The 121120-nt window shown below is 36.9% G+C and overlaps 1 pseudogene; it reads left to right on the forward strand.

Annotated features, from left to right (window-relative positions):
- The first annotated feature begins 46925 nt into the window (after positions 1 to 46925).
- Positions 46926 to 106769, forward strand: LOC148774845 (large ribosomal subunit protein bL9m-like; annotated as a pseudogene).
- Positions 106770 to 121120: the final 14351 nt, after the last annotated feature.

Raw genomic sequence — 121120 nt, forward strand, 5'->3', positions numbered from 1 at the left:
TGAGAAAATCAAAGGAGCTAATCAGTGTGGTACCAATTCAAAATAAAAAACTTTTTTGAAAAGAACTTTTATGAAAATGGACTAATTTGTTAGTTTCAACAAAAAGTTCAACACACTTTCCATTTACTGATTGCAATATTTGACACCTTTGTTCACAAGCCAACATATATAGTTGTCATGTAAATAACAAAACTGCAAAAATGAAAAGATATATATATATATATATGTATAGTCTAAAATATGACAGACAAAATAGATAACTAATAAGAACCTGTTGTATAGCACAAGGAACTCTATACTCTGTAATGGCCAGTAATGCAAAATAAAAATGAAAAAGCAATTTTGAAATTCAAAAAATAATAAAAAAAAATGACACAAATGAACTTATCTACAGAACAGAAACAGACACACAGACATAGAAAATAGATTTATGGTTGCCTAGGGGGATGAAGGAGGGATGGACTAGGAGTTTAGGATTAGCGGATGTAAACTACTATATATAATATGGATAAATAACAAGGTCCTAGTGGGTAACACAGGAAATTACATTAAATATCTTGTGATAAGCCATAATGGAAAAGAATATTTAAAAAGTATATATATATATATACATGTATAACTGAATCATTTTTCTCTATAGCAGAAATTAATACAACATTGTAAATCAACTATTTCAATTTTTTAAAAAAGGCTATATGCACATATAAAACTAGTCTCATGATTGGCATTTCTTTTAAGAAAAATAGATATTTATAAAGGCAATTAAGAATACTAATTTACAAGTATGCTCATTATTATTTAGTTTTAATCTCCATAAAATACTTTCTGGAATATCAATAATTTATTTCCCACATGACATGGATAAACTAATAACCAAAAATTTCCTAAATGGTTTCTTTCAGTTTGGTAAGTTATCCACCAGAATAAAACATATTGTAGAAAAATATGATGTTTGTCTGCCTTTGCCATGGTTCCCCATTCCCACCCTCTTCTCATTCATCTTCAAGACATCCACTTCAGATATTCCACTGGGCTGAACCCCAACTCCAAGGCTCCCATTCTAGTTTCTCTAGTGCCATGGTTAATCCCCATGGAAATTAAATAGCCTTATTATTTATCTACTAATTGTGCCAACAGTGGACTCAATGACAAATTCATGCAACATGCAATATTTTACTTTCCTGAAGACAGTAATCCTACCTTTGTTTCCGTGAAAGTTGATATTTCTCCTCTGTCAGATATGTATAAGGCAGGTATCATGCCACAGGTGGGACAAGCATTTTCAACTTGACTATTCCTTCATGTGAATAGTACATCTAGCCCTACAATAACATCCAAGTTACTGACTATGCTTAATAAAATCAATATAACAATAAAATCAAATCAACAATAACTTAAAACAGTACTGTTAGTGAATTCTGAGAATTCAAAAGTTCTGTAAAGAAAAGCATTAAATCCAACTTGTTAGTTCATATACAAAACATTGAAAAGAAAAAAGTTAATAAATTACGTGAGTGCTAAAATGGATAAACTCATTAAAAATCCATTACTTATATTGCAATATCAGTAAAAGCTTAATAAGTTGTGATTATGGGCCAATTTTCCAGCTGAGGCTTCTTCTTCTTGCAAAATGTAAACAGGAAGAAAAAGCAGTTTGACATCAAAATTGTGGTACAGCCAGATTTCATTCCACTTAAAAAGTAAGCTAGATCTAAGCGAACTTTATTTTTCATTAATTTAAAATCTTTTACATTGTAATACAGATGAAAGATTTTATGATACAGGGTATATGTGTGAAAGCACATACATTTGTGGCTGCTGCTGCTGCTAAGTCACTTCAGTCGTGTCCAACTCTGTGTGATCCCATAGATGGTAGCCCACCAGGCTCCCCCGTCCCTGGGATTATCCAGGCAAGAACACTGGAGTGGGTTGCCATTTCCTTATACTCATAATAAATGCTTAGCTACTCCGATTATTATCCACATGTGGTGGGATGACTGTAACATGGACCTTTTCTTCCACTGATTTTTCAACCATTGCTACTTTAATGAGTGTCAAGAACATTTAGTAAACTGCCTGCTGAACAAACATTCTTCAACAAACATTGCTTAGAACTACCACCAAAAACAAACAAACAAAAACCCTGCAAACAGCAAAAAATAAAGGTCTTGTTTCCTACAACTGCATGTCACACTCAGCTGCTGTCTTTCTCAGACAATTAAAACTGAAGCACATTTCTGGAGCCTGAACTCATTTAGTCTACTTAAAACAATTCTGTTTCCCGAGTTTCTGATTATTTTTTAATCACAATGTGGAAACTCAAGAGGATCATTTATATCACCCAACTATTATATTATCACCCACCACCCTATATTTAAAAAGATGGCACTTTGATGAAAGCAGAATAAATGTTCCACAAATTTTTGGTGTTATCTTGACTTTGACTTGCCACTTAAAGTTTATTAAAGTCCATAAGTTATATTGGATATTTTTAGGAGTCCCAAAAATGAATTTATTTCAAACTTCACCATTTTGAGTATCTTTATTTTCCTTAATATAGGAAACTGTGTCTGTTTGTCACTTTCTAAAGAACTTACAAATTTTGTATATTTAATTTTTGTCACCCTGAATAAAATGTCACGATATTTTGAAGCTGCTCCTATCATCACTATTATCAAAACAAGGGACATAGAGAGGGTGTGCTAACTTGGTGTATCTCTATTCTCTCTTGTTTAATGATCCTTGAAACACATTTTCAATATCTTGAAATCTAGCATAAATTTAGACTGTCATTTGGTAAAGAGCATATAGGGTTTCATGAGTATCAGCTACATGGAAGATATCAGAGACCAAGCAAGAGGTTAATATTAAACACCTTAAAAATATTAACAATCATTAACAGATAAGAACATTCATAGGCAAATCCCTATATCCTCAACAAATGAAAATAGACTAAAGTTAATCCATTTAGTTTGGAAGAGTAGAGAACACTAGTGTGTATCTTCTTTATGCAGCCAGTTCTCAGTGTGTATGCATTACAAAGTTTTCAGTTCAGTTCCGTCGCTCAGACGTGTCCGACTCTTTGCAACCCTATGAACCGCAACACGCCAGGCCTCCCTGTCTATCACCAACTCCCGGAGTCTACCCAAACCCATGTCCATTGAGTTGGTGATGCCATTCAACCATCTCATCCCCTGTCGTCCCCTTCTCCTGCCCTCAATCTTTCCCAGCATCAGGGTCTTTTCAAATGAGTCAACTCTTTGCATCAGGTGGCCAAAGTATTGGGAGTTTCAGCTTCAACATCAGTCCTTCCAATGAACACCCAGGACCGATCTCCTTTAGGATGAACTGGTTGGATCTCCTTGCAGTCCAAGGGACTCTCAAGAGTCTTCTCCAACACCCCAGTTCAAAAGCATCAATTCTTCAGCGCTCAGCTTTCTTTATAGTCCAACTCTCGCATCCATTCATGACTACTGGAAAAACCATAGCCTTGACTAGATGGACCTTTGTGGACAAAGTAATGTCCACAAGCTTTTTAAAATGCTGTCTAGGTTGATCATAATTTTCCTTCTAAGGAGCAAGCATCTTTTGATTTCATGGCTGCAATCACCATCTGCAGTGATTTTAGTTTTACATTCTTGTATATAAGGGCTTCCCAGGTGGCTCAGTGGTAAAGAATCTGCCTGCAAAACAGGAGATATGGAAGAGATAAGGGTTAGATCCCTGCGTCAGGAGATCCCCTGGAGAGGGAAATGGCAATCCACTCCAATATTCTTGCCTGGGAAATCCCATAGATAGAGAAGCCTGGAGGCTACAGTCCATGGGGTCACAAAAGAGTAGGACATGACTTAGCAACTAAACAACAATTATGTGGTTTTGCCACTTACTTGTTAAGGTTAGTCCTGAGTATTTTTTGTAGTTATCATTGCTTTTGTGAATGTGTTCTTTTAATCCCCATCATATTGTCTGGTGTGTTGCTACTAATATATAGGAAAGACAAAACATTTATTGTACATTCACCTCTAATATTTTGTTAATGAATTCTGTTTTTAGATTTTAAAGTTTCTTTGTTGTTTGTTAATTGATCTTTCCAAAGAAAGAGACTTAGATTCTATTGATCAAATCAATGGGTTATTTAGTCATCTTTTTCATTAATGACTCCTTCTATCTTCATTAATTCCATTCTTCTGTCCTTTTAATGCATTTTCTTTTTAAAGGTACTTGAGTTGAATGTTTATTTCTTGTCTTTCATATTTTTAATTAGTGTGCTTAAGAGTACCTGTTTTCTTCTGATAAATGTGCTAAAAAATTGTATATTTCCTGGGTGTCTTTGTACAGACATTATACTAAGTACATTTACTGGTTATGTAGATGATACTGATTATCTTATGTAAAGTGAAGTAAACTAGTCAAAGTAACATGTAGTAAGAGCAGATATAGGATTCAAATCCACAGCTGACCAAATATGGAACAGGAGTATCAGACCATGTGGCATCAGACACACTGGTTAAATGTTTAGCAATAGCCACCAGTACTGACTTGCTTTTAATAATTTTTTTTTTTTTTGGACAAGCATTTCAGATGATTTCCTGGTTATGGATTCATTTTTGTCAGTTCTTTTGATAAGTTCAAAATATTATTGCATTGTAGTAAAGAATGCAGTTGGAATGATTTCTACCTTTTGGAATATAAAAATATTGGCTTGGCCAAAATATTCATTCAGGTTTTTCTGTAACATCTTATGGAAAAATCTGGACAAATTTCTTGGCCAACTCAACATTTTCTCTTGCCTAGTTGTGTGACTCTTTTGTGAGTATTTAAACATTACATATTCCATATATATATACAAAGGTTTGTTGTTGTTTTTTTTTTTATCTATAACATATATGTTAGTTGCTCAGTCATGTTTGACTCCTTGTGACCTCATGGACTGTAGCCTGCCAGGCTCCTCTGTTCATGGAATACTCCAGGCAAGAGTACTAGAGTGGGTTATCATTCCCTCCTCCAGGGGATCTTCCCAATCCAAGGATTGAATCCACATCTTCTGCATTGGCAGGCGGATTCTTTACCTTCTGAGTCACATAGGTTTTGATGTACATGTAATTCCAAACTTTCGTAGGAAAGTGTGGAAATAAATATGGAAATATTGTGAAGACTAGTAAAGAGAAGAGTGAAATCACAGAAGATATTTCCTAGCAATTCATTTCTTGATGTTATATTTAATCAGTAACATTATAAAATATATATACCAAGTCTATTTTCAAAAATGGCAAACGCATATTTTTTTTTCAAATTTCTACTTAACTATGACAGTATAAAAAGAATGCTTTGATACATGACCTCCTTTTAAGATTTGTTAAAATCTTCTTGCAAAAAGTATCAGGTGTGTAGATCAGAGAAGTGATAATTAGCAAGATTTCTACTCTACTTAATCTTACACCTCTCTTGCATAAAATGAGGCATTAGCTTTCTAAATTTATTCAATAAACATCAGTCTAGGTTATAAGATGCAAAAATAACATGCCATGAGGAAGTTGGTGAATAATGTCACATATCACTGCTGAAATATGTATATATGAAGATTACATGCCATATCTATTTTATTTTATTAATATCATTCACTTAAAGGCTAGTTTGGAAAGATGAGCATCTGGTTTTAATGAACTTACATGTGTTGATTTCTCTTCTCCCAAATAACACTTTTAATATAACACACTAGATTACTTATTGCTCATAAAAAAGTATGGTAGAAAACATAAACAATAATACATCTTTGAATAATAAAAGCCTGAATTTTTTAAAGGGCTAATATACATTTATCACAAATATATAAAGGGCCAAATGTTGAGTCAATTTCATCCCATAGAAAGTATTCTCCTATCTGTAGAATTTGAAAATTTCTAATCCCTGAACTCTTAGGAGTTTTATGTAGCAAACGATTTGGGCAAAAAGTTCATGCATTTCTGGAATTCTGCACTAGAGATAAAAAGCTTTGAAAAAAATGTAAGCTTAAATCTTACACATATAATGTTACACAACCTTTCTACTTACAATAAGTTTGAAAGTAATTTCCATCTACTCTATCCATTCATTCATTCAGCAGATATTTTTAAGCACCTATTAAAGAGTATGGATGAATCAGATGTACTTTAATGAAAATGATCATTACAGGGATGTTGAAAAATGTAGATGAAACCTATAGTAGAAATAACTTGTTCTGATACTGGTATTTAGCAAAATATTTTACATGCATAATTTTTTAGGTATGGTGGAAGAAAAATAAACAGGAATTCTTGGCTGAGATCACCAAGTATGTAACTTACAGAAGAAGAGTTCCAATCTATTCTAACTCCAGACCCTGTATTTAGCCATCAAATTCTACTCCAGAGTCAAGGTAAAGTGAAAGTGAAAGTTGCTGAATTGTGTCAGACTCTCTGAGACCACTTGGACTATAAGTCCCTGGAATTCCCCAGGCCAGAATCCTGGAGTGGGTAACTGTTCCCTTCTCCAGGGGATCTTCCCAACCCAGGGATTGGACCCAGGTCTCCCACATTGTGGGAGGATTCTTTACCAGCTGAGCCACAAGGGAAGCCCAAGAATACAGGAATGGCTAGCCTATCCCTTCTCCAAAGGATCTTCCAGATCCAGGAATCCAACAGGAGTCTCCTGCATTGCAGGAAGATTCTTTTTATTTATTTTTTAATATAAATTTATTTATTTTAATTGGAGGCTAATTACTTTACAATATTATATTGGTTTTGCCACACACTGACATGAACTATCAGGGAAGCCCATAGTAAAAGCTCTCAGCTAAAGAGCATTATGATTTCCGCTAACAGTTTGCTTACTTTCCCTATGAATCGACAGAAAGGATAACTTGGACTATTAAACATGAGCCACATTCTCAGCGATGCAGACCCCAACCCCACTCCAACATCAATGACCTTTATTAAGTCTGGTAAATTCTAATCACCTTACTGTCCTCAAAATGAAGATACATAGCTGTGTCTCCCTTTGTTTCCTTCTTCATATGAAGAGCAAGAATTATTAAATAATTTTCAAATCTGAAATACCTGTTGCCAGTTACAAGAATGAATTGCTCTCTGACTATTTCCCCTAGGGAACCATTTTATTATTAAACTACAAAGCAATAGTCAGCCCTCCTCATGTTTTCAAGGTTTTAATAAACATCCTCTCCCATAATGCATCTCCAGCACACCCTTTATTCAATAAAGTATTCATATATTGCTTTCTTTTACTACGTAATTGGTTTATTATACTGTACAGACTTTCTCTGCCCTCAGATCATTGTTGATCAGCACAAGAATATCTGTTCTACTTTTCCATGATACCATATTTGACATTTAAATAGCATGTTAGCATATAATGACAGAAGGTTTTAAATCCGTAGTTATCGTGTTCTTTGTTTTTCTTTCCTTAGAACTTATTTGCATTTCATTTCAGTATCTTATTTTCTTACTCATCCACAGACATCTCAGTGATGTTAGTAGCATGCTGTATTTAAAAATTTATTACTAAAGAAGGGCAGAAGTAAAAGAAGGAGAGTGTCAAATAATTTGACATTTTCTTACCACCTGAAAAAGGGCAAACACATTTCAATATCTTATTGAAGACAAATGCCTGGCCTTTCACTCCTGGCTTCTCAGTGATGAGGTCGTGTTTTCTTATATGTACAGAACACACAAATTATCTCACTGATTGGCAAACAGAAATTCTGTGTGCAATCCAGGATAATTACGATCCCACTTTGGGTAGAAAAGGAAGTTAACTTTCAAGAATTCTGGAATTGTCCCAAATGCATGCTATGTGACCACAGACCATGTCTTCCAACAGCATGTTTACGTTCATTCAATCCTCCCACATCTTCACATTTTGATTCCTTCTTTTTTAAAGTTTTTACTTTTGTATCTGAATCTTACATAAGCTTCCCTCACATTTCATTAAGACAAAATAATAGAAATTAAACTTTTCAAACCAAACAATCCTGGACTCAAATCTAAACTGTAACTACCTTAATTAGGCAAATTATATATTCTTTTGAAGTTTGTTTAGTATTTTTATGACCTGAAATAGTACACAGAGAGAACTTAACATTCTCACATATTGTTAAAAATCATGTTTAAGTGCGATACCCATTTTTGTTTTTACTTAGTTAAATTTGTGACAACTTACTTAGATGTGAGTAATATAAATTACTTTTCATGACCTCTTGAGTAAAGAGAATTAAAAGAATACTTCCTGTAATTCTCATCAAATTCAGGAATTCAACTTACTACATTTAGTACTTTATTGAAAAAATTTGACCATATTTAAGACTCTCAACTCCATGTGATAGTTATTAAAGGTTTCTATGAAGAAAAACAAACTCCATATCAGCTTGGCATTAATCACAAATGTTTGGTCCAACTCTTCATATTGTATTTTTTGGGATCACTGCTCAGTGGGAGAAAGGGACTCTAAGCTTTCAATTTTTAGAACTATGTTACTTTTCTTCAAAATAATTATCCTATGAATAAATGTTAGCTTCTGATACTTGTCTCTGTCCATGGGAATAATAGGGAAAAGAAAACCACAGCCTAGCTATCTATTTGCCTAAAACAGAGAACACCATAAGTAGAACTTTCAACCTGTTTAAATTAATTTTGTGAATTTTCTCTAAAGTAACTAGTGAGCTCTTCTTACAGTTAAACACAGAGCTATTATTTTAGAAGACATAAAAATATCAACATACTACAAAACATGTCCACATGTCCATTTGGAAAAACTGATACTTCATCCTAAAGACAAGATAATTATGAAGGACAGTTATTTCCACGTAAATTGCAAAGTAACATATTTCAATAAATACAAAAGTACTCAAGATAACTTCTTGAAAGTCTAATCTTAAAATAACAAATAAAAGCCAAGCCAAATTATTCTCAATTAATCCCCTACCTTTCAAAGTAAGATGGTAATCTCACTAAAAAGCCAACATTTCTAACCTAAATTTAAAAGAAATCAAGAGACAGAAAGGGTGATGTATCCATTGTATATGATGATTTACAGTGTGTGAACCTGGAACAAGTACATTTATATCTGTTCATTTAAGAGAGAGTTGTACTAGGGTGCAAAAACCAGAGGGATAGACTTACATATCAAGTGCATTATCAAGCTAAGGTCCAATGTTTCAATTATTGTGCAAGTATAACTGCTATTATTAAACCAATACATCCTCCACAGTATCTCAAAATATAACAGCACAGCTACAATAGCTTGAAGCTCAATATTTTCTATTATAACACAAATAGAAGCAACCACAGTCTTTACTATGGGTGCTGCAGAGACTCAGAAGTAAAAGGGCGTAAATGACTACCTTGAATATATTACAGTGAAACTTCTGCAGAACCCTATTTTCAGTGATCCTGAACAAACAAAACTACTTGCAATTTTATCAAAGATTGCCATGATTTCAAGAGGAAACCCCAATTTACTATGAAATTATCCTTCCTGAAGCATTCAATACTTTCAGAAAGACATGGAAAACAGATATACCACTGGTCAGAGACAACAAAATATCTTTCTGATTTTTTTAAAAGCATGAACTTCATAAACTACTGGTAAAAATATCAGTCTCTGAAAAATTCTCCAGCTGAATATACATTTTGAGAAAGGAATTTAGGGGAGTTCTTTTCCTCTCCCACAAGCTAAGATATAGTAGAAGGATCTACTTTTGGAGTGGGCATGAGGATCTCTGCAGACAGATTCCCCAGCACACACACACAAACGGTGAAAAACTTACTTTAAAAAGCAACCACTTAAAATCTCCAGAAAAGGCTATCATATAGGCACCTTATCTTTGACAAAGGAGGCAAGAATATACAATGGAGAAAAGACAATCTCTTTAAGTGGTGCTGGGAAAACTGGTCAACCACTTGTAAAAGAATGAAACCAGAACACCTTCTAACACCATACACAAAAATAAACTCAAAATGGGTTAAAGATCTGAATGTAAGACCACAAACTATAAAACTCCTACAGGAGAACATAGGCAAAACACTCTCTGACATAAATCACAGCAGGATCCTCTATGACCCACCTCCCAGACTAATGGAAATAAAAACAGAAATAAACAAACAGGACCTAATTAAACTTAAAAAGCTTTTGCACAACCAAGGAAACTGTAAGCAAGATGAAAAGACAGTCTTCAGAATAGGAGAAAATGATAGCAAATGAAGCAACTGACAAAGAATTAATCTCAAAATTATACAAGCAGCTCATGCAGCTCAATTCCAGAAAAATAAGTGACCCAATCAAAAAATGGGCTAAAGAACTAAACAGACATCTCTCCAAAGAAGACATACAGATGGCTAACAAACACTTGAAAAGAAGCTCAACATCACTCATTATCAGAGAAATGCAAATCAAAACCACAATGAAGTACCATCTCATGCCAGTCAGAATGGCTGCTATCCAAAAGCCTACAAACAATAAATGCTGGAGAGGGTGTGGAGAAAAGGGAACCCTCCTACACTGTTGGTGGGAATGCAACCTAGTACAGCCACTGTGGAGAACAGTGTGGAGATTCCTTAAAAATCTAGAAATAGAGCTGCCATATGACCCAGCAATCCCACTGCTGGGCACACACACCGAGGAAACGAGAATTGAAAGAGACACATGTACCCCAATGTTCATCGCAGCACTGTTTACAATAGCCAGGACATGGAAACAACCTAGATGTCCATCGGCAGAGGAATGGATAAGAAAGCTGTGTTACATATACACATGGAATATTACTCAGCTATTTAAAAAATGTGTTTGAATGAGTTCTAATGAGGTGGATGAAACTGGAGCCTATTATACAGAGCCAAGTAAGTTAGAAAGAAAAACAATACAGTATATTAACACATATACATGGAATTTAGAAAGATGGTAACGATGACCCTATATGCGAGACAGCAAAAGAGACACATATGTAAACAACAGACTTTTGGATTCTGTGGGAGAAGGTGAGGGTGGGATGATTTCAGAGGATAGCATTGAAACATGTATATTATCATATGTGAAATAGATCACCAGCCCAGGTTTGATGCATGAGACAGAGTGCTCAGGGCTGGTGTACTGGGATGACCCTGAGGGATGGGATGGGGAGGGAGGTGGGGGGGGTTCAGGATGGGGGACACATGTACACCTGGGGTGGATTCCTATCAATGTATGGCAAAAACCACTACAATATTGTAAAGTAATTAGCCTCCAATTGAAATCAATAAATTAATTTTTAAAAAAGGCTATCAAGCATTTCGCAAATGAATAAACATTTATTTAAGAATATTGAGTACATCTCAGTAAGAAAAGTATTTGTGGCACTTGAGCTATAACCTGCTCCCTTCACCCCATCTTGCTTCACCCATTCAAGAAGATGATGGATCCTGTTCCTGCTCCCAGATAAGGACTACAGGCATCTCCCTGGGAGTACATGTGACCAGCATTTCACACTGCTCCCACCTCTGTGTTATTGAGACTAAACTTCAAGCAAGTGCAACCAAAATGTGGAGGTCTTCTTTCTTCCACAAAGACCCCACATTTAGGGCAAAGTATCTATGGGAGATATGGTAAGCTGAGAACACGAGGATCTCTATTGTCCTCACACCAGTTTGCTCATAGGGCAGAGATTCAACATGAAGAAAAGCAAGCTGTGAAGACCAGGGGCTATACCCCCACCCAGCAAAGCACTCTAGCCATACAAGAGAGGTGTCACTGTAACAGAACTGAATTCAAAACTTGAGCAAGTATCTGAATAGACTTTCTGCAAGAAGGTATACAAGTGACCAATAATGATATGAAAAGATGTTCAACATCATTAGCTATCACAGAAAGGCAAAAGCGCAGTGAGATATCACTTTGTACTCACCAGGATGGCTAATATCTAAAGGACAGTAATGGTGGACAATATAGGTAAATTGGAACAGTCATCCACTTCCGATGGAAATGAAAAATAATCCAGTCACTTTGGGAAAGAGTTTGACAATTCCACACACAATAAATAAACAGTCACCAGGAAAATTCCAATCTTAAGTGCATACACAAGAGAAATGAGAACTTCTGTCCAAATAAAAACTTGTTCATAAAAGATCCTAGATAAGTTATTCGTAATAGCCTAATATTGGAAACAACCCAAAATCCATTAATTGATGAATAAAATATGATATATGTACTCAATGGGATATTACTCAGCAATAAAAGATAATGAAGTACCTATGCGTGCTACAACATGGGTAAACCTTGAAAATAGAATATTAAGTAAAAGAAGTCCAAAGATGGAAAGTGGATTTGCTTGGGCTAGGGAACTAGGGATGAATGAGTTAGAAATTACTAATTTAAGTGGGATTTCTTTCTGAGGTGATAAAAATGTTACAAGATTCATTGTGGTGATGGGTGTATAATTCAGTAAACATACTAGCCATCAATTTGTATACTTTGTAGAACTGTTTGAAGTATGAATTAAATTGTAACAAATTTGGTATATAAGAATTTGTGAGACTCCTCCTCCCACCAAATTCATCCATAGGAACTAACAGAGAAAATTAATCCAATTTAAATTTTAAAAAACATTAAAAAACAAAGTTACTAATTTTACCAATAAAGTAATATGAATTTATTAGTGATTGAAAAATATAGCCCTATATTTTGATAATCACTGTATGAAAGTTAATCTGGAGTGATTGTCTGGTAATAAGTTACAAGTATATTTCATTGACTATGCTCAATATTTAATCAATGACTAGCCTAAAGATATATGACTGTATATCAGTCTTGTTAATGATGAAAATTCTAAATAGCTAAGTAGCATATTTGATCCCACAAATACTACTAAAATTACTATAATATGGTAAATAGAAAAATATACTTCATATGAACAAACATTCCTGCTCTGAGGTGCAAACATTTGGGACTATAGATAACAATTGGAGAAATCTACCTGATTAGCTATTGTCCATAAGAGCTCAGCCACCACATACAATATGTACAGTATGATGGCTAAAAATACTAATAAAAATGAGATTTTCAGAAAAAGAGAAGTCACATTTCATTCTCCACCACTGTTACAATATTTAAATCTTTGGTGTCAGGTCCTTGATTCCTGATTTAAATAAAACATAAGCCTTCTGGAGGGGATTTCTCTCAGTGAAGGTCAGAAAACTAGCCCTACATAAAAATATTTGGATGAATTAAAAATAATTTGGTTTAAGAATCATACTTACAGAAAACAAAAGCATGATAAATGCCATCATTATGTGAAGGGCAGGCATAAGAAAAAGGTGTATTTTTCTGATGGATAATTTTGATGTTAGAAAACTACATCTGGTGTTAAAAGTTATGAGGAGATATTCTGGCTGGTGACAAAGACATTCTTAGTAACCAACAAATTAAAAGTGCTCAAAAAATTAAAAAATTAAAAGTATTAAAGCAAACTCTGAACACCGTAGGGAGAATTCCTGTTCTTTATAGTACCCATACTTACGTCCTTCAAACATTTTCATAAAGTGGTAAGTTATAGCCCTTCACATATATCTTAGCTCATACTACACTCTCTGGTGCCCAACTGCTTTTGACACTTTGGCCCTTCTTCCAAATATTCAGTAAATAATCAAGCACTTCATTGCCTTTAAATTGACTTTTCTTTTGCCTGGAGCACATTCTCCCATTTATCCACAAGTCTCATTCCTTTTATCTTCTTGAAATAATTCCTCAAATGTCAACAGCTAATGAAGTCCCCTTCTTTTGCTCTTTTTAAAAATTTCAACCTCACAACACACAGGGTGTTCATAATTTTGTTTCTGCTACTCCATTTTCTATTCCATAACTTTTGTTAGTTTCTAATATAATATGCACTCTACTTATTCACTGAATGTGTGGAGTTTGCATCCATTAAGATGTGAGCTCCATAAGGAAAGGTATTTGTGTTCACTGATGTATCCTCAGCACCAAGATCAGTATTTGGCAAAACAGACACCTAGTAAATAGTAATTGAAAGTATATAAATGTACACAAACTAATAAATACACACCCACAAACATACACACAAACACACACACATAGTTTATTCATCAAGATTTTCTCTGTACTTAAATTTATATTATTGTGTGAATATTAATGGTGCAGACAGTCACCTCCTAGTATCTCTTGAGAAATGGTTCCAGGACCATCATTGGATACCAAAACTCTGAGGCTGCTCAAGTTTCTTATTTAAAATGGTGTCGTGGCAGACGCGAGAGACGCCCGGCTCCCGGCGGCGCAGACGCGAGAGACGCCCGGCTCCCGGCGGCGCAGACGCGAGAGACGCCCGGCTCCCAGCGGCGCAGATGCGAGAGACGCCTGGCTCCCGGCGCAACCGACCACGTGCAGAATCGTGGCTGAGAGGAGCTACCCCGCGCCCAGAGTTAGGGCGGTGGCCGAGAGGAGCTGTACCACGTCCAGGAGGCGGTGGCTGCTTGGGCACCGGAGGGCCGGGAGGAGCTGATCCACATTCAAAGCAGGAGGGGCGGCCTTGAGGAGATACCCCTCGTCCAAGGTAAGCTGCAGCGGCTGCGCCTTGCTGGAGCAGCTGGGAAGAGATACTCCACGACCAAGTGGAATATAAGAATCCAGTGTTCTGGGGAGGAAGGAACAAGACGGCGAGACCACTTTCTTCCCCACAAATTCATCAGAAGAACATTTGAACGTGGAGTAAAGTCCACAAAACAACTTCTGAATACTGGCAGAGGATATCAGGCTCCCAGAAAAGTACCCCATTGTCTTCTAAAGGAAAGAGAAGAAATCCAGCTCCACCCACCAGAACACCGACACATGCTTCCCTAACCAGGGAACCCGGACAAGTCACCTGTCCAACCCCACACACAGCGAAGAAACTACATAATAAAGAGAACTCCACAAACTGCAAGAAGAGGGAAAGGACACCCCAAGCAAAGCAATATAAGCAAGATGAAGAGGCAGAGAAATACCCAGCAAGTAAAGGAACAAGATAATTGCCCACCAACACAAACAAAAGAGGAAGATATAGGGAATCTACCTGATAAAGAATTTCGAATTTTGATGGTGAAAATGATTCAAAATCTTGAAAGTAAAATGGAGTTACAGATAAATAACCTGGAGAAAAGGATTGAGAAGATGGAAGAAAGATTTAATAAGGACTTAGAGGAAATAAAAAAAGAGTCAATATACAATGAATAATGCAATAGATGAGATCAGAAACACTCTGGAGGGAACAAACAGTAGAATAACAGAGGCAGAAGACAGGATAAGCGAACTAGAAGATAGAATTGTAGAAATAAATGAAACAGAGAGGAAAAAAGAAAAATGAATTAAAAGAAATGAGGACAATATTAGAGACCTCTGGGACAATGTTAAATGCTCCAACATTCGAATCATAGGAGTCCCAGAAGAAGAAGACAAAAAGAAAGACCATGAGAGAATACTTGAGGAGATAATAGTTGAAAACTTCCCTAAAATAGGGAAAGAAATAATCACCCAAGTCCAAGAAATCCAGAGAGTCCCCAACAGGATAAACCCAAGGCGAAATACTCCAAGACACATATTAATCAAATTAACAAAGATCAAACACAAAGAACAAATATTAAAAGCAGCAAGGGAAAAGCAGCAAATAACACTCAAGGGGATTCCCATAAGGATAACAGCTGATCTTTCAACAGAGACTCTTCAGGCCAGAAGGGAGTGGCAAGATATACTTAAAGTGATGAAAGAAAATAACCTACAGCCCAGATTACTATACCCAGCAAGGATCTCATTCAAATATGAAGGAGAAATCAAAAGCTTTACAGACAAGCAAAAGCTGAGGGAATTCAGCATCACCAAACCAGCTCTCCAACAAATGCTAAAGGATCTTCTATAGACAGGAATCACAGAAAGAGTGTATAAACTTGAACCCAAAGCAATAAAGAAAATGGCTACGGGATCCTACTTTTCAATAATTACCTTAAATGTAAATGGGTTGAATGCCCCAACCAAAAGACAAAGGCTGGCTGAATGGATAAAAAAACAAAACCCCCATATATGTTGTCTACAAGAGACCCACCTCAAAACGAGGGACGCATACAGACTGAAAGTGAAGGGCTGGAAAAAGATAGTCCATGCAAATAGAGACCAAAAGAAAGCAGGAGTAGCAATACTCATATCAGATAAAATAGACTTTAAAACAAAGGCTGTGAAACGAGACAAAGAAGGAAACTACATAATGATCAAAGGATCAATCTAAGAAGAAGATATAACAATTATAAATATTTATATACCTAACATAGGAGCACCGCAATATGTAAGATAATTACTAACAAGTATGAAAGGGGAAATTAGCAATAACACAATAATAGTGGGAGATTTTAACACCCCACTTACATCTATGGATAGATCAACTAAACAGAAAATTAACAAGGAAACACAATCTTTAAATGATATAATAGAAGAGTTAGACCTAATAGATATCTATAGGACATTTCATCCCAAAACAATGAATTTCACCTTTTTCTCAAGCGCACACGGAACCTTTTCCAGGATAGATCACATCCTGGGACATAAATCTAGCCTTGGTAAATTCAAAAAAATTGAAATCATTCCAAGCACCTTTTCTGACCACAATGCAGTAAGATTAGATCTCAATTACAGGAGAATAACTGTTAAAAGTGCCAACATATGGAGACTGAACAACACGCTGCTGAATAATGAACTAATCATAGAAGAAATCAAAAGAGACATCAAAATATGCATAGAAATGAATGAAAATGAAAACACAACAACCCAAAACCTCTGGGACACTGTAAAAGCAGTGCTAAGGGGGAAGTTCATAACAATACAGGCATACCTCAAGAACAAGAAAAAAGTCAACTAAATAACCTAACTCTACATCAAAGAAACTAGAAAAGGAAGAAATGAAGAACCCCAGGGTCAGTAGAAGGAAAGAAATCATAAAAATTAGGGCAGAGATAAATGCAAAAGAAACAAAAGAGACCATAGCAAAAATCAACAAAGCCAAAAGCTGGTTCTTTGAGAAGGTGAATAAAATTGACAAACCACTAGCCAGACTCATCAAGAAACAAAGGGAGAAGAACCAAATCAATAAAATTAGAAATGAAAATGGAGAGATCACAACTGACAACACAGAAATACAAAGGATTATTAGAGAATACTATCAGCAATTATATGGCAATAAAATGAATAACCTGGAAGAAATGGACAAATTCCTAGAAAAGTACAACTTTCCAAAACTGAACCAGGAAGAAATAGAAAATCTGAACAAACCCATCGCAAGCACGGAAATTGAAACTTTAATCAAAAATCTCCCAGCAAACAAAAGCCCAGGTCCAGACGGCTTCACAGCTGAATTCTACCAAAAATTTAGAGAAGAGCTAACACCTATTCTACTCAAACTCTTCCAGAAAATAGCTGACGAAGGGAAACTTCCAAACTCATTCTATGAGGCCACCATCACACTAATCCCAAAACCTGGTAAAGACCCCACAAAAAAAGAAAACTATAGGCCAATATCACTGATGAACATAGATGCAAAAATCCTTAACAAAATTCTAGCAATCAGAATCCAACAACACATTAAGAAGATCATACATCATGACCAAGTGGGCTTTATCCCAGGAATGCAAGGATTCTTCAATATACGCAAATCAATCAACGTAATACACCACATTAACAAACTGAAAAATAAAAATCATATGATTATCTCAATAGATGCAGAGAAAGCCTTCGACAAAATTCAACATCCATTTTTGATAAAAACTCTCCAGAAAGTGGGAATTGAAGGGACATACCTCAACATAATAAAAGCTATATATGACAAACCCACAGCAAACATTATCCTCAATGGTGAAAAACTGAAAGCATTTCCCCTAAAGTCAGGAACAAGACAAGGGTGCCCACTCTCACCACTACTATTCAACATAGTTCTGGAAGTTTTGGCCACAGCAATCAGAGCAGAAAAAGACATAAAAGGAATACAAATTGGAAAAGAAGAAGTAAAGCTTTCACTGTTCGCTGATGACATGATCCTCTACACAGAAAACCCTAAAGACTCTACCAGAAAACTACTAGAGCTAATCAATGATTACAGCAAAGTTGCAGGATATAAAATCAACACACAGAAATCCCTTGCATTCCTATACACTAATAATGAGAAAATAGAAAGAGAAATTAAGGAAACTATTCCATTCACTGTTGCAATGAAAACAATTAAATACTTAGGAATATATCTACCTAAGGAAACAAAAAACTTGTACATAGAAAACTATAAAACACTAGTGAAAGTAATCAAAGAGGACATGAATAGATGGAGAAATATACTGTGTTCGTGGATTGGAAGAATAAATATTGTAAAAATGAGTATACTACCCAAAGTAATTTATACATTCAATGCAATCCCTATCAAGCTACCAACAATATTTTTCACAGAACTAGAACAAATAATCTCACAATTTGTATGGAAATACAAAAAACCTCGAATAGCCAAAGCAATCTTGAGGAAGAAGAATGGAACTGGGGGAATTAACCTGCCGGACTTCAGGCTCTACTACAAAGCCACAGTCATCAAGACAGTATGGTACTGGCATAAAGACAGAAATATAGATCAATGGAACAAAATAGAAAGCCCAGAGATAAACCCACGCTCCTATGGACACCTTATCTTCGACAAAGGAGGCAAGAATATAAAATGGAGAAAAGACAGTCTCTTTAACAAGTGGTGCTGGGAAAACTGGTCAGCCACTTGTAAAAGAATGAAACTAGAACACTTCCTAACACCATACACCAAAATAAACTCAAAATGGATTAAAGATCTAAATGTAAGACCAGAAACTATAAAACTCCTAGAGGAGAACGTAGGCAAAACACTCTCCGACATAAATCACAGCAGGATCCTCCAAGACCCACCTCCCAGAATATTGGAAATAAAGGCAAAAATAAACAAATGGGACCTAATGAAAATCAAAAGCTTCTGCACAGCAAAGGAAACTCTAAGCAAGGTGAGAAGACAACCTTCAGAATGGGAGACAATAATAGCAAATGAAGCAACTGATAAAGGATTAATCTCCAAATTATACAAGCAGCTCCTGCAGCTTAATTCCAGAAAACTAAGTGACCCAATCAAAAAATGGGCCAAAGAACTAAACAGACATTTCTCCAAAGAAGACATAAAGATGGCTAATAAACACATGAAAAAATGCTCAACATCCCTCATCATCAGAGAAATGCAAATCAAAACCACAATGAGATACCATTTCACACCAGTCAGAATGGCTGCTATCCAAAAGTCTACATGCAATAAGTGCTGGAGAGGGTGTGGAGAGAAGGGAACCCTCTTACACTGTTGGTGGGAATGCAAACTAGTACAGCCACTATGGAGAACAGTGTGGAGATTCCTCAGAAAACTGGAAATAGAACTGCCATATGATCCAGCGATCGCACTCCTGGGCATACACACCGAGGAAACCAGAATTGAAAGAGACGCATGTACTCCAATGTTCATTGCAGCACTGTTTATAATAGCCAGGACATGGAAGCAACCTAGATGTCCATCTGCAGACGAATGGATAAGAAAGCTTTGGTACATATACACAATGGAGTATTTCTCAGCCATCAAAAAGAATGCATTTGAATCAGTTTTAATGAGGTGGATGAAATTGGAGCCAATTATACAGAGTGAAGTAAGCCAGAAAGAAGAACATCAATACCGTATATTAACGCATATATATGGAATTTAGAAAAATGGTAACCTAAACCCTGTATAAGAGACTGCAAAAGAGACATAGGCATTTAGAACAGTCTTTGGGACTCTGTGGGAGAGGGTGAAGGTGGAATGATTGGAGAGAATGGAATTGTAGCATGTATATTATCATAAGTGACCAGTCCAGGTTCGACGCATAAATTTTCCTCTGTTCATTTCTTTGCATTTGTGCTTTTTTAATAAAATTCTTTTTTAGAAATAAAAATAAAATAAAATAAAATAAAATGGTGTCGTATTTGCATATAACCTACACACATCTGCCTGTACACTTCGAATTATCTCTGTATTTCCTTCATAATTTATTTTTCATTGAAAGATAATTGAATAACAATGTTGTGTTAATTACTGCTATACAGCAAAGTGACTCAGTTATACATATATAAATAAATACATTTTTTCATATTCTTTTCCACAATGGTTTATCACATGATGTGACTATTGTTCTCTGTATACACTAGGACCTTTTACATTTGCTAATCCCAAACTCCCAATCTGACTCACTCCCATTCCCCTTTCCTTTGTCAACTGCATCTCTATATTTCTTATAGTACTAAAACAATATAAATGCTATGTAAATAGTTGTATTTGCAATGTAAATGCTATATAAATAATTAGCAACATGCAGCAAATTCAAGTTTTGCTTTTCAGAATTTTCTGGAATTTTTGACTATTTTCGATCCAAGGTTGGTTGAATCTACAAGTGAGGAACCCACAGATACCGAGGGCAAGCTATATTTCATATTTTAATTTTCCTTTAATATTAAGAAGAAATTTTAAAACTGGGAAATTTCCTGGTGGTCCAGTGGTTAGGACTTTGAGCTTTCACTGTTGAGGGTCCAGGTTCAATTCCTGGTAAGGGAAGTACCATCCCACTGTACACTTTGTACACAGCCAAAAAAAAAACAATTAAATTACATATTTGCCTCATATTATACGTATAAAACAGCTGTTGCTATAGAGTTAGGGAAGTAGCCAGGTGGGGGTAAATCAGCTAAGAGTATCATTGTCGAGTAGTCACATCTCTTTCAAATTATAAACATCTGCTTTGTAAAAACTTATTTTTATTGATCTGTCAATGTCACGTTCATTTGTGACAGGTGTAACTTCCTTATTTTATTATAAGCAGCTAACAATCCTTAATGGACTAATGCCAGGTGATTAATATTGATTATAAATTGCCACCTCATCAATGACTGTAGTTTGGTTAAACATTTTTATCACTGAGAAACAACGAATACTTTTGTGCCTGGACAGCAAGTAATACACTAGTTGCCCTGGTATTATCATTGAGAATAGATATATCACATTAGACACCAGTGGTGACATATAAAGAAAGCCTTAACTTGACACCTTCTGCACCCACACCTGTTTGAGTATCAGTTCTCCAAACTCTAAGCTTCTTATTTTCTAACATTTCCTTTTAAGAGATCATGGAACAATATAGGTAATGATTATGGATATAGTCAAAGAGTATAATGGTCTCCATCAGGGAAAGATTTATAGTGTCTGAGAGAGATGTGGCAAGACAAAGGGACGAGCACATGACTAAATAATTCATTAATGGTTTGAATGGAACATTATGGAAATGGAACCCATTTGCCAGAAAACCTGAAAGAAATGCTAGGTTTATTTATCACAGATAAGGTGCTTATTTCTACAAAAAGAAATACAAAATTGAAGAAAGTACAACAATCCCAATTCTTAATATTACAATATAGAATTAAGGTAAAGCAATATTAATAATGTTTAGTATTTTCAAAAGGAATGTACTGACATGAAAAAAACTCATGGTTACCAAAAAGGAAAGGGAGTGCAGAGGGATAAATTAGGAGTACGGGATTCTTGAAAGTTGCTCAGTTTTGTCCAACTCTTTGTGACCCCACGGACTATCCAGTCCATGGAATTCTCCAGGCCAGAATACTGGAGTGGGTAGCCTTTCCCTTCTCCAGGGCATCTTCCAACCCAGGGATTGAACCCAGGTCTCCCACATTGCAGGCAGATTCTTCACCAGCTGAGCCACAAGGGAAGGCCAAAAATACTGGAGTGGGTAGCCTATCCCTTCTCCAGTGGATCTTCCCAACCCAGGAATCCAACCGGAGTCTCCTGCATTGCAGGCAGATTCTTTACCAACTAAACTATCAAGGAAGCCCAGGAGTATGGGATTAATAGATAAGAACCACTGTATATAATATCGCTAAACAACAAGGATTTACTATATAGCACAAGGAACTATACTCAATATCCTGTAATAACCTGTGATGGAAACTAACCTGAAATATATACATATATATTTAAATGTACACACACACGTCTGTGTGTATGCATGCTCAATTGTGTCCAACTCAGTGAAGCTATGGACTGTAGCCCACCAGGCTCCTCTCTCCATGGCATTTCCCAAGCAAGAATACTGGAGTGGGTTGCCATTTCCTTCTCCAGGAATCTTCCCAACCCAGGGACTGAACCTGTGTCTCTTGAGTCTCCTGCATGGGCAGGTGGGTTTTTTACCACCTGAGCCACCAGGGAAAACCATAAATATATATATATGTATACATATATATATTTAACTGGATCACTTGGCTGGACGCCTGAAACTAACACAATAGTGAAAAATCAACTTGACTTAAATAAAAATAAATGAATAAATTTTTAATTGTTAAGACCGAATGTATTATTCTTTATATTCATTTTTTCACCTCCACTGAATCCCCTAATAAACATCACAAAATTTTCTAATAGTCTGATAACAATTAGTTACCAGGTAACTACTAATCTCAAAAACTCAGATATGCAGTTGTAATCAATTCATGCTAAATTTAATCAAGTCAATTTAAGATTTATCCTAGAAATTAATGTTCTCATCAAACCTGAAAGAGGGCTGCTATGAGGGAGCTTACTTGGTCATTGGTTCACAAATCTTCCTCCTTGTTCATACTAGCCCTCCACTGTTCCCACCTGGTCCTTGGTCAGTTAGGTTGAACTGGACAGGGAAGTAACCTCTTTGTTCTTCACAGCTGTGCAATGTCTCATCTCCTGCATATTTAAGAAACAATTTGGTAAAGCTGTATAAGGAAGTGATCAACAGAATAAATTCAGATTTCAATTTAACTAAATAAGTGACCTTGAACAAGTTACTTAGCCTCTCTATCCCTGTTTTCTGATCTGTAAAATAAAGGCAGTACTAGAAAGTATTTCATAAGATTATTGTAAGCATTTAATATATTTGTGTGTTAAGTCATTTCAGTCACGTCTGATTCTTTGCAACCCCATGGATTGTAGCCCACCTGGCTCCTCTGTCCTTGGGAGTCAGCAGGCAAGAATACTGGAGTGGGTTGTCATTTCCTTCTTCAAGCATTTAATATATAAATCACTTCAAATCTGATATATAAGAATCATTTGTTTCATCTACACCTGATACAATATTAAAGAGTATCTTTAATACATGTAAACATATATATAATCTTTACAATTTTTACACTGGGGATACAATGTCATACTTCTTTACAGAAGAGAAAACTGAAGCTCAAGAATATTAAATACTGTGACCAAGTTACTCCAAGAATGTCAGAGTCAAGATTTGAAACCACATCTGTTGAAATTTCAGAACATAAGTTTCCCATTTCAGTTATTATTATTGTTAAGTGTTATTCTTTAGTAATCACTCAAAGACACACACAAACTATATTAACTTACAATTTTTCCTGTGTAAATATATTTGTTCTCAAATACCTGAAATAATTTTAAATATCAATAGCATGATTAAAGCAACAATCACTTTATAGTGATCCAAACGCATCTAACAGAAAAGAAAGCATGTATTTAAGAATTCTATATAGTCAGAAGTGTAACTCATAAGTTTGATTTTCTTTTGTTATTCAGTCTCCATTTTGTGGCTGAAGACAAAAGCCTGTCACAGATGCACAGAAATATGTAAGGAAACTTTCTCTTTCAAAGTGGAAGTGTTAGTTGCTCCGTCATGTCCGATTCTTTGCAACCCTATAGACTGTAGCCCACCAGGCCCCTCTGTCCATGTAATTCTACAGGCAAGAATACTAAAGTGGGTTGCCATGCCCTGCTCCAGGGATCTTCCCCACCATGGATCAAACCCAGGTCTCCTTCATTGCAGGCAGATTCTTTACTGTCTGAGCCACCAGGGAAGCCTTTTCTTTCTAAATTTCTCCTATAAATATCATTTCTCTCTTTCTCTCTGTCACACACACACACACACACAAGCATATATATGAACATATCCAAACATGTACACATACATATACATAGGTGTGTGCAATTGGATAAAAATAATACATGAAAAAATAAAATCTTATTTTAGTTAAAAATTAAAATTTAAAGAAGATAACTTTCATTGCATTGATTTTATAACACATTTTTCAGGTCTTTACTCTAACGGTCCTACTCTTTGCTCATCTATAAGATTTTTCAATATAAAAATGAATCTTTACCAACTGAATGTTATTGAAGGAAAGTGATACTATTACCTGGGTTAATATCCTAATTCTATGAATTTGTGTTAACACTAACAACCTCTTTAGAGTCTTTTAAAGACTCAATATATAAAGTTAATATAATGATATCAGTAGCTATTTCATATAGTTTTGCGAGATTAATTAGTATTTGTAAACTTAATAGAACAGAGCCAGACACATGACATTTGTTTCTTTCATTTATCCTTTATACTATTTTTAGATTTGACTTGTTGAAGCTTTGAACTTCAATATACACAAGTTCCTTATTATCATTTCTGTAACTTAGATTTTTAATTTGTTTACTTATATTCTTTGAGAATTTCCATTTTTTCTGCCTCATAACGAACATAATTTCCCTGAGTCATTGTTATTCTGCCTAATTAAATCATGAATATCAGTTTAAGGTAAGTATAATCCTCCTCCCCCTGCCTTCACAAGGGTCACTTTCAATGCAGTGTATTGCTATTTGTATAATTTGGTTTCTGTACATATTAAATGCCTTTTGTTTTTACCTTCCCAAGTACTTCATATTGCTTTGTCTTCTCCTTCAATGCTGGAAGAAAATGTTTCTTCATCATAATGACTGTCTCCTTTGGACCATGAGAAAAATTTTCTGACCTTATGTCTGCTAACAGACAACAGGCATGGGTTTTTCCTTGGGTGCTCTATTTTCATATGAGAGTTGAGAGAATAAAGGTACGAAACAAACACAAGCAAATGTTTTGAGATGAAGGACAAGTTGATTCACACTTTACCCACTCCAGTGTTCTTGCCTGGAGAATCCCAGGGACGGGGAAGCCTGCTGGGCTTCCGTCTATGGGGTCACACAGAGTCGGACACGACTGAAGTGACTTAGCAGCAGCAGCAGCAGCAGCTTATTTCCTGTGTCTACAAGTCACAGAGCAAATTCACCTATCTTGGATGATAAAAGACCTGCTTCTATACCTTGTTACCTGTTTTCATTGTATACAATAAGAGATAAACAAAAATTTACAACATGTAACATGTCAGTTGTCAAAACACTTTTTTTTCCCCACCATCATTAAAGCTTAATTATGAAGACCTCACCCAATACTTCTTCCATCAAATTGTATTGATGGCTTCTTCAAATGGTCCGAGAATTTTCTGTCTACTTCATAAAACAATATATTGCTGTAATAGGATAACAGTTAGGAATTTTGATGCACAGAAACTCTGATCTGGAACACTGAGTGAGATTACAAGAATCTTTCAACTTTCCTAAGGCTGGCAGGTTTTATTCTATTTCATTTAGCATAGTAAGTTTAAATCACTGAACAGATTTCTCAACACAATATATTTTGAACTATCTGACCATTTCTCTCCTATTTGAGCAACAGATTTACTATTAGTTTTATTGTTAGACCTTGCAGGGTATACATTTTTTGTTTTTATTCATAGAAAATTCAATGGGAAATTAAGTAAGTTCTACCATATGTTGGTTTTTCTGTCCATCTGTCAGAAATACTTCAGAGTTCTATAGCTACATGATCAGGTGACAGACCTCCACAACTCTCTTCTCTCAGTAATTATCTTTTTTAGAAGTATTTCTGACAATATAGGTGTTTCCCCCAGCCCAAATAAATTATTTAATCATGCCAATCATGTATGAAATTGGTGATGATGTTTCAAAAAAAAAAATGATCCCTGATTTGGTTTAACTTTTAACTTCCCAGGAAAATGAAAAACAACTGTTTCTTTAAGATTTGTTCACTTTTTCATTTTGTAAACTTCCAAAATAAGTTTTGAAATGTAGATCTTCCTTCCTCCCTTTGAGCTGTAATCATTTCTCAGAGAAATGAAAAATCTTGTGGTCTAGAAAGATTTCCATCTTGGAATGTGATAAAGGGATGAAAAGTCAAAATAATGGAATATATGACTTGCAGCAAGGAAAGGACTCTATTTATTTTTACCACACTTTTTAACATCACAACTGCTATGTTAAGGTAGGAAAAACTCCTCAAGGACAAAAGAGAAGAGTCTTATTCAATTGCTGTTCAAAAGTCATATATTTTTTATAAGTTCTATATAAATCCTAAGATGCCATTTCAGACACTAATAAAAGTGTTTTCTTTAAGAGAAACAGTGCACTAGGGCTTTAGAATTTTTTTTCCAAGGATGGTAACTCTGACTCCTTAAATAACTTACTTTTTATGGCAACCCACTCCAGTGTTCTTGCCTGGAGAATCCCAGGGACGGGGGAGCCTGGTGGGCTTCCGTCTATGGGGTCACACAGAGTCAGACATGACTGAGGTGACTTAGCAGCAGCAGCAGCAGCAGCCATGGGACATGTTCCATATTCACAAATGAACACATCATTTATAGCATGTAAAAGCCATACTTGGTGTTTTAGTCGTTGAAAATCATGACACTGTCATGAAACTACCTTAAAAGCTTTTCAGAAACTTACTCCCTTGTTTACTTACTAAAGAACAAGAAATATAAAGAACTATACTTGAGAAGAGAACCACAAGTATCAATACATTTTCCCCCAAATTTCCATAATCTTTGGCTTTCCCCTTGAGTGCAATGCTCCCAAAATATTTCAGAAATTTCAAACACAAATTTTCTGTTGAACTAAAAACTATAAAGCTAAACTACAATATAGCAGCCACAGTAACTCAGGAATAAAACTTTTCTTTTTTCCCACAAAATGAGATGATATTATGATTGCAAAATTGCAGTTTATATAATATAGACATTATTTCAGAGGCATAGTTCTACACTGCAGTTTTAGGAAAATCCCCTTTTATGCCATATGGACTCCAGGTTCCTCCAGATAAATGCTATCAATATTGGTAGGAACTGCTTCTATCATCCTTGATGCTGCTGCTGCTGCAAAGTCACTTCAGTCGTGTCCGACTCTGTGTAACCCCATAGACGGCAGCCCACCAGGCTCCCCGTCCCTGGGATTCTCCAGGCAAGAACACTGGAGTGGGTTGCCGTTTCCTTCTCCAATGTGTGAAAGTGAAAAGTGAAAGTGAAGTCACTCGGTCATGTCTGACTCGTGGCGACCCCATGGACTGCAGCCTACCAGGCTCCTCCGTCCGTGGGATTTTCTAGGCAAGAGTACTGGAGTGGCTTGCCATTGCCTTCTCCGTCTGTCATCCTTACTCTATCATAATTCCTACTTGTGAAAAATTAGTAGTAATCAAAAACAAAATAAAACCCTAAATCTAGGAATTATATTTCAATGATTTCAGTTTTCCAAAATCATCATGAATATATAAAATAAATACCAAAAAGTTCTTCCAATATTTCAATATTTGTAAGAAACAAATATTGAGATGAGAAAAAAGAGAAGATAGATCTATTATTCTTTCTCTACTACTGTTGATCTTTCACAGAATAAAATGAGTCTGATGAGAAAAGATTTATGAAGAACTCACTGGAAAGGACAGTGAATAGCCACAGTTCATACTAGTCCTGCCCCAGTCTGGGAAAGTATGGGCTAGAACTAGAAAAGTGTTAAAATAAACTTATCTCATGTGTTGACTGGTGAAGGAAGACAAGTTATTATCACTGGTTCAGATATCAGACCAGAATTTACATAAGAGATGCAAGGGAGATGCTCCAGAGAAATAAGCCATGGTGAGTCAATTTATCAAGATTAAAACTTTGGGCTATTTAATTGTATAACATTTTCACATCCTTGATTTGAGGAACATGGCCTTAGCAGTTTCTTTCTAAATAATTCTAATTGAGAATACTTCAAAAACTAGATTTCAGTGTTTCAAGACCAAAAATCAAGAGAGTTCAGAAAAGATAATTTAATATATAGAGTTTGGTGAGGGTAAGGACTTAACACTTTCTTTTCTCATTTGGTATAATGTAAATGAATCCCTTTAAATTATTATTTAGCTCTGATTGAACCCCCTTTAGACTATCCCAAGATTATTAGTGCTCTGCATTTTATGAAAAAGGGACTCAAATTTCAATTTAATAATTGAAAAACAATGTTTTATGAAATTAATCCCTTCCCCAAATTCCTCAGTTATACTGAAACCAAGTCAGAGACAATGAAGCAAGGAGAAGACTCATATACTACTCCTTATGATGCCACATGCAAATACAAATATAAAAAGACTCTATTGCAGAAAATATCATTTTATGACTATTGAATATGTAATTATATATAAAGATAGATATACATTTATATGTTATGGATACTAAGATCCTTCTATTTCAGAACAAAAATTAAATTTTAACTTAATCTATGGCAATATGGTTCTTTATGGTCATTTGTTGATTTTATTGATTTATTTTTGGCTGCAATGGGTCTTTGTTGCTGTGTGCAAGTGTTCTCTCGTTGCAGTGAGTGGGGACTACTCTTCACTGCAGTGTGCAGGCATCTCATTGTGGAGGCTTCTTTTGTGGAGCACAGGCTCTACATGTACAGTCTTCAGTAGTTGTAGCCCGTGGGCTTAATTACTCTGAGGCATGTGGAATCTTCCCAAACCAGGATCAAACTTGCGTCCCCTGCACTGGCAGGGAGATTCTTAACCATTGAGCCACCAAGGAAGTCCTACTGGTTTTTAATAAAAGTAATTATCTATTTTATTATTAACTAGATATCTAGAAATACTAATAATATAAATTTCAACTATACCTGAAGAAATTTGAACAATTATTAAGAATTCAAGGCAGAGGGAAATTTGATGACTCAGCATACTTAAATGTTAAGATTATATCTCCCCACACTATTCCAATCCTGGGGGACAGTCTCCCCAGCAGCAACAGTAACAGAGATTCATCTATATTAAATACTTCTGGTCACCAGTAACATATCTTATTTTCAGAACAAAAATGGTACTCTGTACCTCCACATACACCTGCCAAAGAAAGGATGTCTTTATGTCAAGTTCAGCTCCATGTTTTGAGGACAAAAAGTTGACAAAAATTTATAATTAATTATAACCCCTATGAAGGCAGGAGCAAGGATGCCTGTGTGAACCCTGACTAAAAACGCAGTCCTCATTACATTGCCTAGTATAGAATATATACTCAAAAAAGTGCATGCATGCTGAATGCATACACGGTTAGTTCAGTTGCTAAATAAGTGAATAAAAAGACTAAGGGAAGAACTATAATCCTATATTCATTTTGATACAAAATTGACTATTATTAAATCATAAACTTATTGACTAGTTTCCTTAAGTTGATACTTTTGTCAAGTGCCTTTTATGGCTGGCTAAAATGGACCATAGAGAGAAAGCCGTTTCCATTAGCAAACAAAAATAAAGTCATAAATATTTTCCAAAAGAATGGAATGCATTCCCAAATGCATGGGTGTCATTTCCTTTGACATATTTGCTACCTTTCTGATTCAATATACGTTGTGTGTGTTTCATTGAGTTTCAAAGCTTATTAATGCTTCAAATATGCCTAACAATGAGAGAAAGATTCCCATGTGTTTTCTAACTGGCTACACTTTGCATACCCATCTTATAAAAGCACACAGATACTGTTTCATTTTAGATTGAAGGACTGCCATAATGGACACTGCAGCATTGTTTCTGAATCAGCAGTAACAGGAACAGCATTGCCATTAGTGTGACAAGGGCTAAAGCAATTAGATTTAAACTTGATGAAATAGCTGTACCATCCATTTAGTAGATCATGCTGAAACATTTCCTCATCCTTTTATGTGTTTGTAATGGCAGGTGCCCTGTGTGTTAGCCCTAGTGTTCTTCTCTGGCGCCCTGACTTGTAACCATGCATACAAAGAATGCATTATAGCCTTGAGAGACTGATTATCTCTATTGTCACATCTCTCCATGGTACCATATAATTGTTTCAGCTGCAAGTAAATTCCTGAAATGCTTAGTACTGCACACTGGATGAATGTCTGCTCAACCTTCCAAAATGCTAGTGATGATCCAGTGGGAAAAGGAGGTCTCTTTAGAAGCATTAAGGTTGCAATGCATTTTTATGTGCTGACCTGGGAAAACTCAGATGTTGTTGACAAAACTAACAAGTCAAAGGTAGCTATAAAGAAATCATAGGAACTATATAGTGAAGAAAATCTGTCTTCAGTGATTTGGACTGTATGTTATAAAGGAGTGCCTGCACATACCATAAATATATTTTGGTCTAAATATTAATAAATCAAAAATAAACAATGCTTTAATGTTTTGGCCACAAGATTTTTAGATGTCAGTCTTTTATTTATATTTACACTACTTCATATAGATAATATGCACCTACCTCCAGGTGCTAAAGGCATAAAATATCATGAATGAATTCTTCCTAAAAATATCTGTATATTTTGAATTTGAAATATCTTTATTTGAATCCTCAACAATAGCAAAAGAGATAAACAAATGTATTCAAATTAGAATTGCCCCCTTAATTAATAAAATCTTACTTAAACTTTACCAGGTGTTTTTAAAGTTATTATAAATTACTGCTGAGTGAAAAGACAATACTTTTGATCATTAGATGGGGCCTAAAACTGATGATCTCCTAATTACTGATTTTCTTCTTGTGTGATAGCTAGGCTACACTTACACTGGTTTCAGAATAAAGTTGAAATAAGTTTAAATGTCAGCATATAAAAGAGTAGCATCTTGTGAAAGAACTGGGAAAAAATAAAGAACTGAATGGACAAACAGTACTGGTACTTATATTTTAGAGACAGTAAAATGGCCAAATTGTTGGGAAGCTAAGTCATTAACAGAAAATTCAGTTATGTTCATGAAGTAAAAAATTATTATTTTAGACTATTACTTTAATTTGGATATATTTCTGTACCATATAGTGAAATCAAAATGCATAGTCTATAAATATTTTAGCAAATATTTCAAGAAACAGGAATATTGTATATTATGGCATCTTTTGACTCTCAATAACTGATTCCATTTAATAATAAAATGCAATAGCACCATTTCTGGAGACTGCCTTTACTTTTCTTCAATTCTCCTGCTGTTTCTACACTTAAATATTTTCTCTGCAGGCACTAATTTGTATGCCACTATAGTACTGGATTGACAGGTAAATTACCCTTTATAAACATTAAGAATATTCACCAGATAAACTGTTATACTAAAATACATCATAGAACTTAGATTTTTTTTCTTGACCTTAGTCATGAAAAATATTACTTTTGAAACTGTAATGGAAATGAGCATAAATTAAAATATCATTTAAAACAGATTTCCCCCTTCCATACAATAGAATACACAAGAAAGCCAAACTCTCAAAAAGAAAATAACTAAGCTCTGATTCTTCCCTTTAGAAATCAGTACACACAACCTTAAATTAACTGCAAAATCTTTGTATATGACCCAGGCAATAGAACATACATCGATTGTTACCTTTGATCTTTCAGATAGCTCTATTTCCAGATTTGGCTGTAGTGTCTGCCAAATATAATTTTGGGGGTTGTAACAGATTTTCTGTTGTTGTTGTAACATATTTCATTGTACTTCCAAAAGAGATTTATAGCTAAGCCTTCCTAAAACAATGATTAGAGGGGCAATCTGGAAATAGATATTGGGTAGCATGAGTGCTTCACTTCAGTTACAAATTAAAAAATTGAGAGAGTCACCAGAGGTTTCTAATAACTTCTGAGGAATTTACATTACATAAATTATTGACATTTTAGGAATCAGTGGACTAAAATGGACTGGAATTGGTGAATTTAACTCAGATGACCATTATATCTACTACTGTGGTCAAGAATCTTTTAGAAGAAATGAAGCAGCCATCATAGTCAACAAAAGAGTCTGAAGTGCAATACTTGGATGCAATCTCAAAAACAACAGAATGATCTCTGTTTGTTTCCAAGGCAAACCATTCAATATCACGGTAATCCAAGTTTATGCCCTGACCAGTAATGCTGAAGAAGCTGAAGTTGAATGGTTTGATGAAGAACTTCTAGAACTAACACCCCAAAAAGATGTCCTTTTCATTATAGGGGACTGGAATGCAAAAGTAGGAAGTCAAGAAACACCTGGAGTAACAGGCAAATTTGGCCTTGGAACACGGAATGAAGCAGGGCAAAGACTAACAGAGTTTTGCCAAGAGAACGCACTGGTCATAGCAAACACCCTCTTCCAACAACACGAGAGAAGACTCTACACATGGACATCACCAGATGGTCAACACCAAAATCAGATTGATTATATTCTTTTCAGCCAAAGATGGAGAAGCTCTATACAGTTAGTAAAAACAAGACCAGGGGCTGACTGTGGCTCAGATCATGAACTCCTTATTGCCAAATTCAGACTGAAATTGAAGAAAGTAGGGAAAACCATTAGACCATTCAGATATGACCTCAATCAAATCCCTTATGATTATACAGTGGAAGTGAGAAAGAGACTTAAGAGACTAGAACTGATAGATAGAGTGCCTGAACGACTATGGATGGAGGTTTGTGACATTGTCCAGGAGACAGGGATCAAGACCATCCCTAAGAAAAAAAAATGCAAAAAGCAAAATGGCTGTCTGAGGAGGCCTTACAAATAGCTGTGAAAAGAAGAGAAGCGAAAAGCAAAGGAGAAAAGGAAAGACGTACCCATTTGAATGTAGAGTTTCAAAGAATAGTAAAGAGAGATAAGAAAGCTTTCCTCAGTGATCAGTGCAAAGAAATAGAGGAAAACAATAGAATGGGAAAGTCTAGAGATATCTTCAAGAAAATTATAGATACCAAGAGAACTGTAATTTCATGCAAAGATGGGCACAATAAAGGAAAGAAATGGAATGGACCTAACAGAAGCAAAAGATATTAAGAAGAGGTGGCAAGAATAAACAGAACTATCCAAAAATATTTTCACGACTGAGATAATCAGGATTGGTGATCACTCGCCTAGAGCCAGACATCCTGGAATGTGAAGTCAAGTGGGCCTTAGGAAGCACCACAATGAATAAATTAAGCTAGTGCAGGTGATGGAATTACAGTTGAGCTATTTCAAATCCTCAAAGATGATGCTGTGAAAGTGCTGCACTCAATATGCCAGCAAATTTTAAAAACTCAGCAGTGGCCACAGGACTGGAAAAGGTCAGTTTTCATTCCAATCCCAGAGAAAGGCAATGTCAAAGAATGCTCAAACTGCAGCACAATTGCACACATCTCACATGCTAGCAAAGTAATGCTCAAAGTTCTCCAAGCCAAGCTTCAGCAATATGTGAACAGTGAATATCCAAATGTTTACACTGGTTTTAGAAAAGGCAGAAGAACCAGACATCAAATTGCCAACACATGCTGGATCATCAAAAAAGCAAGAGTTCCAGAAAAACATCTCTTTCTGCTTTATTGACTATGCCAAAGCCTTTGACTTTGTGGATCACAATAAATTGTGGAAAATTCTGAAAGAGATGGGAATACCAGACCACCTGACCTGCCTCTTGAGAAACCTGTATGCCGGTCAGGAAGCAGCAGTTAGAACTGGACGTGGAACAACAGACGGCTTCCAAATAGGAAAAGAAGTATGTCAAGTCTGTATATTGTCACCCTGCTTATTTAACTTTTATGCAGAGTACATCCTGAGAAATGCTGGGCTGGATGAAGCACAAGTTGGAATCAAGATTGTGGGGAGAAGAATCAATAATCTCAGATAGGCTGATGATACCACCCTTATGGCAGAAAGCAAAGAATAAATAAAGAGCCTCTTGATGAAAGTGAAAGAGGAGAGTGGAAAAGTTGGCTTAAAACTCAACATTTAGAAAACTAAGATCATGGCATCTGGTCCCATCATTTCATAGCAAACAGATGGGGAAACAGTGGAAACAGTAGCAGACTTTATTTTTTGGGCTCCAAAATCACTGCAGATGGTGACTGCAGCCATGAAGTTAAAAGATGCTTACTCTTTGGAAGAAAAGTTATGACCAACATAGACAGCATATTAAGAAGCAGAGACATTACTTTGTCAACAAAGGTCCATCTAGTCAAAACTATGGTTTTTCTAGTAGTCATGTATGGATAGAGAATTGGACTATAAAGAAAGCTGAGCACTGAAGAATTGATGCTTTTGAACTGTGCTGTTGGAGAAGCCTCTTGAGAGTCCCTTGGACAGCAAGCAGACCCAACCAGTCCATCCTAAAGGAAATCAGTCCTGGGTGTTCATTGGAAGGACTGATGTTGAAGCTGAAACTCCAATACTTTGGCCACCTGATGTGAAGAGCTGACTCATTGGAAAAGACCGTGATGCTGGGAAAGAGTGAAGGCAGGAGGAGAAGGGGACAACAGAGGATAAGATGTTTGGATGGCATCACCAACTCAATGGACATGAGATTGAGTAAACTCCAGGAGTTGGTGATGGACAGGGAGGCCTGGTGTGCTGCAGTCCATGGGTTGCAAAGAGTCGTACATGACTGAGCGGCTGAAAAGAATTGAAATTATTGAAGTAAAGTTCTTGTTCTATTTCCACACAGTTATATTTCTATATATATGTAATTTTTTACTTATCTATATGTAAATTTTTGCTATATTTTGATTTCTATAGATATATCTGCATACATTTCAATGATAATATTTATAATAATACTGCTAACTAAACATGTTTTACTACTTGCTAGATCCTTTTACATTTGTTAGCTTACAATATAACAATGGGATAAATAACAAAATCACCACCACCACCACCCCCACTTTATTACAGAGAAATATAGGATCCAACTGAAGCACAAAAAAAAGTTAGGGTAAATTTTGACTTTGGACACAACAAATAAGCAAATATTAATACAAATAAGTGAAATCGTATAGTGTGTCTACCAATGATAAATTTTATACAAGATAAGACTTTTATTATTTCTCACTTAAAATTTTCCTCATTTGGAAAATGAATGGCTTTAAAGAGACAGAGAGAGAGAGAAATCTGCTCTACAGCCCTTAATTTAAAATTCATGTATGTACATTAGTTTATGTTTTTACTTAATAATTTAAAATCATTATATAAATTTTGTTTTTATTTTCCTAAATGTGATACTGTATTAAAAAGAAAGGAATATTGACAACATAGTAGAAATTCATTATACTTATCTATTAATTCCCAAAAATGTATTTCCCAAATGTATGTGTAGAGAACTATGTTTCTCTGTGTATATACATATACACACACACACAGATTCATGCTAAAATGTCATCTTTCTTTCATTAGAAAATATATCATGCACATATGTCAGGTACAATGATCCAGACCCCAATTTCTAACCAGAAATATAGCCTCTGTCAATCATTTCATTATCCAGGAAAGTTTTCACTTCTGTTAAAAATGAACAATAATTAATTTTAGCTTTATTATAGCAAAATGACCAAAACATGATTTGCTCTGAAATATAACTACTATTTTCATTCATTGTTTATAAATATAAAAACCCATCTAGTTAGATTATTGCAAAGAATATTCTTCAATACAGTTTTTAAGAAAGTTAAACTTTGCAGAGAATACAAAATTTGAATGTAAAAACATTTAAACTTAAGTAACAAAATTATGTTATATACACTGCTAAATAATGAAATAATGTCTGCATAGTAATTAACATTTTAAGAACATGGTCTTTATTCATACTGCTCAGATTTGTGTCTCTATAATATTTCAGTATTATTGAGAAAGCACCCATGGTCTAATACTAACTGTTTTAGTACACTGTTCTACTTTTTGCATATGACTATATTAATACACCCAACCACCTCTTCCTCCCATTCCTAGAAAAGGATAGTCTGGTAAAGACTTCACGTGTTCACTTGGGACCCCTGAGGTATTATCTTCCATGAGTAAAGGCAAACCAGAAGTTATCTTCATTAATTGATTGATAACTTTAAGGGGAAAAAAATGGCTCTGACCTGTAAAGAAAAGTATATAGTGAAATCCAGATAGATGGTTTATAGATCTAAATTCAAAGTTAAAAAAGTAAAGCTTCTAGAGGAAAGCATAGGTGAATATATTCATTACTCAAGTTTTAACAATGTTCCTTAACCGTGATAAATAAAGCACTACCTATAAAATGAAATACTTAAAACTTGGGCTATAATAGGTATTTCTGCACAAGAAAAGGCAACATTCAGGTCATAAGAGAGAACCTATAGAATAGAAGAAGATTTATTTTAATACATAAAAACAAAAAGAACTTGCACCCACAAAATATTTATAAAAATCCTACACATTAATAAGAAAAATATATAAATATTAAATAAATGTGTAAATTAGGAGATAAGTAGGCAAAAGAATTAAACAAGGACTTCACACAAACACACACAAAATCGAAATGGTCAGTAAGCCCTTGAGAAGATGCTTAAATTATGTCAGAGGAATGAAAGTTGAAATCACGAGTTTACAACCACACACATATACACACACAAGAATAGCAAAACAAAAATAAAAACATCATAAAAAAAGCAACATAAGAAAATAAAAGGCTGCAAGTTTTGCTGAAGTCATAGAGCGAAGGGAACCCACACATCACCAACAGGAGCATAATTTGTAAAACTCCTTTGGAAGACTGTTAGTATATATTAAGCTGAACATACTCAAAAATTTTGCATAAATGCATATATATATATATATATATATATACCCAAATGTCCATCAGCACTAGAATTGATAAATTGTAGTATATTCCCACTCTCACTACTATTTAGAAATTTAAAATGAATGAACTAGTATTACATATAAAACATGGCAAAATCCCAGAAAAAATAATTTAGATGGTTTAAGACTCATATGAAAGAATATATATGATTCCGTTTAAATAATATTTAAAATAGGATAAACCTGAAATTCAGAGCAGCATTGACTTTTTGAATTGTAGGACCGAGACAGGCAAACCATTTCTGTGTGAAATAATACAACCTTATTGTTTGAACCTGCAGTTATTATGGTGATTTGTTACAGAGTAATAGATAACTGACCCACCACATATTATGCTGTTAAGTCCTGACTCAGAATGGAACTGTTTTTAGGTCTATCTCTGGATAAATGCAAAGACTCCTTTTATAAAGAACAACTGCTATAAAATACATTTACTGTACTGAATGCCAGGTATCTTATTCTCTCACATGTGTGTTTACTCCACTTTTAAATGGTCTTAGTTATTAAAAATATTCTGCTTCTGTTGAAAAGGAGACCCCATAATTTTCATTTATTTTTCCTAATTCTGCAGTTAGCAGTACATAGAAAAATGTAACTCTCTCTAATAGGACAAATCCTTCCACATGTGAGAAGCAAACTGTTAAGATTTATTTTAAATACTTATACCGCTATGGCTTCTGTATATACATACAAAATACAGTTTCAGCACTTCTGCTAATTTTATCTACTAAAATTTTCCAGAAAGAAGAAATTCTAGTGAATTCCTGCTAAGAAATGTCAGACGAAAAGGATTAGTACTGCCTGCCCCAGGTTCTAAAGGTCAATGGGTTTGTTAAAAAGGGAGGGTGAAAGATTTCTTGAAGCAGGTCTCTACCATCAAAAATGCCCTTAATGGTTCCCAGAAACCCAAATCTGCAGGCTTCTCACTAGGCAATATTTAGAAATCTTTTATGAAAGGGTCAAGGCTAGGGTATTGCAATACAAGCTATCATCACTAGAAATAACGTAATAGGTTCTGCTGAAGGTTACCCGTGTAGGGCCGGCACACACGGTAACAAGGCAGAATCACCTATACATACTAGTTACACAAGAGCCGTGAAAATTATTATAGTTGAATTCTATCTTTTTAATAAATAACCCATAATTAGCACAAAATGAATCATGCAGAAGTATATTCAAATAGTTCTCAGAAAATTCAAAACATGCTCATATTTCAAGATTTTTTTATCTCAAAACACTTAGATTAATGATTAAATGTCATATACAGAATTAATTTTCAAAGAAAACCTTGCTGTACTGAGAGTTGAGTAACGTTTATAAAGTCATGCAGCCTTGATATCTCATACAGATAATGCAGATAAATTGACATCTTGAGAAGTATCCTGACTCAAAATATCTGCATTGAAAAATAAACTTTAAAATAGCTGAACTCATAAATTTTTTAAAAAAGTATTAACACCTTTGTGGCCCCAAGTAGAGAGGATAGTAGAGAACCTAGTGGTAAATATAGCTGAACTACAGCTATCTTGGGAGGATTTTCTGATATCAGAACCAAGAGGCTTGCAGTTTACATACTTGTCCAAGAAATGAAAATAGTATCTTGGGTCTACCAAAATTGGAGGCTAAAACTGAGACTCCTGCAAAATGAACATGTTAGCCATAAAGATAATAAGAAAAATATACCCACTTATAAAAGTATATGACTAGTATCTCTTCTGTTTGTACTAGCACTGTATGGAAAAATATACAGCCATTAAAACTTGAAAACTAACTGCCTTAACTTCCCATGTAGCTTTAGAATTTGAGTTTAAAATATGAGTATATTGCAAGGAACTCCAAACTAAGAGATTAATCTAAAATGGCATTGAGATAGTGTCATCTCAATTCACCTGAAAAAGCAAATTTTCTCTGAAGACACAACATTTAAAGCAAGCTTCACAAGATTTCTACAGATAGCATCCTGTTTGTAAGGTTCATAATTCTAAATCATTAAATATACAAGGAAGCAGCTATGAGTGAACATCACTAGAAACAACACATAGCACAATTAATCCGCTCAAAGTATTAAGGTATTTAGTAATCAGATATAAAATACAAATAGGTACATATAAATGTTTAAAAGAGTGATGCCCATGATTTAGGAATAAGATATAATCAAACAGGTCCAAGTATATTTGATAATGAATCAAATGAGCTTTTTAGAATTGACAAATATTAGCAGTAAGAATCCAGAGCTAAGTCAGTCACCTAGATTTGGATGACAAGATAATTGATGCTGCTGGATACAGATGTGGAGAAATTACTAAGATTTGCAGCATATTTTTATGAGAATCAGAAATAAGAGGTGATAAAAATAAGAGATGATAAAATGAGACGATCCTAAATTTGCCTTACCAGATTTCAAAGAGAATGAAAAAGAGAAAATGATGTGCAGGCTGTATTTTATATATATATGTACATGGGAATGACCCAGAATTGATTAAAAAAAAAACAACAAAATAGTAAAATCATCTTATTTAGAAAGTACAATGTATCCAAACAGAACACATTAAAAAACTCAGGTACACAGGAGACTACTTTTACAAAGATGACTGCTTCAGTCTTGCACTCCAAACATTTTCCTATAATGCAAGTATACCTCTTTCTCACTGAGAGCAGAAACTGAACTCCTTTCCTACTGAATCTAAGATGGTCTTGCAATTTGTTTGTAAACCGACAAACCTGGAGAACAAGGTGCTATTTGACTGCAACAGCTTGATCATGGGGCTCCTTCCACTTTTCAGATGCTTACTCTTGGCAAGATTCCTCTCATGAATTTCCCTCTTGGAAATCAGCCCAACGCTGTGAGCTGCTCCACCTCAAGCCACACGGGGAGGCCACACATAGGTGCTGCACTCAACTGCTCACACTCAGCCCAGCCTTAGCATCCCCAGAGCCAAGGTGTCAGACATCTAAGGAAAGAGACCCCCTGATGATTCCAGGCCCCAGATGTTCAGGTCTTCCCTGCTGAGACCCTAACCATTTTGGAGCAGAGAAGCTAGCCCTGCTGTGCCCTCCATGGATTCCTGATCCACATAATCCCTGTAAGCTTCATAAAATAGTTGTTTTATGCCACTAAATTTAAGATGCTAACTGGAGTGTTTATCTAGACACATGGCAGTTTCCCTGAAGAAGAAAAAAAGAAGGAAATTAGAAGATCCAAAAAATCAGTCTGATAATTTGCTACTCATTTATCTGTTTAAGGACTTCTATCAAGAATATGCAGAAAACAAGAAAAAGGCACAAACGTAATGGAAATAAGTGGACAAAAGCCTTAAGACACAATTAGTGAAAGAAGATAACTCAATGGCCAGCAAGATTGAGATAATCACATTAGTCATTGGGTAATCAAAAGAAAACTATACACAATTCACTATACCAAAATGGCTAAAATGAAAATAGTGAAAAGTACCAAGTATTTGTGACATACAAAGCAAGGAGAACTCATATAAACTGTTGGTGAGAATATAAATTGATATAATACTTTTAGAAAATATTTTTAAAGTATCTACTCAGGCAGAATATGCCTAACCTATAGCCCAGTAAATTGAGCTTCTAGGTATAATCCTAACAGTTACATACAGTTGTTCACCAAATAAAAATAAAACACGTGTTAGGATATTCATAACCACTATTCTGAACTCAAATGTCATCACAAGCAGAGAGGAGAGGTATTTTAATTTAGTCACACAACGCAATACTATATAGCAGTAAGATTGAATCAATTATACACATGAATCAATATGTATAAATTCCATAAACACAATATTGAGAAATAAAAGAGCATGCACAATGCATAATCCCATTTAGGTAATCTAAAAGCAAGCAAAAATTAAGAAAGCTTAATGGGAGACTGAAAAATATGTACAGCTAGAGGAAGGAGGTTAATAATTGTAAAGGAACATGAGCAGGGGTTCTGGGGTGTTGGTATTGACTTGTTTACTCATTTATGAGAATTGGTTGCAGTGGTTTAATTTGTGGAATTCATGAAGCTATAAACTTATAATATCTTTCTGTTTATTTAATATATTTCAGGTTATTAATAATATACTTAAATATAAAATGAGAAAAGGTTTTTCATTAAAAGTAATTGGTGAACTTGAAGTGTGTTATCTATAAGAAATCAAAACATCAGAAGGAAGTCATAAAAGAGTTAAATAATACCTTTAAAGAACTATATAGATGTCAATCAAGAATTATATGCCCAAATAAATCAACAAAAAATGAGAGTAGAATATTTCACAAATAAAAACCAAAATGGATATAATGTATTTATAATAAGAATTTCAAAACTAAAATTTCTCCACTTAGCAGAAATTTTGAAACATGCAAATAATTAGTTCCCAGAAATTCTGAATCAGTATACATAAGTAACGCCAGAATATACAGGTTTTTAAAAACTATATCCTGCATTTCAAAATGCATTCAAGTTAAGATTAGTTAGGATTAGAAAAATTCTAGATTTAAATTCTAAGATTAAGGAAATAATAATGTTTTTATCCATGTTGTCAGCTATTAAAGACATTACACAAGCCAAGTGTTTATTTCTTCTCTTCAATTAGGTTGTAAATTTCTTAAAGCACATCGTTTTTGTTTGTTTTTCTTTTAAATTCCTACTCTAGAGCACAGTGGTCTTTTCAATTCAGAAAGCAATTCTGGAGTTGATCATGTACTTGCTTATTAAATGATGCATGTGTGTGCAGGTGCTCAGTCATTCAGTCGTATCCAACTCTTCGCAATCCTATGGACTGTAGCCTAGCAGACTCCTCTGTCCATAGGATTTTCCAGACAGAAACACTAGACTGGGTTGCCATTTCCTGCTCTGGGGGATCTTCCTGGCCCAGGGATTGAACCCTGTCTTCTGTGCCTCTTTCACTGGCAGGTGGAGCATTTAATTTAATTGTATTATTTCTGGCCAAGAATTTTTCTTATTTTTTAGTTGACAAGCAATATCTTTAGAAATTCTCCAGATCCCAAATAATAACAATACTTAAATCATTTAAAATCTACATATCTACACACACATATAAATATGTATATACAATAGTCCCTTGGTATCTGTGGGGAATTGGTTCCAAGACCGTCCAGGATACCAAAATCCACAAATACTTAAGCACCTTATATAAAATGGCATCTATTCACATATACTCTCCACATATCCTCCCATATACTTTGAATCATCTCTAGGTAACTTACAATGCCTAATACAACATAAATGTTATAAAAAATAATTGCAAATTCAATGTAAATTCAATGCAAACAATTGCTAGTGCAAGTTGAATTCAAGTTTTGCTTTTTGGGACTTTCTGGAATTTTTTTCCTGACTATTTCCTGAATATATTTGAATACCAGGATGCAGAACCTGCAGATAGCAAGGACCCACTGTGTACACACATATGAACACAAACATGATCAAAATAAAGGGACAAAATATATATGTGTATATATATATATATATATGCATTTATTTATATGCATATATCAGTGCAAGAGTAATGCATGTAATTGTAGAAGTAATCCATGTAGCTGTGTTCAAAGCTTTCTCTGGAAAGAAACAAGTTTGGTCAGTCACAAATTACAAGTAAATCTTATGAATCAGTTCATTCTCTGCAACTGGTATAGTATTTCTCTTTTCTAAACCAAGTTAAATATGAGGTACCACCTCACAATGTAGTGATCAAAAACCTTTTACACCAGCACAAACAACACATGTTTAAATTCTGACTGTGACAGTTATCTTGAACCATAACTATACTTTGCCTTAATTTACTTTATTTTCTCATTTATAAATGTGGGAAGTACGAATAGTATGGCAATTATCTGAATTAACTTACATAAATGAAAGTGCCTTTTTTAATAATCAGTAACTCTATGTGATAAATATCAGAAATTATTGGATTTTAAATCATCTAGTCTTTCAATTATATACATGCTTGAATTTGTTCATAATTTCTTTCATTTTAATTTGAGTCTTTATATATTTCAAGGATACACTTCAACAGCTTCCCCAGTGGTTCAGTAGTAAAGAATCCCCCTGCAATGCTGGAACCAAAGGAGACACAGTTTCGATTCGTAGGTTAGGAAGATCCCCTGGAGGAGGGCATGGCAACCCAATCCAGTATTACTGCCTGGAGAATCCCATGAACAAAGGAGCCTGGTGGGCTACTGTCCAATGGGTCGCAAAGAGTTGGACGTGACTGAAGTGACTTAGCACACATGCACACACACAAAATAAATAACTATATAAATATAATTATGGCTAATTTTACAATGAAGTTTATATTATTTTTAATAGTTTTTTAGAATTAATTTCTCCCACTTTTGAAGTTCTTCCTTATACTTCACATTGTGAAAAATGTATGCATGAAATAAAGTTTTAAAAATATCATTCTAAGATTTTCTTTTAAATTTAAAATTTTTGAAACTATTCCAAACAAGGCCAAAAACTGACCTTCAGAAATAATGCAGAAGAGAGCTATTTTAGATAAATGATAATGCCCACAAACTCTCCCACTTCTGGCCATTAAAAGGTTTTGATCACTTTACTTACGTTTCGGAGAAGGCAATGGCAAGCCACTCCAGTACCCTTGCCTAGAAAATCCCATGGATGGAGGAGCCTGGTAGGCTGCAGTCCCTGGGGTCGCTAAGGGTCGGACAAGACTAAGTGACTTCACTTTCACTCATCGGAGAAGGAAATGGCAGCCCGCTCCGGTGTTCTTGCCTGGAGAATCCCAGGGACGGGGGAGCCTGGTGGGCTTCCGTCTATGGGGTCACACAGAGTCGGACATGATTGAAGTGACTTAGCAGCAGTAGCAGCAGCTACTTATGTTTGATGACAAAGGTAAAATACAGTAACTAGTCTTTTCACAGTTACTTGTTTAATCTTTTTCTTACCTAGATTTCTAGGGAATGTGTTTGATCTAAAGATGTAATATAGATAAATTTCAGTGAGTACAAGATGGAATTTTATAAAGGTAATGAATTTAACTTCTGATGAATTAGAAATTTTACATAATTTCTCATAATATCAATTTGGGACATTCAAACAAAGAATTATGTCAATGTAACATATATATTTGAAATAGTGATTTTTGTGTAATTTCCGTATGAATTTATAATTGAAAAAATCACTGATTCCATTAATGAAACTATATAAAATATTTAAAACATCAGAAATTAAAAGACTGCTTTAAAACATTTGAAGCACTTTTGTTCTGCAACATTTAACTACTAAAAACATTAACTTATAAAACCACTAAAATTTATAAAACATTGCACAGAGAAAAGAAAAGAACCTCAACTTTGAGTCCTATGTTAGCATATATTAATGATAAAATTTTGCATTTTCCACAAGTGGGATATAAAATATTTTTAAAAGTTTTTTGAACATTTTTATTTAAAAAACTAAGAGGTCTTTTATCCAATTGAATGATTTTAAATAAGTCTTAAATCCAAAAATAAAATAGGAGGTGGGATAAATGGGTAAAGGGGCTATTATTTTTAATATAATGTACAAGAGATTAACAACCTAATCAAGTATTAACAAACATCAATAAATAATTCTGGAAACAATGAAAAAGGTTTAAATCACACAGTAACTGTAGGAGTTAGTATATTAGCCAGGGTTCCCCACAAAAACAGAACAAAAAGAGGATACATATATAGAAAGAGACAGGGAGGAATTTATTATAGGAATTGACTCATGCAATTATGGAGGCTGAGACCTTCCATGATTTACCACCTGTAAACTGTAGATCCAGGAAAGCCAGTGTTATAATTCAGTCTGAGTCAGAGGCCTGAAAGTCAAGAGTGCCAGTGTTCAAGGTTGGGATAAGATGGATGCCCCTGCTCAACCAAAGAGAAAACTTGCCCTACTCTAGCTTTTTCTTCTATTCAGGTGCTCAAAAGACTGGATGATGATAACCTGTATTGGTAAGGGTGTTATTGTTTACCCAGGCTACCAACTCAAATGCTAATCTCTTCTGGAAACACCTGCGCTCTCTCTTGCCCTAAATCAAGTTAACATGAAATTAACCATCACACCCAGGGAATAATCTCAACCCGAAACAGTGTGTTTAAGAATTCACAGAGGCTAGAGAAGAACGAATTTTGACCAAAATGTGAGCATAGTAGTTTCTGGGAAATAAGCAGCTCTCATATCTGTAACTCTTGTAATCCAGTCATTCGTGTGCCTCCTTTATGAGGATTCAGTGCGGCTGTGGTGCTGTTATCCCTCTGATAGGAACTCTAACTCAGTGTAAAGCCCCAAAGATCTGTTACTTATTTTTATTTTATATTGTGCTATGGGCTTCCCTGGTGGCTCAGAGGTTAAAGCGTCTGCCTCCAATGCGGAAGACCCAGGTTCGATCCCTGGGTTGGGAAGATCCCCTGGAGAAGGAAACGGTAACCCACTCCAGAATTCTTGCCTAGAGAAGCCTGGTAGGCTATAGTCCACAGGGTCGCATAGAGTCGGACACGACTGAGCGACGGAACGGATGTTTTATTTATGGTGTTGTATTTGTTTCAGGTGTGTAGCAGGGTGATACAGTCATATATATATATATATATATATATATATGAATTAACAAGGGCAGTTCCCTTCTTTTGATGGGGAGTTCGTGGTTTGTAATATAAATGGCATTATTTTGAGAGAGGGATGACTTAGGTAGGGCATTGGGTTTTGTTTTTTTTCTTTTTGCAGCTTGAGGCAGTTGTAAAATAACTTAATGTAGCTTTTTGCAACTGTGTATTCTATAGTATTTTTTTCATTTGGCGATATTTTAACTGTTGATGTTTATGGCATTATGCTTTGTACCATTTATTAAATTTTATAATTTAAAAAAAAACTGCAATTTGAACAGAAATTCAAGCCATCTAAAATGAAAAATTGATGCTTTCAAATTGTGGTGCTAGAGAACACTCTTGAGAGTCCCTTGAACAGCAAGGAAATCAAACCAGTCAATCCTCAAGGAAATCAACCCTGAATATTCATTGGAAGGATGGATGCTGAAGCTGAAGCCCCAACACTTTGGCCACCAGATACGAAGAGCTGACTCACTGTAAAAGACCCTGATGATGGGAAAGACTGAGGGCAGGAGGAGAATGGGGCAACAGAGGGTGATATGTTGGATGCATCACAGACTCAGTGGACTCCAAGAGACAGTAAAGGACAGGGAAGCCTGGCATGCTGCAGCCCATGGGGTCAGAAAGAGTCAGACATAACTTAGCAATTGTACAAACAACACACAATACACGGGCCTGACTTGGCAGTTATCACTCTGTAATGCAAAAACAAAAATTTAAATTACTAACAGCCTCAAGACAACAACTCTTGAAAACTAATACTCCAGGGCCATTAAAAGTAAAACTGTGCGTCTTTGCTAGGGAAAGAAAGAATTTATTAACTACTGCTGCTGCTGCTGCTAAGTTGCTTCAGTAGTGTCCAACTCTGTGCGACCCCACAGACGGCAGCCCACCAGGCTCTCCCGTCCCTGGGATTCTCCAGGCAAGAACACTGGTGTGGGTTGCCCTTACCTTCTCCAATGCATGAAAGTGAAAAGTGAAAGTGAAGTTGCTCAGTCGTGTCTGACTCTTAGCCACTTACCAGGCTCCTCCATCCATGGGATTTTCCAGGCAAGAGTACTGGAGTGGGGTGCCATTGCCTTCTCCGTATTAACTACTAATCTTTTTCATTTGATAATATTATCATTTATAATAAATTAATAATTTTGCTTTCTAAATTTAATATGACATTCACAAATATTAATTAACAAGGCAGTAGAATTATTGAAATAGTACTGGATATGAATTTAAAAGAACTATGCATGGAGTCTTGCCTTCCATTTTATAATTCTGTGGCATTGGGCAAGATACTTCAACTTCCTGATCTTTACTTTCTTCATGTGTAAAATGAGGATAAGAAAATAAAATATATTTCATAACGTTAAATTAGGTAGATTTATTTAGGCCAAGAAATAGATATTTTTTAAATAAGAATTCTGTAAACTCTGAATGTTATTAAATATAATACTCTAATTCCTATCGAAGTAATATGCAGACATGAGACGCCGGCTCCAGCTGCACAGAAGTGGGCAGTGGCTGAGTGGAGCTACCCAACGACCGAGGTCAGGAGTGGCGGCGGAGAGGAGCTATTCCACGTCCAAGAGGTGGTGGCTGCACGAGCACAGGAGGGTCGAGAGGAACTATTACACGTTCAAGGTCAGGAGGGGCGGCCTTGAGGAGATACCCCTTGTCCAAGGTAAGGTGCAGCGGCTGCGCTTTGTTGGAGCAGCTGTGAAGAGATTTCCCAACCAAGGTAAGAGAAAGCCATATAAGACGGTAGGTACTGCAAGGGGTCATCAGAGGGCAGACACGCTGAAATCATAATCACAGAAAACTAGTCGATCTGATCAAATGGACTCAATGAAACTAAGCCATGCCGTGTGGGGCCACCCAAGACAGGCGGGTCATGGTGAAGAGGTGGTCCACTGGACAGAATGTGGTCCACTGGAGAAGGGAATGGCAAACCACTTCAGTATACTTGCCTTGAGAACCCCATGAAGAGTATCAAAAGGCCAAATGATAGGATACTGAATGAGGAATTCCCCAGGTCGGTAGGTGCCCAGTATGCTACTGGAGATCAGTGGAGAAATAACTCCAGAAGGAATGAAGGGATGGAGCAAAAGCAAAACCAATACCCAGTTGTGGATGTGACTGGTGATAGAAGCAAGGGCTGATGCTGTAAAGACCAATATTGCATAGGAACCTGGAATGTGAGGTCCATGAATCAAGGCAAATTGGAAGTGGTCAAACAGATGGCAAGAGTGAACATAGACATTCTAGGAATCAGCGAACTCAAATGGACTGGAATGGGTGAATTAACTCAGATGACCATTATATCTACTACTGTGGGCAGGAATCCCTTAAAGAAATGGAGTAGCCATCATGGTCAACAAAAGAGTCCGAAATGCAGTACTTGGATGAAATCTCAAACACGACAGAATGATTTCTGTTCGTTTCCAAGGCAAACCATTCAATGTTACAGTAATCCAAGCCTATGCCCCACCAGTAATGCTGAAGAAGCCGAAGTTGAACAGTTCTATGAAGACCTACAAGACCTTTTAGAACTAACACCCAAAAAAGATGTCCTTTTCATTATAGGGGACTAGAATGCAAAAGTAGGAAGTCAAGAAACACCTGGAGTAACAGACAAATTTGGCCTTGGAGCACGGAATGAAGCAGGGCAAAGGCTAATAGAGTTTTGCCAAGAGAACGCACTGGTCATAGCAAACACCATCTTCCAACAACACAAGAGAAGACTCTACACCTGGACATCAGCAGATGGTCAACACTGAAATCAGATTGATTATATTCTTTGCAGCCAAAGATGGAGAAGCTGTATACAGTTAGCAAAAACAAGACCAGGAGCTGACTGTGGCTCAGATCATGAACTCCTTATTGCCAAATTCAGACTTAAATTGAAGAAAGTAGGGAAAACCACTAGACCATTCAGATATGACCTGAATCAAATCCCTTATGATTCTACAGTGGAAGTGAGAAATAGATTTAAGGGACTACATCTGATAGATAGAGTGCCTGATGAACTCTGGACGGAGGTTCGTGACATTGTACACGGAGACAGACCATCCCCATGGAAAAGAAATGCAAAAGAGCGAAATGGCTGTCTGAGGAGGCCTTACAAATAGCTGTGAAGAGAAGCCAGAAGCAAAGCAGAAAAGGACAGATATAAGCATCTGAATGCAGAGTTCTAAAGAGTAGCAAGGAGAGATAAGAAAGCCTTCCTCAGCAATCAATGAAAAGAAATAGAGGAAAACAACAGAATAGGAAAAACAAGAGATCTCTTCAAGAAAATTAGAGACACCAAGGGAAAATTTCATGCAAAGATGGGCTCGATAAAGGACAGAAATGGTATGGACCTAATAGAAGCAGAAGATATTAAGATATTAAGAAGAGGTGGCAAGAATACACAGAAAAACTGTACACAAAAGATCTTCACGACCAAGATAATCAGTACGGCGTGATCACTGACCTAGAGCCAGACATCTTGGAATGTGAAGTCAAGTGGACCTTAGAAAGCATCACTACGAACAAAGCTAGTGGAGGTGATGGAATTCCAGTTGAGCTATTTCAAATCCTGAAAGATGATGCTGTGAAAGTGCTTCACTCAATATGCCAGCAAATTTGGAAAACTCAGCAGGGGCCACAGAACTGGAAAAGGTCAGTCTTCATTCCAATCCCAAAGTAAGGCAATACCAAAGAATGCTCAAACTACTGCACAATTGCACTCATCTCACACACTAGTAAAGTCATGCTCAAAATTCTCCAAGCCAGGCTTCAGCAATATGTGAACTGTGAACTCCCAGATGTTCAAGCAGGTTTTAGAAAAGGCAGAGGCACCAGAGATCAACTTGCCAACATCCGCTGGATCATGGAGAAAGCAAGAGAGTTCCAGAAAAACATCTATTTCTGCTTCATTGACTATGCCAAAACCTTTGACTGTGCCGATCACAATAAACTGTGGAAAATTCTGAAAGAGATGGGAATACCAGACCACCTGACCTGCCTCTTGAGAAACTTGTATGCAGGTCGGGAAGCAATAGTTAGAACTGGACATGGAACAACAGACTGGTTCCAAATAGGAAAAGGAGTATGTCAACGTTGTATATTGTCACCCTGCTTATTTAACTTATATGCAGAGTACATCATGAGGAATGCTGGGCTGGAAGAAACACAAGCTGGAATCGAGATTGCCAGGAGAAATATCAATAACCTCAGATATGCAGATGACACCACCCTTATGGCAGAAAGTGCTGCTGCTGCTAAGTCGCTTCAGTTGTGTCTGACTCTGTGCGACCCCATAGACAGCAGCCCACCAGGCTCCGCCATCCCCGGGATTCTCCAGGGAAGAACACTGGAGTGGGTTGCCAATTCCTTCTCCAATGCATGAAAGTGAAAGTGAAGTCGCTCAGTCGTGTCCGACTCTTAGCGATCCCATGGACTGCAGCCTATCAGGCTCCTCCGTCCATGGGATTTTCCTGGCAAGAGTACTGGAGTGGGATGCCATTGCCTTCTCTGATGGCAGAAAGTGAAGAGGAATTAAAAAGCCTCTTGATGAAAGTGAAAGAGGAGAGTGAAAATGTTGGCTTGAAGCTCAACATTCAGAAAACAAAGATCATGGCATCTGGTCCCATCACTTCATGGGAAATAGATGGAAAAACAGTGGAAACAGTGTCAGACTTTATTTTTTGGGGCTCCAAAATCACTGCGGATGCTGACTGCAGCCATGAAATTAAAAGACGCTTACTCCTTGGAAGGAAAGTTATGACCAACCTAGATAGCATATCAAAAAGCAGAGACATTACTTTGCCAACCAAGGTCCATCTTGTCAAGGCTATGGTTTTTCCAGTGGTCATGTATGGATGTGAGAGTTGGACTGTGAAGAAAGCTGATCACCGAAGAATTGATGCTTTTGAACTGTGGTGCTGGAGAAGACTCTTGAGAGTCCCTTGGACTGCAAGGAGATCCAACCAGTCCATTCTAAAGGAGATCAATCCTGGATGTTCATTGGAAGGACTGATGCTAAAGCTGAAACTGCAATACTTTGGCCACCTCACGCAACGAGTTGACTCACTGGAAAAGACTCTGATGCTGGGAGGGATTGGGGGCGGGAAAAAAGGGGACGACAGAGAATCAGAAGGCTGGATGGCATCAGCGACTCGATGGACATGAGTTTGAGTGAATTCTGGGAGTTGGTGATGGACAGGGAGGCCTGGCATACTGTGTCATGTGGTCGCAAAAAGTCGGACACGACTCAGCAACTGAACTGAACTGAACTGATACATAACATAACAATATAATCAACTTTCTTATTCAATAAATCTATATATACCATGAATTAATTATTATATTATAGCTGATACAGCTTTTAAATGTTAGTTAAGGACATGACCACACTCATTACCATAGTGGCTATGAAGTACAGCTGTCTATCAAAATGGAAAAAATTATTTGAGTTTAAATTTGTAAATATATGAACATTCTACAGGACCGAATGAGTAAAATTGCTTAATCATTCCTATAATCATTTCTTAAATGATGTACCAGAGTCATTGATTAAACCCAGATATTTTTTTGTTTTTCATCCCTACTTCCAACCAGTTTATTCTATTTTCTGTATAATCTAGATATATGAAGTGAAGCTGAAATATTGATGTCAGTGAAATAAAAGGGGTAATGTTAAACTAGTGAACATTTCAAAAGCATCTTTTATACTTTTTACTTCTTATATGTTTTTGTATACAGTGACCAATAAATTATACTGCACACCTAATTAAACTGCAAACTATGAACAAATTAGATATATATATGTGATAATTACTTTTCTGTTCACACAATATGAATTTAATATTAATATACAAGATTGTAAGCTTTCATTCATGTTCATAGCCAAAATATTAAATAATACTCAACATATAAAGTTACAGATTTCAATATTTTATTTGTATACCCTCAACACTGAAGAGCCAGATGTAAACGAAATATAACAGCCAGCAGGAAATAGGTTGAAAGCATTTGTTTTAAAATACTTTACATGAAAAGTGTAAAAACACTAAAAGTACTTATGGAGACTTATCATGATGCAATTTAACAGGCAAGGAGATTTCCTTTTAAGGAAGGCATATTTTATTATAAATTTTTTTAGTAATTTAGTAAGCAAATTTCTTGATGGTTGACCAATAGTATTATTCTATATTAAATTATTTGAAATGTCAAAAGAGTTTACTGAAAATTTCTGATTTGCAGATACATTCAAATGTGCATATATTAATACAGATTTAGGCATGTTATAGACTTCTAAATTATTATGTGGAGTTATATAATGTAGAATATTCAGTGTTCCATATTAAATACAACATAATTATGTTCAATCTTGACTCCAGCTTGTGCTTCTTCCAGCCCAGCGTTCCTCATGGTGTACTCTGCATATAAGTTAAATAAGCAGGGTGACAATATACAGCCTTGACGTACACCTTTTCCTATTTGGAACCACTCTGTTGTTCCATGTACAGTTCTGACTGTTGCTTCCTGATCTGCATACAGGTTTCTCAAGAGGCAGGTCAGGTGGTCTGGGATTCCCATCTCTCTCAGAATGTTCCACAGTTTATTGTGATCGACACAGTCAAAGGTTTTGGCATAGTCAATGAAGCAGAAATAGATGCTTTTCTGAAACTCTCTTGCTTTCTCCATGATCCAGCGGATGTTGGCAAGTTGATCTCTGGTGCCTCTGCCTTTTCTAAAACCTGCTTGAACATCTGGGAGTTCACGGTTTATATACTGCTGAAGCCTGGTTTGGAGAATTTTGAGCATGACTTTACTAGTGTGTGAGATGAGTGCAATTGTGCGGTAGTTTGAGCATTCTTTGGTATTGCCTTTCTTTGGGATTGGAATGAAGACTGACCTCTTCCAGTCCTGTGGCCACTGCTGAGTTTTCCAAATCTGCTGGCATATTGAGTGCAGCACTTTCACAGCATCATCTTTCAAGACTTGAAATAGCTCAACTGGAATTCCATCACCACCACTAGCTTTGTTCATAGTGATGCTTTCTAAGGCCCACTTGACTTCACATTCCAAGATGTCTGGCTCTAGGTCAGTGATCACGTTATCGTGACTATCTTGGTTGTGAAGATCTTTTTTGTACAGTTCTTCTGTGTATTCCTGCCACCTCTTCTTAATATCTTCTGCTTCTGTTAGGTCCATACCATTTCTGTCCTTTATCGAGCCCATCTTTGCATGAAATGTTCCCTTGGAATCTCTAATTTTCTTAAGTCAAGATTGCTGGGAGAAATATCAATAACCTCAGATATGCAGATGACACTACCCTTATGGCAGAAAGTGAAGAGGAACTCAAAAGCCTCTTGATGAAAGTGAAAGAGGAGAGTGAAAAGGTTGGCTTGAAGCTCAACATTCAGAAAACAAAGATCATGGCATCTGGTCCCATCACTTCATGGGAAATAGATGGAAAAACAATGGAAACAGTGTCAGACTTTATTTTTTGGGGCTCCAAAATCACTGAAGATGCTGATTGCAGCCATGAAATTAAAAGACGCTTGCTCCTTGGAAGGAAAGTTATGACCAACCTTGATAGTATATTAAAAAGCAGAGACATTACTTTGCCAACAAAGGTCTGTCTAGTCAAGGCAATTGTTTTTCCCGTGGTCATGTATGGAAGTGAGAGTTGGACTGTGAAGAAAGCTGATCGCCGAAGAATCAATGCTTTTGAACTGTGGTGTTGGAGAAGACTCTTGAGCATCCCTTGGACTGCAAGGAGATCCAACCAGTCCATTCTAAAGGAGATCAATCCTGGATGTTCATTGCAGGGACTGATGCTAAAGCTGAAACTCCAATACTTTGGCCACCTCATGCTAAGAGTTGACTCACTGGCAAAGACTCTGATGCTGGGAAAGGTTGGGGGTGGGAGGAGAAGGGGACGACGGAGAATGAGATGGCTGGATGGCATCACCAACTCTGTGGACATGAGTTTGAGTGAACTCCGGGAGTTGGTGATAGACAGGGAGGCCTGGCGTGCTGTGATTCATGGGGTCGCGGAGAGTCGGACACGACTGAGTGACTGAACTGAACTGAATTATGTTCAATATTCTACACAGACTAAGCTAAAAGTAAATATGAAATTCAGCATTGCATTATGCAACTTAACTATTACTGGAAACATGGTTGCCTTCTGAAGGAAAGTCCATTTTAAATTTGGGCATTTATATTCTCTCTCTTCCTTGTTTCGTAGTAATTTTAGTATTTCCTTAGTTGATTCAATAGTCAATATGAGCTTATCAAAATCCAATTTCACCAAATCACATTCACATGTTTTCAGGTGGAGTTCCTACTTTGTAATCAGAGTCTTGGATATAGGAGATCGTAGTTTCAAGAAATAATATACAAACCAGCTAGCTATCTGTCACAGTTCTGAAGAGGTTCTGGGTGTGGATAGAAGAGGCTGACTGTTTCCCCTGTATGGTTTCTTCCAACTCTAATAATATCTGATAGCATTTTCAGTTCTGTACACTGGTTTTCTTGTTCTTGGACAAGTGTTCCAGTGGCTGTCACTTGTTCAGTGACATAACTTCAACTCGAGTGCCTAGTACTATTTGTTGTTGTTTAGCCACGCAGTCTTGTCCAGCTCTTTGCTACCCCCATAGACTGCAGCATGCCAGGCTTACCTGTCCTTCACCATCTCCTGGAGCTTGCTCAAACTCATGTCCATTGAGTTGGTGATGCATCTAACCATCTCGTCCTCTGTCATCCCCTTTTCCTCCTACTCTCAACCTTTCCCAGCTTCACAGTCTTTTTTCCACTAATATCTTAATATGGCTTTGTATTTCACTTGCTTATTGATACAGATTAATAAGCACTAAACTTTGAACTTAACTCTAGAACATAGGCAACATAAACTTGTCATTTTCAGAGAAAAACAAAACATGTGACAAAATATTTACTGAGAACAAACACTGCTGACCCTTCTCATCCTTAGCCTTGGCCCTTAGTCTTCTGTATCCTGCCTCTCCAGACATACATAGGGTGTTCATTTATCTCTATGCTCTGTAAAATATTTATCTTCTTTCTAAATGTTATTAAATGTCTACTTTCACATCCCCATATACCTGTATGGATCATTTTACCTTCAAAACTTATGATGGCAAAAGTCACTGTTCCTTAAGGTATAAAATTTGGAATCACTGTCTCCAGGTTCTTAGTTCTTCATAGTTATTAATTTTTATTGATTTCACATCCCCAATTTTTTCAAATGTTATTTAGTATTCTCAGAGTCTGTTGTTGCTGTCCTATTTCAGCCTATCTCACCTACCTTACAGAAACAACCTCAAATTGTTCAATCCAGCATTTAATCCATCCTTCACCCAGTCACCAAGCTTATTATACCACTCTTATTTAATCCCTTTAATTATTGCGATTTAACCCAAATGTCTTGATTTACAAGTCACCCATAGTCAGGAACCAGTGTAGCATGCTAAGTATATTTCTAAATTATTTTCAGTACCATTAAAGTGTCACATTCATTATGTTCACCTCTTTACCTTTGAGCATGCTTTTTTCTTTCCAGGAAATATTTTTCCTCACATTCACCTTCCTTTCTTTGACATACACTAATAATCATCACCCTTATGTCAGAAAGTGAAGAGGAATTAAAAAGCCTCTTGATGAAAGTAAAAGAGGAGAGTGAAAAGGTTGGCTTGAAGCTCAACATTCAGAAAACAAAGATCATGGCATCTGGTCCCATCACTTCATGGCAAACAGATGGGGAAACAGTGGAAACAGTGTCAGACTTTATTTTTTTGGGCTCCGAAATCACTGCGGATGCTGATTGCAGCCATGAAATTAAAAGATGCTTACTCCTTGGAAGGAAAGCTATGACCAACCTAGATAGCATATTAAAAAGCAGAGACATTACTTTGCCAACAAAGGTCTGTCTAGTCCAGGCTATGGTTTTTCCAGTGGTCATGTATAAATGTGAGAGTTGGACTATAAAGAAAACTGAGTGCTGAAGAATTGATGCTTTTAAACTGTGGTGCCGGAGAAGACTCTTGAGAGTCCCTTGGACTGCAAGGAGATCCAACCAGTCCATCCTAAAGGAGATCAGTCCTGGGTGTTCATTGGAAGGACTGATACTGAACCTGAAGCTCCAATACTTTGGCCACCTCATGCAAAGAGTTGACTCACTGGAAAAGACTCTGATGCTGGGAGGGATTGGGGGTGGGAGGAGAAGGGGATGACAGAGAATGAGATGGCTGGATGGCATCACCGACTCAATGGAGTTGAGTTTGAGTGAACTCCAGGAGTTGGTGATGGACAGGGAGGCCTGGCGTGCTGTGATTCATGGGGTCACAAAGAGTCGGGCTGAACTGAACTGAATCATCAGTTTAAATTTTCCTTCTTTGGATCATGTTTTCTGACTTCCAACATGGTCCGTTTTGAACATTTCACAGGTGAGTTTATGCTACCTTATGACCAAGTCCCTACTCTTGTAAGAGAACTTGTCCTGTTCTATGATTTCTTATTTACTTGTTCCCTTCTCCTAGCAGAGTCTTAACCACAGAACAAACACTCAGTACCTGGTGTGAGGGGGAAAAAAGGAATGGGAAAAAGGAGGGAAGCAGGAAGTGAAGAAAGGAGGAAGAGTGGGGCCTGGATCAGCGAAAGAAAAAAATAAATTTTAAAAAAGTAAAGCAAAGAGAAAAGTAAGAAAGTGACATTTTAATCAAATAAGAAGTACTTAGCTAAGTTATCAACCTATGCTTCATTTGTAAGAATTAACTCACTTCTAATAACAATAGTATCACCTGTAATAACAGAAACATATTTTCATCTTTCCCAAAATCACAAGCTAAGAATGATCACCAATAATATTTTTCAATATATGAAAGTTACAGGCAGCTTTTTAACTTTTTTTTCTTTTGTTAGTTCTTATTAAAAAATAATATACCAGGTGATAAAATTACAATTATAGTAGAAAACAAGCTATTTGATATCTTTTTCATAGTAACATCACAACATTTTAACATTTTAAAACTTTGTTAATTTAAGTGCTATCATCAGGTATTTAATGGAACAGAGCTGATAAAATAGTAAAACATATACATTTGCTCATTTGTTCACTATTTTTTCTAACACAATGAGATTCATCTGTAGGCTAGTAATTTACTGTACTGCATGATTCATTATTACAGAGCACTGTTTAATTTGAAAATCTCAGAAATAAGGTGATGATAGTCTGTATAAACACTTAAATTATCTTGCTAATATGAAATTTCAGAAGTTAGACTCAGAATATAAGACACAAAGTGTAGAAAAGTTACTTAGAAAATATTAAGAAAGGCTATGATTTATATAAGGAGAGAGAGAAAAATTTCTGCAATATCCTTATTTCAACTTGTTTTCAAATGCAGATCCCACGTCAGTGGTTTGAGGTGAATAATTTTTTATTCACATGATAAATATTCAGTCTGTATTTGATATCAGTTCAGTTCAGTTCAGTTCAGTCGCTCAGTCGTGTCCAACTCTCCGCGACCCCATGAATCACAGCACGCCAGGCCTCCCTGTCCATCACCAACTCCCGGAGTACACTCAAACTCATGTCCACAGAGTCGGTGATGCCATCCAGCCATCTCATTCTCCATCGTCCCCTTCTCCTCCCGCCCCCAATCTTTTCCAGTGAGTCAACTCGTCGCATGAGGTGGCCAAAGTATTGGAGTTTCAGCTTTAGCAGAGCCTAGTAATTCTTGGTAACTAAAGAATTTAATTTGAAAAAAGTAGTGTATTATCTCTGACAAAGATATTAGCTATATCATCATTTAAAAAATCATCATGGACACTGTGGGAATATAAAGTCCAGAAAACAGACATAATTTTGAAAATGTTTTTATTCACCTACAAATGGGATAAAATTAATCTGATACATCCTCGAGCAAACAAAAAGGGCATTTCACAGAACCACCTCCACCCTTCTTTCCTTCCTTCCCTCCTTCCTTCTTCCATAATTCTGTTCCTCGTTCTCTCCTGCATCTCTCTCTCCCAGTTCCCCATGCCTTTTGGCACTTACTACTCTCCTTTGGCTCAGAGTTTAAAGCGTCTGCCTCCAATGCGGGAGACCCGGGTTCGATCCCTGGGTCGGGACGATCCCCTGGAGAAGGAAATGGTAACCCACTCCAGTATTCTTGCCTGGAGAATCCCATGGACAGAGGAGCCTGGTAGGCTACAGTCCACGGCGTCGCAAAGAGTCGGACACGACTGAGCAACGGAACGGAACTTTCCTTTGTCATTTCTAGACCTTCCTTCTTTTTGATGCTGGCCACCTTCTTCAACACAGCACATACTGGGACTATCAAAAACTCTATTTCCTCATATCTCTATTACCAGGGAGGACGTACAGGTCACTACCCTGGGAAAGAAGGCAGAGCAGTCCAGTTTGAGTCAAATGTTCAGGACTGGGCTAAACACCTGTGTTTAGCAGAGGAGCTGATATGACTACCTTAGCTTCCAAGCTTCTACTTACATCCAAGACAGCAGAGGATTCTAAGGTAAAATCTCCCATCTAAATCCCATGCTTAAGAGAATTTTCCAGACTCAAAGGGTGATGTTTTTGTCAGAAAAAACCTATAGATAGTCTTTTGCAAAATGTTCTGGATTATATAATAACTGAAGGAGGCAAAGATAAGTTGACGTCTTTTTCGGAGGGATATTTTCTACAGGTATATAACAATGTCAGTATATGAAGGGAAGAATCAAGGCTATTTCTTTGCAAAGTGATCTAAAATTAACTAGAATTAGTCAATACATCCATTTAAAGCTTTTTTATAAAAGCTACTTCCTTCTTGTTCTCTTTGTACTGTCCTGACAGCAAACTATAATGCTTTGGCAAATTTACTTTCCAAGAGAGTTAACACACAATCGAAGATCGGAAGGCCATGTTCATCCCTGTTCTAGGGGAGAGTGAAAGCGAATAAATAGGCATGCCAGGGCCTGCGTGCTCAGTCACTTCAGTTGTGTCCGACTATGTGATCCTATGAACTGTAGCCAGCCAGGCTCCTCTGTCCATGGGATTTCCTGGGCACGAATACTGAAGCGGGTTGCCATGCCCTCCTCCAGGGGATCGTCCAGACTCAGAGATCAAACCTGTATCTCTTGGATCCCCTGCATTGGCAGGGGTTCTCTTTACCAGTACTGCCACCTGGGAATAATGCCTCAAAAACACATTTCTGGTCTGAGAGTTGACCCAGAGTAGGGGGATGATTATTCAGGCTGCCATTTTGTGCACTTCCATCTCAAAAGTTTACTTGTTTAATCTTCATGATTCCTCATGACTCATGATAATATCAATATTTTCATAGTGCCTTCACTGTGGATCCAAAGATTCATTTCCCTTTTTATTTCCATTGAATCACTTATTATTATCAATACTTAAAGCATTTTGAGCCTTTACAATTTTCTAGATGTTATATTATGTTTAAATTTTCTCATTAAATGTTTTTTAATCATGACAATGGACCTATCAGTCATTTACTTTTATTCTCAGTTTTAAGTAAAACAGGTTGAAGAAATTCTCCAGGGCCACACAACCCAGAAACATGTAGGCTTCAGTCACAGCTGTGGCTCACACTGCTGTCCATCATTCTTTACACTTCAGCTACTACAGCATTCAAATACTTCTCAAACTCATTGCTGTTGTCCTCTGTACCACTTGTTCTTGTTACCTGATGCCTAGATATACCCAGGTCTTCTCCAAGCCCCTCATTTCAGTCTTTCCTTCAGATTCCTTCTATATCAGTGTTCCTCCAAATCATTTCAAAATGGCACCCATCTTCACAAACCTTCAGGACCAAATGAGATCACTTGTATACCATTTTCTTGTACTTTCCTGATGAAAGGTAGGTATCCAATATAGTCTTTAATAGAATGAATATCGGTAATCAATTGCAATATTATCTAATCCAAAGAAACTCAAATTCTACTCTATATTAAAGTAAATCGGAACTTATTTTAGGACCCCTTTGAATATCATTCAACATTTTGTGTCAATTTAACATGATAGGTGCCATCTAAGGGTTGTATATTTATCCTTTTCATGACTGTTTTGCTATATACTTGAGACATGAGGTTAGGTACTGTGTCTTCAACTTTTTGTATAACAAAGACCATCTAAAGATTGTCTTAGCTATAGATCCTCATAAAAAAAAAACTTACTTTTTCTTACTTGCTTGTGATCTTATTCATTAATTACTGGTAATTTTATAGTGGCATTAAAATATTCTCAAGTAATCATCTTAGTTTACTAGCTAAGGTTTTACCGTCTATCTGCTCAGTGATTTTTCTTTTTTTTATTTCAAGGAATGAGAGAGATGAATTCAACTCGGGGAAGGATAAGGCTCTTATGACATAGACGATGCCCCCACCAAGTGTAAAGGAAGAGTAAAACAGAGCACACCTGTTCCTAGCAGGAAAGAAAGAGAATGGGGGGCTAGCTGTAGGGAATTCATAATAACCAACAGATTTGTTCCTGTTCCGATCCCCTATGACAAAATCTAGGAAAGTGAGATGTTACATAATTTGGATAGAAAATCAGGAAATTGTACCCTGATCCACCTCTGGCATTTTGGGAGGTGTCCACCAACCAGGCATTCCCAAATTAAGCCAGAAAGTCTAAAGCAAACTAAAAATGACCTGGCAGGCTGAGAGAGTACCAGAGTAGTACTCCAGAGGTTTTTACAAGTTCTTTTTATCAGGAAAATGCACCTCAAATTTCCAGCACACCTCAAGGCTGAGTTGAGATCCATAGCTGTGTCATACAAGAAGCTAGATGACCTTATCCTAAAGGGTGATAATAGATGGACACCCTAACCCAGCCTCCAGGTGGAGGACATGGCTGAAACTCAAGAAGAGTCTGCCAACTCTGTGATTAAAACTGGGTTGGCAGGAAAATGCACTGGGCACTCATCCAACAGGAGAATGGAAATTTTCAACAGTGGTCATCTTGACAGATACAAGTACAAGCAATTTGGAGACCACTCAAGCCAACAATCTTGCAGCTGAGTCCAACTCAAGGTCAAAGAAAAAAGCTCTGCATTATGTTATGAAGTCTCCTCCTCCATCCAGGGGTTACAGAAACTTTTACGCTCAAGTGCTTTCTGGAACACAACAGGGAGAGGGAGAAGGAAGTAGCTATAAAGAAACTTGTTAAAATGAGAAAAACAGAGTAGAATACCTTAAGCAGAAATGTTAAGAATCCCTTCATTCCAGCAACAAAGGACAGGGATTCTTGAGAGTAGGTTTAGAAAATGTATAACAAATATTAATAAAAAGTAATTTTTTCCTTCCCATCTAGGTGAATTGTATAAAATTTTGGATTGTGATGCAGTTTAAATCATGCCTATAATAGGTAAGTATTTAAGCATTTTTGTCAAATGTTCTAAGCCAAAATTGGAGAAAAAAATGTGAGTAGACACTTTGGCAGAGATTCGCCCAATATCTACTCTGTCCTACTGCTTTAGAAACAAAAACCTCTAAGTATTTTAGCGAAGCACATAATCATTCTAAATGGACACTGCAGTTCCTGGTAACTACTTTACCAGGAGATGTGACAAAGTGAAATATATGAATTGTTGAGCAACGTTCCTGGAAAACAATTCTTAACCCTAAGTACACCTGGAAATAGTTATCACCAGTTACCACCTGACTGTAAAGGACCCTTTTGAGTTTTTAAAAAATCATTTTATGAATATTATAGAGTAAGGATGAAAAACAATTCTTCATTAGGAATTTTAATAAAAAATAAGTATAATATGCAACATTGTAAATCAACTATATGTGAATAAAATAAATGTTTTTAAAAATTAGAAAAATAAGCAAACCTTTTTGTACCAGGTATATTTTGGAGCACAAGTATCATACAGCTGAAAGGACACTGCCATTCTTCCATATAACAAAAAAGGATGGTCCAGTTCTTTTAGAAACGTATTATATGAGGAGATTCTTTCTATTGAATGACTACCTGGATGAAGTCATCATATATATTTACTAAGAAACATATTGTACAAACTGATTCTTGAGTTTGAGAAAATTTAACTAGTACACTGTAGTCTGAAAATTTGTAGTCTGAGATTGCATTTATAGGGTCAATTTCACTGAGTGTTAGAGCCTAGGATAGTGCTGTCTAATAAAATCATATGAGCCAAATATCTGATTTTAAAATTTCTTAGAGTTACATTGAAAATGTTTTAAAAAATGGATGAAACTATTTTATAAATTAATTTTTATTTTAGTATGGTTGATTTACAATTTGTGTTGGTTTCTCCTATACAGAGAAGTGTATCAGTTATATGTATCCATATATCTACTCTTTTTCAGATTCTTTCTCATGTAGTCATTACAGAATATGATTGGATAGAATTCCCCGTGCTATAAAGTAAGTTCTTATTTTATATCTATTTTATACATGTTGTTGTTCTTGCTGCTGTTGTTGTTTAGTCACTAAGTTGTGTCAGGCTCTTTGTGACTCCATGGACTGTAGCCTGCCAGGCCTCTCTGTCCATTGGATTTCTCAGGCAATAGTATTGGAGTGGGTTGCCATTTCTTTCTCCAGGGGATCTTCTTGAACCAGGTATCAAATCCACATCTCCTGCATTAGCAGGCAAATTCTTCACTGCTGATCCACCAGGGAAGGCCCCTATTTTACATACAGTAGTGTGTACATGTCAACACCAACGTCCCAAATTATCCCTCCCCAAAAAACTCTTTTAATAAAATAATTTAATACATCCAAAATACTATCATTTCAATCTGAAATAAATATAAATTATGAGGTGTTTTGTTTTGATTTTTCCTTATGCAAATTTTTCAAAATATTGTATGTAGTTTATACCTAATAAATGGGATTCCCTGGTAGCTCAGTTGGCCAAGAATCTGCCTGCAGTGAAGGAGACCTGGGTTGAATCTCTGGGTCAGGAAGATCCCCCGGAGAAGAAAATGGCAACCCACTCTATTATTCTCACCTGGAAAATCCTATAGATAGAGGAACCTGATGGGCTACAATCCATGGGGTCAAAATAGTACGATGTGACTTAGCAACTAAACCACCACCAGGTTCAGTTCAGTTCAGTTCAGTTCAGTTGCTCAGTCGTGTCCGACTCTCCGCGACCCCATGAATCACAGCACGCCAGGCCTCCCTGTCCATCACCAACTCCCGGAGTTCACTCAAATTCATGTCCATAGAGTCGGTGATGCCATCCAGCCATCTCATTCTCGGTCGTCCCCTTCTCCCGCCCCCAACCCTTCCCAACATCAGACTCTTTTCCAGTGAGTCAACTCGTCGCATGAGGTGGCCAAAGTATTGCAGTTTCAGCTTTAGCATCAGTCCTTCCAATGAACACCCAGAACTCCCTTAGAATGGACTGGTTGGATCTCCTTGCAGTCCAAGGGACTCTCAAGAGTCTTCTCCAACACCACAGTTCAAAAGCATCGATTCTTCGGCGATCAGCTTTCTTCACAGTCCAACTCTCACATCCATACATGACCACGGGAAAAACCATAGCCTTGACTAGACGGACCTTTGTTGGCAAAGTAGTGTCTCTGCTTTTTAATATATTATCAAGGTTGATCATAACTTTCCTTCCAAGGAGTAAGCGTCTTTTAATTTCATGGCTGTAATCAGCATCTGCAGTGATTTTGGAGCCCAAAAAAATAAAGTCTGACACCGTTTCCACTGTTTTTCCATCTATTTCCCATGAAGTGATGGGACCAGATGCCATGATCTTTGTTTTCTGAATGTTGAGCTTCAAGCCAACCTTTTCACTCTCCTCTTTTACTTTCATCAAGAGGCTTTTGAGTTCCTTTTCACTTTCTGCCATAAAGGTAGTGTCATCTGCATACCTGCGATTATTGCTGGAATGGGTGAATTTAACTCAGTTGACCATTATATCTACTACTGTGGGCAGGAATCCCTTAGAAGAAATCGAGTAGCCATCATGGTCAACAGAAGAGTCCGAAATGCAGTACTTGGATGCAATCTTAAAAACGACAGAATGATTTCTCTTCATTTCCAAGGCAAACCATTCAAGATTACAGTAATCCAGGCCTATGCCCCAACCAGTAACGCTGAAGAAGCCGAAGTTGAACTGTTCTATGAAGACCTACAAGACCTTTTAGAACTAACACCCAAAAAAGATGTCCTTTTCATTATAGGGGACTGGAATGCAAAAGTAGGAAGTCAAAAAACACCTGGAGTAACAGGCAAATTTGGCCTTGGAGCACGGAATGAAGCAGGGCAAAGGCTAATAGAGTTTTGTCAAGAGAACGCACTGGTCATAGCAAACACCCTCTTCCAACAACACAAGAGAAGACTCTACACATGGACATCACCAGATGGTCAACACTGAAATCAGATTGATTATATTCTTTGCAGCCAAAGATGGAGAAGCTGTATACAGTTAGCAAAAACAAGACCAGGAGCTGACTGTGGCTCAGATCATGAACTCCTTATTGCCAAATTCAGACTGAAATTGAACAAAGTAGGGAAAACCACTAGACCATTCAGATATGACCTAAATCAAATCCCTTATAACAGTGGAAGTGAGGAATAGATTTAAGGGACTAGATCTGATAGATAGAGTGCCTGATGAACTCTGGACGGAGGTTCGTGACATTGTACAGGAGACAGGGACCAAGACCATCCCCATGGAAAAGAAATGCAAAAAAGCAAAATGGCTGTCTGAGGAGGCCTTACAAATAGCTGTGAAAAGAAGAGAAGCAAAAAGCAAAGGAGAAAAGGAAAGATATAAGCATCTGAATGCAGAGTTCCAAAGAATAGCTAGGAGAGATAAGAAAGACTTCCTCAGTGATCAATGCAAAGAAATAGAGGAAAATAACAGAATAGGAAAAACAAGAGATCTCTTCAAGAAAATTAGAGATTCCAAGGGAACATTTCATGCAAAGATGGGCTCAATAAAGGACAGAAATGGTATGGACCTAACAGAAGCAGAAGATATTAAGAAGAGGTGGCAAGAATACACAGAACTGTACAAAAAAGATCTTCAAGAACAAGATAATCACGATGGCGTGATCACTCACCTGGAACCAGACATCTTGGAATGTGAAGTCAAGTGGGCCTTAGAGAGCATCACTACAAACAAAGCTAGTGGAGGTGATGGAATTCCAATTGAGTTATTTCAAATCCTGAAAGATGTTGCTGTGAAAGTGCTGTACTCAATATGCCAGCAAATTTGGAAAACTCAGCAGTGGCCACAGGACTGGAAAATGTCAGTCTTCATCCAATCCCAACGAAAGGGAATGCCAAAGAATGCTCAAACTACCGTACCACCAGGTTACAAATATCTTAATTTGATCACATTTCAGAGAAGGCAATGGCAACCCCCTCCAGTACTCTTGCCTGGAAAATCCCATGGAGGGAGGAGCCTGGTAGGCTGCAGTCCCTGGGGTTGCGAAGAGTCAGACACGACTGAGCGACTTCACTTTCACTTTTCACTTTCAAGCGTTGGAGAAGGAAATGGCAACCCACTCCAGTGTTCCTGCCTGGAGAATCCCAGGGACGGGGGAGCCTAGTGGGCTGCCATCTATGGGGTCGCACAGAGTCGGACACGACTGAAGTGACTTAGCAGCAGCAGCAGCAGTAGGGGCTTACTAGCTACATCTGGCTATTAGTGGCTACCGTCGGGACAGCATCTGTTCCGTTCAGTCGCTCAGTCGTGTCCGACTGTCCGCGACCCCATGAATCACAGCACGCCAGGCCTCCCTGTCCATCACCAATTCCCGGAGTTCACCCAAACTCATGTGCATCGAGTCAGTGATGCCATCCAGCCATCTCATTCTCTGTCGTCCCGTCTCCTCCCGCCCCCAATCACTCCCAGAATCAGAGTCTTTTCCAGTGAGTCAACTCGTCGCATGAGGTGGCCAAAGGATTGCAGTTTCAGCTTTAGCATCAGTCCTTCCAATGAACACCCAGGATTTATCTCCTTTAGAATGGACTGGTTGCATCTCCTTACAATCCAAGAGACTCTCAAGAGTCTTCTCCAACACCACAGTTCAAAAGCATCAATTCTTCGGTGATCAGCTTTCTTCACAATCCAACTCTCATATCCATATATGACCACAGGAAAAACCATAGCCTTGACTAGAGGGACCTTTGTTGGCAGAGTAATGTCTCTGCTTTTTAATACGCTATCTAGGTTGGTCACAACCTTCCTTCCAAGGAGTAAGTGTCTTTTAATTTCATGGCTTCAATCATAGCTCTAGACAATTCAATGTTCCCTTGTTTTTATCTTCTAGCAGTTACAAAACTTATAACCTCACGAATTTTCTTCTCTTTGCTATTATGGGTGGAAATGAGAGACTCTGAATTCTCAGTTGTGTTCAATGAAAGCTAAAAGCAGGCTGTCAGTTTCCTTCGTACCTTCTTTAAATAATAACCAATACCTGGGGCAACTGAATTATAACCTGGTGACATTATTATAACATTTCTTCATGTGCATCTTTTTTAGCATGTTTTAGAATAACTGATGAGTGATAAAATAATTCCTAAGATGATGACAGCAAAAAGGTTCAAGACATAAAAAATGAATTTAAGAACCCATAATGTATTTAACCTAGAGTAGGAAATGGCAACCCTCTCCAGTATTCTTTCCTGTAGAATTCTATGGACAGAGGAGCCTGGTGGGCTATAGTCCGTGGGATGGCAAAGAGTTAAACACTACTGCACAACTGAGAACAATACATTTTATATAAGAGGATACAATAAACCCATACAAGTAATTATAAGATACAGTGAATTTTGTTCAAACATTAAAAATATTTTAGATATTTTTCTCTGATCTTCAGAAGACTCAAAAGAAAATCAAAAAATATTAAACATGGCAAATAGTTTAAAATGTTCAGAAATAGAACCAAAAACTAAAATTAAACATACTACTCATTAAGAGTATACTGACAGTCAAAGACATATGGTGGACCAACTTGCCACTGTGTCTTTGTCCATCCCTCTATTCAGCTGCCTAGAATATGATGTAATTTCATACAGTATGATCACCTCAGCACAGAAGCTCAAAGTGCTCACATTCAGAGATATCACATTTGTTGGATGGAAGAATCTCTTTACCAAACCAGGAGTTACCACCTGACTTTTTAACAATGAGAGATATATTTGGCAGTTGCCCTCAGTATGGCCTTCTTACAGAATTGTGTACCAATAAGGATTATGTCCATGTTTTTAATACTATTCCACAACTCAAACAGACTTTCACATGAACTACACTGGAAAAAAAATCTTATTAATTAAAAATATCCTTCACCTAAGTTCAGTTTTCTTCTCCTTTCCTCTCTGTGTTTATTAATGAATGTCCAGACAATTCAAAGATCAATCAAGGTTTCTTTCATTTTTAAGATTACATTGATGTTGAAATGATGAGAACTAATGAATAATTATCATATAAAGTGAAATTTGTTGTAAAAATATGGACAGATTTTTGAATAGCTGAAAGTTCTATCAGTATGTTTATTGCCATCTCCAAAACACTGCTAGCTCATTCAAGTAGGACTATCGCTGTTACACTATGGTGTTTTTACCCTATGATTTTTTAAGCTTTCTTAGGTTGGGAAATGTAATATCTATATTTGTTTCACAGTTGAGTATGAATAAAACATCAGAAACTAAGTTATATGTTCAGGTAATATAAATTGGGCTTGACCTCTTTGTAAATATCATCAAATATAGCAGAAAAACACATTTTCTTCATTTCCAAACTAGAGGGTGCTTTCTTTGGAAATAAATAAGTCAAGAAGCAAATTATATGCATTTTAAAATATGGATATAGGAAACTACAAAGAAGAAAGAGAGCATGTAGGTCAGGTTAATGATCCTTTGCTTATCACAACCTGACCAAAATTTATAAATGTTAAAATATTTTAACATTATTTCCTGAAGTATTTCAAGTATTTGAAAGCTTGGCACAGCAGTGCTATTTTATACACTGTTTTCTAAACACTCCACCCAATTTTCCTTTTGGTGTTAACACATCTAAGGAAATATGCAGACACTAGGTTTATAACTGCAGGGGCTTATAGGAAAAGAATTATGATGACTAAGTGCGGGGGTAAAAAGATTTTGGGGGTGAAAGATGGGATAAATTTTTCTTAAAGAGAAACAAAAGGACTTCCCTGGCGGTCCAATGGTTAAGACTCTTTGCTCCCAATGCAGGTGGCGCGTGGTCTTCCATGTTGGGAAGGATCCCACATGCCTCATGGCCAAAAATAATAGCTACAAGCATCATGCTTTTTTTCTTTCAATCCAACACATTTTGTCTTAGTAACGTTTAGGACAAAATGAAATTAAAGACAAAATTCACCAGTAAATTAGGATTTTGAGCTTTCGTGTTTTGATTATTTCTAGTACCTGAAAAATACTTGAACCAATTCCATTCTTTCATCTTAAGTTTGGATCTACTTCTGAAGACTCAACACTTTGAATTAATTTATCAGAAATTAAGAGGCATAGCAACAAACAAAGGAGACAATAACTGCTTTCTGAGTTCTACTCTGACCTTTATCTTTCAAAACAGTAACTCTCCAAAATTTTAGAAAGGTTAACTAATCCCTTAAAAGGTCACCTGTCTTTAAACTAGCTACAGTATATAAATGCTTTTCTGCTATCCTGGAGCAATTCATCAATAACTCATTAAAATAGCACTGTTTCTTTCTTGAAGTTTTTACTTTCTTGCAAAGCTATTTCCTCTTGGTCAATATAACATTCAACGTATGTCATAATTTATGAGAATATGATTATATAAAACTGTTACAGTGCTGTTAAATTAAGTAAAACTATTTATTGAGTACACAGTCTATGCCAGTTGTATATGCCAGATCTAGATCTATGCCAGATCGCAAGAGCTAGTTGCTAGGGAAAGAAGGAAAAGTCATAGATCAAAAAAAAAGCATGTGTTATGATGTGAGTTTATGTTTATTGAGTATGGTGTATATCAGCGTGTGATATTTAAGTCATTATCATGGCTCATAAACGTATTGGAAGATAATACACTTATCTTAATGCTGATGAAACTGATTCAAACATTTTCTAAACTATTTTTTTCTAACTCATTTGGGAGCCTATGCTTAGTGTTAAACATGCTGCTGCTGTGTAATCGCTAAAGTCATGTCCAACTCTTTGCCATCCCATGGATTGTAACCCAGCAGGCTCCTCTGTCCATGAGATTCTTCAGGCAAGAATCCTGGAGTGGGTTTCCATTTTCTCCTCCAGGAAATCTTTCCTGATCCAGGGACCAAACACACGTCTCCTGCTTGGCAGGTGGATTCTTTACCACTGAGCCAACTGGAAAGCACAATGTTAAACATAAATTAGTGCAAAATTTTTTCCTTAGAGGTCTAGTTGGATATTTTAATATGATCAAAGGCATTAAAATTGTGGTAGGTTAAATAAGTTACCGATGATAGGTAAAAAGAGCTCTTATTTGCAGATAAGGATAGTATTCTAAACTAATGACATATAAATTTGTTTCTGTTTTCTGTAAACTGATACAAAAGATATTTTGCTGTTGTTATTCTGAAGGGAAAAATAAATAATTTTGTAGAATCTTTGTTTATTGTTTAAAAACTAATTTCACTAAAGTCTACTAATATGTATTAGAGTTACCCATTACCCACTTATTAGTTGAGGCCCAAAATGCCATTCTACTGAGAAAGAACAATACCCTTAATGAAGAAGCATCTTTCTTCCAAAGAATTAGTAATTTGTCCACCCTATGGATGAATAATTATAATAGTTGGTAAGAACAGTGCAAACAAAATTTACAAGCCCAAGTTGCTTAACAGTATTCTTGTTTTTGGCATTTATTAAATTCATGTTTCCAAACATGTGGATTTGACATACATTATCTCTTTTTTCCTCAGTATAAAAGGTTATAAAACAGAAGATGCACAAATAAATACTAGATGTATAAATACCATGTAGTGTAGCCAAGAAGTACTTTATGAAACTTATGTTTTGATTATGTTTATTTCTATGTCTCTACATATGTATTTAGGTACTAGACTGTGATGTAAATTACATTTCTAATAAAGCTGTTTTTGAAAGACACTAAATTAGAACATTACCTGAAAACATCTGAAAGTAACAATAAGAAATAACATCTGATTTTCACAAATATTCTTTAATTTCATATCTTTTGCTGAAAACTTTAGCATTCACGAAATCAGACACATAAAAGTTTATTGATTTGAAAAGAGAACTCAGAGTTGTGACTGGAATTGTAGGAATAAGGAAAAAACAAATGAAAGTTATCTAGGCACTTACCTACAAAATATAAAAGTTCATTCCTTCCAATGCACAATTAGATATATGACTATGAAATAAACTTAAATATATATTTATACTCAGAATATCATTTACAATTATGTTAGCTATCTAACAAGATTTTTTAATGAAGTTTTACATTTCGAATCTATGCTTTTTAAATAGTACATGCACTCAGACTTCCAATTCAATAGGAGAAATTAGGCAATGGTTTTTTATGTTGATGTTTGCTATTACTGTCTTTTAACTATCTAAATGAAATTTTATAACGTTTGCTCAGTTTCTTAATTTTGAATTCTCATTCCTGCTGAGTATACCCTTGCTTCTCTCTACTGAAAGTTAAATGGGTTCTACTCCTCTCATATCTTAGTACAAGATTGTTAAAAAGTCAGAATCCATTTGCTCCCTTAAAGTTGATTTTTCTCTCCCAAATACATAGTCCATCAAAAAGTCACTTTCACCTGAATCCCTGTCTACATTCTATTTCATAGGAACCTAACCAAAAACAGTTGGGATCAGAATGATCCAGGAAACTTGGCCTCCAGTCAAGATGGAGTAACAGTCAATGGATTGACTCACCCAGTTGAAATGGTTAAAAACTTGACAACATATGTGAAGCATTGTCAGGGAATGTTTAACAGGAGGATTCCTACATGCTGTTTCTCACAAGTCCTTTGTTTCTTTTCAAGTGGGATAAGCAAGCTTCTCCCAGAAACCAGGGTCATTGTGAGGGACAGGCTTGGATCTCCTCTAGTAAACATTCTCTTTGTGACAAAACTGCTTGGTCTCTTCCCCCTTTTCCTTGAGATATGGATTGTCTCCTGACCTTGTGACCATTCTTAACTCCTGGTTCCCTTGGTAACAGTTACTGTACATTTGGTTTTCTGATCTTTATCATTGTTGAAAGAAATTTCTTGTACCACAGCCTTTGGTATGATTTCACAGAGAAATCATCAAATTTTAATGATTTCACAGAGAAATCATTAAAGTACCTATGCTCCATCAGAGCTTGGGTCCCCATGTCTTTCTTTCTTTTTTTCCTTCTCTCTCTCTCTCACTTTTTCTCTCTCCTCTGCTGATTCCTTAGAGCGTAGAGACCCATCTTGCCCAATTTCCTGCCCGGGCTTCTAAGATTCTCTCGAGCAGGCACCCTGTGCCTTCACTCCCCCTCGAGTGGGCGCCCAGTGCCTTCGTGGGAGATGCAAGTCCTGTGCCAAGGACTTTATTGGTTTTCTGCATAAACCAAGGACTATCAGCCTCTTTCTCTCTTTCACTCTTATCATTGTCTCCAGACCTGGTCCTCAAAGGACCCCAACAAGCCGGGACACCAGGCCCCCAGTCCAAAAAGGACCCCAACAAATCGGACCACCAGGTCCCTGGTCCAAAAAGGACCCCAACAAAGCATCAATGTTCAAGACATTGGACAATGAATGACACTAATCCCTGAGAGACGGGAAACAAGATGAACTCTACAATTGCCCTTGCAATTGCATTTTGAAGGCCATGGTAAGAGAGTATTCAGGTGAAACCTGATAGCCTCCGCAAGGGGAGGAGATGAAGTTGAGAATCCAGAAAGAACAAGGAAGCTGAAGTCCATTGAAGAAAGAATATCAGAGAAGAGATAATGAGGAGCCTTTAGATCTGTAGAGAGAAGCTCTTGAGTCTACAGATGAATACTCTTTAGACATGCCTTTGAGGAAAATACCCAAGGTGGGATCAAAGATTAATGGAAACACTATCTGTGTATTACAAAGGGCTGATAATAATTCCTATTCTTACCAGCTCCTTGAAGAGCAACAGCAAGAGAAATTACCAAAAATGAAAAACAAAGGAAATGAGAAAGAGATGAATGGATCATCAATAAGTGGCCTAATATGCAATATAATTGCATTCTTCAATGGGGAGGAGAAAATATAATTGGATTCTCCAATGGGGAGGAGAAAAAGGTGGGAGAGAAAAATGTTTGAAGAACTAATGGCCAAGATTTTTCAAACTAGACTGAATAATAAAGCCACATATCCAAAGAACCCAACACACTTCAAAATGAAACATAAACTTATACTAAAGTACATCAATATCAAATGACTTAAAAATAAAAAAAACAAGTCTTCAAATCAACCAAATGGGAAATAAGCTTCATTTTTCCTAGAGAAAACTATAAAAATGATAGTATATTTTCTGTCAGATATAAGGGACATGCTAGAAGAGAAGGGAGTAGTAAGCTTAAAAAAAACAAAAGTGCAAAAAGTTTCAGACAGAAAGAATACATCTCAGAGACCACCATAACTTCTGGAAGTGTTAATGGTAGTTCTATGGGTTGAAAATAAGTCGGGCCACGTGTTTCTCACATTTCTGCCCCTCTGATGAATGAGGTGTTGGTTCTGTCTGTCCATTGTTCTTCATCAGCTTTTCAAAGGTATTATATAATAAACAACCTTGGAAGATAGAGTTGGTATTTTTGTCTTGAGTGAAGCCTTAGATGACAGGGATAATATCTCCCTCTGGGGCAAATGACAGGTAGGTTTGCTGCTCAGTATAATTAAATCTGAGTACCTCAGGTGCAAAGAGAAGACATGCTTACTGCCCATTGTAAATGATTCAGGTACCCTAAGCTCAGACTTCCTCTGATATCTTGCAACTTACTTATTTGATGGCTCTCTTCATATTCAGTTCAGTTGCTCAGTCGTGTCCAACTTTTCATGACCTCATGGACCACAGCAAACCAGTCCTCCCTGTCCATCACCAACTCCCAGAGTTCACTCAAACTCATCTCCATTGAGTCAGTGATGCCATCGGCCATCTCATCCTCTGTGGCCCCCTTCTCCTCCTGTCTTCAATCTTTCCCAGCATCAGGGTTTTTTCAAATAAGTCAGCTCTTCGCATCAGGTGGCCAAAGTATTGGAGTTTCACCCTCAACATCAGTCCTTCCAATGAACACCCAGGACTGATCTCCTTTAGGATGGACTGGTTGGATCTTCTTGCAGTCCACAGGACTCTCCAAGAGTCTTCTCCAACACCGCAGTACAAAAGCATCAATTCTTCAGCACTCAGCTTTCTTTATAGGCCAACTCTCCCATCCATACATGACTACTGGAAAAACCATAGCCTTGACTAGACAGACCTTTATTGATAAAGGAATTTCTCTGCTTTTTAATATGCTGTCTAGGTTGGTCATAACTTTCCTTCCAAGGAATAAGCATCTTTTAATTTCATGACTGCAATCACCATCTGCAGTGATTTTGGAGCCCAAGAAATAAAGTCAGCCACTGTTTCCACTGTTTCCTCATTTATTTGCCATAAAGTGATGGGACTGGATTCCATGATCTTAGTTTTCTGAATGCTGATCTTTAAGCCAACTTTTTCACTCTCCTCTTTCACTTTCATCAAGAGGATCTTTAGTTCTTCACTTTCTGCCATAAGGGTGGTGTCATCTGCATATCTGAGGTTATTGATATTTCTCCCGGCAATCTTGATTCCAGCTTGTGCTTCATCTAGCCGGCATTTCTCATGATGTACTCTGCATATAAGTTAAATAAGCAGGGTGACAATATACAGCCTTGATGTACTCCTTTTACTATTTGGAACCAGTCTGTTGTTCCATGTCCAGTTCTAACTGTTGCTTCCTGACCTGCGTACAGATTACTCAAGAGGTAAGTCAGGTGGTCTGGTATTCTCATCTCTTTCAGAATTTTCCACAGCTTATTGTGATCCACACAGTGAAAGGCTTTGACATAGTCAATACTAGCCTGTGGGAATTAGGGCTTGAGGAACTCATAGAAACAACTACTGCTGTTAATAGTCAACTGTCTTCTATCTCTAATCCAAGGATATGTCAGAAACCCTGACACTGTGAAAAGCTAACTTCTTAGCATGAAAATAGTGCAAAATCAGACTCTTCACAGTTCTTGATGGTTACGTGCATGCATTGGTCATTTCTTAATTCCTTACTCTATAATGAGAATGCATATACTTAGCAGTTGACCAAACACTGTCATTGGTTCTCTAACTTGTAAAGGAAGAGCTATTGTAGTGAAAATGAAAAACTGGAAGCCCATAAATGGAACATCCCCCACCCCGGACATGATGATAAGCCCCTGCCTTCTGAATACATCCAATATATGATCACCTGTCAATATTTACATTAATAATATCATGATCCAGCCAACCTCACAACTCTAGATTCCAAAACAGAATCCTAACACTGGTGTCCCTGATCCTGCTCTTGTTCTAAGTTCAGAAAACAAAACTACTGTAACTGCTTTATGAAGAAACAATTTATTATGATGAACCATTCATTGAAAAAGACCCTGTTTCTGGGGGAAAGATTAAAGGCAAAAGGAGAATAGATAGAGGATGAGATAGTTAGATAGCATCACCAACTCAAGCAATATGAATTTAAGCAAACTCCAAGATATAGTGAAGGACAGGGAAGCCTGGCACGCTGTAGTCCGTGGGGTCGCAAAGAGTCAGACACAACTTAGCTATTGAACAACAACAAAATTTGGTTACCAATTTTGAAAAGGCAGATAGATTGGGTTATGCCTTTCATGAAACTCCAATACTTTGGCCACCTCATGTGACGAGTTGACTCACTGGAGAAGAGTCTGATGCTAGGAGGGATTGGGGGTAGGAGGAGATGGGGACAACAGAGAATGAGATGGCTGGATGGCATCACCGACTCAATGGACATGAGTTTGAGTGAACTCCGGGAGTTGGTGATGGACAGGGAGGCCTGGCGTGCTGTGATTCATGGGGTCGAAAAGAGTTGGACACGACTGAGCGACTGAACTGAACTGAACTGATACACTCACAAAATGGTACAAAACCTTCCTGAAACTGGAGCTACTATCACTTATGTCATGAGTGTAGCTTTGTTTTTCAAGGTCTGAAATTATTACTGCCTCAGGGAAATCTCTGATACCTGCAAACTGGGGAATAGGAATTGAAGCCCAGATTCATGTATTTTGTGTCTGATCAACAGGTTTTCCCTCCTGCTATTTTTCTTGAAAACTAGGGGACCTCAGGTTTAGAGCTTTTTCAAAAATCTCACAATTTTGTTGGATCTGCAAAATCCAGGAGCCACAGGAGTTAGTGTCCACATCACTTCTTCCTTCCACGTAAAGTGTGTAATGAACAGAATCTTCTTTATATTCAAAACCTTACTTTAAAAAGAGTCTGTTAAATTTAAAAAACAAAAATTAGCTTCCTAACCCTAGCAAATAAACAGCAGATGAAATGCAATTTTGAGAGAGTCAATTCCAATTTTTACAAAAATACCACTACAACCTTTTTTCTACCCAGCCATTTGAGTATCATTTCACTATATAAAACCTTGGTCACTTTCTTCCCTCCTCTCCTACTTCCTCACTTTTATACATTATGCTTCATGCATACTGCTCTTCTTTCTCCTCTTTATGATTCAATATCCCTGGAATTTTCCACTTAATTATTGTGTACTAAATGAATTATTTCAGGTTTTAAGTCCAATGACATTCTCATGAGAAGCTGTTCTTTTACGCTCCAATCTAATGGAGTCACTTTGCCATGCCAGTCACTATTTAGAATGCCATTCTGGATTATTTCTTGATAACAATTTTGTCACAGGAATGACAATACTTGACTGTAGAAAACCAACAAAAACAATGAAAGGTTAGAGGTTAAAGGTTAGACTTTAATACAAGGACTTCTAAAAACTTTCTCTACAAAAGAAGCTATACAGAGCAGAACAGAGGTCAGATCAGTATGTTTCATTTAGGTAACCTTCTCTAACCCTTAAACTCCATCACAGTCTATGAGTGTTTACCTTCACTCACTTGGAAATGAAGGCAATTTAACTGGAAAAGAAATAAGCTTCAGGCATACTTGGAAGTTCTTACCTGCAATCCACATCACCATCACCTTTGATTCAATATTTTTACAGTACGACTTTGCCAGTTTTATCATTATTTATCTTTCTAGTGTTCCCTGTATTTTGTACACCTGTCTCTTCTTCTGGACTTCCCTGGTGGTTCAGATGTAAAGAATCTGCCCGCAGTGCAGGAGACCTGGGTCTGATCCCTAGCTCAGAAAGATCCCCTGGAAAAGGGAATGGCAACCCATTCCAGTATTCTTGCTTGAAGAATTCCATGGACAGAGGATCCTGGCAAGTTCTATATGGTCCATGGGGTCACAAAAAGTTAGACACGACAGAATAACTAACACACATACACACACACACACCCCTCTTCTACTAAGATACATCACATGTAGTAGCTAGGAAGAGGCAGGTACTATGTTTAATTAAACAAATCTATAAATAGTCCACATTTCTTTGTGAATTGAAGGATCTATCCCCCTCCTCTTTCTTGTAAGAAAGTACAGTCAATTGACTCACATGGATTGATGTGTATTTGCTGTAACACTTCATTATAGTACTTGTACCATTTCAGTGTCATTATGGCCCTACATCCAACACAAGACCCTCTCTGTTATTGCATTGTTTTTCTGCTCTGAATTTTAATGCCAGTTGTAACACTTTCAGCTAGATCTGTTTCACCAACTTCTGATACACACACATAAGGAGTTTGTAATTTCTTGTGAGAATAAAGCAATATTCCTTGGTTCTTTTGGCCAAAAATCATAATTAGCTAATTACCAAGAATATATATATATATATATATATATATATACACACACACATATTTGTACGTATGTATATGTATACACACACATATATATATAAAGTATTATTTGCACATACATATAAAATCCCATGAACAGAGGAACCTGGTAGGCTGCAGTCCATGGTGTCGCTCAGAGTCAGACATGACTGAACGACTTGACTTTGACTTTTCACTTTCATGCATTGAAGAGGGAAATGGCAACCCACTCCAGTGTTCTTGCCTGGAGAATCCCAGGGATGGGGGAGCCTGGTGGGCTGCCATCTATGGGGTCACATAGAGTCAGACACGACTGAAGTGACTTAGCAGCAGCAGCATCAGCCGCATACATGTGTGTATATATGCATATATACATTAATATAATAAATATGTTTTAAGGATTTAGGAGTATAAGAGGACTTCAGTAGCTTAACAGAGAAAGCACTAGCCATAAGAGCAAAAACTGCTAAATTTGACCTCAAAGAAACTAGAAAAATTAAGTGAGTTAAAGATTGGGAGAAAAAGTTTGTAAGCCACGTATCTGAAAAAACACTTGTGTCCAGAACATCCAAAGGGGTCTTGAAACTCAACAGAAAAAAATTCATTTTAAAAATCAGTTAGAAAATGGGCAGAAGACATGAAGAGAAATTTCACTGAAGAGGACATATGAATGCCAAGTAAGTGCATGGAAAAACATTCAATATCATTACGCATTAAGAAAATGGAAATTAGCCCCCCCCCAAAGATGTATCACTAGACATCTATCAGAACGGCTGAAATTAAATTATTTGATAATAACAAATACCAGCAGGGATACAATGAAACTCTCGTCACATATTTTGGTGTCTAGAATATAAAATCATATAGACATTCTGAAAAAGAGTGGCAGTTTCTTAAAAAATTGAAAATACGATTACCTTACAGCCCAAGAATTACACTCTTGGGGATTTTAGTTCAGAAAAAATAAAAATTTGTGTTCACATAAAAACCTGTACACAAATGTTTATAGCAATTGTATTCATACTGCCAGAAAATGGAAACAACTCAGATGCTCCTCAATGAGTGAATGACTAAACAAACCATGGTACTTCCATACCATGGAATAGCACTCAGAAATAATCAAGAAATGAGCTACTGATACATGCAACAATATGGATGAATCTCCAGAGAATGATTCTGCATGAAAAAAAAAAAAAAATCCCCAAAGGCTTCATGGGGATTCCCTGGTGGTTCAGATGGTAAAACTGCAGTGTGGGAGACCCACCTTCAAAGCCTGGGTCATTCGTTGGAGAAGGGAATGGCAAACCACTCCAGTATTCATGCCTGGAGAATCCCGTGGACAGAGGAGCCTGACTGACAACAGTCCATGGGGTCCCAAAGAGTCATACACAACTAAGTGATTAACACTTCTAACTTCCTCTAAAGGCTACATGCTATATGAAATGAATCTATTTGTAGAAAACTCTTGAAATGACAAAATTATAGAAATAGAGAACATTTCCTATACGATAAGTAAGAAAAGGTCAGTAACATCCTAAAAGGGGTTATAGACGTGAAGAAAGTTAAAATCAGATAGTTTGCAAATGAAAAGTCTTAAAAATCTTTAACTTCGTGTAAGATAAAAATAAAGCATAAAACATTTTGTTAGAATATGGCAATTATGAACAATTTGTGCCAGTCACAACAAATTGGATTGATAGTAGCAATAACCAAAGTATCAACAAGTAAGTTTCCCCCCTTTGTATAAGACATAAAAATATTGATTACATGAAAGGTTATATACAATAAAGGAAGTATATTTTTCCTTGCAGTATTAGTGAAGCACTATCTGAAAATTCAATTTCCCACTGAAGTAGTTTCCAAGTAAATTGAAGATTCTCAAAATGAAATTATTTTAACATCATGCTATATTAGAAAACCTAAGATGTGTGTGTGTGAATTAGCTTCATAAAGTAGTCTGTTGATTCAGAAACTTAGATCACTGCCTAGTAGAAGCATAGACACTTTGGAAGGCATTCTGGAATTTCCCTGGTTAAGACGGCGCTCTCAATGCAGGGGGAACAGGTTGGATCCCTAATGATGCCTAAAAAATCCTTAAGGGACATTTTGTTAGAAGAGGAGCCACTGTAGTTCCAAAGGCCACATTAGGAATATTAAACCAAAGTCATAACTGGACAGAACTTGACTTCAGACAAAGATTTTTAAAAACATAACTAATGAAGAACAATTCAATGAGGGCTTGATAAACTATGTAGCACTCAGAATATTTAAATAAAGTCATGATAACTGTCTTAAAAGCTATAAAGAGGAATTTTATGTACCAAAAGATTTTTATTAATGATTTCATGCTTAACAATTTTTTAAAAACAGATGTATTCTCTACATTTTTATTTTAGGTCATTGAAACTAAGCTTAAATAAATGATCATCTTGATCAGTAATAGAATAAATGAATGTTTTAGAAAAATGTCAGATATTGAATGAACTAGCTTTTGATTTAATTTACAAATTTTTGAGTCAATTTTATGAGAATAATATCCAAAATATAATAGTCTATTTAATGTATTGCTGACAACATGCGATATTAATTGTAACTTAAGTAAAGCATTAATCAATGAGATTTTTTTTCAGTAATATATAACAATTAAAATATCATTAATATTGAGTAATATGTGACACTGGCCCTATAGCATAATATCACAGAAATACATGAAGACACCAGAAAGGGCCTAGAGGTCAACTCTAGGTAAAATATTATCTTACTAATGAGAAAACTGAGTTTGACATAGATTAAATAAGGTTTTTCAGGGTACAATTAACAATTTATTACAAATCAATGAGGAATTTCAGTTTCTTCACACTATTTGTGTATGTAAGATATACTCTGTACTAAAACACTCACTTTTGGATTTTTTTTTTTTTTTTTTGAGTATCACATTTTAACAATGTTTTCAAATTAGAGTTCCTCCAGAAAAGTGTGACCAGAATGGTTACAAATCTATGAAAAAAATAACATTTAAGGAACAGTTTTGAAAACTAAGGATCTATTAACTGAAAGCTGTCACCATATCTCCAGTTTAAAAAAAAAAAATCACTGTCTAAAATGTTAGAATTTGAGAGCTCAGAGATCTTTTCTTCCTTAAATCCAGCACAATCTACACCCTGTGGAAACCAGCACTCTACAACCTGCAATGTTTCAGCTCCTGACCTAACTAACATTTTCGTAGTTGTAGTGGTGTGGCCTTGAAACCGAATAGCCGTCTCTTTTGTTGTCTTCCAAGCACCTAATACCATGCTTGTACATCACCAGCTCTCAAATATAATGATTCTATAAGCCTGTGGTTCTGAAAATAGGGTTCACGAACTCTGGGGCTCCTGAGCCACTTCCATAGGGTCTACAATGTCAAAACTCTTTTCATAAAAATATGAGTTTGAAAATGCTTTTGACTCAGCTCCTACACTGCCACTAACTTATAAACAATTCATAAAGTTTTAGTGTAGTATCAAAGGAAAATATCCACAACATCTGAAAAGACTTTTAAAACACCCCTTTCCAGCTACACATCTGTGTGTCTTCTCTAGATAGTTACTTCATGTTCTTTAATCACAGAATTATAGAGCTAGAGATTTAATGTGGGAGCACTTATATGAATCCGTTTGGTAATATCTAGACATTAAAGCTTTAAAAAGTTATGAAATAAGATGACTCTTGTCAATATTCTTTTGTTTTGGAAATATAGTTATTATTTATTAAAACATATCATTTATGGTACTATATAATGATTTTTACTTTCATAGTAAATTATTGCAGAAATATTTAAAATTTTATCCTTTCTTTCTCTTTTTTTTGGCCTAGCCACATGTCTTGTAAGATCTTAGTTCCCCGAACAGAGACAGAACCCAGCCCGTGGCAGTGAAAGCACCAAATCTTAACCACAAAACTGCCAGGAACTCCCTTGCTTCTAACTGATACAGAAAATAGCAAAGACAAAAATCCATATAAACAAAAGCTCAACAGTATCCTCAGTCATTTTCACAAGCTTTTCAGATTTGCTGACCAAATGCTTGAGAATCACTGCTATCTGCAAACAAGCACACAGATAGTTCAGTTCAGTTCAGTTGCTCAGTCATGTCTGACACTTTGTGACCCCATGGACTGCAGCACTCCATGCCCTGGTCTATCACCAACTCCTGGAGTCTACCCAAACCCATGTCCATTGAGTCGGCGATGCCATCCAACCATGTCATCCTCTGTTGTCCCCTTCTCCTCCTGCCCTTAATCTTCCCCAACATCAGGGTCTTTTCCAATGAGTCAGCTCTTCGCATCAGGTGGTCAAAGTATTGGAGTTTCAGCTTCAATATCAGTCCTTCCAATAAACACCCAGGACTGATCTTCTTTAGGATGGACTGGTTGGATCTCCTTGAAGTCCAAGGGACTCTCAAAAGTATTCTCCAACAACACAGTTCAAAAGTATCAATTATTCGGTGTTCAGCTCTCTTTATAGTCCAACTCTCACATCTGTACACGACTACTGGAAAAACATAGCTTTGACTAGATGGACGTTTGTTGACAAAGTAATGTCTCTGCTTTTTAATATGCTTTCTAGGTTGGTCATAGCTTTTATTCCAAGGAGCAAGTGTCTTTTAATTTCATGGCTGCAATCAGCATCTGCAGTGATTTTGGAGCCCCAAAATATAAAGTTTGTCACTGTCACTATTTGCCATGAAGTAATGGGACTGGATGCCATAACCTTAGTTTTCTGAATGTTGAGTTTTAAGCCAACTTTTTCACTCTCCTCTTTCACTTTCATCAAGAGGCTCTTTAGTTCCTCACTTTCTGCCCAAAGGATGGTATCATCTGCATATCTGAGGTTATTAATATTTCTCCCCACAATCTTGATTCCAGCTTGTGCTTCATCCAGCCCAGCATTTCTCAGGATGTACTCTGCATATAAGTTAAATAAGCAGGGTGACAATATACAACCTTGACCTACTCCTTTTCCTATTTGGAACCAGTCTGTTGTTCCATGTCCAGTTCTAACTGTTGCTTCCTGACCTGCATACAGATTTCTCAAGAGGCAGATCAGGTGGTCTGGTATTCATATCTCTTTCAGAATTTTCCAGAGTTTGTTGTGGTCTACACAGTCAAAGGCTTGACATAGTTAATAAAGCAGAAATACATGTTTTTCTGGAACTCTCTTGCTTTCTTGATGATCCAACGGATGTTGGCAATTTGCTCTCTGGTTCCTCTCCCTTTTCTAAATCCAGCTTGACCATCTAGGAGTTCACAGTTTATGTACTGTTGAAGCCTGACTTGGAGAATTTTGAGCATTACTTTTACTAGCATGTGAGATGAGTGCAATTGTCCGGTAATTTGAGCATTCTTTGGCATTGCCTTTCTTTGGGATTGAAATGAAAACTGACCTTTTCCAGTCCTTTGGCCACTGCTGAGTTTTCCAAATTTGCTGGCTTATTGAGTGCAGCACTCATCTTATAGGATTTGAAATAGCTCAGCTGGAATTCCATCACCTCCACTAGCTCTGTTCATAGTGATGCTTCCTAAGGACCACTTGACTTTGCACTCCGGGATGCCTGGCTCTAGGTGAGTGATCACACCATCATGGTTATCTGGCTCATGAAGATCTTTTTTTGTATAGTTCTTCCGTGTATTCTTGCCACCTCTTCTTAATATCTTCTGCTTCTATTAGGTGCATACCATTTTTGTCCTTTATTATGCCCAACTTTGCTTGAAATATTCCCTTGGTATCTGTAATTTTCTTGAAGAGATCTCTAGTCTTCCATTCTATTGTTTCCCTCTGTTTCTTTGCATTGATCTCTGAAGAAGGCTTTCTTATCTCTCCTTGCTACTCTTTGGAACTTTGCATTCAAATGGGTATATTTTTGCTTTTTTCCTTTACCTTTCACTTCTCTTCTATTCACAGCTATTTGTAAGGCCTCATCAGGCGACCATTTTGCTTTTTTGAATTTCTTTTTCTTGGAGATGGTCTTGATCCCTGCCTCTCGTACAATGTCAGGAACCTCCATCCATAGTTGTTCAGGCACTTTACCTATCAGATTGAATCCCTTGTATCTATTTGTCACTTCCACTGTATAATCATAAGGGATTTGATTTAGGTCATACCCGAATGGTCTAATGGTTTTCCCAATTTAAGACTGAATTTGGCAATAAGGATTTCATGGTCTGTGCCATAGTCAGCTCCCAGTCTTCTTTTTGCTGACTGTATAAAACTTCTCCATCTTCAGCTGCAGAGAATATAATCAATCTGATTTTATCATTGACCATCTGATGATGTCCATGTATAGAGTCTTCTCTTGTATTTTTGGAAGAGGTATTTGCTATGACCAGTGTGTTCTCTTGGCAAAACTCTATTAGCCTTTACCCTGCTTTGTTCTGTACTCCAAGACCAAATTTGCCTGTTACTCCACATATTTCTTGACTTCCTACTGTTGCATGCCAGTCCCCTATAATTAAAAGGACATCGTTTTGGGGTGTTACTTCTAGAATTTCTTGTAGGTCTTCATAGAAGTATTCAACTTCAGCTTTTTCAGCATTACTGGTCAGAGCATAGACTTGGATTACCGTGATATCGAATGGTTTGCTTGAAAACGAACAGAGATGATTCTGTCATTTTTGAGATTGCATGCAAATACTGCACATCAGACTCTTGTTGACTATGATAGCTAATCCATTTCTTCTAAGGGATTCTTGCTCACAGGAGTAGATATAATGGTTATCTGATTCACCCATTCCAGTCCATTTTAGTTTGCTAATTCCTAAAATGTTGATGCTCCCTCTTGCCATTTCCTGTTTGACTACTTCCAATTTGCCTTGATTCATGGACCTAACATTCCAGGTTCCTATGCAATATTGCTCTTTACAGCATTGGACTTTACTTCCATCACCAGTCACATCCACAACTGGGTGTTGTTTTTTCTTTGGCTCCATCTCTTCATTCTTTCTAGAGTTATTTCTCCATTTATCTCCAGTAGCATACTGGGAACCTACTGACCTGGGGAGTTCATCTTTCAGTGTCCTATCTTTTTGCCTTTTCATACTATTCATTGACCACAGCCTTGTCTAACTCAATGAAAAACTATAAGCCATGCCATGTACAGCCACCCAAGATGGACAGCTCATGATGGAGAGTTCTGACAAAACATAGTCCAATGGAGAAAGGAATTGCAAACTACTTCAGTATTCTTGCCTTGAGAACCCCATGAACACAGATACATATGATGTATCTAACCAAAGGCAATTCTATATAGGCAACTAAGCTAATTTTATGGGCAGGCAAAATTGTTTTCAGCCTGAGCTGAGTACTTTCAATAGGAGAGGCACTTCGGATCTGGAAATCAAGAATATCAAAAGGGGGTCTTCTGTAGAGTCCACATGCCACAATGAAGACCCAGTGCAGCCAACAAAAAGTATCTCAAAAGGTGATCAAATATTTTAGAGTATGAACATCAAAGTGTCTTCTTATGATTTAGGAGATCTTTTCCAAAATTTAAATTTCACAAGAGTATTCTGCACACTGAAAATATGAATGAAAGTGGGAAATTCTGCTTGCATAGTGCTTATCCATACCACTGGTTGGATAGAGAGACCAAGCAGGTAAATAAAATAAAGAAGATGAGTTCTGATTATGATGTATTATGAAACAAAATTAAAGAAATGGTCCAGAAATGAACTTGTGAGTGTGTCTGTGTATACATGCACGCTCAGTCATGTCTGACTCTTTTGAGACCCAATAGACTGTAGCTTGCCAGGCTCCTCTGTCCATAGAATTTTCCAGGAAAGAATATTAGAGTGAGTTGCCATTTCCTTCTCCAGGGGATCTTCACAACCCAGGGATGGAACTCACTTCTCTGGCTTGGCAGGCAGATTCTTGACCAGTGAGCCAGCTGGGAAGTTCAACTCATGAAAAGTAAGTTAGAATTTTAGTGAATTAAAGAATGGTCTCCCAGAATTAATTTTTTTAAGTTATTTTATTGGAGGCAAATTATCTTACATTAATATATTGGTTGGTTTTGCCATACATTGACATGAATCCGCCCCAGGTGTACATGTGTTCCCTTTCTTGAACCCCCCTCCCACCTCCCTCTTCACCATATCCTCCTTCCAGGTCATCCCGGTGCACCAGCCCCAGTCATCCTGTATCATGCGTCGAACCTGGACTGGTCACTTATGATAAAATATATGCTACCATACCGTTCTCCCCAATATTCCCACCTTCACCCTCTCCCAAAGAGTCCAAAAGACTGTTCTATATGCCTATGTCTCTTTTGCAGTCTCGTATACAGGGTTCAGGTTACCATCTTTCTAAATTCCATATATATGCATTAGTATACTGTATTGATGTTTTTCTTTCTGGCTTACTTCACTCTGTATAATTGACTCCAATTTCATCCACCTCATTAAAACTGATTCAAATGCATTCTTTTTGATGGCTGAGTATTACTCCATTGTGTATATGTACCAAAGCTTTCTTATCCATTCATCTGCAGATGGACAGCTAGGTTGCTTCCATGTCCTGGCTATTATAAACAGTGCGGCAATGAATATTGGAGTACATGTGTCTCTTTCAATTCTGGTGTCCTCGGTGTGTATGCCCAGGAGTGCGATTGCTGGATCATATGGCAGTTCTATTTTCAGTTTTTTGAGGAATCTCCACACTGTTCTCCATAGTGGCTGTACTAGTTTGCATTCCCACCAACAGTGTAAGAGGGTTCCCTTCTCTCCACACCCTCTCCAGCATTTATTGCATGTAGACTTTTGGATAGCAGCCATTCTGACTGGTGTGAAATGGTATCTCATTGTGGTTTTGATTTGCATCTCTCTGATGATGAGGGATGTTGAGCATTTTTTCATGTGTTTGTTAGCCATCTTTATGTCTTCTTTGGAGAAATGTCTGTTTAGTTCTTTGGCCCATTTTTTGATTGGGTCACTTAGTTTTCTGGAATTGAGCTGCAGGAGCTGCTTGTATATTTTGGAGATTAATCCTTTATCAGTTGCTTCATTTGCTATCATTTTCTCCCATTCTGAAGGCTGTCTTTTCACCTTGCTTATAGTTTCCTTTGCTGTGCAGAAGCTTTTGATTTTAATTAGGTCCCATTTGTTTATTTTTTCTTTTATTTCCAATATTCTGGGAGGTGGGTCTTGGAGGATCCTGCCGTGATTTATGTCGGAGAGTGTTTTGCCTACGTTCTCCTCTAGGAGTTTATAGTATCTGGTCTTACATTTAGCTCTCTAATCCATTTTGAGTTTATTTTGGTGTATGGTGTTAGGAAGTGTTCTAGTTTCATACTATTACAAGTGGCTGACCAGTTTTCCCAGCACCACTTGTTAAAGACTGTCTTTTCTCCATTTTATATTCTTGCCTCCTTTGTCGAAGATAAGGTGTCCATAGGTGCGTGGATTTATCTCTGGGCTTTCTATTTTGTTCCATTGATCTATATTTCTCTCTTTATGCCAGTACCATACTGTCTTGATGACTGTGGCTTTGTAGTAGAGCCTGAGTCTGGCAGGTTAATTCCTCCAGTTCCATTCTTCTTCTTCAAGATTGCTTTGGCTATTCGAGGTTTTTTGTATTTCCATACAAATTGTGAGATTATTTGTTCTAGTTCTGTGAAAAATATCTTTGGTAGCTTGATAGGGATTGCATTAAATGTATAAATTACTTTGGGTAGTATACTCATTTTCACAATATTTATTCTTCCAATCCACGAACACAGTATATTTCTCCATCTATTAGTGTCCTCTTTGATTACTTTCACTAGTGTTTTATAGTTTTCTATGTACAAGTCTTTTGTTTCCTTAGGTAGATATATTCCTAAGTATTTAATTCTTTTCGTTGCAACAGTGAATGGAATAGTTTCCTTAATTTCTCTTTCTGTTTTCTCATTATTAGTGTATAGGAATGCAAGGGATTTCTGTGTGTTGATTTTATATCCTGCAACTTTGCTGTATTCATTGATTAGCTGTAGTAGTTTTCTGGTAGAGTCTTTAGGGTTTTCTGTGTAGAGGATCATGTCATCAACGAACAGTGAAAGTTTTACTTCTTCTTTTCCAATTTGGATTCCTTTTATGTCTTTTTCTGCTCTGATTGCTGTAGCCAAAACTTCCAGAACTATGTTGAATAGTAGTGGGGAGAGTGGGCACCCTTGTCTTGTTCCTGAGATTAGGGGAAATGCTTTCAGTTTTTCACCATTGAGGATAATGTTTGCTGTGGGTTTGTCATATATAGCTTTTATTATGTTCAGGCATGTCCCTTCTATTCCCACTTTCTGGAGAGTTTTTATCATAAATGGATGTTGTATTTTGTCGAAGGCTTTCTCTGCATCTATTGAGATAATCATATGATTTTTATTTTTCAGTTTGTTAATGTGGTGTATTACGTTGATTGATTTGTGGATATTGAAGAATTCTTGCATTCCTGGGATAAAGCCCACTTGGTCATGATGTATGATCTTCTTAATGTGTTGTTGGATTCTGATTGCTAGAATTTTGTTAAGGATTTTTGCATCTATGTTCATCAGTGATATTGTCCTGTAGTTTTCTTTTTCTGTGGGATCTTTACCAGGTTTTGGGATTAGTGTGATGGTGGCTTCATAGAATGAGTTTGGAAGTTTTCCTTCCTCAGCAATTTTCTGGAAGAGTTTGAGTAGAATAGGTGTTAGCTTTTCACTAAATTTTTGGTAGCATTCAGCTGTGAAGCCATCTGGACCTGGGCTTTTGTTTGCTGGAAGATTTCCGATTACTTCCTCTAGTTCCGTGCTTGTGATGGGTCTGTTCAGATTTTCTATTTCTTCCTGGTTCAGTTTTGGCAAGGTGTACTTTTCTAGGAATTTGTCCATTTCTTCCAAGTTATTCATTTTATTGCCATATAATTGCTGATAGTATTCTCTAATAATCCTTTGTATTTCTGTGTTGTCAGTTGTGATCTCTCCATTTTCAATTTTATTGATTTGGTTCTTCTCCCTTTGTTTCTTGATGAGTCTGGCTAGTGGTTTGTCAATTTTATTTACCTTCTCAAAGAACCAGCTTTTGGCTTTGGTGATTTTTGCTATGGTCTCTTTTGTTTCTTTTGCATTTATCTCTGCCCTAATTTTTACGATTTCTTTCCTTCTACTAACCCTGGGGTTCTTCATTTCTTCCTTTTCTAGTTTCTTTAGATGTAGAGTTAGGTTATTTAGTTGACTTGTTTCTTGTTTCTTGAGGTGTGCCTGTATTGCTTTGAACTTCCCCCTTAGCACTGCTTTTACAGTGTCCCAGAGGTTTTGGGTTGTTGTGTTTTTATTTTCATTCATTTCTATGCATATTTTGATTTATCTTTTGATTTCTTCTATGATTTGTTCATTATTCAACAGCGTGTTGTTCAGCCTCCATATGTTGGCATTTTTAATAGTTTTTCTCCTGTAATTGAGATCTAATCTTACTGCATTGTGGTCAGAAAAGATGCTTGGAATGATTTCAATTTTTTTGAATTTACCAAGGCTAGATTTATGGCCCAGAATGTGATCTATCCTGGAAAAGGTTCCGTGTGCTCTTGAGAAAAAGGTGAAATTCATTGTTTTGGGGTAAAATGTCCTATAGAGATCTATTAGGTCTAACTGGTCTATTGTATCATTTAAAGTTTGTGTTTCCTTGTTAATTTTCTGTTTAGTTGATCTATCCATAGGTGTCAGTGGGGTATTAAAGTCTCCCACTATTATTGTGTTATTGTTAATTTCCCCTCTCATACTTGTTAGTAATTGTCTTACATATTGCGGTGCTCCTATGTTGGATGCATAAATATTTATAATTGTTATATCTTCTTCTTGGATTGATCCTTTGATCATTATGTAGTTTCCTTCTTTGTCTCTTTTCGGCCTTTGTTTTAAAATCTATTTTATCTGATATGAGTATTGCTACTCCTGCTTTCTTTTGGTCTCTGTTTGTGTGGAATATCTTTTTCCAGCCCTTCACTTTCAGTCTGTATGTGTCCCTCGATTTGAGGTGGGTCTCTTGTAGACATCATATATGGGGGTCTTGTTTTTGTATCCATTCAGCCAGACTTTGTCTTTTGGTTGGGGCATTCAACCCATTTACGTTTAAGGTGATTATTGATAAGTATGGTCCCGTTGCCATTTTCTTTATTGTTTTGGGTTCGAGTTTATATACCCTTTCTGTGTTTCCAGTCTAGAGAAGATCCTTTAGTATTTGTTGGAGAGCTGGTTTGGTGATGCTGAATTCTCTCAGCTTTTGCTTGTCTGTAAAGCTTTTGATTTCTCCTTCATATTTGAATGAGATCCTTGCTGGGTACAGTAATCTGGGCTGTAGGTTATTTTCTTTCATCACTTTAAGTATGTCTTGCCATTCCCTCCTGGCCTGAAGAGTTTCTGCTGAAAGATCAGCTGTTATTCTTATCGGAATCCCTTTGTGTGTTATTTGCTGCTTTTCCCTTGCTGCTTTTAATATTTTTTCTTTGTGTTTGATCTTTGTTAATTTGATTAATATGTGCCTTGGGGTATTTTGCCTTGGGTTTATCCTATTAGGGACTCTCTGGGTTTCTTGGACTTGGGTGATTATTTCCTTCCCCATTTTAGGGAAATTTTCAACTATTATCTCCTCAAGTATTCTCTCATGGTCTTTCTTTTTGTCTTCTTCTTCTGGGACTCCTATGATTCGAATGTTGGGGCGTTTAATATTGTCCCATATGTCTCTAATATTGTCCTCATTTTTTTAAATTCTTTTTTCTTTTTCTGTCTCTGTTTCATTTATTTCTACAATTCTATCTTCTAGCTCACTTATCCTGTCTTCTGCCTCCGTTATTCTACTCTTTGTGCCCTCGAGAGTGTTTCTGATCTCATCTATTGTATTATTCGTTATATATTGACTCTTTTTTATTTCCTCTAATTCTTTATTGAACATTTCTTCCATCTTCTCAATCCTTTTCTCCAGTTTATTTATCTGTAACTCCATTTTGCTTTCCAGATTTTGAATCATTTTCACAATTAAAATTCGAAATTCTTTATCGGGTAGGTTCCCTATATCTTCCTCTTTTGTTTGTGTTGGTGGGCATTTATCCTGTTCCTTTACTTGTTGGGTATTTCTCTGCCTCTTCATCTTGTTTATATTGCTGTGTTCAGGGTGGCCTTTTCGTCTTCTGGCAGTTTGTGGAGTTCTCTTTATTATGTAGTTACCTAGTTGTGTGTGGGGTTGGATGGGTGACTTGTCAAGGTTCCCTGGTTAGGGAAGCTTGAGTCGATGTTCTGGTGGGTGGAGCTGGATTTCTTCTCTCTGGAGTGCAATGAAGTGTCCAGTAATGAGTTTGAGATGTCAGTGGGTTTGGGGTGGCTTTGGGCAGTCTGTATATTGAAGCTCAGTGCTATTCTCCTGTGTTGCTGGATAGTTTGCGTAGTATGTCTTTCACTGAAACTTGTTGACCCTTGGGTGGTGCCTGGTTTCAGTGTATGTATGGAGGCATTTGATGAGTACCTATCAATTAATGTTCTCTGGAACAGGAGATCTCTGGTGTTCTCAAGATTTGGCCTTAAGTCTCTGCCTTTGGTTTTCAGTCTTATTCTTGCAGTAGGCTCAAGGGTTCTCCCTCTGTTACTTCCAAGGCAGTTCCTCCTGTTGAAAAAGCTCTTCTGTTTTCTGGTCTCCTCAATGTCTAATTCCCGTCCTGACACCAGGATGCGGTGGTGGACACTTTTTTTTTTTCCCCAGCTCACCTATTCTGTCCTGTTATGGGGAGGGAGGAACAGCTAACAAATATCCCTGGCGTCTATGGGGAGTGTTCGCAGTGTCTCGGCTACACTGGGAATGCTCCCACTAGAGGCGTGTGTGCTTTCCCTGTTTATGCTGCTTAGGCTTTAGGTTGCTCTGCTGCGAGCTGTCCGAGGCTGGCGCTGGGTTGCATGCACTTCCCAGGTCTGAGCGGCTCAGGTTCAGGTCCTCAGGTACTCGACAAAGGCGCAGACTTGGCTGGGCCTGCGTTTTGTGCCTTCCCCGGTCCTAGCAGCTCAGGTGACCAGGCGTTTGGCGAGCGCGGTCACTGTGACTTATCGCCTTCCCGGTCCCTGCCGCTCAGTTTTCTGGGAGTACAACCAGCGCACTTTCTCAGGTGGATATCGACCAGCCCGAACCCAAGAAGTCCTAGCCAGCAAGGAAGCCTGCCTGCAGCTCGGCATGGGAAGCCTCTCTAGGGCCGCGGCTGCCCCTGCCCCTGCGCTGGCTGCTTTCCCTGCCGGCGTCGGTGGGGGCTGGGGGACGGGCTGCCCGCTGCCGGCTCGCTCTGCTCAGCGCCCCGTTCTGTGGGCGGGGCTGGCAGAGTCCTGGCTTGGGGCTTTTCCTAGCCTTTTCGCCTTTTGGTATCTTAAGTTCGAGCCCTCAGTTTGCCCTGGGGCGTCCAAGACCAGTTTTCCCTCCAAGCGCCCCCGGCAGCGCCTCCCTGCCCAGCCCCTGCCTGCTAGTGAGGGGCGCAGGCGTCTGCGCCACTTCTCTGCTGAGAATTTCCTCTGGGCACTTAGTCTGTGAGTTTTAATTATTTATGTCTTTTGTCTCCCAGTTATGCGGCCCTCTGAGATTCCACTTGCCAGTGTTTCCAGGTGTTTGGAAACTTCTCTCTCTTTTTTTTTTAAGCCTCCCTTCCCGGGACGGAGCTCCGTCCCTCCCTCTTTTGTCTCTCTTTTTATCTGTTTCCTACGTCCTTTCGTCGACTATGGGCTGCTTTTCTGAGTACCTGATGTCCTCTGCCGGTATTCAGAAGTTTTTTTTGTGGGATTTACTCAGCGTTCAAATGTTCTTTTGCTGATTTTGTGGGGGAGAAAGTGGCCGCCCCGTCCTATTCCTCTGCCATCTTCCCATGCTCCCCCAGAAGTGACTTTTTAACGAATATTTGACTGGCAAAAATAAGCTAGTAAAGGAAAGACTGATGGAAAGAGTGGAACAGGCAGCAAGGGCAAAGCTTAATATTCAAAGGTCACTGTTGTTCGTGCTCTGAGAATGAGAGGAGAGTGTTAGAAAATCCATTCAGAGGGAAAAGAGGTTATATTACGTAGACCCTTTATATTATTTAACAAACTAATTTTAATTTGGATGCAAAGAGAAACCAATGGAAGTTGGCTAGAAAAAAGGAGGTCTGAAAGGTAGTAATATGTTCAAATTAAATTTCTAAGAAGTTTCTAGTCTGTGTACAAAGGTGATACTTAGTGAACAAAAATGGAAATATTAGTTAGTGGGCTACTGTAGAAGTCTAGGCATGAATTAGAGTGGTAAAGAAGTCAACAAAAAAGAAAATACTTTGAATATAGGGTTGATACATTCGCTGTTGCATTGGATTTGAGATGTGAAGAAAAATTAATAAAGAATGACTTACAGGTATTTAATACCTGCAAGGGAAACTATGTAGACAATTGTTCCATTAACTGAGATAAGAAAGACTTTGACAGCAAACATTTGGAAAATGTTTTCAAGACCTTGGTTTTAGACATGTAAAGTTTTAGTTGCATATTGAACATCTGAGTGGGAATTCTGAGTATGAAGCTCGATAGACCATCTGTGCCTGCTCAGTCATGTCTGACTCTTTGCAACCCCATGGACTGTAGCTCACCAGGTTCCTCTGGGCATGGGATTATCTGGCATGAACACTGGGCAGTTTGCCATTGATTCCTCCAAGAGATCTTCCGGATCCAGAGATCAAACCCACATTTCCTGTGGCTCCAGTACAGGCAGGTGTATTCTTTGCCACTGAGACCCCTTGGAAGCCCAGACACATCTGCAGCTGTAAGGAAACTTGGAGGGTGTATATTATCTCTATTGTACATCTACAACCTAAAGTGCCTGACCCACTGTATACACTCAATGAATATTTGCTGAGTAAATAAATGAATGAAGAATCTACGTCTCTTACTTTTTACTCTTCATGTAGTCTTCTAATTAGTTCATCATTTATTAAGTATCTTCCAAGTTATTCCACATGAGGAGGAATGATGTTATAAATAGGAAATCTGAGCACTTCACATCCTGAAAATAGAACTCCTTAAATAAATTCTTAAATCGAAATGTTTCATGTAAATTGAAATAGCATTCATTCTTATCTACAATATAAAAATCTCTGGAATGACTAAGAAAACTTAAGTTCCCAATGCTACTCTTGAAATGTCTTTGATAGCTATTTATCATGAGAGCCTCTGGCTGTGAATAACATGTGTATTTTTTGTGTTCATGCATGCATTCATTGATTTCTGACTAATATTTATTGAGTCTTTTCCTGCCACAAGCATTTTACTAGACATTCAAGGGGGGTTGCACTATTGGTAAAAAATACTTGCCGGCCAATGTGGGAGTCTTTAGGGACACAGGTTTGATCCCAGGGTCTGAAAGACCCTCTGGAGAAGGAAATGACTACTAGCTCTAATATTCTTGCCTAGAGAATCCCATGGACTAAGTAGCCTGGCAAGTTACAGTCCATAGGGTTACAAAGAGTTGGACACAACTGAAGCAACTTAGCAAGGCATGGCATCGGAGAATAATGCTTCACCTTGTTGTCCAGTGATGGAGTCTAGTCATGCTACAGAAATAACAACCAGTGCCTTACACTCAATAAAGTGGCAGTCATACAAAGTTTAATGGAAACATGAAGTGGGGTGTTCTAGAGACATCCTGGTTTGTTATATTTTACACGAAAGTAATAACCAAAGAGTGAGAAAGAATAGTCCAGGCAAGAGAAACAGTGTACTATCTAATTGGCATATTACAGAAAATACTGTGGTAATATCTAAAGATAAATTGAAAAGGTCAGTAGTAGGGATAAGAGAAGATCATAGGAAATTAGAGACAGAAATAAAAGAATAAGGAAGCCAGTTGAATAAGCTTAGTGAACTCTCTGAACTAAGACAGTGACACTGGATAAAGAGGGATTTCCAAGTTTCAGACTTTAACATTTGGAAACAGAGAACACCATTCATTCACCTGGATGTGCTGAGGGAAAGATGGAAGAAAGATTGGGACCTCCAAACGGGGATGTCTAGTAGGATGGAAGGATTTGGAGAAAGGTTGAAATGCAACCCATAAAGTATAGTTATATTGATGATAGCTTATGATATGACTGTGACTAAGAAAATCCAGCAAGAGTAAAGACAGACTAACACCAAAAGCAGAACCCAAGAAAAGAAAGTACACAAACAGAGGAGGAGGAGTGATCACAGACAGAGATAAATATGTGAAAGTAATGGGAGGCAGTGTCATGAAAGGAGAATATATACAAGAGAGGAGAGTATTTTGAGGAAAGAAGAATCAGTAATGCCAGATGACACGATTCTAAATTTAAAAAGTATAACATTTAAATTATGTTATGATATAACGTTTTGATATACTGATGCAAAACGAAGGAAAAGAATCCAACAGTTTTTCTGCCATCATGAGCAATGGTCAAGATTTTGCTAGGAGAGTGCATACACTTTTGCACGATGTAATTTAAGAGGCAGCTCTTTGGGGAAGTTTTTAACGTTAGTTAGAATGATTGAAAACTTGACACAGCAATAGAAGATTATGGAGAAAATACAGATTTTCAATCTGTAGAAAAGATAATTTAATGTACTTCTCCAAGCTGTCCTTACTTATATGAAGGGCTCTTACATGGACCACCTCCTCTGGAACACACCATGGGGTGTTAAGAAGGTAAGAACAGAATAATATTTCACTGGAAAATGCTGTATTCTAATTTGGGGAGATAGAACGAGTCTGTAACTAACAAAAAGAAATACAGACTTGAATTTGTTTGAAAAGGGAAAGGGTAAGTAGAGGTCATGAAGACATACATTATGGTACTGAAGGAAATGGCAATGTTTAATTGAGAAAAATAATGCTTTAATGAAGAACTTTGGAAGTTTTGTGGTCAAAAAAAATAAATATACATGATTCTGTTTGCAAACTACCTGACTATAGATTTTTACAGAGAATAAACAGGTCTGGCTTCCAGTAATAAGAGAGTAATACTGTGTCACTTCTATATTTCCTCTGTATTTCAATTGTTGATATAGTTTCATGTTTCTAGAATGAGTATGGTGAGCACAGTAAAATCTTGCTTTTTATCTTTAATTGATTCTGAATATAGAAGTATTATAAGCATTTAATAATTATTTAATACTTACCAGGTCCTGTGACATACACTCTGGGACCATATGAAGACTGAAACTATAGTAGAGTAACAAAAGGAAGTACAGGCCTACTGAATTATTTTTTTAAACCAAGAAAATAATATAAATCTAAATTATCCTGAAAATTCCAAGTTTTATTATGCACTTTTTGGTGATCCCATTAGAATGAAAATGCAAAAAGTTTGCTTTCTTGGCTATGTATAAAAACTATCTAGATCTTAAGTGGTAGAGTAGAATATTTTCAGAAGATATGATTGACCTTTCATAACTAATGGTTTGTGATTTATTATTTTACCTCCCTTCCATAAAAATGGACTCCAGGAGAGTAGGATGCTTAAAAAGAATCAAGGGTATTTTTCCTGGCCAAATTTATGATGGACTTAACTATGCTTCCAAGAAGGAAAAAGATATCTTCAAGGATAGTCATCTTGGGCATAAATTTAGTCATTATTGATTATATTGTCCTCTAGCTGAAGTACCTAATCTTTCAGCTGATGGCAAATGGAAGTAAAATGGTCTGATTATTTCACTTTGAATTTTAAAAGGCACACAGTCAAGTTTAAACTTAGCTAGCTAAAAATAAAATAATGGAAAAAGGTGTTGTCAGCTAACTCAACAAAAATAGAAATGTTTTCATTACTTCAAAAATAATGAAAATATATTTTAGTAAAGAAGAAATCAACACTCCATTTCCCAGAATTATTTTGGAAACAGATCATAGAATGATAATGTAACAAGACCAGATGGGAGACACAAGAAACAAAAATTACACTTTCAAAATAATTCAGTATAAGGTACATGGGAACCTTGAAAGTAGCTCCATATTTTAGAAACATTTATTAATTACACAAAATTTACCAGACATTTTCAATTAGTGCTGGATGGAAAAAAAATTAAACCAAAAATTATATATATATATATATATATATATATACACATATATATATATGTAAATGCATTTTGATCCTAATGAAGTGAAACAGAAAATGGGAACTATTGAGTGGTTCCATAGATCTTGAAAAATAAATAAATCACAAAAACTTTCTGAATGTTATAACACATATATGTTACTGAGTATAAATAAACTGTAGCATATTATCAACTATTCCACAAATAGCTGTTTATTATGACTATAAGAAAAATTAGTGTTAATATTTTCCTCATTGGACTTTGTACTTTGTATTAAAAAGAACTGTAAAAACAATTACAAAGAAAAAATATGTCTTGCTTGATGTGATGTGTAAAACTAGTTTCAATTTAGCATATTACTTTTGAAAATAATAGGGTCAATCATTTCTTTTCAGGTCATATGATTAAAAAATGCACACCACTTAAAATGGGGCTAATGTACCATATATTCAATGCAACATTTGGCTAAATAGACCATTTACTCAAAATTCAGTGCCCAATTTTAAAGATCAGAATCTATAATTTTTTAATCAAATATTATTGAACAAAGATATTTGTGAATTTCTAACAGCTGTGAAATATCAAATATGATCACAGCTCCACAGTTAAAAATAGACAGAATTTATGAAATTCTTTTGAGAGTTGAGACCAATATACTGATATATTTTTCATATGATTTCTTTTGCCAAACAAAACAAAATAACATATGTAGGCAGAAATTATAACATTATGACAATTGACAATTAAACGTAGGCCTTTGTGTTTTCAAATAATATGATTAAGTTTAGAGAAATCTATGTTGGCACAGGAACCAGAGATCAAATTGCCAACATCTGTTGGATCATAGAAAGCAGGAGAGTTCCAGAAAAACACCTACTTCTGCTTTATTGACTGCACCAATGCCTTTGACTGTTCGAATCACAAAAAACTGTGGTAAATTCTTCAAGAAATGGGAATACCAGACCACCTGACATACCTTGTGAGAAATCTGTATGCAGATCAGGAAGCAACAGTTAGAACTGGACATGGAACAATGGACTGGTTCCAAATCAGGAAAGGCGTACGTCAAGGCTGTACACTGTCACCCTGCTTATTTAAATTATATGCAGAGTACATCATGAGAAGCTCCAGGCTAGATGAAATACAAGCTGGAATCAAGATTGCAGGGAGAAATATCAATAGCCTCAGCTATGCAGATGATGTCACCCTTATGGCAGAAAGTGAAGAACTAAAGAGCCTCTTGATGAAAGTGAAAGAGGAGAGTGAAAAAGCTGGCTTAAAACTCAGCATTCAGAAAACTAAGATCATGGCATCTGGTCCCATCACTTCATGGCAAATAGATGGGGAAACAGTGGAAACAGTGGCAGACTTTATTTCTTGGGCTCCAAAATCACTGCAGATGGTGACTGAAGACATGAAATTAAAAGACGCTTACTCCTTGGAAGAAAAGCTATGACCAACCTAGACAGCTTATTAAAAAGCAGAGACATTAATTTGTCAACAAAGGTCCCTCTAGTCAAAACTATGGTTTTTCCAGTAGTCATGTATGGATGTGAGAGTTGGACTACAAAGAAAGCTGAGCGCCGAAGAATTGATACTTTCAAACTGTGGTATTGGAGAAGACTCTTGAGAGTCCCTTGGACTGCAAGGAGGTCAAACTAGTCAATCCTAAAGGAAATCAGTCCTGAATATTCATTGGAAGGATTGATGCTGAAGCTGAAGCTCCAATACTTTGGCCACCTGATGTGAGAACTGCCTCGTTGAAAAAGACCCTGATGCTGGGAATGATTGAAGGTGGGAGGAGAAGGGGACAACAGAGGATGCGATGGTTGGATGGCATCAACGACACAATGGGCATGAATTTGAGCAGGTTCCTGGAGCTGGCAATGGACAGGTCGGCCTGGTGTGCTGCAGTCCATGGGGTTTCAGAGTCGGACATGACTGAGCAACTGAACTGAACTGATTCTAAAACGAAGACTACCTGTCATAAGATTTTGACTAATTAACATGTTCCTATGAATACAGTTTAAACTATTTATAAAAAAGTAAATCACAGGGTCCTTTGATATATTTATATAAAGTGTTACCCAAAATTCATTCATCAAAAAAAATAATAATAATAAAGGAGGCTTACTATTAGCCTAGAACTCCGCAAGGTGCTTAGAATAAAGAAATGCATAAAAAGTAGATCTTCAGCTTGAGTAATTGAAGATCCCATGCAGGAAATAGATATTATCTAGACTTTGTATCTCTGAATCCATCACCTACCAAACCCCATCTTTCTCACTTCTATCAGGCCACACTAATCTTACTTTATTCCTTAGATACACAAAAGATTTCCCCTGGAGTTTCTCTCCACCTGGGAAGCTTGACATGACCAACTTTTTCTCAACCTTAAGGTCTACAGCACTAATAGTTGCCTACTCAGTATGCTTCTTTCATGTCTTCTTGATCAAAATTTTGTATGGAAGACGAGACCATACTTATTCCAAGCCAAATATAGCAATAAGTCTATAGTTTCTTAAACTCTTTTTACTATTAGTGCATACATTTCCCAATTGTTGGCAATATAATGGATACGTTTTACACTTTCTGGGAAGTCCACTGCTCCTCCCAAAACAGACATGTAACTATTCAATAAGAGGTAATTCTTTTTTCTTTGAACAGTGGTGGGATGAATGGAGATGCAGCAGCCATCAGGTGACCATGAGGCAATAAGTTTAAACTAGAAAGCTAAGATGCTAAGGATAACTAAGCCATGGTTTTGGCTAAACCGCTGTAGCAACAGCCTACTTTTAGAATTTTAGAATGAGAAAAAAAAAACAAACTATATTTAAATGTCATTACTAACCAGTACAAAACCCCTGCTAAAGTTCTGCACTCAAATATAAGACTTGTTCTTTAAAATTCTGTCCCCAACCATTTATGTTCCAGTGCCTAAACCTTTTTTATTTCCAAGCATGTATATTAACATGTGATTTTCTTATTTATTTATTCATTTATTTATTTTGTCTCCAATTCTAGGTAGAATGCTGTCTTCATGAGAGCAGGGACTTTGTCTTTTTGTACACCTTACACCTTTTGTACACAAACCTATCAGGGAGAAAAGAGAGCAAGTGATAATTGCCTGAAAACAAAAGATAGACTAGAAATTTTCAAAGTGCATACAGAAGAAGAGTATTCCAGGTAAGAAAAATGAATTTGGAATGAGACAAGGTGACATCAAGCAATGGTAAACAATTCTCCCTTAGTAGACAGAGCATAGCATATGGTGGGAAGTAGTACAAGACGAGGCTGAAAGGAGAGTTTTCACATTGGAGGAAGTTTATCCTTCACTTGCTATAACATGGGGAAACTCTGATAAAATTAAGCGAAACCAATAATGTGATGGTTATCAAACATAAGTTTGATGTTGATGTATTAAAAGGGAAAGAGATGAGGCTTGGTAATGAGTAAAAAAAAATATTGCAGTGAATTATGGGAAACAGTGAAGGAAGCTTTAATTAGGTTAAACTGACTGGGATGGTAGGAGACAGACATTAAAGAGATGTGGGTCTAGAATGTGTTTTACTGATAAATTATAAGAAAAAGTTAATTTTATACAGATATTTCAGAAGGAGGAAAACTTCTGGTTTAACAATGAAAATAATTTTATTCATCTTGATTAAAGTGACTATAGAAAAGTAAGGCACCATATGTGATAATGATCATCAGGCAGCAGTTAATCCTGGATTGAGAACTAAGATAAATTTCCAATCTTGGAAATACAAAAGTATAGATATTACTTAAAAAATATGAAAGTGTAGAGATACTTTTCAGACACAGGATATAAGGTAAGATAAAAATAAGATCCAGAAAGGAACCTTGGGAAAACCCAATACTGAATAAGACAGCATTTTAAAAAATTAGATGAAGTTATAAAGACCTAATAAAATCAGAAAAAATAATTCTTCAGAATACAACTTAAAAAAACAAGTAAGCATCTGGTGAGAAAATATTTTAAATGCCATCAAAATATCAAGTTAACAAACAAAATCAAAGGGCACGCTGGATTTAGTAATTATGATGTATGTACTTTTAGAGCAACAGAAAAATTTCTATGAAGTATATATGTTTTTCTACTGATCTGAATATACACATACAACTGACAGCTTTTGTCAAAAGAAGAGCAGCAGCAAAAGAGGAAGGGTCCACAGGAGTTGGACATCTAGTCACTCTGGTAAAAGTGATAGTAGTGTCAAGTGCAATTTAATTTAGGAAATCAGAAAATGTCCTGTTTCAGGCACACACAGGTACTAGAGTATATTATACCTACAACACAGAACTTCAATCAACAGCAAAACTGAATATGACTACCTAGCACAAAATAGAAGACAACTTGTCAGTCATATAACTCCATCAGGAACAACCCCTCCATTCTTTACATTTTCAGTAATTTTAAAAAAATAAAAAATGACAACTAATAGTAAATGCTATTGACTTGGGAGCCAACTGGGAGTGGCATGCATCATTCTTTTAATATGAGAGAAAATTTCCCTCTACTTAATGAGAGTTATTTCTAATTTAGAGTAAATGTTTTATGCATTTTGTGCACAAATGATTCGTCTCTATCACAGGTATTTTGCATTGTTTTTCTTGACTGCTACCTGTTTGCCCATCTGATGCATTTTATTTCCACGACAAAATTATCCAGCATTCTGAGAAGAGCCTTATTTGTGTGTGTCTATATGACTGAGTGACTTCACTTTCACTTTTCACTTTCATGCATTGGAGAAGGAAATGTCAACCCACTCCAGTGTTCTTGCCTGGAGAATCCCAGGGACGGGGGAGCCTGGTGGGGTTGCACAGAGTCGGACACAACTGAAGTGACTTAGCAGCAGCAGCATTGAGTAATTGTGTTATTTCAGTTTCTTTAACTTTTGGCTATAATTTAAACTGCATATAGAAAAATGCATCTGTCATAATCATAGATTTGCTCACAAATTAAGCACACGTAAATAACCAGCTCACGGACTCAATGGACATGAGTTTGAGTAAACTCTGGGAGTTGGTGATGGACAGGGAGGCCTAGTGTGCTGCAGTCCATGGGGTCGCAAAGAGTCAGATATGACTGAGCAACTGAACTGAACTGAACTGAAATAACCAGAACCCATATCAAGAAATAGAATTATCCTTGGCAAGCCACTCCAGTACTCTTGCCTGGAAAATCCCATGGACGGAGGCTCCTGGTAGGCTGCAGTCCATGAGGTCGCTAAGAGTCGGACACGATTGAGCGACTTCATTTTCACTTTTCACTTTCATGCATTGGAGAAGGAAATGGCAACCCACTCCAGTGTTTTTGCCTGGAGAATTCCAGAGACAGGAGCCTGGTGGGCTGTCGTCTATGGGGTCGCACAGAGTCGGACACGACTGACGTGACTTAGCAGCAGCAGCAGCACTCTAGAATTCCTCTTGATCCCCTTACAGAACAAGTGATAACCATTAACCTGAACTGTTTGCCTCTTTTGTTATGCTATTCAAAACAGAATTATACAATGTCTGATGACCAATTTACTTAGCACTTTTTCATAAGTTTACTGTTATTGGTCTTTTGGATTTTTTTCTTCTGTCTGCTGAAACGTTTTACCCACAAAATTTCTCTCTTTTTACTATTAGTTTTTAGAAGTTCTTTATTTATTTTGGATAAAAGTAGTTTATTTGGATACATGTACTGTGAAATCATCTTCCTTCTGTAGGGTGCTTTGTATCCCTATGTTCAGTGTCTCATGAAGGCTGATATTACAATTTTTAATGCAGTTCAGTTCAATCACTCAGTCATGTACAACTTTTTGCAACCCCATGGACTGCAGCACAAAAGGCCTCCCTGACCATCACCAACTCCCAGAACTTGCTCAAATTCATATCCATTGAGTCGGTAATGCCATCCAACCATCTCATCCTCTGTTGTCCCCTTCTCCTCCCACCTTCAATCATTCCCAGCATCAGGGTCTTTTTCAACGAGGCAGTTCTCACATCAGGTGGCCAAAGTATTGGAGCTTCAGCTTCAGCATCAATCCTTCCAATGAATATTCAGGACTGATTTCCTTTAGGATTGACTAGTTTGACCTCCTTGCAGTCCAAGGGACTCTCAAGAGTCTTCTCCAATACCACAGTTTGAAAGTATCAATTCTTCGGCGCTCAGCTTTCTTTATAGTCCAACTCTCACATCCATACATGACTACTGGAAAAACCATAGTTTTGACTAGAGGGACCTTTGTTGACAAATTAATGTCTCTGCTTTTTAATAAGCTGTCTAGGTTGGTCATAGCTTTTCTTCCAAGGAGTAAGCGTCTTTTAATTTCATGTCTTCAGTCACCATCTGCAGTGATTTTGGAGCCCAAGAAATAAAGTCTGCCACTGTTTCCACTGTTTCCCCATCTATTTGCCATGAAGTGATGGGACCAGATGCCATGATCTTAGTTTTCTGAATGCTGAGTTTTAAGCCAGCTTTTTCACTCTCCTCTTTCACTTTCATCAAGAGGCTCTTTAGTTCTTCACTTTCTGCCATAAGGGTGACATCATCTGCATAGCTGAGGCTATTGATATTTCTCCCTGCAATCTTGATTCCAGCTTGTATTTCATCTAGCCTGGAGCTTCTCATGATGTACTCTGCATATAATTTAAATAAGCAGGGTGACAGTGTACAGCCTTGACGTACGCCTTTCCTGATTTGGAACCAGTCCATTGTTCCATGTCCAGTTCTAACTGTTGCTTCCTGATCTGCATACAGATTTCTCAGGAGGCAGGTAATGTGGTCTGGTATTCCCATTTCTTGAAAAATTTCCCACAGTTTGTTGTGACCCACACAGTCAAAGGCTTTGGCACAGTTAGTAAAGCAGAAGTAGATGTTTTTCTGGAACTCTCTTGCTTTTTTGATGATCCAGCAGATGTTAGCAATGTGATCTCTGGTTCCTCTGCCTTTTCTAAATCCAGCTTGAACATCTGGAAGGTCAAATAATTTAATGCAGTACAAATTATTATTTCCATTTATCATTAGTATGTCTAAGAAATCCTATCTACTCCAAAGTCACAAAGACATTGCATGATAGTTTCTTCTAAATTATGCACTCAGTCTATAATTGACTTGTGTAAGATGTGATGCAAGAGTGTATCCAGCTGACTCTACTCATTCCAGTTTTTTCTTATACAGTGTAAATGGATAGTTTTCACAGCTAAGTGTTGTATAACTCATTATTTCTAAGTACCAAATCTTAAACTTTTGTAAATTTTTTTTACCGTTTTAACAAGCAATATAATGTTGCTATAAAAGAAGACCCTTGCCATCCTGAAACCTACTACAGAGAGTTAATTACAACAGAACACAGATCACAAACCAAATCTGCCTCCTCATGGTAGTTATCCAGGAAAGGGATGCTCATACAGAAAACACTGGGCTTTCAAGAAAAGGAGCAAACAAAGACACAGAGGCTGGAAGGCGGAGTAGAGAGATTTAAAAAAGAGACATAGTTAGAGGAGGTTTTCAAAAGAAAGCATGGACACTACATCATATTAAACATTCTGCTCTGTTTTCTCCTATGAAAATCTTTAGTAAATTTCTAATGATGTCCACTAAAGAATATTAACTTGAGAATACATCGTTATTAATCAGTGTGGCAGCTCTGTTTCTCTCTGGTTCTTGTACATATTAGAAATGATGTCATCTATGTTGACCTTGTAATATATATCCCATCATGTTACTTGCCAAGGACATGTAGTCTGATACAGTGTCTGAGAACGTAAAGAAATTTAGTGAATGTGAAATGACAAACATAACATCAGAAGCAGATCTGCATGAGAGATTTTTAGCAGCCTCTCTTGTTGAACACATTATTTGGTCCTCAACTCATTAGGTGACCCAAGATATTTTTATAGTGAATAATAAAAGATATCAAGTTGTACTATTTCATGTGTATGAATGAAATAACACTGAGGGTTTCAAATTATTTGTAATACACAAAGTCTCAAAAAAAATCTGTCTCTGAAAAAGCCCAGTTAACTTTCAAAGGAATCAAAAAATATATCATTATTAGTGGTTTCTTTTAGATTTGAAGTATGTAGATCAATTACCACTGATGCTTAACTTTGGTGGGGGAAAAAAGTCAGCATTTGTTGCCTATATAAACTTCATCAGGCTACTCATATTATGCTCCATTTTAGATTTGACTTCAAACTCAAAGGATGTTTTGTATACTATGGAGCTCGCTGCAAAACCCAAAGCAGAGAATTTGCTCAAGACACATATACTCCCAGTTTTTAGGAAATAATAGCACATGATCCCTCTCTATATAGAGAAGTTCTTCCATAGTGGTCTTATGCTAACATGTATCTTGTAAACACAAAAGGGTGTGTTTGTTTTATTTATGTAGAAGTGATTTGCTTACTAAAGTTTCTCATACACAAAGTTACGATGGCTTCCTCATTGAGGCAGTTTCCTGATTATGGTAGTGTACTGTTGATGCATGTATTGAACACAGACAACAGTTCCCTTAGAAACTCATTCCTGCTGTATAGCTTTGAAAAGGGTTATCTCAGTCAGCGATCTCTCTCTCTCCTTAACCCTGCCCAGGATTGTGTGAGATATTTAATAATCTATAATCTTTGTTAATCCTTTCTGCTTAACAAAGCTGGAGGGACTTTTTTCCTTCTCATGGTAATCTGACCAATAGTGTGTGTTGTAAGAATGAAATATAAACTGTTTAACTCAGTGATTGAGAGATAATCAATGTTCAACAAATGTTTGTATCACGATTATTGAGAATTCAAATATGTATTCAGTATGAGAACTAAATTATTGCCTACCATATCAATAAACAAAGGATGTCACAGCCATCAACTATCACATGACAGATTCTGGATGGTAACTCAGGAAGGAAACAAGGAATTCCCATCTTTTAGCAGGCTTCATCCTGAAGCCATTCCTTATGGTGCAGCCTGAGGAAACTCCAAATGAGAAAACACAGGATACTGGCCCCAGAGAGCTGGGGTGCATATCAAAAGAATGATTTTAGTGAGCCCAGACTCCTCCATTTTCGCATACAAGGGAAAGTGCTAAATTGCTTTACTTGAGCTATCTGGTTTTCTTTTGTTAACAATAATCTTTTGATGTCCCGATGTTCCGACTACCTGGTTCTTTTACAAAAATATCCTATACATCCTGCCTCCTTCCTTTCTCTTTGGAGCAGTCTCTCTGAGTTGAGATGCCGCCTCCAAGGCCTGAAGTCTTAAGAATGTCCAATGAATAAAACGTGTGTACGCTCAGCAGCTGACTCTTTGCAACCCCCATGGACTGTATTCCATCAGGCTCCTCTGTCCCTGGGATTTCCAAGGTAAGAATATTGGAATGAATTGTCATTTCCTCCTCCAGGGGCTCTGCCCGACCCAGGCATCGAAACTGCAATCCTGCATTGGCAGGCAGATTGTTTTACCAGGAAGCCACCTGGGAAGCATGAATAAAACATGATGCTCAACTTTCAGGTTGTGTTTTTTTCCCCCCAGTCAACAGATTTAAAGCAATTGTAGAGGAAACCTGGGTCTCCCACATTGCAGGCATATTCTTTGTCTTCTGAGCCACCACAAAAGTCAATAGATGAAATACTTTTGACCAAAGTGAAATGGCAAGAAAGTTCCTGAGAATTTGAGAAATTCCTGGCCAATTTTTGCAATTTCTCCTTATTATCTATTGCAATTTATTGTAATCTGGGGATGTTGACCTGATGCTTTCTTCCTCAGTTACAGATCAGACACTCTACCAGACTCCTCTGTGCAGCCTATCTTCCCTGCAGAGAACACGGAGGCAGCGCCTTTGTGGCCTGGCAGGGACAGAGCAGCTGCTGTGAGCAGGAGGTGGGGAGCTCCTCCTGTGGCTGCTTGAATGGGGCTGCCCCCGCCTATGTCCTCAGAGTTCCACTTCAGCCTCTCTCTTAATTGAGGAACTGGCATTGCTACTTGCACCTGTGGAAAGTGCCACTTTCCCTAGAGAGAGACAGAAGCCCTAGCCTACATCGGCAACACCGGTCCATCATCTGGTGGAGGACAGGGAAACAGCAGCCCAGAGACACCTTGGAGCTCGTCTTCACGCAATTGGAGGAGGAACTTGGAATCCCAGCTTATCTGGGCTCAGTGAAAATAATCTGTGAGCTCTGATGGACTATATCTCAAGGACTGGCTATATATGCAGCTCTTAAAAATTAAAGAAAAGGAACTGTTTGAAGAGGAGAAATTGCTGAGAAGGAGATTGAGAGAAAAATCCAGACCAAGGCAGGGGAGAGTGAAAGTGTTAATGGCTCAGTCCTCTCTGACTCTTTGCGACCCTATGGACTGTAGCCTCTGTCCATGGAATTCTCCTGGCAAGAATACTGGAGTAGGTTTTCATTCCCTTCGCCAGGGGATCCTCCTGACCCAGGATCCGAACCCAGGTCTTATGCCTTGCAGGCAGATTCTTTACTGGCTCATCCTCCAGGGAAGCCAAAGCAGGTGAGATAACTGAAATTTCTAAAAAGAAGTCACCTGGAGATGGAAGTGAAAAACAATGTTGAATGAGAGATAAATTCTGAAATAGTTGTTGCCACTGCCACAGAAATCCCAGTGTTGTGGTCACCCCCACATGCATTGAAGTTACCAGAAGAGCCCATCACAGAGTGGGATGAATATTGGTGTGAGGTGGCAATTGCTCATGAAATTAATCAGTCAATCTAAGAAATAATTAGAAAATTTTATTCAAGGCAAATTTGAGGATTATAACCTGAGAAGAGCATATCAGAAAGTTCTGAGAACTGTTCTGCCAGTTAGAAATCAAGGCATGGTTATGTAAAATTTTTTGAGACAGAGGACTGAGCATCAAATGATGTATTGACTGTTTATATAATTCAGCTATAAGCAACATCCTGGTGGTTCATATGACCCCTTACAAGATCAAGAAGTAATATTATCTCTTTAGGAGTTGCCTTGTTGGTGCTAGGACAATGTTGCCATTCATACCTGCTCATGGGGGAGGTTTGGTCAATACATAATGCAAATACACAGTGCATAGTGTGGGGAGAGGGGAGGCCAAAGGGCAGAGAAGAATTTTATGTTTATATTTTTCTTGTCTTGCCATAAAATATGAATTTTGTCTCACTTGGCAAATGGCACTGTGAGGGTACCTATGTCTGTCCTGAACTTTGGGAGGCTCAAAACCAAAAGATATAAGTACTGGTGAGCCCAGCAAGCTGCCAAAAGAATGGTCTCCACCAGCTCCTAAAGGATCTGAATCTATTTTCCAAAAATAACAGAGTAGATTCAGAAGAGCAGTGGAGTCACGATGGGTCAGCACCATGATATCATTCCCAGCTCTGACCAAATACAGAATTTTGGAGAGTATATGGAGATAGCAGACTAGACTGCATGTACATGTTGAACTGTCCATATCACCATCTTCTTCAACAGTTGTCACATCTGGCCTTGTTGGGTCAATCTGACTACAGAAATACCAGGCTGTAGATTTGATAAGCTGAATATTAAAAGACCAGAAGAGTCTAGAGCCTATTTAGCCTCTTCCTTCATTGGAATTCATTGGAGTAAATGGTAGAGCTAGTTTATTCTAATCATCCAAATTGAACATGTATATCTCAAGAAAAAATAGATTGTGTCCTTTAAAATATATTTATGATCACTGGCTTTTAAACAGAGTATGGAACATATGATATATTTGATGATTGAATGATGAATACAACTTCTCTTCAGATGTACTCCAAGCTTACTCATTTAAGTATTGATTCCAAGGCAAAGAATATTATTCTGCTCCATCTGATATAAGAAGAAAGTGAAATATTCAGACCGTATGAAGACAATTCAGTCTTATTTTACATCACAGTTTTTTTCAAAAGTATGGAAGAGTTGTATGTGTGTGTAATAGGAACATTAGAATACAAGGTCAACCTTCAGAACTTCCCTTTTAACCATTGCATCCAAAGACTTAGCTCAGAGCCTGGTATGGTGACTCACTTAACTTACATCTATGGATAGATCACCTAAACAGAAAATTAACAAGGAAACACAAACTTTAAATGATACAATAGACCAGTTAGACCTAATAGATCTCTATAGGACATTTTACCCCAAAACAATGAATTTCAACTTTTTCTCAAGTGCACATGGAACCTTTTCCAGGATAGATCACATCCTGGGCCATAAATCTAGCCTTGGTAAATTCAAAAAAATTGAAATCATTCCAAGCATCTTTTCTGACCACAATGCAGTAAGATTAGATCTCAATTACAGGAGAAAAACTATTAAAAATGCCAACATATGGAGGCTGAACAACACGCTGCTGAATAATGAACAAATCATAGAAGAAATCAAAAGATAAATCAAAATATGCATAGAAATGAATGAAAATAAAAACACAACAACCCAAAACCTCTGGGACACTGTAAAAGCAGTGCTAAGGGGGAAGTTCAAAGCAATACAGGCACACCTCAAGAAACAAGAAACAAGTCAACTAAATAACCTAACTCTACATCTAAAGAAACTAGAAAAGGAAGAAATGAAGAACCCCAGGGTTAGTAGAAGGAAAGAAATCGTAAAAATTAGGGCAGAGATAAATGCAAAAGAAACAAAAGAGACCATAGCAAAAATCACCAAAGCCAAAAGCTGGTTCTTTGAGAAGGTAAATAAAATTGACAAACCACTAGCCAGACTCATCAAGAAACAAAGGGAGAAGAACCAAATCAATAAAATTAGAAATGAAAATGGAGAGATCACAACGGACAACACAGAAATACAAAGGATTGTTAGAGAATACTATCAGCAATTATATGGCAATAAAATGAATAACCTGGAAGAAATGGACAAATTCCTAGAAAAGTACAACTTTCCAAAACTGAACCAGGAAGAAATAGAAAATCTGAATAGACCCATCACAAGCATGGAACTAGAGGCTGTAATCATAAATCTTCCAGCAAACAAAAGCCCAGGTCCAGACGGCTTCACAGCTGAATTCTACCAAAAATTTAGAGAAGAGCTAACACCTATTCTACTCAAACTCTTCCAGAAAATTGCTGAGGAAGGAAAACTTCCAAACTCATTCTATGAGGCCACCATCACACTAATCCCAAAACCTGGTAAAGATCCCAAAGAAAAAGAAAACTACAGGCCAATATCATTGATGAACATAGATGCAAAAATCCTTAACAAAATTCTAGCAATCAGAATCCAACAACACATTAAGAAGATGTATTAAGAATACATCATGACCAAGTGGGCTTTATCCCAGGAATGCAAGGATTCTTCAATATCCACAAATCAATCAACGTAATACACCACATTAACAAACTAAAAAATAAAAATCATATGATTATCTCAATAGATGCAGAGAAAGCCTTCGACAAAATTCAACATCCATTTATGATAAAAATTCTCCAGAAAGTGGGAATAGAAGGGACATACCTCAACATAATAAAAGCTATATATGACAAACCTGCAGCAAACATTATCCTCAACTGTGAAAAACTGAAAGCATTTCCCCTAAAGTCAGGAACAAGACAAGGGTGCCCACTCTCACCACTACTATTCAACATAGTTCTGGAAGTTTTGACCACAGCAATCAGAGCAGAAAAAGACATAAAAGGAATACAAATTGGAAAAAAAGAAGTAAAACTTTCACTGTTTGCTGATGACATGATCCTCTACACAGAAAACCCTAAAGACTCTACCAGAAAACTACTAGAGCTAATCAATGAATACAGTAAAGTTGCAGGATATAAAATCAACACACAGAAATCACTTGCATTCCTATACACTAATAATGAGAAAATAGAGAAATTAAGGAAACTATTCCATTCACTGTTAAAAATCACCATTCTTGGCATCAACATCCTAGAAACAGTAAAAACTCTACTATAAAGTTTATTATTTTGCTGTTTTATTGTTGTCACTTTATAGTTTGTACATATAACAAGGCTTGGAGAAGAGTACTGGAAACCCAAATTTACCCATGGGGACTCAGAGGCTGAGATATCATCCATGGTTACAAACTTTGAAAATGGCAAAGCCAAACATTAAACACAGGTTTGTTTAAGAAAACTCAAGGAGTGAATAACAGAAATCCCCTTTAGTGTAAAATATTGCTTTTACTATGGCATTCTAGAGGTGTTGCTACTATTTGCCTTTCCCAACTACCCTCTTAATCAACTGAGCACAATGGGGATTTACTGATTCTTCTGCTTCTGTAACTAAAGCTTTTGTATCTGTTCAAGTTTCTCCTCTGTTTTAAAGAAAAAAGACATCCAAAAACCCAACCACAAATATTTTGCATATTTTTATGTTAAAATATAACATGAAAAATAAAAAATAGTGAACATTTTTGATAGCTGTTTTAAAAAATGTGCAATTTTCTCTATAAGATATGTAAATTATTTGAAGAATTTACATTTCATTAAGAGCAGTTAAGTCACACTATGAAGACTTAACTTGAAAAGTTTTCTAGATATCCCTTCTGTTCCCAAATCAATTGGTCTCTGCATTCCATGAAAAAAAATACAATACTTCTCTGTTTAATGGAGATCATCAATCTGAATCGAGTAGTTTCATTAATAAAGCTTTTAAATTTATATTAATTTATACTAAGTATACTAATTTATTAAACTACATACACTAAATGCTGGGCATGTTGCTAAACATTTGAAATGGAAAAAAAAAGTGAATTCTTCATAGCTGCTAATGTTGATAACACAATCATCAACCTAAACCCTAAAAATAGAAAAATACTTCTAAAAGTAATTTAGATGAACTTGAGGGAGAAACTCAAAATACCTTCTACTTCAGTATTCTGAAAAGTTTAGGCTCTGATTTGATGGTAGTATGTAGATAAGACTGTAACTGACATATTCAACAACAAATGACTATTTATAAAATAATTCAAAATTTCTCTATGGTTGTTATATTAAATTATTCATTTGTCAACATATTGCTTTAATATGTAGGCATTATTGCATCAACAAAATGTGAAGTGGTCTCCACCACCACATTTATGAAGAACATACAGATTATTACTGACAAATTACAGTATAATAATCAACTCATGCATAATATAATTTCATTTGCCTTCTCTGATCTCTACTTAAACTATCTCTATAAGAAAGTCTCCAATAAACTTTACATAGACTTCACTCAGCAAGCTATTACATCATGAGCATATCTTAGACAATGCTTGTATATCTTACTCATTCCTAAGCATTTTGTTTAAGATTCTCAGATATCCCCAGGTTATAGACACCATGAAAACAAAAATCATTCTGGGATTCACTTTCAAGTCATTTCCAGAAGAAGCAGAGGGGAATCAAGTAAAAGAACTGTAGACATCTATCTATAGAAGGCAAAGATGTCAGAAAAATTAACACTTGCATCATAAAGGAGTAAAGGATGAAGAGGTGTTCGCCAAACAAAAATGTGACTGAGCATGTTCCACAGAAAAAGAACATCAAGTGTAAGAGGCAAAATGATTGAGTGAGTGTTGTTCAATGGGAAATAAAATTCAGAGTTCCTAGACTGAAAAAATAAGGCAAAAATATAAAAAGGAAGATTAAATTCATTGGACAGCGTATGAACTGATGTTGTTTATATTTTACCCAGTAAAACAATGGTATTTAGGACTCCTCTGATGGTGCAGTAGATAAGAATCTGACTGCCAATGTAGGGGACACGGGTTCCATTCCTTATCCGGGAAGATTCCACATGCAGTGTAGCAACTGAGCCCACACTTTAGAGACCCCAAGTCACAGCTATGAGTCCACGTGCAGCAACTAGTAAAGCCCACATGCCTAGAGCCCATGCTCTACAACAAGACAAGCCACTGCAATGAGAAGCCCATGTGCCACAACTAGAGAGTAGCCCTTGCTTGCTGCAACTAGAGGAAACCCAAGAAGCACTGAAAACCCAGCACAGTCAAAAATAAACAAAATTTTTTAAAATCAATGGTGTTCAAGTAGTCTTTCACAGTGAAAGTATTTAAAATATAGTTTAGTACCTGGAGAATCCCATGGACGGAGAAGCCTGGTGAGCTGCAGTCCATGGGGTTGCTAAGAGTCGGACACGACTGAGTGAATTCACTTTCACTTAGTACCTTAGATATAACACAGATATAAGTGGAACACCAGTAGTTGAAATGGTGACCTAAATATCCAAAGATTTTGTTGTCTATCCTCCTATCATATTGAAAGTGAAAGTGAAGTTGCTCAGTCATGTCCGACTCTTTGTGACCCCATGGACTGTAGCCTACCAGGCTCCTCCATCCATGGGATTCTCCAGACAAGAGTACTGGAGTGGGTTGCCATTTCCTTCCCCTATCACAGTAGCCTCCTTTAATGCTATGGCCTTCAGTAAGAGGTGTAGAGGAGACATAACTCTATCAGTACAAGATCCAGTTAGCCCCTCAGTCAGTATCTCCCATCAGGAAGCTTCCATAGGCCTCTTATCCTTCTCCAAGAGAGGGCAATCAGAATGAAAGCCATAATCACAGAAAACTAACCAATCTGATCACATGGACTACAGCTTTGTCTAAATCAATGAAACCATGAACCATGCCATGTAGGGCCACCCAAGACAGATGGGTCATGGTGGAGAGTTCTGACAAAATGCGGTCCACTGGAGAAAGGAATGGCAAACCACTTCAGTATTCTTGCCTTGAGAAACCCATGAACAGCATGAAAAGGCAAAAAGATAGGACACACTGAAAGATGAATTCCTCAGGTTGGTAGGTGCCCAGTATGCTACTGGTGATCAGTGGAGAAATAACTCCAGAAACAATGAAGAGACAGAGCCAAAGCAAAAACACCTAGTTGTGGATGTGACTGGTGATAGAAGCAAAGTCTGATGCTGTAAAGAGCAATATTGCATAGGAATGTTAGGTCCATGAATCAAGGCAAATTGGAAGTGGTCAAACAGGAGATGGCAAGAGGGAACACCAACATTTTAGGAATCAGCGAGCTAGAAAGGACTGGAATGGGGGAATTTAACTCAGATAACCATTATATCTACTACTGTGGGTAAGAATCTCTTAGAAGAAACAGATTAGCCATCATAGTCAACAAAAGAGTCCAAAGTGCAGTACTTGGATTCAGTCTCAAAAATAACAGAATGATCTCTGTTCATTTCCAAGGCAAACCAGTCAGTATCACAGTAATCCAAGTCTATGCCCTGACCAATAAGAAGATCTACAAGACCTCCTAGAACTAACACCTATAAAAGATGTCCTTTTCATTATAGGGAACTGGAATGCAAAAGTAGGAAGTCAAGAAATACCTGAAGTAACAGGCAAATTTGGCCTTGGAGTACAGAACTAAGCAGGGCAAAGGCTAATACAGTTTCACCAAGAGAACACACTGGTCATAGCAAACACCCTCTTGCAACAACACAAGAGAAGACTCTACACATGGACATCACCAAATGGTCAACACCGAAATCAGATTGATTATATTCTTTGCAGTCAAAGGTGGAGAAGTCCTATACAGTCAGCAAAAACAAGACCAGGAGCTGACTGTGGCGCAGACCATGAACTCCTTACTGCCAAATTCAGAGTTAAATTGAAGAACCACTAGATCATTCAGGTATGACCTAAATCAAATCCCTTATGATTATACAATAGAAGTGACAAATAGATAGATCTGATAGGCAGAGTGCCTGAAGAACTATGGATGGAGGTTCTTTACATTGTACAGGAGGCAGTGATGAAGACCGTCCCCAAGAAAAAAATGCAAAAAGCAAAATGGTTGTCTGAGTCCTTACAAATAGCTGTGACTAGAAGAGAAGCTAAAGGCAAAGGAGAAAAGGAAAGATATACCCATTTGAATGCAGAGTTCCAAAGAATAGCAAGGAGAGATAAGAAAGCCTTCTTCAGTGATCCATGCAAACAAAGATAGGAAAACAATAGAATGGGAAAGTCTAGAGATATCATTAAGAAAATTAGAGATATCAAGGGAATATTTCATGCAAAGATGGACACAATAAAGGGCAGAAATAATTGGGCTTCCCTGGTGGCTCAGAGGTTAAAACATCTGCCTCCAATGTGGGAGACCTGGGTTCGATCCCTGGGTCGGGAAGATCCCCTGGAGAAGGAAACGGTAACCCACTCCAGTATTCTTGCCTGAAGAATCCCATGGATGGAGAAGCCTGGTAGGCTACAGTCCACGGGGTCTCAAAGAGTCAGACACGACTGAGTGACGGAACAGAACAGATGCAGAAAATATTAAGAAGAGGTGGCAAGAGTACACAAAACTATACAAAAAATTTTTCATGACCCAGGTAATCAGGATGGTGTGATCATCTAGAGCCAGGCATCCTGGAATGTGAAGTCAAGTGGGTCTTAGGAAGGATCAATACTAACAAAGCTTAGTGCAGGTCATGGAATTCCAGTTGAGCTATGTCAAATCCTGAAAGATGATGCTGTGAAAGTGCTGCACTCAATATGCCAGCAAATTTGGAAAACTCAACAGTGGGCACACAGGACTGGAAAAGGTCAGTTTTCATTCTAGTCCCAAAAGAGGCAATGCTAAAGAATGCTTAAACTACTGCACAGTTGCACTCATCTCACAAACTAGAAAAGTAATGCTCAAAACTCTCCAAGCCAGGCTTCAGCAGTATGTGAACCGTGAAATTCCATATGTTCAAGCAGGATTTAGAAAAAGCAGAGAAACCAGAGATCAAATGCCAATATTCACTGGATCATCGAAAAAGAGAGAGAGTTCCAGAAAAACATCTATTTCTGCTTTATTGACTATGCAAAAGCCTTTGACTGTGTGGATCACAACAAACTGTGGAAAATTCTTGAACAGACAGGAATACCAGACCACCTTACCTGCCTCCTGAGAAATCTATATGCAGGTCAAGAAGCAACAGTTTGAACTGGACATGGAACAGCAGACTGGTTTCAAATAGGGAAAGGGGTATGTCAAGTCTGTATATTGTCACCCTGTTTATTTAACTTATATGCAGAGTACATCATGAGAAATGCTGGACTCGATGAAACACGAGCTGTAATCTAGATTGCTAGAAGAAATATCAATAACCTCAGATAGGCAGATGAAACCACCCTTATGACAGAAAATGAAGAAGAACAAAAGAGCCTCTTGATGAAAGTGAAAGAGGAGAGTGAAAAAGTTGGCTTAAAACTCAGCAGTCAGAAAACTAAGATCATGGCATCTGGTCCCATCACTTCATGGCAAACAGATGTGGAAACAGTGGAAACAATGACAGACTTTATTTTGGGGGACTCCAAGATCACTGCAGATGATGACTACAGACATGAAATTAAAAGACACTTGCTCCTTGGACGGAACGTTATGACCAACCTAGAAAGCATATTAAAAAGCAGAGACACTACTTTGCTAACAAAGGCCCATCTAGTCAAAGCTATGGTTTCTCTGGTAGTCATGTATGGATGTGAGAGTTGGACTACAAAGAAAGCTGAGTGCAGAAGAATTGATGCTTTTGAACTGTGGTGTTGGAGAAGACTCTTGAGAGTCCCATGGAGTACAAGGAGGTCAAACCAATCAATCCTAAAGGAAATCAGTCCTGAATATTCATTGGATGGACTGATGCTGAAGCTGAAACTCCAATACTTTGGCCCCCTGATGCGAAGACCTGACACATTGGAAAAGACCTTGATGCTGGGAATGATTAAAGATGGGAGAAGGGGACAACAGAGGATGAGATGGTTCGATTGCACCACTGACTCAGTGGACATGAGTTTTAGTAATCTCCAGGAGTTGTTGGTAGACAGGGAAGCCTGGCATGCTGTGGTCCATGGGGTCGAAATGAGTTAAACATGACTGAGCGAGTGAACTCAACTGAAGAGGCGACCTTGGCTTGTATTAGTTAACAGTGAAGCCTGAAAGGTTTATAAACAGTGAGCAGAGGAGTTAGAAGCCAAGGGTACTCAGACATTAAATTATGAGTGGTGTTGGTTTTAAAAAATACCTTAATCACTTCTGTGGCAGAAGTAAGTCAGTAGCACCCAGTACAAGTTCTGTAGGGTCCTAGGAGAGACATTAGTTTTCAGATATATTGAACTTGAGGGTTTGAGGTAAAGGTAGACGTAGTAGTTGAGTTGGGGTGTATTGAAACAAAGTGAGTGTATTGATACACATGTAATGAATCTAGATATGGAAGGATATAGTTTTAAGTTAGGAAAGTTTGAACATATATATACATATATACTGAGGGTGAAAAACACTGAAGAGGAAGTTAAAGAGAGGATTGATGGAGAATGACTTCAAAGAAAGCAGACAGGAAGGAAGAAATGACCTTAAACACACTGGTGTTTGCATCAGCCTTGGAATTAGATAATCTATTTTCTTATCTGAATCTTTGATCCCATGTATAGCTTTTTCAGTTACCTGTGACAAAGTGGTCCTTTTCTGTTAAGTCAACAAGGGTTGACACTCTGTGGTTTGTAATCCCAGAAATACTGATTAATACAAATGGTGACACAAATTCTCCTTTTAAGACGTAAGGATGGGGACTGATAATGGTGAGATTATTAGACTCTTAGAAGAAGTTGGAAAGTTTTTTATGATGCCTAAACTATTTCTCTGAACTTGGAAGTAAGCTCATCCATTGAAAGGTGTGAGTGAGGTGGGCTTGAATTTTAGGTTTGAGAAAAGTAGTTATAACACTGGAAAAGGAAAGGAACTGAAAATAGACTACAATGAGATTGCAGAGCAATATTTACACTATGTGTTAAATGATTTGATAAAATTTAACAAACTATGTAAGACAAACCGAATTTAGTGAAAAACATTTCTCAGAACAAATTTTTTAAATATAGTTTTATGTTTGTTTTCATATTTCTTGTTTTTCGAATTGGGAACATATGCATTCTTACTCTGCATGAACTATTCAAACTTGAAAAAATAGTTACATGATGTACTGATAATTCTTCACATCAAATATTAATCAGGTAAATCATGTTAGAAAAGCTTCTTATTAGAAAGGGGAAAAATTATTCCTTCAAATGCTTACATTAATTCCCCTCTCTCCCTCAAGATGTGTTTTCAATCCTTTTTTTAATTAAGAATAAATAATGAACACAATTTATCAGTGTCTTAAAGAGATCCTTATTGGCCTTGATTACATGCAAATCGATTACTAATAATCTGTTTTTAAACAAAAGAGCATTGTTTTTTCACAGTTTCTGAAGGATGATAGATATACTTTTAGATCATTTGGTGAAGCATCTATAAATTATACATGTGTATAAAGATACATAAATATAACACAGGAGTCTCTATATTTACGTTTGTGTATGTATTTACACACTCATACACCTAAAATATAGTATATAAGTGTATATATTCTACACAAAACTTTGTAAAAACATGTTTTTTAAATTTTATGATTTTAGAAATTATGAGAGTTCAAACATATCAGTATGTGAAAATAAAAATAAATTCCACACCTGTATTTGTTGTATTTCTATGTAAAAGAAATTATACCCCTAAGCAATTTTCTAAAAGTCATATCAATAAAAAAGTTTTTTATCTACATATGCAGAAAGGGAAATAAAAATCATTTAATTTTATTTTCGTTGGTACTATTCAAAAGATATGGTTTTAAAAACTTTACTGTTCAACAGTCCCCAACTTGCAAATAATTCCTTTACTTAAGATGAACTTTTAAAACATGGTATTTTTTGTAGACATAATCTTATAGATGTGTTCCCAGGTTCCCTGTACACCATATAAAAACAATGTATTCTTCAAGTGGTTGAAATTGTGTACGTTGATAATATAAAATAATTTTATGAAAGTCAACGTTGTTACAAACCTAACACTCAGCTAAAGCTCTTCTATATGAATACTTAGGGTGTGTGTGTGCGTGCTAAGTCGCTTCAGTCATGTCCAACTCTTTGTGACCCTATGGACTGCAGCCCACCAGTCTCCACTGTCCACAGGATTCTCCAGGCAAGAATACTGGAGTGGGGTGCCATGCCCTCCTCAAGGGGATCTTCCTGACAAAGGGATTGAACCCGCCTCTCCCACATTTCCTACATTGGCAGGTGGGTTTTTTACCACTAGTGCCACCTGGAAAGCCCATTTAAGTTCTCTATCCAGGGATCGAACCCAGGTCTCCTGCACTGCAGGCAGATTCCTTATGGTCTGAGCCAGCAGGGACGCCTGTTTCAGGTCTGCGGCTGCTGCTGCTAAGTCGCTTCAGTCGTGTCTGACTCTTTGCGACCCCACAGATTGTAGCCTACCAGGCTCTTCCATCCATGGGATTTTCTGGGCAAGAGTACTGGAGTGGGTTGCCATTTCCTTCTCCAGAGGATCTTCCTGACCCAGGGATCGAACCCATATCTCTTGCATTGTAGGCAGACGCTTTACTGTCTGAGCTACCAGGTAAGTCTTATTGACATAACTCCTATCAAATCTGTACTATTGAGGAGGAAATGGGTAGGCAGGTGAAGATAAGCACTATTTTTCTGAAAAAGTAAAACGTGTGAAAAACAGATTGTAAAGTGTTTCACTATTGTCATAATTATAGTCATTGTGGATTCTCTTTTACTCTTAAATATTCTTAAACTGATAAACCTTTTCTATTATCTTCATGTAAACTTAACAATCCATCTCCTTTTTTTCAATATTCTTCTCCAATAAGCCTTCCAGTAGAAATTCAAACACCACAGACATTATTAAATCCATGATAAGTGGTCTGATTCATTTAGACTTCTAGAAGAAAAAGCATTGCTACAAGTATGATAATCAGAACCAATGGATGTGTTTTTTTAAATATTGTTAAAAATTGCTATTTACAGAGGGACTTATTTAGTCCTCCAACAGTCAGTGTTTGTCCATTACAGTGGGTCATTTGGCCAAAATTAGAATCCACATACATGGATTTCAAAGCCCATGTCGCCATTTTAATTACTGCCAGATTACTACTAGTGTGTCAGACTTAAAATTCTTTTAAGGTAGTGCCCAAAGTTTTGCTTTATTAAGGTAAAAATTCAATAGGACCATCTCTATATTCCTCATAATACAAAATTAATCTTAGACCTCTGCAAGATTCAGGAAAAAGAGGTATATAGAATCTGTAGCACAAAGTGCCTTGTAATGTTTCTTCTCACTTCTATAATATATATAAACATATATAGCATACTACAATAAAAAGTAATATGAATGTCACACTTATTATATGTATATTCAATATATAAATTTCATAAAAATTAAAACATAGAATGTGTCAACAACCCAGTGCAAAAATTTAAATCAACAGTTGCAAATTACAAAGAAAAAAAAAACAGATTGCTTAAGTGATTTTGCAAAAGCCACACAGATTTAAAGTATTATAAAATGGATTTTAACCCAGACCATCTAATTTTATAACCTAAGTTTGACATGTGTATAGAATGCTCTTCCTGTGGATAGTTCATTTCTGCAACTAGGTTGCTACACGACTTTAATTCACACTCCACAGGGCTTGATTTCCCTCTTCCACAAAATACATGAAATGATAAATTAACATTTCCTGAAGTTTGTACCTCTAAATTGTCCTTTTGATATGTTCATTTTGCAGAAGAAAAAAAGATTTTTGTGTATTCAATTGTAAGGAATACTAGGCTGAATATCCGTTTGTTGAAAATGAAAATTTTTATACTCCTCTTTCTCCCATCTTCAATCTAGGTAAGGGTTCATGGAATGTTGATTTGGGAATTTTAGATAAGGAGATCTCTAAATCCTATTTTACTCTGGTATACTCCATCACATGCTAGTCTATAATATTTTATTTTCAATATTGTGACCAGCCAATCCCAATCTCATTTTACACAGGAGTATGCATGCACACACACACACACACACACTCACTGTAGTGTGAGACATACTATTATAGCTTGAAAATGTGAGAAAAAGTAATACAATCTACAATTTATATCTTAAAGTCTTTTTATCAATCCTAATACTTGGAGTATAAGCTTTGTTTAAATCACAAGGCTTTGAGGTTTAAATGTGAAAAGAATTTACATATCTAAAAATAGTTTCTTTTTAAAATTTAGTATGTGATACATCCATTTTGTACATTTCTAATGAAATATTATTTGCTTAATTGCTTCATTTTATCTTATTCCATACTATTTAAGGTAGTTAACAGCAGGGTTCCTTAAAGCAGAAGTTAGCTCTCAGCTCCAACACTCACTAGCCTTATAATTAATAGTCAAGTATATAAGCTTCTCAGAGTTTCATCTGTAAATGGGTTAAAACGATTATCTTTTTCATATAACTGTTGTAATAAGAGGCACAATACTTGTCACATGGAACACTCAATAAACATTAGTTTTCACTGCAACTTTAGAACTATCTTAGTTTTTATTTTAAGGCAAGTCCTCTATGCTTATCTTGGTTTGTGCTGCAGTTTGGATTTGTATAAAAATTTGTGGTAGAGATGCATTTTTATCATCTTTATCAGGAAAAGTATTCCTGTGACACCTGCCAGTGTAATGCAGAAGTTGCTATTCCCTATCACTAATAACTAGAAACATTTTAGTAGACCGTTCAGAATGTAGTTGGGGGGAGGGTGCTGCATGTTTTTATTTCTACCCAAAACTTCCACTGAATAGAGAAATGCATGTAAATTTATTGGATGAGTATGTTCCCCCTTCCCAGAACATAGAAGATTCTTCCTACAAAATGGAGATTGTTTTGTCTGACATCATTTCCAACTAAAATTCAACTCATGACCCTAATTTAGATACAAGAACTGATTTCAGTCTCCAAATTAACTGCAAAACTTTACCAAGGTCACAACATTTTAAGCGGTAGAACTAGAATAAAACCTAGCTATAAATAATATCAGAGACAGCATACTGTTCTTTACACATTGTCTGTATATAATATTTCCTACAGTATCAAAGTTAATGGAGAGTGGTACTAACCTAATGTCTACATTGAGTTATATGTTTAAAGCCTTTAATTGTTTTCAAATTCATGCTGATTATTTCAGAAAAGAGGCATTTTAGATGATTTTATTTGCGGTGTCAGAGCTAATTAACAATTACATTTTTCTCAACAACTACTTTGCAAATTAGTAAGTGGTTTGCTTTGCAAAGTGCCAAACACGGTAAAATTTCCTGGACTAGGTTGAATACACAAGTATTACACGCATTACCTACTCGGTTCTGATGGAATCAGTATAATTTCAAAGTGTGTGAAAGTGGAAGTGTTAGTCGCTCATTTGTATCTGACTCTTTGCGACCTCATGGACTGTAGACCACCAGGCTCCTCTGTCCATGGAATTCTCCAGGCAAGAATACTGTAGTGGGTAGCCATTCACTTCTCCAGGGGATCTTCCTGATCCAGGGATCAAACTTGGCTCTCCTACATTGAAGGAAGATTCTTTATCATCTGAACTATATATTTTGTGAAACAATGTTTTAACCTCTCTTGTTATGATTTCAACTGTACATAATATCTGTACATTCTAGAAACACCAGAATTTTAGAGCATTTTTATCTTCAATTTCAAGACATATTCGTTTCTACTTTACAAACTGAGACGATTCTTTTATTTGCATTATAATTTCAGAAGAAGATATGCCCTTTAAGTAGGAAAAAAAAATCTTTAT

The sequence above is a fragment of the Moschus berezovskii genome, chromosome 19 (genome assembly GCF_049115385.1).
Source record: "Moschus berezovskii isolate FMDL1 chromosome 19, NW_MosBer_1.0, whole genome shotgun sequence".
Classification (NCBI taxonomy): Eukaryota; Metazoa; Chordata; class Mammalia; order Artiodactyla; family Moschidae; genus Moschus; species Moschus berezovskii.